At 34.2% G+C, this 144,179-nt stretch overlaps 14 protein-coding genes, 2 long non-coding RNA genes, 1 other non-coding gene and 1 pseudogene across 26 annotated transcripts in view; 7 read left to right on the top strand and 11 right to left on the bottom strand.

Moving 5' to 3' along the window:
* Positions 1–11,972, bottom strand: part of LOC123711689 (chromodomain-helicase-DNA-binding protein 7-like) — a 16,888-nt gene extending 4,916 nt beyond the window's left edge. The window contains exons 1-13 of the mRNA XM_045664391.1: positions 11,702–11,972; positions 10,320–10,525; positions 9,939–10,231; positions 9,730–9,851; positions 9,503–9,595; positions 3,511–9,361; positions 3,255–3,429; positions 2,908–2,995; positions 2,303–2,598; positions 2,138–2,227; positions 1,361–1,558; positions 706–934; positions 177–508 (exon numbers count right to left, since the gene is read on the bottom strand). Of these exons, the coding sequence (XP_045520347.1) occupies positions 177–508; positions 706–934; positions 1,361–1,558; positions 2,138–2,227; positions 2,303–2,598; positions 2,908–2,995; positions 3,255–3,429; positions 3,511–9,361; positions 9,503–9,595; positions 9,730–9,851; positions 9,939–10,231; positions 10,320–10,453 (7,901 nt within the window). The 5' untranslated portion in view covers positions 10,454–10,525; positions 11,702–11,972. The remainder of the gene's footprint in view (positions 1–176; positions 509–705; positions 935–1,360; positions 1,559–2,137; positions 2,228–2,302; positions 2,599–2,907; positions 2,996–3,254; positions 3,430–3,510; positions 9,362–9,502; positions 9,596–9,729; positions 9,852–9,938; positions 10,232–10,319; positions 10,526–11,701) is intronic.
* Positions 11,973–14,318: 2,346 nt separating this feature from the next.
* Positions 14,319–15,839, top strand: LOC123712508 (WD repeat-containing protein 82). The gene has a single exon (XM_045665624.1). The coding sequence runs from the start codon at positions 14,502–14,504 to the stop codon at positions 15,447–15,449; it is 948 nt and encodes a 315-aa protein (XP_045521580.1). The 5' UTR covers positions 14,319–14,501; the 3' UTR covers positions 15,450–15,839.
* Positions 15,840–16,244: 405 nt separating this feature from the next.
* Positions 16,245–17,291, bottom strand: LOC123711846. Its single transcript, XR_006754009.1, has 2 exons — positions 17,131–17,291; positions 16,245–16,762 (listed from the first exon to the last, which is right to left on the bottom strand). It is a non-coding gene; the product is annotated as an uncharacterized LOC123711846 (long non-coding RNA).
* A 2,735-nt stretch (positions 17,292–20,026) lies between these two features.
* LOC123711637 (golgin subfamily A member 2) lies at positions 20,027–23,437 on the top strand. 4 transcript variants are annotated; one of them, XM_045664283.1, is made up of 5 exons: positions 20,027–20,248; positions 20,326–21,294; positions 21,492–21,728; positions 21,885–22,763; positions 23,422–23,437. In XM_045664283.1, the coding sequence occupies exons 1-4, from the start codon at positions 20,207–20,209 to the stop codon at positions 22,728–22,730; spliced, it is 2,094 nt and encodes a 697-aa protein (XP_045520239.1). In that variant the 5' UTR covers positions 20,027–20,206; the 3' UTR covers positions 22,731–22,763; positions 23,422–23,437. The 4 variants fall into 4 exon arrangements, with proteins under 4 accessions (XP_045520239.1, XP_045520240.1, XP_045520238.1 ...); XM_045664284.1 differs by lacking the exon at positions 23,422–23,437 and adding an exon at positions 23,357–23,388; XM_045664282.1 differs by lacking the exon at positions 23,422–23,437 and adding an exon at positions 23,150–23,388.
* A 1,026-nt stretch (positions 23,438–24,463) lies between these two features.
* Positions 24,464–28,093, bottom strand: LOC123711636 (phosphatidylserine synthase). Of its 2 annotated transcripts, XM_045664279.1 has the most exons (7): positions 27,770–28,093; positions 27,354–27,612; positions 26,825–27,129; positions 26,167–26,421; positions 25,742–25,964; positions 25,433–25,484; positions 24,464–25,293 (listed from the first exon to the last, which is right to left on the bottom strand). In XM_045664279.1, exons 1-6 carry the CDS (start codon positions 27,931–27,933, stop codon positions 25,443–25,445), a joined length of 1,248 nt encoding a protein of 415 aa, XP_045520235.1. In that variant the 5' UTR covers positions 27,934–28,093; the 3' UTR covers positions 24,464–25,293; positions 25,433–25,442. The 2 variants fall into 2 exon arrangements, with proteins under 2 accessions (XP_045520235.1, XP_045520236.1); XM_045664280.1 differs by lacking the exon at positions 25,433–25,484.
* Positions 28,094–30,063: 1,970 nt separating this feature from the next.
* Positions 30,064–38,264, bottom strand: LOC123711983 (plasmanylethanolamine desaturase). 3 transcript variants are annotated; one of them, XM_045664880.1, is made up of 5 exons: positions 38,124–38,264; positions 37,664–37,967; positions 36,952–37,157; positions 36,107–36,325; positions 30,064–33,775 (listed from the first exon to the last, which is right to left on the bottom strand). In XM_045664880.1, the coding sequence occupies exons 2-5, from the start codon at positions 37,914–37,916 to the stop codon at positions 33,515–33,517; spliced, it is 939 nt and encodes a 312-aa protein (XP_045520836.1). In that variant the 5' UTR covers positions 37,917–37,967; positions 38,124–38,264; the 3' UTR covers positions 30,064–33,514. The 3 variants fall into 3 exon arrangements, with proteins under 3 accessions (XP_045520836.1, XP_045520837.1, XP_045520835.1); XM_045664881.1 differs by lacking the exon at positions 38,124–38,264 and having other exon boundaries at positions 30,064–31,080; positions 33,637–33,775; positions 37,664–38,117; XM_045664879.1 differs by lacking the exon at positions 38,124–38,264 and having other exon boundaries at positions 37,664–38,117.
* On the bottom strand, positions 38,150–38,213 carry LOC123712655 (annotated as a pseudogene).
* Positions 38,265–39,564: 1,300 nt separating the features above from the next.
* LOC123711925 lies at positions 39,565–42,020 on the top strand. 3 transcript variants are annotated; one of them, XM_045664791.1, is made up of 3 exons: positions 39,565–39,905; positions 40,156–40,342; positions 40,424–42,020. In XM_045664791.1, the coding sequence occupies exon 3, from the start codon at positions 40,431–40,433 to the stop codon at positions 42,018–42,020; it is 1,590 nt and encodes a 529-aa protein (XP_045520747.1). In that variant the 5' UTR covers positions 39,565–39,905; positions 40,156–40,342; positions 40,424–40,430. The 3 variants fall into 3 exon arrangements, with proteins under 3 accessions (XP_045520747.1, XP_045520749.1, XP_045520748.1); XM_045664793.1 differs by lacking the exon at positions 40,156–40,342; XM_045664792.1 differs by having other exon boundaries at positions 40,156–42,020.
* Positions 41,240–43,284, bottom strand: LOC123711926 (alpha N-terminal protein methyltransferase 1-like). The gene is made up of 2 exons (XM_045664794.1): positions 42,506–43,284; positions 41,240–42,435 (listed from the first exon to the last, which is right to left on the bottom strand). The coding sequence occupies exons 1-2, from the start codon at positions 42,940–42,942 to the stop codon at positions 42,195–42,197; spliced, it is 678 nt and encodes a 225-aa protein (XP_045520750.1). The 5' UTR covers positions 42,943–43,284; the 3' UTR covers positions 41,240–42,194.
* A 7,979-nt stretch (positions 43,285–51,263) lies between these two features.
* Positions 51,264–52,335, bottom strand: LOC123712005 (probable DNA-directed RNA polymerase subunit delta). The gene is made up of 2 exons (XM_045664906.1): positions 52,257–52,335; positions 51,264–52,092 (listed from the first exon to the last, which is right to left on the bottom strand). The coding sequence occupies exons 1-2, from the start codon at positions 52,269–52,271 to the stop codon at positions 51,871–51,873; spliced, it is 237 nt and encodes a 78-aa protein (XP_045520862.1). The 5' UTR covers positions 52,272–52,335; the 3' UTR covers positions 51,264–51,870.
* A 5,824-nt stretch (positions 52,336–58,159) lies between these two features.
* LOC123712249 (60S ribosomal protein L35) lies at positions 58,160–59,187 on the top strand. The gene is made up of 3 exons (XM_045665257.1): positions 58,160–58,246; positions 58,480–58,616; positions 58,937–59,187. The coding sequence occupies exons 1-3, from the start codon at positions 58,244–58,246 to the stop codon at positions 59,166–59,168; spliced, it is 372 nt and encodes a 123-aa protein (XP_045521213.1). The 5' UTR covers positions 58,160–58,243; the 3' UTR covers positions 59,169–59,187.
* A 12-nt stretch (positions 59,188–59,199) lies between these two features.
* On the bottom strand, positions 59,200–61,454 carry LOC123712248 (GDP-fucose protein O-fucosyltransferase 1). Its single transcript, XM_045665255.1, has 4 exons — positions 60,642–61,454; positions 60,053–60,505; positions 59,699–59,984; positions 59,200–59,603 (listed from the first exon to the last, which is right to left on the bottom strand). Exons 1-4 carry the CDS (start codon positions 60,751–60,753, stop codon positions 59,303–59,305), a joined length of 1,152 nt encoding a protein of 383 aa, XP_045521211.1. The 5' UTR covers positions 60,754–61,454; the 3' UTR covers positions 59,200–59,302.
* A 6,706-nt stretch (positions 61,455–68,160) lies between these two features.
* Positions 68,161–70,249, top strand: LOC123711881 (WD repeat-containing protein 55 homolog). The gene is made up of 5 exons (XM_045664729.1): positions 68,161–68,364; positions 68,433–68,743; positions 69,118–69,235; positions 69,337–69,505; positions 69,677–70,249. The coding sequence occupies exons 1-5, from the start codon at positions 68,244–68,246 to the stop codon at positions 70,173–70,175; spliced, it is 1,218 nt and encodes a 405-aa protein (XP_045520685.1). The 5' UTR covers positions 68,161–68,243; the 3' UTR covers positions 70,176–70,249.
* A 3,067-nt stretch (positions 70,250–73,316) lies between these two features.
* On the bottom strand, positions 73,317–73,836 carry LOC123711882. Its single transcript, XR_006754013.1, has 2 exons — positions 73,487–73,836; positions 73,317–73,386 (listed from the first exon to the last, which is right to left on the bottom strand). It is a non-coding gene; the product is annotated as an uncharacterized LOC123711882 (long non-coding RNA).
* Positions 73,837–74,029: 193 nt separating this feature from the next.
* LOC123712641 (protein timeless) lies at positions 74,030–91,765 on the top strand. Of its 2 annotated transcripts, none has more exons than XM_045665865.1 (17): positions 74,030–74,177; positions 76,713–76,816; positions 77,123–77,664; positions 78,017–78,170; positions 78,347–78,570; positions 79,143–79,426; positions 79,643–80,003; positions 80,619–80,810; positions 81,411–81,511; positions 81,650–81,848; positions 82,438–82,610; positions 83,136–83,599; positions 84,554–84,754; positions 86,871–87,045; positions 87,574–87,648; positions 88,355–88,516; positions 89,309–91,765. In XM_045665865.1, exons 2-17 carry the CDS (start codon positions 76,720–76,722, stop codon positions 89,490–89,492), a joined length of 3,588 nt encoding a protein of 1,195 aa, XP_045521821.1. In that variant the 5' UTR covers positions 74,030–74,177; positions 76,713–76,719; the 3' UTR covers positions 89,493–91,765. The 2 variants fall into 2 exon arrangements, with proteins under 2 accessions (XP_045521821.1, XP_045521822.1); XM_045665866.1 differs by lacking the exon at positions 74,030–74,177 and adding an exon at positions 74,793–76,358.
* Positions 91,766–94,086: 2,321 nt separating this feature from the next.
* LOC123712291 (actin-related protein 2/3 complex subunit 5-B) lies at positions 94,087–95,231 on the bottom strand. The gene is made up of 3 exons (XM_045665303.1): positions 94,969–95,231; positions 94,622–94,694; positions 94,087–94,380 (listed from the first exon to the last, which is right to left on the bottom strand). The coding sequence occupies exons 1-3, from the start codon at positions 95,106–95,108 to the stop codon at positions 94,141–94,143; spliced, it is 453 nt and encodes a 150-aa protein (XP_045521259.1). The 5' UTR covers positions 95,109–95,231; the 3' UTR covers positions 94,087–94,140.
* A 119-nt stretch (positions 95,232–95,350) lies between these two features.
* On the top strand, positions 95,351–98,964 carry LOC123712290 (programmed cell death protein 10). Its single transcript, XM_045665302.1, has 5 exons — positions 95,351–95,636; positions 96,053–96,230; positions 97,173–97,305; positions 97,591–97,752; positions 98,221–98,964. Exons 1-5 carry the CDS (start codon positions 95,565–95,567, stop codon positions 98,303–98,305), a joined length of 630 nt encoding a protein of 209 aa, XP_045521258.1. The 5' UTR covers positions 95,351–95,564; the 3' UTR covers positions 98,306–98,964.
* A 28,922-nt stretch (positions 98,965–127,886) lies between these two features.
* Trnai-uau lies at positions 127,887–127,978 on the bottom strand. The gene is given in 2 exon segments: positions 127,887–127,922; positions 127,941–127,978. It is a non-coding gene; the product is annotated as a tRNA-Ile (tRNA).
* Positions 127,979–144,179: the final 16,201 nt, after the last annotated feature.

Raw genomic sequence — 144,179 nt, 5'->3', positions numbered from 1 at the left:
TAAATTTTATTTTTTCATATGATGATTTTGATGATATACATTGTTTACAAATTTACAAAAAGCGATCATTAATTATGCCAACAACTTCAAATCCCACGACGGTCCTCTTTCCTCACATACTATTTAGTTGCATTGTAATTCGTACAAAAAGCACATAAGGAGATATTATTTTTTACCTTTCCAATGTAGCGATTGCTCTTTCTTCTCCGATGGGTTCTGCTTTCAAATCTGCTCTGGTCGGTAATTCAGCTTCTCCGACAGAAAGACCGCATTGCCTCTTGCACATAGCCATAAAGGCTTTCAAATAATCCGTAAGTGCATCATCACTTTTTGAATCCAACCTGGCCAAAGACCTAAAGCGATTCCAACGTAGGCTTTTTGTCGCAGGATCGAATTCAACGCCGTAAGAGGCAACAGTGCGTCTGAATGCCTCCTCGTCAGCTCTACTCCATCGCCATTGTGACACTTCGTCCCTAACTAATTGATCCATGCGTTCGCGTCGCTCCATCTAGCAATGTATGTCCATTAGTAAGAAGTAATGTGAAATAGAGAAGTAAAAACATAGTTTATTTTGTTATGTCAATTATCAAAGTAGATGAAAATATAATATAAATTTTTCATACAATACCTAGAATTTTAACGTTATATAAAAATAAAAAATATAAATTACACACAAATTGTAACTTTCTAGTATGTTAATCTTACCTTAGCTCTCTGCTGCAACTTGAGTTCCTCCCGTTTATAATTCCTCTGGTATGCCGTAATAAGTCTTCGTAGACGGGTATTGAGGTCCTGCATGGAAGGCCAGGGGTGAGACGAATCATCTTCGGGGCGTGGGGAAGCGGCAGGGGATGCTGCGCCGGCGCCACTTGACACTTCGTCCGTGCAATCCTCATCTCCTACGACGCTGCCCCGGACTTTCCGTTCTTCACTCCTAGAAATTACATAATTAATATACAGCCCATGTCAAAAAAATATGTAATTTAAAATAAATAAAATTCAAGAAAAATAGAAAGTTATTTTGTCGGATGTATGAACTAACATGGTTTACTTTCAAATATACGTGTAGTTAAAATCAAATGCGAAAATTATCGAACCCAACCAACAAAATTTTGTAGATACGTGTACCTATTTATATAATTTACTAGACTCGATTAAAAAAAAACTTGTGTTAAACCGTTTTAACTACAGTATTGTTACTTTTAATAACAGCATATTAGGATATGAGTGAAAGATAGGAAACCGTACTTTAGTTAAAAAGTGCAAGTATATTTAGATTTTGTAAATATATTTTTTTAAATTCTTAGACTTTGATACGAAACTGCCAAAGTGTGTCAAGAATGTTAATCTTAGAACTTACTTAATATCCGTACACTCAGCATCATCAGGCGGTCCCAATTTTTCAACAAAACAAAGTTGAGGGTCTGATCTCATAGCGAGATAGTTTTCGTATCCATGCTTGTAAGTGCCCGCTAGCAAGGAAACGTCGCATTCAGTGTCCCACCAGAGCCGAGGAGGTGCGCTATCGACTCCCCGCGGGACTCTCATACCCATAGCACTAAATATTAAAAATAACCTTATTTTAACAGTAAAAACTTTAAATGATATTTAGATGTGCGTGAGATTATGATGTGATGTAGTTATTAATTATTTATTGTTCCTAATTATTGCTAGCAGCTAAACAGCGATAAGTGGTCATTAACCTTGTCATAGAATCTTCGTCGTAATTCACAATCTTGTAGTTCAGTATTATACAGACATTTCAGAAGCGAATAATGTATTTCTTTCACACTTCGTTACCTTATATAAAAAAATACATACAAAAAACAGGTAACATAAGTAGTTAGGCAACGGGCGGCATTATCGGTAACAAGCGATTTCTTCCAGGCAACCCTAAATGGAACAATAAAAAAAGAAACACGCAAAGAGGGTAAAGTAAAGGGTAAAGCCGCCAGTTGCAAAAGGATTTGATTTAATTATGTGAATTTTTTTATATTGTAATGTAACGAAGTGTTAATAAATAAATAGATAACTATAACAAAAAAGAACACAAAATAATTATAATGTATTGTGTTTTTGCACCTTGGCCTATCAGGCAATAAAGATAAAAACATGATCAATAGGAATTTAATCAAACCTCGCATGAGTTCCGTTTTCTATTTGTGTAGCGTAGTCTCCGATCACCTCGTGCTTGATATAGTACATCATGCGTACTCTCAAAAGTACCCTATAAACAAAGGTATTATTTCTCGAATGTATCGTAGATTTCTTAATAATGTTCGTATCAATAAGAAAAACTTACTTGTTAGCATGCCTGAACAAGTGTTTTTTATAACTACTTTCCAAGTATCCTTCACAGTCATATTTTTCGTGGGAACTCCAATGATTGAGATCTTCCCACTTTTGAAGGTCATTCTGTTTAGGAATGTCTTTAAGTCTATTTTTCTTTTTAGCATTCCTGCCTCGGGGAACCGGATTGTGCAAGCCGCTGTGGTTCCTCGATATGGTTACTTCGCCATTCTCACACGGCTCTATCAAGTCCCATATAAAATTACGGATTTTTTCATCCCCTTTGTAATGTCGTAGACAGAAGAGCACCTATAATGATTAATATCGTTAAAACCTTAACTTGCTTAATACACCTTAATATTGGTGTGACGATATATTTAGTCAGAATAGTAGAATAATGTAACTCAGCGAAAGTCAAAACTTCCTCGGTATTAGCATGGCTAATCATCATGTGAAAAAAGGTATTCAATCACGTTGGCAAAAACTGGTTAAATTTATTATCTTGATAAAATAATCCAGTTACAACTAAGTGGTTTAAAGTAATTAAAAACTTTTGTTTGAGGGTATTATGTGATTTAACATAATAACAGATATCTGTTGTGATGAGTATATACTCACTATAATCCTTGCACAGTCTTCAATGACAGGTAGCGTCCAACCTTTTCTTAATTGATTCCTGTCAATAATTTCCTCCCATCTTGCCCACCTAAAATTATTGATTTACTTACTACATGTCACTGGCAGTTTGAATAAGTTGGTAAATTAAATAGAATCGAATTGAACAGTACTAAAATATTTAAAAAAAACATTGTATTATTATGTACAAATACAATGAAATGTTAACCAAGTATTAACGCAAATTAATATAGAATTCAGAAACTACTTTTTTACACTATATAGTATAAACTGAATTGTCTACCCTTATTAACAAAATACAGTTACGTTATCAGACAACATTGTTTTACCCAAATGTGAGGAGTCCTCTTTCTATTTTAAAGCATTCTGATCTTGTCCATGATCCGTAGACAACCTCTTCATCTATAGGAATGCCTTCATGTCTCGGGACATAGTCGTCACTTGCATACCGTCTGCCCTTTCGGCCAAATTTCTCCTTTTTTCGTTTACTTCTTAGACTTATACCTAAATTCAAGAAAACAGGTTTAGGTTATTAATTCGAAAACATTAATTAATCAATCGACAACAAATCAGAACAAAATTTACCATCTTCGTCATCTTCGGAATCAGGGGTCACTTCCATGTCTGACATTTCCATAGGCCCATCGTCGTGGCCATACCTCTTGATTATGGTCCTCTTTCGAGGTTCAGTGACTATTAAGTCTTCATCTTCTTTCTTTTCAGTAGTATCTATTTCAGCTTTTTTAGCCCATTTATTCCAAAAGTCAGGATCCCTTATATCAATGTCTGATCGCTGATCATTGGCAGCAAAACTGGCCTTTGAGAATGTAGAACCCTTTTCCGATTCCATTTGAATTACTTGTGTTCGTCTCGCTAAAATCATTTCGATGTCTTCTTCACAAAATTTGTCCCCGGCATTGTCTTCATCCATAACTGCGCCGTAAGCACCTTTCTTAAGTAAATCTTCAATTTCTTTTTTAGACAATTGTCTTAAACCAGTTTCTTTTCCTTGCGACGTATTCATACTTTGCAAAATGGCTTTATCTAGCCCCAACTTTAGAGATGCTTTATCGAACATTTCTCTTTCGTATGTGTTCCGGCAAAGAAGTCGATAGATTTTCACCATTTTCTGCTGACCAATTCGATGGCAACGCGCTTGAGCTTGTAAATCATTTTGTGGATTCCAATCACTATCATAAATAATGACAGTATCAGCAGCAGTTAAGTTTATTCCTAATCCGCCAGCCTTCGTGCACAATAAGAATACAAAACGGTCAGAATCCGGTTTAGAAAATCTGTCAATAGCCTCTTGCCTTAAATTGCCTCTTATACGACCATCAATGCGTTCAAAAGGATATTTTCTGTACAATAAATAGTCTTCTAAGATATCTAAACACCGTACCATCTGACTGAATATTAATACTCTGTGACCACCTGCTTTTAATTTGGGCAACAGCTTATCAACCAAAACCATTTTACCAGATGACTGAATAAGGGCTTTGTAATAGGCCTCTTTATCTTCACCATTTGCTTGTTTATAATCAAATTGAATTTGATCTTCAGCGCCATTAAGCAAGTACGGGTGAATGCAACATTTTCTAAGTTCCATCATCGTATTCATTAAGTTAGGAATGTTAGCTGCAGAGGCAATACCTTTTTGTAGAAAACTGAAGTTACGTTCCAAAATAGCCCGATAGTATTTTTTCTGGATGTTAGTTAATTCAACTTCAATTATAGTTTCTTCCTTAGGCGCTAAAGTTTTCTCGACATCTTCTTTTAATCTTCGCAACATCATAGGTTTTAACAAAGCTTGCAATTTTACGACTTCCGATTCCGATTTCAGTTGTCCGAATTCACTCAAAAATGCTTCGCTACTAGCAAATTGTGATGGCTCTAGGAAATTTAGGAGTGAAAATAACTCATTGACATTATTTTGTAATGGTGTTCCCGATAGTAGTACTCTATGTTCTAAATGCAACTGCCTTAAGCCTTCCAATAATTTACAATTTCGGTTTTTAAGTCTATGGGCTTCATCTATTACACATATTCTCCAATTAAATGATCTCAATTCTTGGAAATCAGTAACGATTATTTCAAACGTCGTAATAAGGACATTAAACTTTGTTAATTCTTTGACAGGTTCGCCATTTTCATTTTTATAAAAGAATTCATATTCTTGAATCATACTTTTGCTCTGCTGAGAACCGTGGTAAACAATAACATTCATATCTGTCCATGCTTCAAATTCTCTTTGCCAATTTGGTATAGTAGATAATGGTGCAATAATAAGGAATGGTCCACGAATACCATATTCCCACACAGAGTTAACAAATGTCAAACTTTGTATTGTTTTACCCAAACCCATTTCATCAGCTAAAATACAATTACGGTTATTGTGCCAAGAAAAGAGAAGCCAATTTAAGCCTTCAAGCTGGTAGGGTCTCAAGGTATTACCACCTTTATATAAAGGAGATTCTTTTAACTGAGTCCAATGATCAGGTGAAGGTCTTTTCTTGAATTTCCATTTTTCCTTTGGTGGTAGTTCACTAAATACTTTATATTGCAATATTTTATCGACATCTATATCTTCCTCTAGCTCCCACGTGCTATCTTCGTATTGTAAGCTTTTCCATTTGACAAGATAATGTTTCACGACTGTGCTACTGCCAGGGTCTTGATTTTCTGACATATCTAAAATTCTTTCCGCTTCAACATAGTCTGGGTTAAATGGTTCGTCATCAAATAGTTCAAAAATATTCATTTGCTGCGCTTGTTTTTGTTTAAACCGTTTGATTTTAGAAAATATTCGTTTGTCCCCCTTATAAAGCTCTTCCTCTGTTTTCCATTCACAGTGAAGGTAAGAGAAATTTCGGTACTTAACAAAATATTCCTCAACATCAACTATAATAGATTTAATGTTTTTCTCCTCCTCATTTTCAGGACTATCTTTGTCTTTTATCTCTGGATCTTGTTGCATGTTTTCAACGGTTTCCTCTTCAGATTTTGGAGTTTCCGTTTTAACTTCAACATTCACTTCACATTTATCATCTATTTTAACGTCAGGTTCATCTTTTATTAATTCACCATCAACAGGTTTATCGCTCTCTACTGGTACAACTGTTTCTAAGGTATCATCATCATTCACTTTGGGCACATGCTCAGTAACTTGAGGCTGAGGTTTTATTTCTCTTTTACCCATTCTGCTTGCTAAAACATGTTGTACTATCATAGAATCTTCATCAGTAGTGTTAACGTAAATATAATTGGGTTTTGGAGTGCCCTCTAGGCGATTAAAATCTTTTATATCAAGGTTGGAGTCATCAAAATCCCTGTCTGGCCGAGGCGCCATTACAGAGAATTCGTCATCAGATAACCTTAACATCACATCATCAGTGTATTTTTTTCGTTGCGTATTCCTTGCTGATCGTCTTTTTAAGCTATCATCACCTTCTGCCGGCGGGGAAGGTGGAGGTGTCGACGCTAAGTCATCTGGTTCGCCATCGGAATCTGGAACAATACCCCCCCTTCTTTTTCTTTTACCAGAAGGTGTCCTTCTTGCAGCCATTTTCCTGCTAGCGCCAACAGATCCCCGTTTCTTGGACATTCTTTTTTTACCTATCATAAAATCTAAATCATCATCTTTTTCAGCATCTTTTTTAGATTCAGCTTCTTCCAGCAAATCTTTTATGGCTATTTTAGAAACTGGAATATCATCAAAATCTGTAACGTTTGAATCATCTAAAGTTAAATTACTTGTGTTTTCATTTAATGTGTTTTTAATTAATGTTGTATCAGACATGCTGCTTTCAAAGTTATCTTTATCCAAAATGTCATTTCCAGTGGTTGTATCAGCTTGTATTTCTGATACACCCTTTCTCACATTACGCTTTCTTTTCGGAGCATTAGGATCTTTAGGTACTCGCTTTTTTCGTTCTTTAACAGGCTTATCACACATTTCTTTATCACCTTTTGGCTCTTTAGGTGTCCGTGGTTTTCTTTCCTTACTTTTTCTAGGACCTCTTACTTTTTTAACCTTTCCAGACTCATCAATGGAAATAATGCTACTATCCAAGTTAGATACATCTTCTACCATTTCGGGATCTATATCGATATTTCCTTGCAGACCTGTCCCAGCTGTAACGCAATCTTCTGAAACGGGTAATTGGTCCAAGGATTGTGTTAAACCGCCTGTTTTATCTTTCTTCGCTCGAGGTTTTCTAGGTTTTGTTGGGCCTTTTCCTCGACCTCGACCAGTAGTGCTAGTAACCTGAGGACTTTCAACCATTTTCGACCCATAAATAGGATTTTGCAAAATACAATTAGGACCCCCACTGCAACGATCATTAGTCTCATGCTGCTGTAGCATTGACAACCTTTCCTGTAGACACCGGACCTTTTCCTGATTTTCATTTGAAGGAAGTAGACAATATATTTCTTGTATTTGTTGCTGCAATGCTGCTCTTTCTTGGTGATGGGAAGTGGCATACATCGATTGCATAGATGGGTGTGGTGCGTTATTGGAACCCATCATAATAACATTTGGGCTGATGTTTTGGGGACCTGGAGGAATCATACTGCTTTGATTTCCAGGCATATGGGGAGGCAAATTTGCGAGAATATTTGATGCGGAAATTGGAATTCCCACTTGCACATTTGGTGGTCCGGTTGATTGGTTAGTAGTATTAATATTTCCTGATACATTATGCATGTTTGCCATAATATTAGGGCCTGCAGGTGGTGGTAGTAACGACATATTACCTGCTGCACTGTGAATGGGTATAGATGAAGTAAGTGTATTAGAAAGATTACCGAGTTGAACAGTATGATTAGATTGCACATTGGTGCCAGATTGGGTTACAGGACCACTTTGGTAACTTGCAGAAACATTGATTGGTGTATTAATTGGGGAATTATTTGAAACACTCATACCCATACTGCTTGGTAAACCTGGAGGCATCATTGTCTGAACACTAGGATAGTTACTACTTTGATATGGCTTATTTCTATCAATAGATAATGGGGAAGAATTTTCAAATTGACTGGGCATTTTATCAGTTTTGATCAATAAATGAGTAGTTGGAGTTGAATGTTGTTGTACAGTATTAGGTTTATCACTAGTAGATTCCATATTCAATAGAGCTTGTGTATTATCATTGGGATTTAATTGTTCAGTGGAAGAATCATTATGTTTTAACTGCTTAGTGTCTGCTTTTTGAGAAACATCACCTGTATTTGAGAGAGGAGAAGGTTTTACATCACTTTTATGATCATCTCCTGTTTGTATAACATTAAGTCCTACTGGTTTCAAAGTATCATTTAATTGCTTATTTTGTGTTATAATGTCTTTCCTGTCATCACTTTCATTTGCTGCCGGTGACGACATATGCGGCATCGTAACATTGGCAGTTGTCGTTTTTGCAATATTTGATGGCAATGTCACATTTAGTGGCATATTCTGTATAATATTTGACGATAAAAACATTTGAGAACTATTCATATCTTCAGGTTTTTTATCTTTTTCACCAATATTTATTTCTTCTTTAGGATCAGCATTTGGTTTTATAAACGGAATTGTTTTCGGGATTTCAGATATCGTCGACGTTTCTACGTTCTTTATATTCGTATCCGGAGAGTCTAACGGTGGTATATTACCCATTGGTAAACTAATTTTATTTTGACTCCACTGAGATGTTGAAGCAACATTATGCCCTATTGCTGGAGTAATCTGGCTACGTTGGAAAGGGTAATCGCCACTTGGAGGCAAAACCATTTGTTCAAGAGCCTGAAGTGTGTTTTGGGAAGTGTAGGACCCAGATACAGGTGGAGGGCCGGATGTAGCAGGCGTCTGTACCAAAGCGCGAGCACTATGTGGCGAAGCGCTGGGACCTTTTACAGGTGACATTACTGGACGTGGAGACACTTGAGGTTGAGATTGCGGTTGTTGCCTGGGAGATATTTGTGCACGAGGCGACATTTGTGGAGACAGTTGCGGAAAAGGTGGTCTATACTGTGGACTACCAGTCTCAAGCCCAGGTTTGACAGAACTGTATTGATTGGATACATTCACATCAAGCGGGTGCTGCACTTGATGGGATTGATAATTCATAGGGACTGAGTGATGGGAAGTACCATATGGCATTTGGGATGGGTGTCCTGGCCCAACAGAAGATGGTACTAAAGGTTGGCGAGGATGGTGGAGAGATGTGGAGGCATGATGCAAATGTGAACTGGGGTGATTTTGTAGTGCTGCACCAATTGGACCTGAGTGTGATGGCATATTCTGATGACTCTGATGTTGAGACATTGGGCCATGTCCTTGTTGAGCATGTGGTATACCATATTGGTGTGAGTTCACATCAATTTGCTGGTGATACGTAGGATGCTGGCTAATTCTTGTAGCTGATGGTGGGTGCATTTGTGTATAATTGGGATAGTTCTGGAAAAAAATTATAGCAATTAATCTGAGACAATTTTAGTCATGATAGAATATCATAACATAATCCAATAAAACTTGAATTTATAAAAAACTACATCTTAATAATAGAAACTTGGCTAATTTATAAATATATTTTTTTACCTGTTGTTGCCCATAAAGCTGCTGAGTAGTCTGTGAAAAATGTGGCTGTCTTGGAAGATATGCACTATTTTGAGGTTGCAGACCTCCTATTCCCTTCAAAAAAAAATATATATTTCAATTTACTCACATTTTAGTTGACATAATAAGAGCTCTAATACATATGTGGCTGGTAGTAGATTGATGAAAAGCAAGCCTGTGTAACAAGCATTATATAGAAATATGTTTACCTGTTGAGGAGCATATTGGTGCATTTTTTGTTGATGTTCATAACTATGTCTGTATCCAGGTGTGATTGGTGAATATCTGTTTGCTCCTGGTGCAGAAGACCAAACTCCCATGTCTCCAATGCCTGAAAATTATGTAATTTATACATATACATAAAATACTTAAGGGGTTTATTTACCAATTGTTGTTGAGCTGATGACATTACAATTACCTTGTTCAGACATGGAATACATTGGATCAGGTCCAGGGTGGTATCCTGGATAGGCATGTGATGGGTGAACATGGTGGGAAGGATGTATAGGGCCATGGGGTGGTTGAGGTAATCGTGGGCGTGGAGGGTATCCACTGTATTCATGATAGTCTGGGGTTGGGGGAACAGCACCAGGATTAGGCACAGGTTGTGAGCTATTTGGTATCCCACCCGACCCTCCACCTCCAAACGAAGCCAGCTTTTGCACTGGTCCTTCTTGAGCCACGGTGTTAGAACTGTATGGTTGTCTGTAACTGTAAAGAGCAATTGGTTGAAAATAATAAATAGGAAATTAGGTAAGCATTCCTATGTATATAGTATGGTATATCAATTTTTAGTTACCTATTCTCTGAAGTTTCTTTGTTTTCACTAGTTACACCACTTGAAGGGTTTGAAAAGTTATCAGAACCACCAAGGTCAGTAAGTTCTTCCAACATACCGCTGCCATCATCACCAAATAAGTTGTATGAGTCCATCACTCCTTAAGAGTGAATTAATATAATGTTATGTTCATGTACCCAAAGGGATTTAACAGCGCCCATTTTAATCTGAAAATTAAATATTATACAAATGTATAATGTAATATATAAATGTGAAATAGAAACTACCATTTTTTTAAATACTTAAACCAACCAAAATACTTATGGTGGTGTCCAAATGCATTGGGTTCTCACTCTATGGGGAGGTAGCAGATGATGAGGCCATGCATGGCATTTATGAAGAAGTGCTAACTGTGCTGACATGAATTCAACCACTTTTCACCTTGGTTGTTTTTATGTTTGTTTACTAGTTATTCTTACATTAATGCAAGTAAGCGCAGTTTACTTATTTTACTATATACTACTTATAAAACAAAAAATTTGCTGGTTGAAAAGAATAATGAAGAATATTTGGCTAAGTTGTAGTCTTAGTTACAATTGGTTATTGATGTTTGTAACTGTACATTATTTCACCTATATGAAAAAACTGCTTGAATTGACCCACCCTCTAATAGATTGGTGCTATTGAAGAGATGATCCCTATAATACAAAATACTCCTATTTTATTGTGTTAAGGATATAAATATGACTAAAACTGAAATAAGGCATGGCACAGTGATAAGTCTTCAGTCTAAATCTTATTTTTAAAAAAATCACATAAATAATGAAATCTACCTACCTACAGAAAATAGGTTGACCCCTTTTTAAGAAACCTTACCATTACAAGATGACACCTTCAATCACCATCAGATGCTATTGTTTATAAAACTAAGGGGAAAAGCTATACGCTTATGGTGATCAAATAACATACAGCGCTACAACTTTTCCCTTTTAGCTTTAAAACACATTTCAGTTGCAATAGAAAATAATTCCAGTAATACCACACATTTATACTGGTAAAGCTCTTATAATAATAGGATTAAACTGGACAATTTTTGTTTTTGTTATTTATAATTTAAGAATATAATACAGATTAATATCTGTACTATATTTTTAAATATAATTATAGGTTTAAAGTCTAGACAACAAGGTTAAACTATAGAAATGTACAAAATGAGAACAATAGTAAACACTTAACTTGATAAAATTTACAAGAACTAAAATGGCACAGCCATATTTAAAAGTACCTACCTAAGTCAAGAAACAATAAAACAGGTAATTACGTACAGTAATATTTCTTAATAATTCTTAAATCATAAGAAAAAGACTTAACTAGGAATAGCAAATAAAGAAATTTGTACTCACAATAAGCGCCATACAACACGAATGATCACAAAATGGATACCATACCCCAAAGCGACAGATTTAAACAATTACATAAAATGAAAGTCTAGATTAAACTTAATCAAGCACATCAATAGTACTAGATAATGAACGTAACTAATGTTAAGACTCAATTACAAGATCATGTATAATATCGCTTAGTTAGTCAAATAGCTAACACACTCAACACTACGCTCCGTCCATTTTGTTTCTTTAAAATCTTTTTAGCGTTTCAGCGTTATATCCTATAGTGAAGTCAGTCGTGTTCTCACAGAGCAAATAAAGGATGGGTATCATAAATATGGAATAGATAATTCTATGAATAAAATTAGATGTCGCGCAATCTTAATTTCAGCCCCTAAACTACGACTATTATTCAACATAATGTTTAAAAGAACGTCTAAATCAAATAAACTGCGTTAATAATTTTTAAATTTTACCATTGACTCACATCGCATATGATCTAAAATAACATAGGCTTGTTTTCAGCCCCTTCTCGATTATGATAACTATTGCTCGTCATGAACGAGGATCTACCAAATAAGCACGAGCAGTTACTAAATTTCTGTGTACGATTTGTATTCGAGTTACGAAAATATCATCATAGTTCTATTTACCAAAAGCAGTTCAGGTTTGGCCTACTCAAACGTTAAAACTACGCACACGTTACACCTGATCCAGAGAATTCGTGTTCGTGTTCGTGAAATCCTTATTCGTGTCCACAACAGGCTTAAAAAGAAGGTGTGGATTGCTAGAGTATGTTAGTACATTGTAAACTATGAGTAATCTGTTACTTTGCACTAACAGAATTCGCTCCAACCTAATTTATTTTAATATTGAGCAAAACGACATTAATATAATTGGCCAATATGTTTTTCGTACTCTCTGGACACAGATCCTCCATCAAGTTTTTGCACTCAGGTCACATACATGATTTTTTATTTAAATTGAAGTACGAACACATTGTAAAAATATGATCCGTGTGGTTAACCTTACTAATTATTGTATATTCGTTTAACAAAAAACGAAATAAAACTTGAACATGTCTATCAATTTTCTATTACAGATTCTTGGCAGAGGAATCGCACCATGGCCCATGCCACCATCCACTCGGTGAGGGCATCCTAGGGGATTTCTGGAGGGAAATCTAATTAGTCGAGGGGTATGTCGCCGAGACCATCGGGCAACACTACACTGCCATTTGTGACCCTCCATTAAACTTAAGACGTCAATATCTGTTAGATAGGTTAATTTTTAGAATTGTACAGTTCCAGAAGCATCCCCTCATTTCCAAACTAGAGTCTCTTTTTTAACCATTACCTTATCTATTAAAAAGCTTCCTGAAATTCAAACAATTACAAGCCCCAACTCATTCTTTATATGCACTACCTCATTTAGCTCTTCTTATGATTCTCTTGTTCTTTGAGATTTGCTTTTCTCTATGCATTGAAAAATCTGATTTTAATGCCAATGCAAATTTTAATAGCAATATCCATAGTAAATGGCCTAACTGGCATCAAATGTATACAGATGCATCTAAACAGTCTAATGGGTGTGTTGGTATTGGAGTGTATCACAAACAGTACAACATAGTTCAGAAAATTAAATTACCTCCAGAATCATCGGTCTTTACCGGTGAATGTTTTGGAGTATTCAAAGCTCTTGAATATGTGTTTCAAACTTAAAAAAACCGTTATATTTACTGATTCTTTTAGTGCGTTACAGAGCTTAGCAAAATTTTCACTAAAATTTAATGCATTTTTTCATGTAATATTTCAATGTAAGAGAAAGCTGTTGCACTACCAATTACAAAAGTATTTAGTTTCAGTTTGTTAGATACCTAGTCATTGTGGCATATATGGAAATGTGAAAGCTGACAGTTTGGCCAACAGTGCTACTGTGACGGGTGGGTATACGTTACACATACAAGAATTTTGGACATGATGTTGCTGCTTTGCCCGGCATATATCTCCACAAACCGTGGAATATGTGTTGGGAAGAGAGCGGCCGGATTAAGGGTCGTTTCTTGTATGCTATACAGTCTTCCGTTCCCAGGAAGCCATGGTTTGCCAAATTGTCGTTTGGAAAAATGTCACATCTGGTATAATCCGTATGCGTCTGGGACATTAACAACCTTCCAGTTCATTTGCACAAACTTTGTATCGTAACTAGTACCGCCTGTGAGTGTGGCGAGAGCTATTCTGACCTGAATCATGTTTTCTTTTCTTGTCCTAAATATGACCATTCTTCCTTATACTCTTGTTTAGTATCTCTCTCTCTGTTCCCCTTCCTACCAATATTGCTTTACTTCTTCGAGATTGTAATACCCTTGTATATAGTATTATAAGTATGTTTATTGAAAATAATAACATTAAACTATAATTTTGATTTCTTTTTTCCCCTCATTTAATTATTCAGTTTTTTTTGTAAATTTAATGCATTTTTAATCATTTATGTTACGATTAGTTTCCTTCGTTTTTTATTATTCTTACACCGTAAATAATTAAAACAGCGATTTATAAAAATCTTATACTTGACGCTGGCTAATGCACAAACCGTGCCAGAGCCAAAAGAAGAAAAAAAAAAAAAGGTGTTTCATGCCGCTAATAAAATACACATGTATGAAGTATTAATATACTGGTATAGTGTTTGTACACTTTACCATTCGGCTAACAGTGTTTTTTAAAACGTTATTATTTTAATTTTATGTATTACAACTAAATATTAAAAAAATCAAGTTAAATAATTTTATCACCCAATATTTGAAACATAAGATCCGAGAATGATAAAGTTAGTGGATCCAGTGGTTCGAAGTTTTAAAGTGGCGAAGGTGTTTCGTGAAAATACTGACAAAATAAACAGCATTGACTTTTCTCCGAGTGGTGAAACTCTTATATCGTGTAGTGAAGATGACCAGATAGTTATATATGATTGTGAAAAGGGAACCCAGATGATAACTGTAAACAGCAAAAAATATGGTGTTGATTTGATACATTTTACGCACGCAAAAAACACAGCTATACACAGTTCTACCAAAGTAGATGACACCATCAGGTATTTGTCTCTTCATGATAACAAATATATTCGATATTTTCCAGGACATACTAAAAAAGTTGTTACACTTTGCTTATCTCCAGTAGAGGATACTTTCCTTTCTGGTTCGTTAGACAAAACATTACGTCTTTGGGATTTGCGGTCTCCAAATTGCCAAGGCCTCATGCATCTTTCGGGAAGACCCGTAGCTGCTTATGATCCAGAGGGATTAATATTTGCTGCTGGTGTAAACTCAGAAAGTATAAAATTGTATGACTTGAGATCTTTTGACAAAGGTCCTTTTGTTACATTTAAATTAAATCATGAGAAAGAATGTGATTGGACAGGATTGAAATTTTCAAGAGATGGAAAAACTATGCTTATAAGTACAAATGGTTCAATAATTAGATTAGTTGATGCATATCATGGGACTCCATTGCAGACATTTACAGGGCACCTTAATAATAAAGGTATACCAATAGAAGCATCATTTAGTCCTGATTCACAATACATTTTCAGTGGTTCAACTGATGGAAGAGTTCATGTTTGGAATGCTGATACTGGATACAAAGTATGTGTTCTTAATGGAGATCATCCAGCACCCATACAATGTGTTCAATTTAACCCTAAATACATGCTTCTAGCTTCTGCATGCACCAATATGGCATTTTGGCTACCAACAATAGATGATGTTTAGTCTTAATCTTAAAATAGTCTTACAATACTAGTATTGTGATTTATAATATACCAATAATGGAGTTTTTTCAAAAGACACTATAATGTTGAACATATTGAATGCCAATCATCTTATGTCTCATTAATATTGCATATGTCAGAATAAGCTGTTGTGTTACCACAACAGGCAGTAAGAGGTTCTCAGAGGCCTCTAGAGGCAAAGAATAAGTATCTTATTTATATAAATAATCTATTTTGTGGCATACTATGTTGTGTAATTAATGTGTGAAACAGTAATTTGAAGAATCAAAATTAATTCCTCCGGCATCTGATCATTTTGGTCAGACAATAACTTTAAAGAAGTTAAATATCATATTTTAGTTTAAATTTTTATGAAAAATAAAGATTAACTGATAAATTCTTACTTTTATTTCTCCTTTATCTTAATATTTTCTAACTAAACATTTATTACATTAATTTGTATTGAAAACATTTTATTCACTATACCTACTACAGGGATGACAAGAATAATGTCACTTAAAAGCTATATTTTGTACTAAATTTAATTAACTTTTAAACAAATAAAAAATATTAATATAAAATGATTTTTAATTGCTCTTAAATTTATCAATCTTGGGCCTCATGTAAATTTAGAGAAGATTGCAGTTAGTCTGTTTTGGTGTAACTTTATCATCCAATTCTTTTGTATCAACAGGATAGAATTTAGACAAATGGGATCTTCATGCAACATAACATAAAAATAATTTAATACCTTAATTTCTCTATGTATTCAATTACAAACCAAGTAAAATAATTATAATAATTAAGACTTATTTATTCCTTAAAACATTCATCCATCTTTACAAAAGATACACAATTTAGAATATAATTATATTTTTTTGTTGTTTTTCCAAGGATCTCTGATGGGCTTCATTTTTACTTGGGAGAAATGCATTGCGCATACCCTTCAGCGGTGATATTGCTTGGTGCGGGAGGGTTATGTAGGAATCTGGTTTTGCCAATCTGCCATTGTTCATATGTGGGTTTAGCTTGCCGATTTCCACTGTCGATTTTTACAGTAGGATAGTTCACCAATAACTTTAGTTTTAAATTTAATACAATTTGGTCAGTGTAATAATTTATCTGTAATCCATTTGGTAGTTTTCTTAATACATTTCTGACTGATAAAGTTGGTTCACACGACTACAAGCAATAGAGCTTTGGATACAATGCTGTTTTAGACTTTTTCATTTCCAGCATGGAAATTAAGAAGCTCCAATGGTCCCTTTTGGATATATCTATACAAAGCCCTTCAATAAGAAAAAACAGCCAGCACTGTAAAAGTTTGTATAACAAATGAATGTAGCAATGAATGTATAAATATTTATGTTCATCAGGTAAACTTAATTTTTTTCTTCTCTGTTGTGTAATATAATAGGTTTTTCCAACAAAGGCTGTCAGTTAGATCTGCTACAGGTTCTTGAAGTCAGGAGTACTTATATATTTATTAAACCTAAAAACTAATTTCATACATATTTTAAAAATTAAATCATGTAACAAAATAAGGTCTCGAGCCAAATTGTTTCAAGTCTCACTATAAAATACAGTGTTTGTTTTAGTTATGTTAATGTAATCTAGAAATAAGAAACAAATTTTACAGCACGGTTCACTCATTCGACTTCCTAGAATTACTATCTAATCACCTGTGCGTTTAAAATTGTCCAGGTCCATTATAACAATTGAGCTTAAAATTGTCATACATCGCCTTAAGACTGAATATTATTCCACAAGCATCGAATCATTATATTCGGCGGAGTTTGTTGATTAATCATGAAACATCAACTAAATGAAATTTTGTTTGTTGCTGTCAACTGGCCAGTGTTGCCAGATGGTCTCGACGACGTACCCCTAGACTAATTTGATTTAACCCAGAAATTCTCTAGGATGCCCTTACCAAACGGATTGTGACATGGGCCATAGCGCGATTCTTTAAAGCGGCGATCATATTGGGATTGTTGGGAAATGAAAGGCATTACGCAAAGTATCTGTAACAGAAAATGTATTGACAGGTTTAAGTTTTATTCGGTTTTTAGTTAAGCGAATATACAATTAGTAAGGTTAACCAGACGGATCCTATTCTTACGATAATTTCGTACTTCAATCTAGTTTCATAATCAGGAACGTGATATACAATAGCAAGAAAACTGTATTTTGCGAGTTTTTGAAATTTCCCCTTAAAAACCCCCAAATATCATTTCCCTTATTCTGCCCCTAACTCGGTTGAGAAACCCCTAAAACTAGGGGGCAATCCTCTGAACTGGCAACACTGGCAGTGAGTTCCCCGAGAAATTATGCAACTGGTTTTCCAACTTTTTCGTTGATGGGAGCATTAAGGTCGTCACAAACGGAGCATGCTCCGACCTTAAACCCGTCAATGCTGGTGTCCCACAAGGTTGTGTCCTATTCCCGACCCTGTTTATTCTGCATATCAATGATATGTTGCAACTTAGCTACATTCATTGCTATGCGGACGACAGCCCTGGAGATACTTTTTATACGGGCAGGTAGTTCTCGGGCTGTTGTCGATGAGTGCCGGAAAAAACTTGTGCCCGAAGTCGAAACTCTTTTACGTGGAATCTCGGACTGGGGTAGACTAAATCTAGTCCAATTTAACCGCAAGAAGACACAAGTCTGCGCGTTTTCCGCAAAAAAAACTCCCTTTGTCGCTACTCCCCTCTTTGAAGGCACTCTCCTTAAAGCCTCAGCTAACATCGGAATATTGGGCGTTAACATATCGAATGATGATGAATCCCTGGCGTTGCGTAGAGATGTTGGGTCTCTCTGCATCTTCTACCGCATTTACCATGGGGAGTGTTCAGAGTTGTTCGGTCTAATACCCGCAGCTGAGTTTCATTATCGGACGTCAAGGCAAAATATAAAATACCATCCGTATGACCTCGACGTCCGTTGTTCCACAACTGAGCGTTTTCTAAGGCAGTTTTTGCCACGCACCATCACTATCTTGTCCACTGAAGTATTTCCGAACCAATTCGACTTAGGGTCCTTCAAGAAAAGAGCGTACCAATTCTTGAAAGGCCGGCAACGCACTTGCGAGCCTTCTGGCAATGTGAGTGTCCATGGGCGGCGGTATCGCTTAACATCAGGTGAGCCTCTTGCCCGTTTGCCTGCTAATACATTAAAAAAAAACACTGCAACTGGCTAATAATAAAAAAAAGATTTAAATAAAATTAGGGGCAGGTAACAGTGCTGAACGAACAAAAAATGATATCGTCGAAAGTAAGAATGCTTTAATCTATGGACGGAAGCGACGACATCTCGTGATGCCTAAACCAGTGAACATAAAAAACCATACATCTCTGCCACCAGCAGGTCTGTTAAACGGGAAATTGGCGCAAAAAAAGCGACAGGCGACCGAGAGAGGCGGGAGGAGAGCTCTATTATACACTCTCGCGATTGGCCTGTCTCAGGGTGTCTCAACGAGTGTGTACAGGCGGCATTAGAAATACGTCGCCCGAATTGGGGGTTGCGAGCGGTAGGGGGGGAGTAATAAGGGTAGGGTTATCACTCCCAACCACTTTCACGCGCCGGAAACAGTTATTTAAAAATAGTCTAACCTAACAATAGATAATAATAGGTTTTTTCGACAGAACCGCCGCAACGGGAAATGCAGCCCTCCACCCTTGTGTTTGGTACAGGCATTTTATTTTATCTCTCCGTGCCTACGGATTTAAAATAACACTCTAGGGGTAAACAGATTAGTAACACATCAGTTGAGGTTGACTAAATTGATGTTGTCATAAATGCGGACCTAACTAAACCAAGATCTAGTTTACATGTAGATAAATATTAGTGTAACAGTAAACATTTAGTAAACATTGCGATAAAACTCATAAAACAATTACCTCTATTGTAAAATATAGCCAAGTTCCAAAACACTTGAAAGTAACGGATTAAATCTGTCAGTGTAATTTCTGTGAAAATCTACACTCATAGTAGCGGTTTGCGTTTACGCTGCTAGAAATATTTTAAAATATTGTAAAAAGAATAAAATACACGTTTCGTTTAACGAATTTGCACACTATACACAAAATTATATTTCATTTTAGAAGTGTAACTTCTTTATCGGCGTTGAATTTTTTTTTTCCATTACGCGCCATCTTTTTCTTATCTTTACCACGGTTGATTCGAAGAGTACTTTCTCCAGCGGAGTAGGGATAGCATATCGTTAGCGCTAGCATGTACTAAAAGCCTGTTAAAGTTTAACTTTATTCAACCAATTACTGTAAAATTGCCTATAGTAGATCATTCTTCGAAAAATAAGGTTATAAAGAAGTTTCACTTATGTGTACACACTAGTACATGCACACATTTTTTTTAAATTTAGACGCAACTCGAGCAGCCAAAATTGAATTGCTAGATTAATATCAATTACAATAACAAGTCCTTTAGCAAGACGAATTCAGAAAATTCCAATATAATTAATTTCTACTTTTTCATGTCACATTGTATATTGTTATCACATTGAATGTTTTAAAAATTAAAAATTATTCATATGTCAGTCTGTGGTATCCTGGAAGTTTCAAATGACAAACACGTCACTATTGAAATCGTGTATAGAATCCGATTTAAACATTAGATTACAATAACTTTATTTATAATTAATAGTGAATACTAAGAAAATATTTAATATAGAATGGTAATTTATATGATAAATGTTAGTTAATACGTAAGACTTTTCATAGTGGGTAAATTATAAAAATGGATAGCCGAGCTCAGAAATTAGCCAAGGCTCGTAGGAAGGTAAGGGTAGCTAAGTGTAGTATAAAATATTTGTATTGACAAAACATAATGTATTTTTATTACTAATTCATTTACAGTTAAAGGATCACCAAGACAAGAAGACGCATAAAGAGCATAATGATACAGTCAGTGAAAAAAGTGAACCAACTCATATAGTCCAAACCATTCCTAGCACTGCAATATACCCATTAGAATTTACAATAGAACCAACATCTGCTAGCGATGAAAACAATAGTATTGTTTCTGAACCATTTCAAACAAATACCATTGCAATAGACAGTAATTTACATAAGGAAAAAGTAAATGAATATTTTATTTACAATCAGAACTCTTTAGAAAATGAAGTAAGAGCATTACTACAGAAATTATCTGCATATGAAACTATGTATGCTGATGAAAAGGCTAATCATCACACATCTAAACAAAATAATTCTACACTTGAGTGGGAAATTAAAAATCTAAAGGATAAAATATTAATATTAAATCAAGATTTAAATAAAAAAGATGAAGATATTTTGGAGTTAACAAACTATAATCAGACCTTAAGAAATGAAAATAATAATTTATTGGAACAGTTGGAATTAACTAAGTCAATAATATCTTCTAAAGAGTCGGACAATGCTCATCTTCTGAACCAAGTCAATTTATATTTAAATCAATTGGAAGTTACTCAACTGCAGTTGCAACAATTATCTAGTGATACTACAGTTAATGTTAACAGCAACTCTAATAAAGATGAGCTGGAGCAATTATATCAGAAAATTGACACATTAAACAAAAAAATCACAAGTCTTCAGCAGGAAAAAGATAACATAGTATCACATTATCAACATTACCTAACAGATTTAAAAGAACAACTTAATTCTAGTAAACTAAAAAATGAACAGTTGTCTAAGGAAGTTGAAATGCTTTCTGACCGTGAGAACGGCCTCATTGAGCAAATAGGGGATATGGAGATACGAATGCAGAAGTTTAATAAAAAAGACTTTGAGATGGAAACACAAGTTGATACATCTGAATTGCAAAAGCAAACACTATTGCTACAGGTTTGTAAACTTTAACTAAGAATAATAAAGGTCTGTTGTCACTCCTCTAGCATTTTAACAGTTTCTAACAAATTATATGTTATAGCCAATTTTATATAATATAAATGTAAATTAGAACATTAACCAATAATATATTACATTGAAATTGGTACACCAATTTCATGAGTTTTACTGTGTATACTACTTGGTGATTACAGAAAGAGTTAGAAGAAAATAGAAAACAATATAAGGAACTTCTATATCAGTATCAAGCTAGTGTTATAAAAATAGAAGAGCTTCAGGAAAATAAGTTGTGTGACAATCAAGAGACAATAAGTATAGCAAAACTTACTGCAGACATGACCAGTGATAAAGTAGCAGCCCAAAGAGCTACTGAGCAGAATCTTAAATTAAAAACTGATGTAAAAGATCTTGAAGAAGTTGTTATTAAAATGGTGAGTTAATTTAAAATAAAGCTTCTGAAACATGTAATTTTTTAGGTAATTCAGGTTTATATCTAAGAAGTTTATATTATAAAGGGATCTAGCTATTTATTCAAAGGCTGGTACCAATAAATATGGTAAAATTATATAATAATATTTTGTTTACAGACAAAAGACAAGCTAGAGTTAACTGAAATTTTAACTCATGAGAAAAATTTAAGTAAAGAGCTTATGTTAAAACTGGCTGATATTGAAGAAAAGAGCAAGAGTATGCAAAATACTCTAAAGGCAAAAGATGAGGAAATGATAAGACTTCAAAATGAATGGAGAGAACATGCAAAGAAATACAATGACTCGTTACTAAAACCATCAGTTGCATCTGTAACTGCAGAATCACCCGTAGAGAGTTTTAATCATACTCAACATGAAAATGAATCAAGTCACAAGTCAAGTCAAGATAATAATAATGGTTTCATTTCACTAACGGAGTCGTTGAAATCAGTTAATGTGAATTCAAATATTGACACACTTTGTGAAGTAAGTAATCGTATTCCTAAAGAAGATGCTATGTGTAAACTTCAAGAACGATTTATGTGCATAATGGATGAAGTTGCTAATCTATCTGATGAAAAACATAGATTAGAACATATTATACTTCAACTACAGAATGAAACTGATACTATATGTGAATATGTCGCACTCTACCAACAACAGAGAAGTTTGTTGAAGAAGAGAGATGAAGATAGAATTCATCAACTCGAAACTTTTGAGAAGGAATGTAATGAGTTAAGGGATCTTTTAGGTGAACTCCGAGAACTTTTATTCAGATTGGCTGAAGATAAAGAAATATTGGGTTATTTGAAAAAGGAGACAAGGTTAAATGACATGGCGAGAATTCGAGAACTGCTGGAAGATTTGCAAAATAGTTCATTACTAAATAAGAAGTTTAAGACAATGGATTTAAGCAACTTTTATCCCTGTAGCTGTTGTTCAGGAAAACTTATGGAAATTTGAAGTACTTTTTAACCATAAATAATATTGAAATATGTAAGTTAATCAATATATTATGTACATTTAGATATTAACATAGTTGATTCAAAATTTTATTCCATTAATAATATTGGTTGGCTCGTGAGCATTATTTATAGAATGTTTTTAATAATAATTATCAAATATTACATAACTTTTGATGGCATTGATATCTGTTTATCGAAATTGTTAATATTTATAAAATTTGCATCAACATATTATATATATACTTTAAAATTGTAGTAGTATATATAAACCATTAATCAGGTATTTTTAGGAAAGAAGTATAAAAAATACCTGTAAATGTAATGTTTTAATTAGTGTACAACCCCATAACAATGTTTCTTCTATTCCTAAGTTCATTCTTAGTAGTTTTAAATAGCGATAGCTTGTTTTTTTTATAGAACATAGGGCAAACGGGCAGGAGGCTCACCTAATGTAAAGTGATACTGCCGCCCATAGACACTCAATGCCAGAGAGCTCGCGAGTGCGTTGCCGGAATTTTACAAATTGGTACTCTTCTTGAAAGACCCTAAGTCCTTGGTGGTGGTGGTCGTGGTGATACGGTTGGAATTTCGCAATCTAACTCGCCGTCCGATGATGAAACTCAGCTGCAGGTATTAATCCGAACATCTCCTCTGAACACTCTCCATGGTTAATGCGGTTGAATATGCAGAGTGACCCCACATCTCGAGGTATCGAGCCGCTCGGAGAGGGATTGGTCGTCGACGAACCACTCTTCGTTGAATCCGGTCAAATGGAAGGAGCTGGTACTGGGGAGCTCCCGCCCAGAGGTGAAAACAATACTCAATGTGGGGCCGAATTTGCACATTATACAATTGCAAGTTGCAGCCCGAGAAATACCTACCCGGCCAGTGTAATGAGTATCCTCAGTGCTGTCGTCCGTATAGCAATGAATATGGCATTCAGCTGGCGACCTTCTTATGAATGATACGTTGCTAAGTTGTAGAATATGCTCCGATCGGTCAGAAAGCTGGAGATCCAGTCGCATAATTTCTCGGGAAGCTCGCGTTGGAAGCTTCGAGAGAAGCGCTTTATGCCACACCCGATCGAAGGTTTTTGCTTCGCTAGCACCTCCCGCTGAGTCCAAGGGACTCAATTGCCGCCACTTCCGCCCTTTCCTTAAAACATTGCCCTCTTGCAAGAACGGTTAAACCAGAGCTGTGAGTTGCCAACGATAGGCACCGCAGAAATTGGAATAAAGAGTTCCATGACTTGCAAAACCACTTCGACAACAGAGGCAGCGACGGAATATGGAGCTTCCGACGAAAAGCACATAGGCCCCCAAGGGTAGGACGCAAAGAAAGACCGCATCTCATCCCAATCTGCTGACCTATAGTGCCAAATACGGCGAAAACCTGAAAAGCAGGGCCGTGGAGGGTGCCTATTAGGCACAGCTCTCCGGACCACTCAATGAGACTTGGTAGATCTCTGGATGAGAGGTCAACAAGGAATAAGGCCGGCATCGCAGTTTCTAGGTGAAAGTGAACCGCGTTGAGGTTAGAATTGAGCACCCTAACATTGGTAAAGTCGACTGAGAGTGTGGAAGGGGTTTGGTATGAGATATTTAAAAATGTAGATGGTATTTCATATTAAAGCATTACAATTCAACACTCAGTGAGGCACTACAACTTACTGCAATACTGTAATCTTAGCTTTTATATTAAAACACATTACAAAATTATAAAACAGATTACTATTGTTTTACAATTTATTTATTTTTAAGCAGTACTAAGTACAAATAAGACCCAAGAACTAAAAGTATAGATAACACATCAATGTTCCGTTGAAACTGCAATTGTTTTTACAATTAAATTAGGTTTGTCACGAGACATGTATATGTAATTTTTAATTATTATACTTTTTGAAGATAACTAGAAATTATTACCAATTTTTGTATATGTCATTCTGTTTAGTAGATTTACAATAAATTTACATATCATTACATTTACATTTGGGCAGTCCTCTATTATGATATAACAAATATAGTGTATTGGACATATTAGCAAAACATAAAAGGGATGTGGAAGACACCAAGTAATAAAAAATTCTACGTTTAAAAAGTTACATAAAACCTTATGAGCTCCTTCGAAGTATTTGGTCTTAAATAATATCTTGATATTACATAACATTATGACTTCAGTTCATTCACACAAGAACTATTTGAGGTATTTAATAAATAAATAATGATACTTAGCAACTTATTTACTTACAACAGAGGAATTACCCACAAGGGCCTTTAAAAAAAAAACAAGTTATGCAGCATATTTAAAGAGATCACTTATTCTTATGATTGTTGCAAATTTTCCCAAATTATTGATCTCAACAACCATATTTATTGTATTGGTTTTTTGTGGTGTAAGAGTTAGGAAACTGGGTGAAAATATAAAAGGGCTAATGTTTAATTCCTCTAGGCACCTAACCTAACATATGCCATCTTATGTAATATTTGGTTTGAATGTATGTATCTCTGGCTATTAATTATCTAGCGCCATACAAATTAATCACACTACTGCCATCAGTACATCTGCAATACAAAAAAATATACTTTTTATATATAACACTCATATAAGTTATGGAAAAAAGGTCACTACATTGTTTTTACTATTTTAAAACGAATGCTGATTTGAAATAAAAAATTAGTTGACAAAAAATCTAAACTATACCTTACACTCTTCAGTTATCTTTTTTTGCACTGCCCGTACTTAAACTTTTAGGCTAAAAAAAACATTGTCATTATGTATTAACAAAGTCTTAACAATGAAACATCAAAAAAAAATATTTATAAAGTGCAATTTATTAATTTTATGTTTACCTCAATTATAAGTTGACTATCACTTTTGTAGAGATTTATAGTAAAATATAAAAGTGTAATGACACAATAAGTCAGTGTTATGAACAACTTTTAAACAAATGCATGTGGATCTAAAACTGTTATGTAACTGTATTACCTTTGAAACCTTATTAACTATTACCTTAAAATATCCATCATACAACACAACACCATAGACACATGCTACAGAGACTAGAATTTGTATGACTAGCCACACTACGACATTAGAAACATGTGTTTGACCAAAAAGCTCCTTCCCATTCTTTATGCACAGCATTGACTCCGTCACCATAATTGCACCATAAACCCAGCATTGGGTTCCAACTCTTTTGCAGTTTGGATCAGTTATATATGTATAATATTGTCTGAAAGTACACATTTTATTTATGTTAAATGAAATCTTTTAGGATTTTGCTAAGAATAAAAAAAATCTGTATAATCATATGAATATATAAATAATAAATAAATTATTTATATTACCATCTTTATATTTATCATCAATTATAACAATGCTCATGCATATTTTTTCTAATTCCATTATAAAATGTACAAGAAATCTTACTTTACCTAATAGAAGGAGCCACAATTACTCCAATCAGAACTAGTCGAGCAATAACTAGAGGATGGGAAGGCGGCATTTCAAATATATGTTTTAAGAAAAATGTGTTTAGTTCTGATATCTGCCAGAATACAACAAGTTGGCTGAGAGCAAAGAATCTCATGTAAGTACAGTTTGGGTCCAGCCATCGCACAGGAGTCCACTGAACTGGTGTAAATTGAAGAATCGCCCTTTTGATTTTACCTGTTGTAGATGAGATGTCCCTAAAACAATTTTCAGTATAGTCCTCCTATCGTTCTTTAATTGTTTTATACATAAACTAAGTCCCATATTTGGTAATCTGGTGTTACTATAAAAATAAGAAATTTAATAATACAATAATAGATTTATTGCTATGTCTGCATGTGAGCCAGAGCTGCACATATTTTACTTTCTCAGGTATTTTAAGTGTGGAGAATACCAAAATGGCTGTAGTTTAATCTTAGTCGATCACAATCATCGTCTCTACCATAACATTTATTTACCACATCATTAATTATTTTAAATATCCCTCTGACTTTAATATTGAGTCAAAAATTTACTATCTTTTTTATTCAGAGTTGGCATAAGAGATTGAGAAATTTAAAGATATTAAACCTATAATATTAATATTGAAATTAAATTTACCTTATACTGACCCATTTATATTCCCTCATTTCTAAAGCTTTACATATCTTTAGACCACACCATATCCCAAATCCATTACATAATAAAACATCTAAAATAATTGAATCCCACCAACACTCCAAAAAATTTGGCAACAAATGAGCAAAGGCTATTTCAGTGATTTCCCACATTATTGATATAGCCCACAAAAGACCAGCATGCCTAAAAAGAATAGCTTTAAACATCCATCCTAAGAAATGGCCCCAGGCATAAACATCCAATCTAGACCATATTATACTTAGGTCGTTGCAATTAACTGCATACTCCTGAAAGAAAATAATTATTAATCTAACTTTATAAGATAAGGGTTAATTTTATAATAAAATTAATCTTTAAATGCTAAGCCACAATATTATTTTTTTAACCAATATTGATACTTTCCAATGTAAGAAATTTTAAAAAGATGGTTGTTTTTGATCAACTATTGATCTGAGAGTAGATCTGATTGAGAATCTATGATCTAATCTGATCTAAAATATTTTTTTATTACCTTCTCCATATCTATATGAAAGTTGCGCAACTCTGGGTCAATCCAATACATTATATCATATACAGTAGAGTAACTTTGAAATAAAAGAAAGAGCAATGCCAATAAATACAAGACTGACATGCCAAACACAATCCTCCATACAGCAGGGTGAGGTCTAGTAAAGGGGCCATTAGGGAAAGTAAGTACTGATATGATTAAAAAAAAGAAAACAACGCAACAGATACCAGACCATATATTGTCTTGGATGTTGAGCTCATCTCTGAAAATAAATTTAAAGCAATTATTATGAGCAGATTCCACTCAAGACATGCTTACTGACACAACTTATAGAATACTTAAAAATTCATACATGTAGTTAATTTTTAACAGAGAAGTACAAATTAATAGAAGAAAGGAAGCCATACGGGTTTACTTGCCTGACAAAAGCTGTATGAATAACAGCAGCTATGGAAACCGCTAATAACGTAATAGTGTGTGGTTTGTAGAAAAATTCCAGTGATATATCATCGACTGGTCTTTCGTTGATGGAGCTAAAAGAATCTCTATAATCATCTGAACCAGGTGTGCTGACTGTGTCCATGTTGCTTTCATTTATAATGAAGTGGGATTTACAAATGCAATTACAGGTAAGTTCACCTTATTAAATTAAGGTGTTATACAATTTTTTGATTATCTAATATCTTTCGCCATTGAGCATTTAAAAGAGTTAGATTCAAATTTTAAACCTCAAAGATTATTGATATTTGATGAAATGATAACGTTTTGATAGATTAAATTTTGACGTTAGTTACCACAGAGTACGTTATAATTTATATCGCTCTATTCTTTCCGTTTATATCGAAAAACAAAATACATTCCATTGTAGTAGTCCATTCCAGTAAATTAAATTATTGCACTTATGATATGAGCCGTGATAATTTTCCTTACAAACGTATTACCACTGTACCACTGCATAGGGAGGATGACTCACTGGCCCATACTGCAAAAGAGAAGGCCGATCTTCTAGGCTGTCTCTTTGCGTCGAACTCAACTTTGGATGATCAGGGGAAGGAACCACCGACATTATTGCGGTGTGATACTACGATGCCTGAAGTTACATTCCGGTAACGTGCTATCCGTAAACATTTATTTTCCCTGGACATCCATAAGTCGAGCGGGCCTGATGCCACCCCCCCTAATTGTGCTGCGTAATTGTGCTCCTGAGTTGGCTCCGGTCCTAACGCGCCTTTTCCGGTATCTGTACTCCCTCAACACTGTTCCGAAGTGCTGGAAGACAGCTTTGATACACCCGATCCCTAAAAAAGGCGATCGCTCTGATCCGTCCAACTATCGCCCAATCGCAATAACCTCCTTGTTCTCCAAAATAATGGAAACCATTATTAACGGCCAGCTCTTGAGGTATCTAGAGGGCAGCCAGCTGATTAGCGATTCTCAGTACGGCTTTCGTCGTGGTCGCTCAGGTGGTGAACTCCTTGTATACCTTACACATAGGTGGGCAGAGGCAATTGAGCGCTGGCGGTAAGTTTGGACATCGCGAAACCCTTCGATCGGGTGTGGCACAGAGCACTGCTCTCGAAGCTTCCAGCCTATGGGCTCCCTGAGAAATTATGCAACTGGATTTCCAGCTTTCTCGCTGATCGGAGCATTAAGGTCGTCATCGACGGAGCATGCTCCGACCTTAAACCCGTCAATGCTGGTGTCCCGCAAGGCTGTGTCCGATCCCCGACCCTGTCTATTCTGCATATCAATGATATGTTGCAACTTAGCTACATTCATTGCTATGCGGACGACAGCACTGGGGATACTTTTTACACGGGCCGGGCAGGTATTTCTCGGGCTGTTGTTGATGAGTGCCGGAACAAACTTGTGTCTGAAGTCGAAACTCTTTTACGTGGATTTTCGGACTGGGGTAGACTAAATCTAGTCCAATTTAACCCCAAGCTGACACAAGTATGCGCGTTTTCCGCTAAAAAAACTCCCTTTGTCTCCACGCCCCTCTTTGAAGGCACTCTCCTTAAAGCCTCAGCTAACATCGGAATATTGGGCGTTGACATATCGAATAACGTCCAGTTTCGCGGTCATTTGGAAGGGAAGGCTAAATTAGCCTCCATAAAGCTTGGTGTGCTCAGCAAGGCCAGACGGTACTTCACTCCGGGCCACCGCTTGCAACTCTATAAAGCGCAAATTCGGCCCCACATGGAATACTGTTCTCACCTCTGGGCGGGAGCTCCCCAGTACCAGCTCCTTCCACTAGACCGTATTCAACGAAGAGCGGTTCGAATCGTCGACGACCAATCACTTTCCGTGCGGCTTGATCCCTTGACGTTGCGTAGAGATGTTGGGTCCCTCTGCATCTTCTACCGCATTTACCATGGGATGTGTTCAGAAGAGTTGTTCGGTCTAATACCCGCAGCTGAGTTTCATTATCGGACGTCAAGGCAAAATACAAAATACCATCCGTATCACCTCGACGTCCGTCGTTCCACAACTGAGCGTTTTCTAAGGCATTTTTTGCCGCGCATTACCACTATGTGGAACCAGCTGCCCACTGAAGTATTTCCGAACCAATTCGACTTAGGGTCCTTCAAGAAAAGAGCATACCAATTCTTGAAAGGCCGGCAACGCACTTGCGAGCCTTCTGGCAATGTGAGTGTCCATGGGCGGCGGTATCGCTTCACATCAGGTGAGCCTCTTGCCCGTTTGCCTGCTATTACATAAAAAAAAAATGTTGCTGATCCTTTTTTTCTCTGCAGAGTAGGTATAGTTAAAACAAAAAGGCTATATTTTAAATTATATTTATTGTTATACTTCAATGCTGTGATTTATTTTAATGCGCTACGTTAATGGGACTTTATGTAAGGCACTTAAAGGTTTCTTAACGAAAAAAAAATTGTCTGTAACTTCTAAAATAGATATTCGTGCTAGTTCATAATATACATTTTAAACTAGATTTAAGTAAGTACTTTAAAGAATTCCATAAAATATAAGTTTACAATTTTATATACTTTTACTGTTAGCCGCATTAAACAAAGAAATATTTGACAGAAACATTATTAAATCACCAGGTTATAAATAAAGCTCATTGAACCAACATCAAATTAAATATGTATTTTACCAATATAATGCATTAAGCATATAGATTTTAAGTTGTATCAGAAATAGCACCAATGTCCAGTAAATATATTGAAATCTTTAGAAATTTTTAGCCAAATTAATTGTACTTAAATTTAGGGTAAAGATCTTTATATTATAATAGTTGCAAAATATGTGTTCTAAGCGTTTAAAATTGTTTTTTTTAATGACTATGTTTCATAATTAACCCAAAATGTCTTCTTACTTAGGAATATCACAGGTATATCTTTTAATATTTAAAGACGCCAAAAAAATACACACGAATTTATATAAAAAAAGTCAAGTCTAAATGAGTTAAAGCCATAATAACCATGTTACCAAATATTTAGCAGCTTAAAGAAAATATTGCACAGCCTTTAAAAAATACATGCATATTGCATACATTGTAAATATAATATTTACAATCTCACAAATTTATTGAATGTATAAGTTGTAAACACTGTAACCTCTGTAGCATTAAAACATTTGTATGAAAAATCTTAGTTCTACGCCTAGTTCACCAGACAACTAGGGTGCTGGAGAGCATTTAAGTACATGAATTGCTCGAATTTTTTTTTGTTGCATTTTTGCAGCTGTAACTGTAAGTGGTTTAAATCTGTAAAAAAATCGATACTAAATCATTTGGTCGTGTCTGCGCCTAGCCTTAATGGTCAATACCATTTAGATAACAAAGAAAATCTATAAGGCAGACAACCAGGTCTATGCATTATTACAGGAGGTAGATGTTAAAATGTAAACAAAAAAGCTCTACTAAATCATTTGCTCGTAGCTGTAATTGGGTTAATTCGATTTATTAAAACCACCTAAATACAAAAAAAAAAACACATTTAACTTACTGACTTTAACCATTATAGTTAATTGAAGTCCGCGAGTCTGAAGAAAAGTATTAAAATTAAAAAGTATTATGGCTAAGTAATGCAATTGTTCCTAGTATTTTTGATGTTTTTAAATTTTATTGACCTGCAAATATAATATGAATTCCGAACCGAAAATAAACATGAAGTAAAAAATAATAATAAATATATAACATTCAAAAAATTAAAATAATCTGCTTTCTGACCATTTATATTTTTTCGCCATGCCTTTATTTATGTTTTTTTTATAGAAATTGTATAGAACAGTTTTTTATCGATAGTTTTAAAGCGCTCTTAATAAAAAAAGCAGCGCTACGATGGTGGCAGGTTTTTTTCTGCGGTTGTTTGCAGGGTTTTAAACGAATACTGCAGCACTGTCAAGTGTGCATTACATATATTTTTTTAAAAAGTAAAAGAAACTTTAAAAATTCATTAATTTAATTTTGACAAGGTTTCTAAACATCAGCCTTAAAGGCAGATACGAGCAATTGCTTTAGTATACATCAGACGATGTCCTTAATATTCCTTATCGTATAATTATCACTATTAAAAAAGTCTCGTTCCATGAGCAAATCATATAGATATTTGCTTGCAAGCGCCTTAAGAGGCACTGTAATTAATACATTTAATTTTTAACATACTGTTTCCAATGAAATGCATTATTTTTCAATTATCCTTCAATCAATTCATAAACAATAAATACGTCTAATTGCACAGATGTATTTCAAGTACTCATTTGTCTCTTATTATAACAGCGTGAAAACATATTGAGAGAAACAGATTAAAGATAGCTTTAGTTAAAAAATCTACAAGTCGGATCCGTAAAATTTTGGAAAGTAATGGTTTGGTTTTTGTTAGGTAGTGGATTTTTAAATGTTCAGGATAGAAATGTTATACGATACGATACGATATGTGTTACAAATATCGCCCGTAAATACATATTTTGCGAAGTAGTCACTCGATTATTAAATAGATATAAAAAAATAATTGAACAAGGACGTAAATTGCCACGCACCACTTGGTATCTTAAAACAGCCTTTTTAATTATAATTGTCCATCCAGGTGGTGAACCAAAGTATAATTGATCTTTTGTTAATAAACTTAGATAATATACAAGCAATAGTGTCTCAACGCTATTACATTGTTGTGTGTAACCTAATAATATAAGTGATTTAATAAATACGCGAAATTAACTTAATACAAAACTTGTCCATCACGTATGGATTAATAGCCATTAGACGGTGAACCTTTGTATCTATAAATAGGATTTCCAAAACTAATTACTTAATAAGACTATCCAAAATTATAAAAAAATCTCTGTTGAATTTCCATAACACATTAATAGTTGAATGAATTTGTTATGCATCAAAATTTTGAAAAAAAAAAATTATGCAAGTCATATTTAAACATTCAGTTCTATTACGTTTTGAGTTGTCAGATGCAGTGTGAATGTTGCTGACTAATTTTTAAAGCCTTGTTACTTTCTTTTAAATTTTTTACTTGAAGCAATTATTTTTACAACTGTTTTTGAAACAAGTGTGAGAGTATAACAAATATATAAATAGATTTCCCAGCAATAATAGTTATTAATGTTGAACCTGATAATAAAATATAATTCTTAACTTATCATTTCTATAATAAACTGACACTTTAAATGAATGCCTTAGAAAATTTTCTTTGGTTCTGGGAGTAGTGCTTTCCCAAGATAAAGTATCCCTAGGAAAAATATCACCGAATATTGTCCAACAGTATTTACATCACCTATTGAAACATTAGGCGTTGACCGTTTGTCCACCTTTAAATGGGGTTTCCCAAACGAATTGGCAAACAGCGTCCTAATATAAACGTAATTTCAATTGAATTTTGAAAATTGTCTTATAAAACAAACATCAAAAAAATCAATTCATCGAAAATTTGAGATATTCGATAGATTTTTCTAAATTTACAATCAAGAAAATTTCAATAAACATTAAGGGCCCAGATAGTCTAACCGAACAAGTCTTTCTTCTCTTACTAAAACCTTAAATAGTCACGATTTAAGAGAAAATACAATTTCGCGTGTAAAATTAGGCATACATTTTAGGATTGCTGCTGTAAATAAACGTGTTATTACGTGTAACTTACATTATAAAATTGTTAGAAAACCATTTTAGCCTAGCTAAAGACAGACTATTTCTAGGAACGTTTTTGGGCCCACTTCATATCATCAGCTCTGGGCTTACAGCCTGTTAAAGCTTCGATAATATTTTCAAGAATGGACCAGAAATGTAATTTCTCAAGAGGCCAATTCAACCAACCAGTTGTAATGCAAAAGTAAGTCTCGTGCGGCGCGACGTGGTGGATTCTGTGATGACGACGTGGCAACACTATATGCCACTCTTGCAAACACACCACCCACGCTGGTAATCCAAAATAAGTGTGTGACCATTTGTGGATCTGAAATGTTAATATTGCTACAATTCTGTGATTTTATCAAAGAAATTTAAAATACTTGATTGGTAACAGGTGACACAGAGGCTTGAGACGAAGTTACTTTTCGACAGGCATGACCCACTTCGCCAAACTAAGTTGCATAAAGTGTTACGTAATAAGGCGTGAACTAATATCATTACATATTCGTTTGGCGTTACTTAGTTAATTAGTTCGCAGGACGCTTAGCACCCGGTGGTGGACCCACAGGCTGCCCTTAGTATTTGGGGTAGAGGGGGCAATTCTGCGCTCCATGAATATCAACATCAGTCAGTTATTTAACGATCTCGGGGCAAACTAACAGACGCACTCTCTTCCACACTCGCCGTGGGCTTCACAAATTTAAAGGGGCTTAATTCCAAAATCAACGCTGTCCACTACCATTTACAGACTGCGAAGTCGGCCTTACTATTTCTGACCAAGACTCAGATATCCTCCCCGGCTGATACTTCCTACCTCTCCTACCCGGGGTACAAATCGGAACCTTATTTTTGCCGCGGGTTTGCGTGTAAGTCAGGGAAGGGAAGGGATATCTGTTCTCGTCGCCTTGGGATGCTTGAAAGAACAGACCTCTCTAATCTCTGGCTCCGCGTATACTCTGATGACCATCCACGATTCTAGGCGTACCTGTAAAGGTCACGTGAACGAACGAGGGCGCGTGAACTGCACCGTGCTTCGTTGTCTTAGCACAATGTTGCCGTGTGTGGCACTACAAGTCAGCAGATTGGAATGGGATGTTGTCTTTTTTTGGGTCCTAAGGCCTTTGCGTCAAGGTTTATGGCAAGGTATGGAACTTTTTTTCCACTCTCTGCGGGACCAATCGGTGGCAAGTCCCAACCTTGATTTAAGCGATCTTGAAAGGCGGCCTCGCATTGAAACCGAGGATGCTTAAAAGCCTGGGCAAAAGCAATGACATCTTGCGGTGCAACTATCGGCGAACTTAAAAAAGCATATAACTTGAGCAATTTATTGAGCTTCATGACTTGTATAGTACCAGTTGTGGATAATGATGCAGTCTACTTTGATATGCAAAATGCATTTGACATGGTTGATAATAATGTGCTCTTGCAGAAATTGGCAAAATTTGGCTTCACCGCGTCATTGATTCGGTTTATGGAAAGTCACATGAGTTGGGAGCAGTATGTTGTATTATCGTTGTATACCGGCTGGCATTATATCTAAAAAAAATATACTCGGTCTGGCGTAATAAATTATCACTGCTGATTAATAGCGCGGGAGGGGGATCGACTGCAGCTTAATTCTGCGAAATGGGCTATTTCTTTCTCCAGAGCACGGACACCGATTTTCTATAATTATTACATCGATTAATAGCCAATTCCATGAGTAGCAGAAGTCAAAGAGTGTCTTGGGTATGGTAGGATACAAAAAGTTAGAGGTAAGCAGGCCCTTACATTATATTTTTTAAGGTGTAGAATTTTGTGGTAGAATGTATAATGCGGAAATGTTGAAGCGTGTGCCAAATAATTACACTCAGCGGTGGTAAGCGATCGCAATTGCTTGCAGTGCCTCGACCGCATGTCTTGCGCACCCTGAGCATGTGAGAGTGAGACGGATATATTTAGTTGCATACTGGCTGAATTAACAAGAATTGCATTATTTATAATTAGTTATAAGAAGGTAAATTATTATTATTCGACATTATTGCGGTGCGACACTAAGATGCCTGAAATTATATTCCCACAACGTGGAGACGAAGCAAAGTTTCGGACTGGGTCCGGGGTCGAATAAAACTAGTAGAATTCAACTTAACCGAAGACACTCTCCTTAAAGCCACAGCCAACATCAGAATACTCGGCGTTGACATATTGAACTACATTTAGTTACGCGGTCATTTGGAAGGGAAGGCTTAAATTAGTTTAAAGCGCAAATAAAAAAAAATAACAGTTCTTTCCACTTGACCGTATTTAATGAAGAGCGATTCGAATCGTCGAAGACTAGTCACTTTCCGAATGACTGGATCCCCTGGCATTGTGTAGAGATGTGGAGTCTTAATGCACCTTTTCTCATCGGACGGCGATACGGATACTAATCCGTAATTCCACCCGTATCACCTCCATATTTAAGGCAGCTTTTGCCGCGCAACACTACTATGTCTGCTGCACTATTGAAGTGTTTGTAAACTAATTCGACTTAGGGTCCCTCAAGAAAAGAGCGCAGCAATTCTTAAAAGGCCAACAACGCACTTGCGAGCCTACTGGCAATGTGTCCATTGGCGGCGGTATCAGTCTTGCCAGTTTGCCCCCTGAATGTTAATAACTAATACTAAAAATGTTTTACCTGATTTGTCATTGCCACAAATATACAGCACAAATACCAGTATGATATCCAATGGAATTTCTCGTTAATTTCGTTAACATCATATGTCACTAGTTGCCATACTATTCTGGCTAAAACTGGTATTGTAATTGCAAAATTGTCACCATTTGTTTCAATAAAATCATGTCTTGTTATTGAAGTTGGATCAATGTGGTGTTCACGAAAAGGGCGTAAAAAATTCTGTAAATTATTAAATATATATAATATTAGTATTACAGCAGCTAAAAAGAATAAATAATATTATTTAATTTAATTTTAATAGGCAAATGGACAGGAGGCTCACCGGATGTTAAGTGATAACGCCCGTGGATACTCTCAATGCTAGTGTGTGCTTGTGAGTGTGTTGTTGGCTGACCTAAACTATGTCTTGAATCTAACAACCACATATTTTGATTCAAAATAATGAATTGTAAGATATTTTTGAGATTACACATATGTTTCTTCCTAAAGTTAATTATTCTTAACTATTTTTCTTCCAGGCTGAAAAAAATATTAGTGAACAAAATGCAGATTCATCACACTATAGTTAAGCCACAACTAACAAGTTGAAAAACACCTTAATCAAGTATTTACAATAAATGTTGAATAACATCTAAAAAACAGGGTGCAAGAATTGCAGTTACAAAATAACTACACTACTACTACCATATATACAATAAGCCATTTAAAACAAGGTAAAAATTAAACATATTATTATATACATGTTGTTTTTACTATATTTTTTTTAATATTATTGCCAAAACCAATGTGCATGGTATTAGTATTATAAGAAATCCACAATAAACAAGCTTGGTGAGTATTATTACCTTGCCTATTAAAGGTAGGTCTACCGCACCCCATGTATCAGCAGCCCAATGTACAAATCCTGATGCAAAATCTGCTGTTAGAACACCAGCAATTGCCGCAAGCAATAAAAACACATCAGGACGAATATATTTAGCCATTAAGAGCCCTGCTGCCACACATAATGTGCAACAGAGTACCACACATACAAATTCTTGTAATCTCTTTCCTTAAACCAAAATAATAAATAAACAGGCTGTGTTTTAGTATTTTGTTGAGGCATGTAATACAATAACTTAAGTTAATTTTACATTTAAAAAAAAATATTCTAAACTTACTACCAGTCTTAAGAGTACAAGTATTTATTAAAGGTCGAAACAGCTATTTTTGATAATTTTGAATTCTTTTATTATTAAGTGTCATTTGTATGGCGTTGTTCTTAAATTATATGTACTGATTTTTTTAAAATACTACTATTCTTGAGTGTGAGTGTTATTTATTGATTATAGAAACATATTTATGGTTGATATTAGAAACATATAAGCTACTCTGAATTATTTTTATTTAATACAAGTTGTTAATAAAACTAAACTATAACTAAAATAACTACAGGATTTCAAAATTACACTACATTTCCTATTCCTGACGTCTCATGCAGTCCTTTACCCAGTCATGCAAGTGTAATGAAGTAAAAAATTATTAGTAAAACTTGCAACAACTTTATGACCAAGATACCTGGACTGTACAGTTCAGCAAGTTCTTGTGCCCCTCGATGTCTTGGTCCCCATCGAGGCTCAGATCCCACTTCATTCGGTAATTGAGTATTGGCGTTTGGGTCGTCTTCGTACATTGAATGCTCAAGAATATCTTTTTCAGTTTTAACCGGGGCTAGCAATGTGGACGCCATTGTACTAGCGTAATCAAAATGGTCACAACTATTTACACCATCTCTATTGGAACACGGAGGCAAAGGTAATGGTAAAGTCATGCTTATGGACAGTAATTACTTTATTGTGACCCGACCCGACACGACCCGATACTGTAACCGTTAAAAGCGATTAAATAAACAAGTAAAACCAGTAAATAACTTTCGATCCCCTTTTAATCACAAATTTTATAAACCATTCATTTCATTAAAATATTTTTTTTATCATGTTGTATGTTGATAAAAATTAAGGATTATCAATTTACTGACAAAATACAGATGCAGAATTGATGATAAGAGGCCATGCTAATATTCTCTGTATCGTTCCAATTTTAGTTTATATACTGCAGAAGCAAGTACATTGATGATCTGGGTTGATTGCCTATGGTTATGGTTGTTAATCACAGAACACGCTGCTATACACACTACTAATATTAATACACATCATAATATGCAAATTTGCTTAGTTAGATTTTTTTGCTTTGTGACGTAAGGGAGTAACGAAAAATCTAGAGGTACTTAACCGGGTACATTGTACAAGTCAAAGTCAAAAATTATTTATTCATATAGGTATACAATATACACTTATGAACGTTAATAAAAAGAAATATTCATTAAATGCTTCTAAGTTTACATTTACTGTTGTTAAATAAAGGGCGTAGAACGGAAGAGAAGAACTGGCAATAAACTCTCCGCCACTCTTTTTAATCGCCAAGTTTTTTTTTGTATTACACAACGTTTGTAAGGAGCTGCAACCATAACACCATGTTCCACATCAGCAGGAGGCATGGTGAAATAGAATCACGCACTTACATTCTCGTGGGAACAACACGCAAATATATGACAAAAATAACTAACAACCCTGTATATTAATCTGCCACGCTGTACTAAATCCCGGAATCCCCGCTTGGGCTCTCCTACTATAATTCGCTGCGATGAATCATCAAATCATTTGCCACATCAATAATCCAAATCGGTCCACAGACAGAGGAGCAATGCAGAAACATCATTAAATACATGGAATTGTTTTTATTAATTTTAGTATTGTCAATTGTCAACGTAAAAACAACAATATTTACTATATGATAGGACAGAGAAACCATGAAAAGCTTGGTCTATGATCACTTATTCATCATCAACTTTTAAGGGAGCTGGGATCCTCTTTGTAAATATGAATTCAAAAAGTTATTAGGTTACACTTAAATTACAGACCGCGCAAGCCGGTTACTGGCTTAATGCTTATCCTTTAGCAAACACTTTCACCCTTTTGGAACCTGAATCACTTCGCATTGTCATCAGCCTCCGCTTAGGAGTGCCCATATGTATTTCCCATAAAAGTTCCTGTGGCTTTGAAGTAAGTAGCTCGCTCGGCTCAAATATAAGAAAACTACTCCAACTTCGCTCGATTTGTTCGCTTTGAAGTAGAGACTTTTGTGCTGTGGGGTTCAAATGCACAGGCGCTAATTAATGATTTAAGTTGGCGCCTGGTCAATAAAACCAGTGACTGATGACTGACAGAGCTGGTGCTTTCCTAGCTCATCGAATAAGAATCACTATACAGCGAGGAAATGCTGCCAGTGATAAAGTACAAAGCCAAATGGACTAAACTTTTTAAATTTGTCTTAACTTTATTTGATTAATTTTTAATTATATATTTACATTCAAAAAATATAAATATTAAACTAGAATTATACTATAGTCAAGTTCAAGTCTAATATAATATTATAAATTCTACACCAAAAAGTATGTCCAAATATTAATCTATTCAAACACTTCAGATTAATAGAACTTGTGCACATTTATGTCATAAAATTGTTTCACGCGTAACTATTAATCTGTACAATTACAACATTGTTAAAATATATTACGCGATCAGACAGACGTCTACGTTTTATTTTGGTTAAGCTCTTTGTATTTCGTGTAGCCAAGTTTAAAAGCGTCTTCTATAAATACATTCATTACGCCTAGTGCGTAGAAGATTTGTCGTGTCTTATTGAGATTTAATTACATTGATTTTTAATGCTTATAGTTTACTGAGTTTAAATAACAAAGGTAGGTATTTCAAGTATCTATTCCTTATATTTGTGGGTCAGGGAAAAGCAATGACTTTAAAGTGTATATAAGAAATTGTAACACGTTTGCCCGAAAAATGCTCCATTAAAACCGGTTTTATTAGGAAACTGATATTCTACTTGTTAAGGCGGAGAAGGAGTTTTGGGCAAAATTCGTGTTGAAAGTCCCGTAATCCCAAGAGCCAAAATTTTCTTCTTGTTTAAAACATATCTTTTCTGTTGTTTTGTAGGTAGTATTATGGGGTTAGCAATATGAACTTCGTGTGCGACATTACTCCTAAACAACTGGACAGATCAAGATGAAATTTAGGGTTGAGTTATCAGAAGTTTTATAATCATTAATTATAACTCGTCGCTACAAGACGTATATTGTACGTTTTTGTGTTTGTAACGCAATAAATAACTAATTGGGAAAAGGTGATTTTTAAACATAAGTCTTAAATTTCGCTAGGCTAAACGTACCTATATTCGTAAGTTATATTTTTTTGTACCTTGTAGGTGAACTATGTTTTCAATTCGATACAAACAACCAGATACGCTACAGCGAATGTCTCTCATTCGTCTCGGGAATTGGATCGCTCAGCATGCAGAACTACATATGGCTTTAGTAACTAATCAAGGTCAACATAATCCTCAAGAAGCTCAAGCCTCTTTAGCACATAAGGTCGATCACATTCGAAAATACTTAGATTTTCATGTACCCTGGATGTTACACGATCAACTTGTTAATGAAACAATAAAATCTCTTGATGAACTCTTAGAAAAAACTAAAAATTCTATGGGATTTCGAACATCAATGTCAAAATATGTTGCTAAAATGAATGTTATTGTTAAAATGACGGAGACCTTATTCACAAAAAACTTTACGTACGTCTCGATCGACGTCATACCGAAAATGATACGATCTATATTTTATACAAAACTATACATGCTAACAGGTTTAGTATACCTAAATTTAGGTTCATTATCAGGAGGATGGAAAACAGCAGACATGGAAGCATCTATAATAAAATCATTAAAGGAATTACACGCGCTAAAGTATCTTTATATTAATTATGACTGCACTGACAAAATATTAAAATGTATTGTAGAGAGCTGCACAAAACTAGTGAAATTAGATGTTTCTTGTTCAAAATGTATAACAAATGAAAGTATAGATATAATATGTAAATTGAAGAGGTTAAAAAGTATACAGTTGTATCAGACATTTGTTACCTGGGAAGGTTTTGTAAACCTACTTATTAATTGCAAATCTTTGGAAGATATTGGAAGATGTGACGAAATTGGAAGAGTTTTGGAATTTATACATAAAAATTGCCCAGAATCATTGCCATTTAATTTAAAAATATTTGTAAGTCGATATGCTAACAGTAAACATCTACAACTAGCTGTTGATACATGCCCTAACATTTGTAATATGACAGTATTTCATAACACATTGCAAAGTGATTTATTAGTGATTATTGGATTGAAAAACCTCTCCAAACTCAAGTTATTATCTTGCGATTTTTATGCAGATCAAATAAAACAAGTATTACAAGTAAAGGGTTGCAATTTGTCTTATTTACATTTGGAACATGTGGATCAAATAGACTTGAATGCCTTGATGTACATAAGTCAAATGTGCCCACTATTACATACTTTAACATTTTATAACTGTTCACTTATTCAACATACATCTTTGTATACCAAAAAGTTAGAGATTTTACCATTTAGGAATTTAAGAAAACTTACTTGTGTATCTGGATTTTCCGATGAGCAGTTATTATTTTTACTATGTAATTGTATTAATATTGAGTTTATTCAAATAGGCACAGCTGTTCAGTTGACTGATAATTTTATAATGATGTTGTTTGAAAAAAATCCTTTAATTTATCTCAAAGAACTAAGAATAATGCAATCAGATTTTCTTACCATTGCATCAATAGAACAAATTATAAAAAATTGCATAAGTTTGGAAATTTTGGTAGAATTAGAAAGCTGGTCAATGTTGTCAGAAAGTGACAGAGATTATATAAAAAATTATATAAAAGTCAATAACTACAACATTGATACTTCACCCACAAGTTCACCCATAAGAAGATATGATATCTAATTCAAGCTATAAAACCATGTGTACATTTCAATTTAGAGTTTCTTTTCATTCTTGGAATATAGTTTAGAATTGATGTATAATAAAATAGTAATTGTCTTCAAATGAACATTATTTCATTCTACCTTTAAAAAAACTTTGACATGTTTCCAAATTCATCAAATGCTTATATTTTCCTTATTGATCAGAATTATGATCTTTGTTTGGAATTAAGGCAAACATGTAAACAGGATATATTCCATTTGGAAAATTAGTTTGTTTACATTGTTTAATTCTTTTTAAATTTGCTTTTTTAAATATTGTTATATATTGCTTAAAGCATCTTGTTATTGATGAGTCTGCTTCATCTGGTTCTGTAAATCCCGATGATGTTACATTTTCTTTAACAATGATTACTCCATTTTTTGTCAAAGATTTTCTGAAAATTAAGCAATTTAAAGATACATATTGTTTGAAACAATAGCAAACACTACTACATTTATTCTTACCTGCAAGTAATGAGATAAGACACTAAATCTTCGTCTTTTAAATAACCTAAAACCCATTGATTCCAAATAACATCATATTTTCTTTCTGGCTGAAAATTTTGCAAGCTACTGTTATATAAAGTTCCTACTTTCTTACTATCTTGTCCCACATAATTCAATAGTTCAGTTAGAAACTTTTTATCTGGTTCAATCACATCAACTTCATTAAAATGAGGTGCTAACAAATGTTTTGTAATTCTTCCAATTCCAGCACCACAATCGAGTGCGATTTGTCTTCCAGGACCATTTCCTTGTGAGAATAGATTATTAAGGAATTGCGTAGAGCCAATTATATCCACATTTGATATATATCCAAAACCACCAAGTACTCCATCAACTGTAGGTGGGATTTCAGCCCAGTATTCTAAAGCTTTATCATAATCTATACTTTTGGACATTTTATTTCGTTGGTTAAATAATGTTATACATTTCAATAGGTTAAATAAAATATTCTTCAGACTAAATTCATACAAATAAATATGTTTATTTGATTTTACTAAAAAAAAATCTTGTTTCTAGTCTCCACAGTACAGAATTAATTAAGCAGTCTACTTCAGCAGTCTGTCATTCTGTCTCTCAATTTTTTTTAAAAATCTTGAATGTACAAAAATTCTATATATATATATATTATATTTATACCCGTAGTTTCTTGCTTACTGGTTACTGGGTTAATTAGCAAAAAATGCGCGAGATGACTGTATACGTAGTAAGTTACGATTGTAAAGCACGGACGCGGAGCATGAAGAATTTCGTAGAATGACCCCTCATCTTATGTCTTTGTCGCTCGCGCATAAACATATTGCCGTTGCGCTCACACAGATGCAGTAACCGCCATATTCAGAGATTGTGAACCTTTTAGTCATAATCATAAAGACATGTGGTGGTGCACATGTACTTTGGTTTGTTTTGTTACAAGTAGTAATTCTTTTTTTAACGCTGAAATAAAAGAACATTCCGTGCTGGGATACGCTCGTGTGTAGTTTCGTTTTCGAGGTTAAGTTTGTTGTAAGTGGTGTTTGTGTGTTTGGTCGTTGAATTTATTTGATGTTATTATTAATTATAACAGTATGAAGTAAAATGGAACCAACCCCGTCTACGTCCCGTCCTTTCAAGGAGTTTGTGTCTCCGCGTAAGAAACGCAAAATGTCTCATTTTAGTGAGAATGAAAAAGTTATGGTAATTAACGTATTTAAGTACATAAAGGAAATGTGGCCTTCTGATACATATGCTTCAAAAGAAGAAATGAAGGATAAAACTTCCGATATTTTAGGTATATCGAAATCGGCGGTATACAGAGTATTAAAAGAATATACAAAACCGACACGGTCAAGCTGGGGTTGAAATGACATAGCGATATGGCGTATAAAATACTTAAAAACTATGAAAACTTACGGAGAGCAAAAACGACCAATATACTATTTGGATGAAACTTGGATCAATGCAGGTACAGTCATAGCACATACTTGATTAATATGCAAAAAGACACGCTTCCCTTACAGTTTTTTAATGATTTATATTTCTTATCAGGACACACTGTAGGCAAAGTGTGGGACGACACGACCGTAAAGTCACGAAAACGTGCATTTTTAGAGGGCTTATCAACAGGTGCCAAAAACCCAACTTCCAAAGGGAACCGGCTAATTGTACAGCACATTGGAAGTGACAGGGGATTCGTGTCGGATTCTGCACTAGTCTTCGAATGTAAAGGTACTGGAGATTATCACGAGTCAATGAATACGAATACTTTTGAAAAGTGGTTTCAAGAATCGCTACCTAAACTTGAGCCAAATTCTATAGTAGTTATGGATAATGCCAGCTACCACTCAAGACGTCAGGAGAAAACCCCAGTTACAAGCTGGAAAAATATGACATTCAACAGTGGCTATTTTCAAAGGACATTTCTTTTGAGGACAATGACACAAAAAATTAAAAATATTAAAACTCAATATCAGTCCTACGTGATTGACGAAATGGCGAAGGCAGCTGGTGTGGAGGTATTAAAATTACCTCCTTACCACTGCGAGTTAAATCCTATAGAGTTGGATTGGGCAGATGTCAAAGGGTATGTAGCAAGAAACAATACTACATTTTATATGGTCGACGTGAAAAAATTACTTCAAGAAGGATTAAATAGTATCACTATTGAAAAATTACAAAACTGCATAAGCCACGTCATAAGAGAAGAATTAAAGTTTGGAGGACTGGATAGTCAAATACATAAAACGGTTGACTCTTTCATAATCAACGTATCTGGCGTAACATCTGATAGTTCATCAGAAACTCTGACTAAAATTAAATGTTTATTTTTAAGAGTATTTCTGGTTTTTTTTACCAAATCTTAGTCGCAAACATAACTTTTCCTTTTTATAAATCCATCAAGCCGTTTAGCCTAAATAGCGAGCTAAACATCTAAATTTGGCGCCAAAAATCCGCTTTTTTGTTTTTAAAATTATGATATACCCAGTGTCACTATGTATATACGAAACGACACCTCTCAAGCGAAAATCCATCAAGCCATTCAGGCTGCAGAGCGTGCCAAAGAATTATACATACATACACTCGAAAAACATAACCCTTCTTCTGGCACAGTCGGGTAAAAAGCTATCCTTGGGTACTTACCTATATTAAGTCGATGATCTTATTTACAAAGCTAACTCAAATTCTAAGCTACCGTTTTTAATACTACGAGTATTAAATATATAAAAAATGTTTTTAACCACTGGCAGTAGGCCCAAAGGCCCAAATTGTACGAAATTCTCCGTGCTCCGCGTCCGTACTAAAGTTTAATATTTTTCGTATTTTTTTTTGTGTAAATTGAGATTGTCTTTCCCGTTTATTAGTTTAACTAATACTGTTTCGTAACAATTCGTAATTTAGTGCGATTAGCGAAATAAATACCTACTTATTTTTGTGTACTGTTTGTTACGGAATAATTAAGGAGGTGTAGGTGATTAATACGTGTCGTCATGAAACAATAATTCGTTCTGAAAAGAACAGTTAATTGCGTTACCGTTAGGACAACTTTTTGCCGCGCCTCGATTTTATTGTCTACGCACCCTTCGCATCTTGGTACCACATGTTTACCACTAGTGGCCGGGTAGGATAATTTTTGTATATAAATCTACAGTTTTTAAAAATTAAACACATTCCACATTCCATCTTCACCTCTTCTCAACGAATTATTAGGAAGTTTTATTTTAACCAAATAAGGACCAATCAACATAAACCAAAATACCCTAAAGTGGTGACCCCGAGAAGAACACCAAAAAAATTGAAGATGACGAACACAGAAAATTCCGGTGCAGAGCGTCAAGTTTCATCACAACCGTCGAGCCAAGAAGTCTCCGGTATTTCACTGTCACTCCGTGTGCCACCTCCAGAACAACAACCAACCATCGACACCCTCATCGGTGAAATAAGAAGGTTGTCTTTGGAAGTTGCCGAGCTACGAGCACAACCTCGCGACAACTACCGCAACAGTCGTTCTCGCCACCATTCACATTCACAATCACGCTCGCGGAACACATCAACAAAGCGCAACGAAAACCGACGAGAGTCGCAGATGGAAGATCGAAGCCGGAAAAAATCTCCAATGCCGTACTGCTATTACCATCATCGCTACGGTATGGACGCGAAGAAATGCACACCACCATGCCCATGTTTCAAGCCCATAAACCAGTCGGAAAACTAAAAGTAACGCTGGCCGCGGCGGGAACCGGCGTTACCGAATCATCACACCGCCTTTTCGTTACCGACAGGGTAACGAAACTTACCTTTTTGGTCGACACAGGAGCCAATATCTCCGTGCTACCAAAGGCAAAAGGCTCACGCGAAAAACCACTGCCATTTCAACTCTACGCCGCCAACAACACGGTCATTCCAACATACGGAGAGAAGTCACTCCAACTTGATCTTAACCTCCGAAGACCATATACATGGAAATTCGTCGTAGCAGATGTGTCTAAGGCAATCCTGGGAGCAGATTTCTTGCAGCACCACCACCTCATTGTCGATGTCAAAAACCGAAGATTGATCGACGGGAAAACAAAGCTGGTAACAAACGCTCAACTCAGTACTGCAGACATACCTACAGTTCGTAGTATTGACATTGAGCAAAATTACCACAGCATTCTAGCAGATTTCCCAGGCACAACCAGAATCACTTCAATGAAGCTTAGTCCCAAACATTCCGTTGAACACTTCATTGAAACAAATGGACCGCCCCTTCACTGCAAGCCACGCCCCATTGCACCGCATCGTTACGAAATGGTCAGGAAGGAATTCCAAAACATGATCGATCAAGGGTTATGCAGACCAAGCAAAAGCCCTTGGGCATCACCTCTTCACGTCGTGCCAAAGAAGAATGGAGACCTACGCGTGTGTGGCGATTACCGAAGGCTCAACGCCATAACCAAGCCCGATCGGTATCCCATACCACGCATACGTGACTTCACATACCAACTCGCAGGGAAGAAAATTTTCTCCACACTTGACCTCAATCGCGCGTACCAACAACTGCCAGTCAGCGAGCAAGATGTGGAGAAAACCGCCATCATCACACCTTTTGGTCTTTTCGAGTTTCCGCGCATGTGTCCTGGTCTAAAGAACGCCGGACAGACTTTCCAACGCTTTATTCACGAAGTACTGCGCGAACTCAACTTCGTATTCCCTTTCGTTGATGATCTACTCATAGCATCAATCGACGAGGAAGAGCACCGAAAACATCTACGCATCGTATTACAGCGACTAGAAGAATACGGCATCACCATCAACCCATCAAAATGTGTTTTCGGCCAGCCAACTGTGAAATTCCTCGGTCACCAAGTCACGGCGGAAGGAATACAGCCACCCCAAGAGAAGGTACAAGCTATTACAGACTTTCCAAAACCACAAACCGTAGAAGAACTACGACGTTTTCTCGGTATGATAAACTTTTACCGTGAAAATATCAAAGATGCCGCCACCATACAAGCGCCGTTAAATACCTACCTGCACAACGTCAAGAAGCGTGACAAAACTAAGATCGACTGGACCACTGAATCAACGCAAGCTTATGAAGCATGTAAAGAGAGCATAAAAAACGCCGCTTTACTTGCTCATCCGTCTCACCAGGCGACACTTGCTATATTCAGCGACGCTAGCGACAAAACAGCTGGTGCCGCGCTCAATCAATTTATCAACAACTCATGGCAACCACTCGGCTATTTCTCGAAGAAATTCACCGATGCACAGACTCGCTACAGTACCTACGATCGAGAGCTACTCGCTATCTACATGGCTGTTAAACATTTCCGCAAAATGTTCGAGGGACGAGAAATAATTATATTTACCGACCACAAGCCGCTAACTTTCGCTTACACAAAAACAAATACAAACAGCGAATCACCGAGACGCACCCGACAGCTACTTTATATCAGCGAATTTACCACTGATATACGACACATCAGTGGATCTCAAAATGCAGCCGCAGATGCATTATCACGTGTCGAAGCTATCACCTGTCCATCGCCGATCGACTACAATCTACTTGCAGAAGCTCAAGAGCGCGATAGCGATACCATTAAAGCACTCAGTCTACAGAGCAACTTATGTTTCAAGAAAGTCAACCTGCCCGTCTCAAATATCAAATTACACTGCGAAACTTCAACCTCACAGTTACGTCCGTACCTACCAGAAGAATACCGACGTACCGCATTCAACGCAGTACATAACGTTAGCCACCCTGGAATCAAGACTACGAGAAAATTAATTACGCAACGTTACTTTTGGCCCTCAATGAACGCAGACGTCGGCAAGTGGGCAAAAGTATGCCTACAGTGTCAGCGCGCCAAAATACAACGCCACACATCAAGTCAATTATCAATTTTTTCACCAACCGAACGATTCGAACACGTTCACATCGATATCGTTGGTCCGCTACCTACCGCGGCCAGCGGTCATCGATACCTCGTGACAATGATCGACAGAGCAACAAGATGGCCCGAAGCATACCCATTATGCGAAATATCAGCTGAAGATGTCGCCAAAGCGGTATACGAAGGTTGGATTTCCCGTTTCGGTTGTCCTGTAACAATAACAACGGACCAAGGACGCCAATTTGAAAGCAGAGTATTTGCATCTCTTTATCGCTTACTAGGAATCGAAAAAACGCGTACAACTTCATACCACGCACAGTGTAACGGTATCATCGAACGATGGCACCGTGTCCTTAAAGCCGCATTAAAAGCAAGACTACAGACCGCAAGAAGCTGGATCAACGAGCTACCAACCGTCCTACTCGGATTACGCGCCGCTATGCGAAGTGACACCGGCGTAAGCGCCGCTCAGCTTACCTACGGTTGCAACATACGCTTACCCGGTGATTTGTTATCAACGACCTGCAATGACGTCATCATGGACTCTGGCTACATCGATCAGCTGCGCGACGCAATACGTAACCTACAACCAATGCCGAGTCAACCACACAGCAACACAAAACCCATATTCGTTCACCGCGACCTGCAATCATGTGAATACGTATTTGTACGCATAGACGCCGTAAAGAAGCCATTACAAGCACCTTACGACGGACCCTATCGCGTGCTGAAACGAGACAGCAAGATATTCACGCTGCAGTTACCTAACCGTGAAATGAATATCTCTATCGACAGACTCAAACCTGCCTACACTATCACCGAGCAAGATGTGCCTACTGATACAACAACGAGTACCTGCAACAAGCAAAACACATCAAGTGCGAGCGAACTACATGAACCATCAAATAGCCTGAAACATCAAAATGACAACAACCTGAAACAACAAGACACTGGGAACACCTCAATACCTACAAGAACAACTCGCCGAGGCCGCGTTATACGCCTGCCGGTACGCTTCGCTAGAGGGGGAATCCTGTAGGTGATTAATACGTGTCGTCATGAAACAATAATTCGTTCTGAAAAGAACAGTTAATTGCGTTACCGTTAGGACAACTTTTTGCCGCGCCTCGATTTTATTGTCTACGCACCCTTCGCATCTTGGTACCACATGTTTACCACTAGTGGCCAGGTAGGATAATTTTTGTATATAAATCTACAGTTTTTAAAAATTAAACACATTCCACATTCCATCTTCACCTCTTCTCAACGAATTATTAGGAAGTTTTATTTTAACCAAATAAGGACCAATCAACATAAACCAAAATACCCTAAAGAGGTAAGTCAAGTAAGTTCTTAGTTTTAACTTTTATGTTACTATTTAGAGTTTGATAGGTTAGTTGCTATTGTTACATCTAACAGTATTTTTAAGTAATTTACAGCAGTTGTACTGTACTTGTAAGAAACAATCAATTCCATTTATCGTGACCTGCACTCCATAGCTACCTATATAATATATGAGTAACGTGGGATCATCTGTTCCTTGTGGGGCCTCAATCGCCGGATACATTGCAATTGATGAACAGCAACGCTTGGAGCCAAAAATATTGGATAAACTGTTATTTTTAAAAAGTTTAAATTTGAGGCATTGGGAAAATCGGCAAGCCTAGGCTTCGTCAATAGTAGCTTAATCAATAGTGTATGTAGGAAGTCGAAAACTAAATTTGAATGAAAATGACAATGCGTGACGACAGCCCTAGGCCTAAAAGGCGTGAGTCGGGTGTCTAGCCATATCACTACCGAAAAGTATTCTAGATACACTATCGCTGTATTGTCGAAAACACGTCGTTTGCAGCCAAGAGACATGTTACTACACTACCGCAAAGTCGACAGCGTAGCTCCATGCTGCTGTTTCTCTGGATCAAATGTATTCCTAATGTCACATTTAAAACCTAATAAAAGTTAAAACTTCACAAAAAAAAATTAAATTTCCTATAGCAAGCTGCAGAATGGACAACATGGACATGGTCGGACAATGGACAAGGTCGGTTTTTTTTGGATTTAAGTGAAAATTCTCGAAAGGTGCAAAGTGGGATAATGTATGAATTTAAATAAAGTTAAAAATAACTATGGTTTGTTTTAGATTCTCTTATAAATTAAAGGTTATATAAACAGATACAATATTTCGAACCTGCATAATCGCGATATACAACAATGAGAAGTACTCATACTTTTATATTTTTAGGATTTGATCTCACAACAACCAATCTGCGAAATGAAGAATGAACATATTTAGTCACCGCTTTAAAGAAACAAAATTAATAGTATTGCGGATTGAGTGGAAATAAAGAGTGAGAAGAAGATTGATTAGCAGTTGATAAAGTCCAAGGTATTAAAAAAAATCTGGAAAAAAACAGACTAATGACACTGAAATTTGTGTTTGATTAAAGCTTTACGGTTTGGTGTTTGTGCTTGCATGTTTTCAATGTCAATATGAGTGCAGATTTTGTGTTGATATCATCAAATAACTTTAGTTTTTTTTAGTAATTTGCTACTAGTGTGAACTGTCTCTGTTGATGTATTAAATATTTAATAATTATATTGATCCAATAAATTCAATTTCAGTTTAACCCTTCTTTGCATGATTTTTTGAAAATAAATCAGGGTGATGTAATTAATGCTCTTGATTAAAGGAAAAATATTTAAAAAAATCCTAATGTAAATAAAAATATGTATTATGTAAAAAACAATATGATGGAAATTTACATCATCATGCATTGTCACATATTTGGCTCAGTACTAAATAAATAAAAAAATATTGTTTACTCAATCTTCTTGATTCTTTATGATAATTTAAAAAACAATTATTATTTTTATTTAAGCACAAATTGACGCCACATTTACTACACGAAATTGTGGAATAGCCTTTACATTTGGGAAATTTGCACCGGAGTGACCCACCTACTGTTGGCCAATGTTCAGCACCATCTTTTCTTATGTCTTTTGGAGGTGGTGGTGCTGGAGAACCTTTTCTTTTTTTTTTGATAGTAATTCCTCTTCTAGTGAACTGGTACTAGGACAACCTCTTTTAGCGTCTTTGGTGGGTCCTCTGTTGCATAGCACAAAGGCCAATTCATTTCTGAATTGGCCCATTGTAAGTAGACTCTTTTTGGGTTCACCTCTTTCTTGAGCATTTTTTTTATATATAATCCAAGAGTTTATAATAGCTAGATCAAATAAATGATAAAATATACACAAGTACCACTTTTTAAACCTTATTGTTATATGATTTCTGCCCAAAAAGCTAGGTGTGATAGACCACCTGAAGCAGTAGAACTCCCCAAGAAAGTAATTTTATCTGTGTCATACACCAGATTCCTTTTTTTCCAAATCAAGCTTCTTTTGTCAAATGAAAAACTGGATGAAGACTGCATGCAAATTAGATGAAGTTGATGGGTGAGACGGTTCTTGATCTTATGCTTCTACAAGAGGAGGATCAATGTCAGCAGTTTCATCCACATCATCCACATCATCCCCATCATCATCATCGTCGTTCTCCTCCTGCAACACTCTTATAACTTCAACAGAATCGCGGTTTTCATCATCGGAATCTTGGTCATCGAGGTCATCTTCTGAGAGCCAACCGCCTTGTAACTTACTAAGATAATCTTCAATATCTCTTTCATTCAAGTTTCCCTAAAAAACAACATAAAATAAACATTTACAAAAAAATGATTGCCATACATTACAAGTGAAATTACTGCATAGAGATGTAAATTTCCATCACATAGTTTTGAGAAATTTATTCACAGTGTTTTGATATAAATTGTACATAAAACAACAAAAACATGAAAACAAACCTTATTTCCACTCATTTTCACTTTTACTGTATGTTATATATCCGTTTATTTCCATAAAACAAACTAAAATCTCGCTCCTTTTTTCCTGTCACAACAAACAGCGGAATGACAAGTTCTAGGCCTGGTAATTGACAGTGATGTTTGCTATTTTTTGACAACTGCGTTTTGTTGTACGCAATAGTCGCTTAAAATGTTTCCAGCAACAACAAATTTACAGTACAAGGGTTTTGAGTACCTTTTTTTGTTGACTAAATATTATGATTGAAATTTCCCTCACCATGCAAAGAAGGGTTAAGTTAAGTAGTCATTTACAAAAGTTGATTGTTTAAAACAACCTAAAACCTACTTAAAACTCAATGCCAGAGGGCTCGCAAGTGCGTCTATAATACAATTTGTTCATTGGTGATCTCTACGGCAACGCAATACCTGAGCTGAATCTCACTATCGGACGTCAAGGCAGAATACAAAATTATCTTCCGTATCACCTTAACGTCCAACGTTCCACAACTGAGCGTTTTCTAAGGCTGCTTTTACCACGCACCACCGCTATGCGGAACCAGCTACCTACTAAGGTATCTCCGAATCAATTTGACTCAGGGTCCTTCAAGAAAAGAGGGTACCAATACTTCAAAGGCCGGCAACGCACTTAAGAGCTCTCTGGTCGGCTCCATGGCTGTATCACTTAACATCAGATGAGCCTCCTGCCCATTTGCCTGCTATTACATTAAAAAAACTGAAATTAGATTTAAAGTTATACATAAACAGAGGCAATTCAATTGTGGGGACAACTGTCGACGTGTGAAAATTATGAGTCGCGAGTCAGTTGTCTCCGGGCCCCGTTGCGCTTAGGCGAGTGTTAAGCAATAAATATAGTCACGTAATTACTCGTTTAATTTAATTCCGGCCCATAAGGAGATGACTCAACATTGGTGACCCCGACGAACCCAGACCCCTGATGTATTAAAAATCAAGTGACATTAGTGAACTTCAGTGGACAAATTAAGTGCCAATTTTGATGATGAATCCGGTACCAGAACTTTCATCTCAGACTGCCGCCCAGCAGGGGCCATCGCAATTCAAGCCGGAGTTTAGTGATGTGTCGACAATTTCTGTGACTAGCCATAACGGAAACTAAAGATATGGATAATCTGGCCACTGTGGCTGACAAAATCATGGAGACTTCGCAGCAGCCACAGATTTTTAAGTTATCCTTGCCTCAACCTATTAGAGGGGACGATAAGATTTTCGCTGAAATTGCGAAACTGAGCGTTAGGTTAGCTAACTTAGAGAGATCTCGCTGCACTTCGCGGAGGAGAGACTCCAGTAGTTTTCGTCAACGTTCCCGATCTCGCAATCATAGCCAGACCCGTCGCAGCCCTCAGAGCGAGGATTGGCTCTGTTTCTACCACTTTCGTTTCAAGGAGCGCGCCAACAAGTGTGTGCAGCCCTGTTCCGGGAAGAAGGGAAACTAGAATGTGCGCAGGTATATGAGGCGGATATCTGTGCTGTTTCCCCAACGCATCGCCTACGTGTTATGGACTACAATAGTGGTTACAATTTTTTAGTAGACACAGGTGCGAATGTTTCTGTTCTTCCGGTAAGAAAACGTTCTTGTAATAATTATTCTAAGTTATGCGATTACAAACTATACGCAGCTAACGGTACCGAAATTCGAACCTTCGGTGTTAAGTCACTAGAGCTCAATTTGCGTTTACATCGTCCGTACCGCTGGGATTTTATCGTAGCCGAGGTAAAACAGCCAATTCTCGGTGCCGATTTTTTAAGCGCATATAGTTTGTTAGTGGATGTAAGGTCACGCAAGTTGATAGATAAGGTGACTAATTTAAATATTTCAGCATCTATTGTGAATTGTAACTTAGCTTCTGTGACCACTATTGACAAAAGTCATCCATACTGGGATGTAATTTGTAAATACCCAGATATTACTAGACCTGTTAATTATAAGAATAGTCCTAAGCATAATGTGTATCACTACATCGAAACTACAGGTTCTCCAGTTCACGTTCGTGCTCGACAACTTCCGCCAGATAAGTACAAACGTGTAAGGGAAGAATTCAAGGTAATGCAGGAGATGGGGATATGCCGCCCATCGAAAAGCCCATGGTCTAGTCCACTGCACGTAGTTCCTAAGAAAAATGGCGAGATTAGGCCATGCGGAGACTATAAGCGATTAAAAGCAATAACGAAGCCGGATCGTTATCCCGTGCCGCGTTTACACGATTTTGCTTATCTGTTGGATGGTAAGACGATTTTTACTCGACTTGACGTTATTAGAGCTTACCATTGCATACCTATTTTCCCGGATGACATTGAAAAGACAGCGATCACGACACCCTTTGGACTTTTTGAATTTCCAATGATGACTTTCGGTTTACGTAACGCAAGTCAAACTTATCAACGGTTTATGGACCATTCGGTACTTCAAGGTTTTGATTTTTTATTTACTTTTGTCGACGACGTAATCATAGCTTCGGAGTCAGTAGAACAACATAAAGAACATTTAGACAAAGTTTTTGAACGTTTTAGTCAATTCGGTTTATCTATTAATCTCAGTTAATGTTGTTTGGAAAATCAGAAATTGAATTTTTAGGGCATACAGTATGTAAGAATGGCATTCGACCTTTGGACAGCAAAATCGAAATTATTAAAAATTATCCTAAGCCTAAAACGATTGATGAGTTACGTCGTTTCTTAGGAATGGTTAATTTTTATCGTTCTCACATTCCCAACGCAGTTAGGTATCAAATAGTTTTAAATAAATATTTACGTGGTGCGAAGAAAAAAGACAAAACACCCATTGTGTGGACATTCGGTGCCGACGAAGCTTTTGATCGGTGCAAGGCGTGTTTACAAGAAGCGGTCACTTTGTCCGCCCCACGTTGCGAGGTTCCAATTTCATTAATGACTGATGCTTAAAATTCTTGCGTTAGAGCAGTTTTACAACAATATGTAGATAATAAGTGGAAACCGTTAGGTTATTTTTCGCAAAAAATTTCAGATGCTCAAACCAAGTATTCCACTTATGATCGCGAATTACTAGCAATTTACTTAGCGATTCGTCATTTTAAAGATTTAATAGAAGGCCGTAAGTTACATATTTACACAGATCATAAGCCCTTAATTTACGCTTTTAAAAAAACGAGGTGCGAAAAAGAAACACCTAGACGCATAAGACAGCTAGCATTCATTAGCGAGTATACTACCGACATTAGACATATTACAGGTTCCGAAAATGTAGTAGCAGATTCCTTATCACGCATAGAGACAATACACTGTCCTACCTCTATTAATTATGAGGAGTTGGCAGACGCTCAAGGTGGGGATGAGGAGCTCTCACACATCATCAACGATGTTAATAGACGAACTCAATTCAAGAAAATAGTTATGCCCATGTGTAGCAAACCTATTTTCTGTGAAATATCGACAAACATCATTAGGCCGTACTTACCTAAGCATTTTCGTAGATTAGCTTTTGACACAATACATAATTTAGGACATCCAGGCATACGCTCATCTAGAAAAATGGTGTCTAGTAAAAAATTTTGGCCATGTATGAATCGTGACATTGGGATTTGGTCTAAGAACTGTTTAGCATGTCAACGCACTAAAGTAGTTAGACACACTAATTCAGCCGTGCAAGCCTTTCCAACTTGTGGAAGATTTGAACACGTGCACATAGATCTCGTTGGACCTCTTCCAATAACGTCAGAAGGATTCAGGTATTGCCTGACTATGATCGACAGACGCACTCATTGGCCGGAAGCATTTCCTCTTAAGGATATTACCGCGGAAACTGTAGCCAAGTATGTGTATGATGGTTGGATATCGCGTTTCGGTTGTCCTTTAAGGATAAGCGATCAGGGACGCCAGTTTGAGAGCGACTTATTTGCTAAGCTTATGGTGTTGCTAGGTATCAATAATATCCGAACAACTCCATATCACCCACAAAGCAATGGCGCCATAGAAAGGTGGCATAGATGTTTAAAAGTTTCATTAACAGCGCGTTTAATTCAAAAATCATCATCCTGGGTTGACGAATTATCAACCGTATTGTTAGGTCTTAGAGCAGCTATTCGAACGGACAGTAAACTTAGTGCAGCCGAGATGACGTACGGTCAAACACTTCGCCTGCCGTCCGATATTTTTAATAAGGAGGAAATCACAACAGGTGATGATTTCACCTACGTTCAAAAGTTGCGTGACATTTTGAACAGTTTTAGACCTGATCACAAGTCTCATAGTAATTCGTCATTTTTTGTTCATTCTGATCTGAAAGACTGTGAATATGTTTTCGTTCGTAACGAGGTACATAAACCATTAAAGCCAACGTATGATGGTCCGTACCGTGTGTTGAGTCGTAAATCTAAGGTGTATAAAGTTGAGTTTCCTAACAGAAATGTTCAAATATCTATTGACCGATTGAAACCAGCATATTTCTTATCGAATTCAAGTGCGACAGTTAAACATGACGACGAACATGACACCGACTTACGGACTACGACTACTACTACTACTTACCGACACGCTCAGGTCGTGTTACGCGGAGACCTGTACGTTTTGCTGATGTTAAGTTTTAAGTGCCGTTGTATCAAAATATGTTTAAGCAATCGAATAACATTTTTATTATTATTTTTTGTGAAACTACTAGATATTTACGTTATGTTTTATACACATTTTTTGTACCCATATTATAGTTATTTCTACATGCATTTTTACACTTATTCATTTTTGTGTAAACAGAAAAGATTAAAACATGTTTATTATGTAATTTTTTTTAAGAAGGGGGATGTTGTGGGGACAACTGTCGACGTGTGAAAATTATGAGTCGCGAGTCAGTTGTCTCCGGGCCCCGTTGCGCTTAGACGAGTGTTAAGCAATAAATATAGTCACGTAATTACTCGTTTAATTTAATTCCGGCCCATAAGGATCAATGACTCAACACAATCATGTAGCAAATCACTTATGAAAAGTAGACATATTCAATAATATTAACTCAAAATCTACATTAAAATTGATATTAAAAATGTTCAAGCAGAAACACCAAACTCAAAACATTCACAAACACTAATTATAGTGTTCACACTAGTCTGTGTTTTATTTCTAAATATTGTACTTATTATTGTGTAAATTTCTGAGAGAATGTGAAACAAACCATAGTTAATTTTAACATAGGTAACTTTAATTTCATATATTGTTTTTTGCACCTTTCCATAAATTCTACTCAAATTGAAAATTGTTCCAACCTTGCTGCATTCTTAGGTCTATTTTGCAGCTTCCTGATGCAAATTTACAATAATGTTGTAAAGCTTTTACTTTTATTTGGTTTATAAAAGTGAGATTATTAGATTATATAAAGTGAGATAATATGACCGAATAAATTGCTGCAAACAGCAGCTCGCTGCCACGCTGTCGACTTTACGCTAGTATAGTAGCATGTCTCTTGGCTGCGAACGAAGCGTTTTCGACAATACAATTACGGCGGTCACTACCGTATACTACATTCACTTATGTAGTATACTTCTCGGTATCAATATGGGTAGACCCCTTGATCACTGGACTTTATCTCAAGCTTATTTATTATTACTTTATTCCATTGTTCCATTAGCCTTAGTAACAGGTTTTTTTAAATTTTTTGATGTTGTTACTCTTGTTTAAAAACTATCTGCTACGCTACTAATAAAATCTTATAAATGTGCTTATGATCTTATTATTTCTCTTCTAAACTCTTATCATATTATATAAAGTTCTCCTACTGCCCCTTATAACACTGCTTCGAGTGTAAATAACCAACTACTCAGATTCGTAAAAACCTACAATATTATTCTGTGAAAAAAATAAGTTGTTGACAATTAACTTCTATTGTGTTTATTGTCAAAACTAACGATTTGAAGTTTCTTATACGGCTCGTGGCTTGTTAAGTCTTGACATTTCTTTTGTGTCAAAACATTGTGGCTTAAAGTCTCAAAATGGTTAGCTTTTAGAAATTTTTAATCTAAAATTTATAATATAATCATAAAATGTTTATAGCGTGTCCAAAAAATAATTAAGTTATCTTTATATATTCGTTTTAATTTTGTAAATATTTTTAGAGAATATTATTCACTATGACATTTGGTAGCAGCGAATTGTTGCAGCTTACCATATTCTCGTGAATGATCCATTTGAATATATGAATTGTATTATAAGTAATGTCTTATTTTAGGGTAAAGTTAAGTGTTCTGAACTTCGTACGAAGGACAAGAAGGAGCTTTTTAAACAACTTGAAGAGTTAAAGACAGAATTAACAAATCTACGAGTTGCTAAAGTCACTGGTGGTGTAGCCTCAAAACTGTCCAAAATGTAAGTTTCCAGACAATATAGTAGACTATGTGTGTTTCGCGTAAATTCGGCCAGAGTGATGTCCCTTAAGCACTGTTAGGATTTGAAATAAGTACATTCAATGAAACCAACTCATTTGCTTTATTACATCAGTGTTACCTTTTGTTAGAATAATTTTCAATTTAATATGATTTGTTTGGTACTTATAAGGTTCACTTTATTATTCTTTAAAGTAACATGGGTTTTTGTATTCGGATCTCATAATTTAATCCAACTTTTTATATTTTAAGACCGTCACTACTTATATTTAGAGAATTTATTCCCTATTTTTAATGTTTCAGACGTGTTGTACGTAAGGCAATTGCACGAGTTTACATTGTTTACCACCAAAAAATGAAGGTTAATCTTCGCAACCACTATAAGAACAAGAAGTACAAGCCTCTAGACCTCAGGCCCAAGAAGACCCGTGCTATGCGTAAGGCTCTCACAAAACATGAAGCCAAGTTAAAAACAAGGAAAGAAATTAGAAAGAAGTCTCTTTTCCCTCCTAGAGTTTACGCCGTTAAGGCTTAAATAAATAACTTCTATTATATTATGAGTTTTATTGATCATTTGACATTTAATTCTAGACTCAAATATTATTTAACTAAAATTTACTAACTAATGTGTTTTAGTTCTCAATAAAGTAAGTTTAAGTCTTAATTCAGTTATAGTTCGTCATGTTTATACTTCTTTCTACTAGGAAAAGACCAAAATTCAGATGGAAGGCCACTGACATCTCTATCTCTCTTTACAAATGCAGAAAATGAAGATACACAATTACCAATAAAATAATTAGCCTTGCCTAAGATAACTAGATCTAAGTGTGGATCACTGTTGTTAAATTTAGTAACAGTAACATGAAAGTCCTTTAATGATTTCTTCAACTCTTCTATCATATGGTTGGAATCTGATGCAACAAAAACATACTTTATGTCTGGAAACTTTTTTAGTGCCCTCTTGACTTGTCTGAAAGTGAAAGTGAGAAGTTAATAAAAAAATGATAAGATTTCACTAAGCATTATTCATTAACATTATTATAAAAATGTGTTGTCATAACTTACTTCAGCATTTCAACCTTAGTGGGAAGGCACATTGATGATGTCAAGGTTCCTTTCTCATTTTTATAACCAACACATTGAGGTGCTGCAAACAATGTTTGGCTATCTTTGACATGCTCACAGGCTCTTACCCAATCTTGACCATTTCTTAAATGAAGGCCTAAGAAACCACCACCATTCATATTTTCTTTGATGAATAACTTAGCTTTGTCCAACATTTGGACATTCCATTTAAGGTATTTTTGTAAATGTACATTTTCTGCCTGAACAGGAAAACTAGCTGGTGCACCTAAAAATATCTAAACTTAATAAATGTTTTTTTCAAGAGTTAACAAAAAAAAAAACTTTTTGGTATACCTGTAAAAGCTAACACAGGCCATTCTTGTGGTCTGTACTTAATAATCCACCGTTGTACAATAATTTCATTATATGCATCATAATGTAATGGTCCATAAAATTCAGAACCACTAAACTCTATATTAAAAGTGTCCCAAAAGGGCCCAAATGGATTGCCTGACTTTGCATTGCAACTTTTTTTATAATCCCCAATTCTAGGAGTGTAGCAAAAGGATATTCTTTTGTCTTGGGGCCAAATGTTTGGGGCTAATTCTTGCATAAATGTTTCCATTGTCACAATTTTGTTGTAAACAGTTAATGGCTTTATATCAAAGTAGGTGTCAAAAGGGACTTGAATTGATTTCACTTCTCCATATCTGTATTCCACCCATGGAGGAAGAATTAATGTTCTATTAAGGGCTTTACTAAATGCTAGTGCTCCTAAAAAATGATCAGCTTGGTTTCCAAATCTACCTAAAAATATTTATTTAAAATAAAGTTAACATCAGTTAAAATTTAATTATGACCTATTAAATTTTGTTTTTTATATTCTCCCTAATAAGGAGTAAGAAATGTATTATCATTAAGACATAATCCTTTAACAACTTACCCATGCAGGGACAATAGGCAATGTATCCACTTACATCGTAACAATAACTTATATTAAATATTTTTACTAGAATTACTAAGCAATTAAGGATATTATATTGAATGAAACCCATTATGGATGTTAAAAGTTTTATATTTACATTATTTTGAAACTATGATTTCTGCCCTAACTAATTCTTGTTTGAATGTTTATTACAATTTTAAAAGTTTTTGTCCGAAACCGTTGAAATATAACGTTGGCGAATTATCTGTGGAATAATATAACGTTGGCGAATGATTTATACGTTGGAAAACCTGAGGGTCTAGCCATATTGATACCGAAAAGTTTTCTACACTACAGCGTTTGTGTCATTGTACTGTCGAAAACGCTTCATTCACAGCCAAGAGACCTGATTGATACTACACTTACGCTAAGTCGACAACGTAGCGGCGAGCTGCGGTTTGCACTTTATTCCGTCATATTATTATCCATTTATTCCGTTATATATACTGATTAAATATTTCTTATGTCACATTTATAAACCTATTGTAAATTTACAGCAAGGTTGAAACAATTTTCAATTCAAGTGGAATTTATGGAAAGGTGCAAAGTGGCATAATATATGAATTTTATTGCATGTGAAAAATGGTTTGTTTCATCTTCTCTCAGAAATTTAAGGTTATTAATAGCTTAAATGTTTTGAACCTGTATAATCGCGATATTTAATCATATTTTATATTTTTAGGCTTTTTTCTCACAACAACTAATCTGCATAATGAAAAAGCAACATATATACCGCTACCGCTTTGAAAAAACAATAGAAATACTACTGCGGATTGATAAATAAAGATGGATTAGCTGAAGTTGCTGAAGTCCAAGGAATAAAAAAAAACAGACTAGTGTCAACACTGACTAGTGTTTGATTAAAGCTATAATTTTGTTCGGTTTTAATTGGGTATGGCGTTTATGCATGAATATTTACTATGTCAATTTGAATGCAGATTTTGAGTTAATATCATAGAATAAGTCTAGTTTTTATAAGTGATTTGCTACTACTATGAATTGTCACTCATTACGTATACAAATAAATTCAATTTCAGTTTAACTTAGTAGTCATTTATAAAAGTTGATTGTTTAAAACTTATTTCTACTTTTAAAAGTGAGAATTGTAAAGCAAGTTCTGAAATGAAATGAAATGAAAAAGTGATTAATTAAGATTATAAAATAAAAACTTAGTCTGGTATGAAATAATGACCCTTAATAAATATTTGATGCGATATTGGTGCTAAAACATCTAATAGGTATAAATATAAGTTTGATGCTGATTTTAAGTTAATGTTTATTTAAGTTAACTTTTGTTTATATCAGTGATTTTCTACTAGTTAATATGTTTACCTGTTTAAGGGAAGAATTAATAAAAATTGTATGTTATGTTTTTGACAGTTTTATTTTCGATAATTGCATTAATTGACCTATGTCTTTAGTATGAAAAGCTATTGAAGTGGTACCTGTAATAAGTTCTAAGTTTAAGAATATTCTATAATGATTGGATTATATAAGGATTGGATTTATATTAAGCATACAGATGGTGAAACAAAAATGTTATCTCTTGAGGTTATGTTACTTAACCGACCATTATTTCTTACTCCACTCCTTTTATTTTTACATTAATAATAAAATACAGATGTCCCTCATATTATAAAGAACTGATATAGAATCATATACTTCATCCCTCATCATTACTTTCATTTTCAGGTACCTAATATAACTCTTAATTTGTCCATTGGTGCTTTCTGTTCATACTTTTAGCTATTATCTTCATTTTTTCTAAAAAAGAAAATATTTATTTACTTTGGATTTTGATTGAATAAAAAACTGACAAACTTGTGTAAGGCCGTTTGTCCACCACCACCGTCAGTAGGAAGTTCAGTAGGTAACTTTAATATTAAAAGTCTTTACTTTATTCTTATCTTAAAATATACATAATTTGTCACTTTGTAGCTTATTGTCAATTAAAGTTTTTAATAACCAAACAATGTCAATAATTCCTAAGGCTCTGAAATTCATACTTCTTATTCATTAACAATATTATTATAAATTTCTCTAAATAATAAAGAAAATGTCTGCTTATCATTACTTAGCATTTTTCACTAGATTTTATATTTAAGTTCATGAAGCATACATCCACTTGATTTAATAATTTTATATCATTAGCTTCTAAAATAACGACAATAATATGTTTAGAACTTCTAATTAAGTCCATTAGTGAATGTTCCATCATTTTACTTAATGATTATAATCAATACACTTAAATTATATAAAGTATACAAAAAACAAGTATCTTAAACTTACACGCTTATAATGTATTTGTTTAAAATAAAAGAACTAAATACATACAATATGAAATATGTATATCAATATTAGATATCCAATACAACTATTATGTGCGAAATTCAGAAAACTATAATAGAATAGAATAGAAAGAAATAAATATTTACCTGTACTAATTTGCTGATGTTTATGATATTATCAAATTTATTTTCATATAAATATAAACAAAAACTAAACAATACTAACTCTAGTTTAGATCATTATAATTTTAAGATAACGTTTAACATATCAAGATTAACGGAAAATTAATTACAATAATTTAATAACTTTAAAAAAACGGTAACTGTGTTTTTAAAACGGTAGCTGTTAAATATGGCGATTCTTGTGCTGAATTATTGCAAACATCAGCTTTTGAGATCACGCAAAAGCATGGCGGATAAACGCCGTTTTTTCTAACTGCCGAATCATTCATTGGCCGTTGACTACCGAAAAGCGTGAGCGTTAATGTGTCTTTTCGTAGCACTGTCATGGCGTCGCTTATTGTATCCTGACTCACACCTTTTGGGCCTAGGCTACCGACGGTCGACACGACCTGTCATTTTCATACATAGTTTTCGACTTACACTACATACACTACTGTTACGACATCTGTCTAAGTTGTAAAGTGCAGACGTATATTAAAAAATATAGAAATGTATATAGAGCATTTCTATATTTTTATGCCACTCTTTTATAAAATGTTCAATAATATTTTGATATACTCGGAAATTCTTTATAGCTTATTATTAATTATTTTTTACAGTAGAATCGTTGTAATTTGTTGTATTTATGTATATAATTTTTGGGATAGTAACAAAATGAAGAGGTAAGAAAAATATGAAGTTGTTGTGTATATAATGCGCATTTAGGCAACAGTTGTTACAAAATCATTCATTTAATAAAATTCAGGTTGAGTAAGCGTAAAGTAATTTCCATGCTAAAATAAAAGTTCTTAATGAAAACACAAAATAACGTGTTACATAAGCTGAAAATTTATTATAATTACACTAATTAAGGTTTTCATTATGTAACAAATATATTCTTAAGTTTTCAGACTTTTAATAAATCGGTTTCAAATTTCTTCTTTTCTTTCTTTTACTTTTTCTTCAGTCTATAAACTTTTCTTAAAAACTTTAAGATCAGCTGTTTATAGGTGTCTGATATGACTTTGTGCTTTATCAATATAATTTTTAAATGTTTCTGAAAATATACTTCTTCTTCTCGTCTTTTTTACGAATTTAATAATTGCGTAGTAGATATTTCAGTCGACATTCCTGTTCGTATACCTTCCGAAGTCGATAATGACTCAGATGAGATGGTGACTGCATCAGCTGCTGAATTTGTGCTCCCGCTACTTGCTGTTTCTTCAAATTTTTTTTAGTGCTTTTTTTCTCTCTACTTTTGTCTTTGTAATTGTTTTCTGTCTGTTTCAGTCAATTTTGACATCTTTTATATTATATTCATATTTGGGTTTTATTCTTTCTTAATTCTTTTTATTTCCGTGGGTTTTAGTTTAATCTTTCTCTATAAAGTTTTTTCTGCCGGGGAGAATGGCATATTCTTGTAGACATATGTTGTTGACTTGACTTGTTTGGCATATGAATTTTAAGTATGCTTAAGCACACTTAAAATTCATAACAAAAAGGAAGATTGTTTGGGGAACTTTTTCTGAGACAAGATGTATAGATCATTTTTATAAATATTTTATATTTAATGCATGCTGCTTAATCTCCGATGATGAAAAATTAACCAAGTGAGTCATATAGATGCAAAGGCAGCATCATCCAATTTTATCATGATTTTTTTAAATTAAACAGGATTAGGTATTTTTTTCCCAATAAAAGGTGAAAAACAACACGATGGAGTGTTTTACTACCCCGTGTGACAAAAATTCTAGTAGAAAAAAGCAAGCTGACCCCGATAAATGGAAGAGAAATGAGGCTAAAAAAATGCGGTAAGTTATAGTGTGATTCAACGTTTTTGATCCTAATAATGTTTTTTAAATGACAAAGAAGAGCTTCTTAATTCGATTTGTGTTTTAGTGTAATATTGTTGTGATGTCTTTCTGATGATTTAAAAAAAAAAAAAAAACTATTCAGAAAATCTATTTTTGAAATCAGTCTAAAAATTCCCCTGGGTGGGCTTCTTTTAAATATATCTAAATCGGTTCAGTGTTTTTTAGAAAAATCAACAAATACCAAAAATAAGGAAATTTGGCTCTATTATTGTCTTTTGTTAACATGGCTATTACACATTAAGAAAACACTTTTTAATGTAGTTTAGTCGATACCAACTCCAGGGAAATAAATACACATAACATAAATTTCTCTACAGCTGTGATACTTTTGACATTCAACACTTTTTGTCTTCAGTCACCGTGACCACGCACGCTGTAAGCACGCGAAACGTCGAAAAAAATTAAATTTAAAATTATGATAAGTTTATAATAATAATACATAGCTTCAATCCGTTTAAAAAGTGTTTTCTTAAATTTGGCTCTTGCAATTATTGAAGTCGTTTGTTACTAATTTCGTTGTAGTTTTGTTATTATTGTTGACACCTGATATTTTTTTGTAATTAAGCTGGGCTGTGTGAATCTAATTTGATTAGAGGAATTTAATGTAGGTACTACAAATGGAATTGCAGTGGATATTGTAGAATTTTATTTATATTATTTAATTTAATTGTTTTAGGTATTCTGCGAAGACTCTACCAAAAAGGTTGCTATGTCAGCACAAGAAAGGTTTTGGCTGTATGGCACTAACTTTTTCTGATTTGAAGCGATTTTTTGATAATTTTTATGCAGACCCAGACAAGCATAAACAGGATGCATATATTTTAAAACATTGCACACCTTGCAAGGTATCGCGTCGCCGTCCTACTGCATCAAAATATGCAAATAAAAATTTTCAAACAAAATTTTACATTTATAGCGAAATGCTAAAAAAAAAGTGAGAGTGTGTCAACGATATTTTTTAACAGTATTACAAATTACAAAGTACAGAGTTCAATCTGTAATGAAAAAAGAGGAGGTGATCGTACTGCAATGAAATATGCGGCAAAAAGAGAAGCTATTATCAATTTTATCAACACGATACCATGCCAAGAACCACATTACTGTAGAGGAAACACTAAAAGGTTGTATTTGCCGTCAGAATTATCAATATATAAGTTACACAAAGAATATAATTTGAAAGTTGATGATGACCTGAAAGTGAAGAAGTCTTATTTCAGGCATGTATTCAATACAAAATATAACCTTTCATTTGGAACTCCGCGTACCGATGTTTGTGCAACTTGTATAAAATTCAACGAACAAATGAAAAGTGAGCAAGACACTAGTAAATAAAAATATTTAATGGTAGCCCAAAGGCTACACAAATTAAGAGCGAAAGCTTTTTTCGAAAAAGTTAGTTCGATAGTAGAGGAATCTTCAAAAAGCAAATTGCCGAAAATTTGTACCCCAAAGTTGCAAATGAAATTGCATCAGCCCTTTATCACAGGCTTAAAAATTCAGACCTGTCATCTATAGAAACAGTAAGACTTGTCGCAGATGGATGCGCAGGTCAAAATAAAAATACTATCATGTTGGGAATGTTGTCGAAATGGCTGACTGAAGCTCCGCAAAACGTCAAGAAAGTTGAGCTTGTTTTTCCTGTTGTCGGACATTCATATATACCACCTGACAGGGTCTTTGCCCAAATAGAAAAACAAGTGAGAAAACAGGAAGTGATTAGCGGTCCTAAAAATTAAACCGAAATAATTTCGAAATTTAGTACCGTTACCGCCTTAGGAACTGACTTTGAAGTTATCGATTGGAAGACAGCTTCACAGGAAGTCTTCAAGCCTGTCGGTAGTTGGCATTTTCGATTCAAGCTCTGCAAACGTTTACGTTTTAAAACGTTCTAAAAGGCCTGGAAACGTTATGATTGAAGGTCATCTATACTACAAAACAGATGATGGAGTTTTGAAAAACGTTTGTCAAAGGAATAAAACTACATCCATGATAAATCCAAGAAAGATTAATGGTTCAAATAAAATAACGGATAGTAAGAAAAAAGATTTATTAACATTGCTTAGAAGCCATTGGGGAAATGATTGGTAGCAAAATGGACACTTGTCATTCTTTGTAGCGTTACTAGAAAGTAACAACCAACATGAAGATGAAGAAAATGAAGACAAAGAGTGTGATTTAGAGTGTGAAGAATATCAGGAAGTGGATGATTTGCATGTTTAATAACACAATTTTAATCAATTTAATTATAGGTAGTAAGCTACATAGATCCGCCAAATAAATAAAAACAATTTATAATTATAGTAGTTTTATTTCATTCCTTCCTATACCTCTTCTCAATATATTATGTGGGTTTCAAGACATAAATCCGTCCATTATTCTGAGTACTAACCCAGAAAGTAGTCATTATAATAAATCTACTTTACTGTGCCAATATGTATTTTCTTGCGTGCCCAATCAAAAATCCACTGATTTTTAATTTAGAATAATGATTTAAGTTTATAATGTGATTTATCGGTATGATATCCCTTAAATACACTAAACTCCTGACGTATGCACCTGTGGTATGTACTCTACACCAAAAGTATCAAGATTATTCAGTCTAATTATGATGTAAAATCTATGGTTGCAAATGCAGCAACATCCTAGAGATTTGGCTGCAAAGGTAACAATATCTACGAGTTAGGGGCAGAAACAGAAACATCCAAAACAAACTTCCAGTTTTTAGACAGAATATGATATTACTGTAAAATCGTAAATTTTGCTTTTAATAATCACATGATTCTCTAAATTTGTAAGTTAAAAATAGCATCATATATAGTTATATTACTGCTTTAAAACTAAAAATTTGTTTACTGCCATTTTGTTAAAACTGGATGTTGCTACCTTTGCTTCTATATGACTCAAGTGTAAAATCTCGGTAAAGTTAACAGATAAATATTTAAGTATGGGACATATACGTTTATATACATGGAAAATGAATTAATAAAATATATATAATTTGTCTGCAACAAAGAAATTTATATATTTGTTTTTAAGGAAAACTATTTCCATTTAATGACAAAATATACAAAAAAAAGTTTTTAGCTGTCTAATACTCTGTGGGACATGACAGTTATATAGACATTGGCAAGAAAGGTTATTCTGTGGTTTCAAATACTTTTGAACGATATGTGATATAAATAAAGAATTATTCTATTTGTTTTTTGGGTAAAATATATTTCTTAAAGGACAAAAATATGACAATGGGATTTAAAGAATTTGATAAAGATTCTGATGATTCAGACAGCGATAGTATGAATTATAACAGTGATGAATTATCTACAGAAGAGGAGATCGAAGATGATGTATTCGCAAATGGTTAGGAAAATTCAGTGTGCTCTTCATATTCTAATAGTTTTATTAAAAACCAATATATGCTATTTTAGATGAAGCAAAGAATGACGGAGAGGATTCAAATAGTACCGATGATGAAGATGAGGTAGTAAGAGCTATTAAAGCTGAAAAAAGTAAACCAAGGGATCATCCACCAACTATAAACACATCTGACTTCATTGTAGATATTTGTTTCCATCCTTGTAGAAATTTAATTGCATTGGCTAATATAGTTGGAGATATTTTGTTATATGAATACAACAATGATGAAACAAAACTAGTTAACAGTTTAGAATTACATATGGAAGCCTGTAGAGATGTAGAGTTTGATAATGAAGGCAGTGTTATGTATTCTACAGCTAAGGTAATTATGCTTTGTTTAATTTTATCTCATACATCATGTTATTCACGTTAACAGTTACTTAATAAACAGATTTCATCAAGATTTAAATTAGGTAACCAATCCAAAAATAAAATTGCTTCATGCCTTCTGAAAACAATTAGTTAATGTACTGGGATTTAAATTGTATATTTCAGTTGCACTGTTCTTTAGATATATAAATATTATTCTGTAGAGAATTTAATAGATGGCTGTTGTTTCCTGAATGGGAGTAGAAGATATGTCAGGTATGGTATTTTTAGATTGTGTGTTCTCTACTTAATTTGTGTAGTTTGTACACTAGTGTAATTAATCCCAGTTAATATCATAGTACTTTTTTTTATATTTACCAATTTTAGGACAAAGTAATTATGGCGACTGATGTTGAAACTGGAAAATTAAAACAATGTTATGAGAAAGCTCATGATGATTCAGTGTATAAGCTGTTTAGTCTAGATATCAATAGATTTGTTACAGGTAATTTTAAGTTATGGTGACAAATTATTAGAAAATATATCAGAACTCAATATTTAATAAATAGTTAAATAACATATATTTTTTAAAATCTTTCATTATAGGCGATGATGCTGGCATAGTGAAACTTTGGGATTTGCGTAAAAAAGATCCCATTTTCACCTTGAAAATTGGAGAGGATTATATATCTGATATAATAACTAATGAAGCACAAAAGTATTTAGTTTGTGCTGGTGGAGATGGAACATTAACATCTATAGATCTTAAAGCAAGGTAATGGGCATTGCTTTTTTATGTAGTAAATAACTATCAGCCATAAGATATTTAATTAAATTTTTTTAAATAATTAGATATTTTTTTCTATAAGTTTTTTCATATTCTGTTGTATATTTAGGCAAATTTTATTATATACTCTAATAGAATGTTACTTGGAACTTTTTTTAGCAAAATTTACACTGCTTCTGAGCAGTATGAGGCGGAATTAACTTGTCTTGGTTTATTCCGCTCTGAGACAAAATTACTTGTAGGAACATCAGTTGGAAAATTCTATTTATTTAACTGGAAACAATTTGGTTATCATAGTGACGAATATGTTGGACAGAAACATTCAATTCAATGCATGATTCCAATAACACAAAACATTGTTGTATCATCAGGAGAAGATGGTATAATAAGAGCTGCGCATATGTTTCCTCAAAGGCAACTAGGAATTGTTGGTCAACACACACTTCCAGTAGAGTGCTTGGATATAAGCCATGATGGCCAATATATTGCATCAAGTTCACATAATGATGATATAAAATTTTGGAATATATCTTACTTTGAATCAATTGATTCTCTAATAAATGTTAATGAAAAGCAAAATAAAAGGAAAGATATGAGTAATAATTTGCCCTCAAGTACTGTTAAGAATGCTTCTGATTTTTTTTCAGGATTGTTATAAAATTGTAAGGTGCAGAACCTATTTAATATAGGGCAATTTGGTTTGAAATAAATACAACCTTTTTTGTATAACTTCATAATTATTTTATTTGTTCTATTCAACTACAATTAAGTACTTATAAGATTTGACTATAGCATCTTTATACTAGAGAACATATTTCTTATACGGTATAGAGGGTGCTACTAAAAATACAGCTATTAAATGTCATCAGTCAATGAACTTACCTTATCTAAATTTTATACTTATTCATTTTTAAATTTCATCATGTGAATTTTCAACTTTCTGGAAGGGTAGACTTATCATCCCCATTTTGGAAAGGCTAATTTACTACCTTTTCTATCCAAGGTACATGAATGCCTCACACATGAGCAACTAATATAAATGATTTCCTAATCTGAAATTACATACTTAATCCACTTTAGTCTGGGTTTTGTCTAAAGTGGATTTTGCCATAGCACCACTACGCCGCTGGTCAGAATCGCCATCGCTAATGATATTCGCGAAGGCATGGAAAACAAACAACTCACAATTCTCACACTGTTACTACTGGGGTTGTTAAGGTCTCTAAATATTTCATCACACGCAGGGCATCGTACTTTCTCCTATTATCTTTGCTATCTATATTAATTCCTTAACTTTCCGTTTTTATATGATTTTCAATTATATGCCGATGATCTTCAAATCGACGTCCAATCAATCATCAATTAGCTTCAGCAAGCCATACAATTATTGTAGATAATATGAGCAGGCAAAGATAGTTGACAGGAGTAAATATTTTAGTCTTAGCAAAGTTGTTATTACTGGCAGCCCTTATTTCACGCCGATAATCGATTGGGCCAGGTTATCTCATATATGTATCGACAATGTGACAATAAATTTCAGCCGTACAGTAAGCAATTTGGGGTTCTTATTTAATTTATTCTGGGAGTAGCATGTTAAAGAAGTTAGCTGCACATTGTATGGTGCCTCCAGTATCCTTCGACGTCTTAGTTATTTTCTTCCCTTTAGCAATTTAGGCCTAAACGCGGAATTGCTTATTAAATTGAATCGTCTCCAAAAATTTTCAATCCATTTTATATTCGGCACAAGAAAGTACGACTACATCTCTGAGTTTCGAAAACGGCTAGGCTGGTTACCCATACGTTAGCGACGTGATGCTCACGTTCTTTATCTCTTATATTCTATCCTGTCCAATCCTAAAACACCTTCCTAACTCAAAAACTATTTCAAAATTTTGAGCTTGCGCTCTTTCCGAAAGCTATATCTTTGAAATCCCACCTTATAACTCTTCTTCTCTCAGTGAATCTCTGGAATTCACGTTCCCATCTGCTTAGCTCCTTCTCTTTCTTTCTTTAAATCTTTAGTGTGAAAGCATCATCTGTCCACATTGTACTAACTTTTGTGCTAACTGATCTGAAATTATCGTGATTCATGTGCACTTTTTCTTTTTCATATGTCCCTCACCTTTTACTATTATTACATGTTTTAATTGCTTTGCTTTGTACTATTAGTTTCCATTCATAATTTAATTTTGTCTAAATAACTATATGTCTTAAGTAGTTTTGCACTTCTTGCGCTCTCCTCATCTATTTTTTTTTCACAGTGGTTGCCTAGAAGAGATCGCTCGAACTCGTTGCCCTTGAATAATTTTATTTGTTCTATATTTCTGTATACTTGCAATGAAGTGTTTTTATATAAATAATATTTTTAATTTTTAAACATTGTTTGAAAATGTGCCATATATGTTGGTCCCGTAGTTTGGCTAATAAAAGAAGATAACGAAAAAGCGCGGCATATTAAAAAAAAATATGTATGGTATCCCTTAAATTAAAAATCCCTTATGGTAAAAGTTTGATATATGTTGTGGATTAAACTTACTTGATATTATTTTTTACATTGATTGTAACTGTATTTCTATGAAATAAAATACTATATGTATTTAGTCTTTTACTATTGATACTTAAAATGAGTAGCATTGCAAGGAAAACTAAAACTATATTTATTATAAAACACACATTTATTCAGAATAATCAAAATCAGAATCCAAAAAATCAATATGCATGCATAGATTCATCAGTCATTGCTGTTATCACTGTCTTTCACATTGATTATGAAACTTTCTAAATGTTCCTCTGTAGGTAATTTATAATTATTTTCCAAATGTACAACTGATCAGTTATTTTCTTCCACTCTTCTGCTGTTACATTATCAAATGACTCTTTAATCACTTGTTCTAACTGCTCTGTAGTCAATTTAATATTTTTATTTGCTAATCTATATTTTGCCAGACTCCATACCAGCTCAATGGCAATTAGATCACAATGGTATGGAGGTAGTCTCAATACCTCATGCCCATTGTGCTTTAAAATTTGATCAGCTTCATATATTGGCTCTGGTTTATACCGTTTTACTAGATATAGTAGTTCTGCTTTCGTATGGTATACTCTTTAAATTGAATATTATTTAATGTAAGCCATTCTGTGTCCAAGTTTGCGATTCTGTGTTGTAGGTTGTATTTACTATAACCTCATGGTAACTGGTGTTGTCCATAACAATTACACTTGGCTCATTTAAATTGGGTAGCTTTTCTTCTAACCATTTATTGAAGTTGGCAGCATTCATATCATGGTGATAATCAGCCATTTTTGATTTGCTAAATACTAATAATGAGTTTGGCACAGGACCTTTCTCCGATCCTGCTTGTACAATTATGTACCTTTTTCCAGATGAAATATTTTTAATAGCACCACTTGAAGAAGGACCTTGCCACGATTTTTTGTGCTTGTAGTTTTTATGGACATAAGTTTCAACTAAATAAATTATTGGCTTTCTTTCTGCATGTTTCAATGATATAGATCATAAATAGTAATGTCTCCAGGCAGATATGTCATTGCACTTAATTAACAAAGAATGTTTTTTTTTTCTTGAATTCACAGCCAGCAATATTCTGCAAAGAGTCTCCCGACATCCAGTAAATCCTATGATTTCTCTAATTCCAGAAAAAGTGTTCTCAATGTTGGAACTTGTTTTCTAACAATATAAAATTCATTAATTTTGTTCAGAATAGCATCCATGTCAGAATTGAGAATGTGAGAAATTGACACTTGAGACACTGTTGGTTTATGAGGTAGTTTTTTTCCAGGTGTACTCCAGACACCTTGATTTGTTGCCCCTTCTTTTTTTATTCTGTGTATTGATATTACACTTACACCTGGAAAAAACAATGAAAACGTTATTACCACACACATTTTTTTTCTATTTTTCACATACTGGTTCTGGGATTTTATTCTATCTTTCTGCTATGAGCTTACCAATAGTTCTCTACTATTGCATCCACTCCTTCTACATCCTCCAGATTTCCTGCGAAAGAAACGAAATATTCCATCATATAAAACAAAGTTTAGGCTATTATACCTGTTAATTATTCCGAAAAAATATATAATAGAAATAAAAATGAGTCATTGCATGAAGTATTAAGACAATAAATCATACTAAACCAAGAAATTCAACACCATACGTAAACAATGTTCTTTTTGGTAGAATTCAGCTTCTTTTTCTTGGAATTTGGATATCATGCAGAACAATATCTCTCGAACTCCATAGTTTTACTCATATTTAAACACGTAAATTAATACATAAGAACAAAGTAAACCAACACGAATGTTTGACAAGAACCATATTGAGAAATTGACAATGACATTCTGTGCTGCCATCCGAAAGTTTTCAAAATCTCTTTCATTAGCCAGACTATACGATCGTATTGTCTGTATTGCTGCTATTGCTATTGAGATGTTCCTACGTCAGTTGTCAATATTTTTTGTTTGTCAAATAATAACAAGTAACATAGTAAGTTCACGGTTTCACCATTTACATTTTACAAACACTTTAAGGACTACAGGTTGTCGGAATATTAGGTCTTTAAAAATATTGTGATTTTACTTGAAAGTTTACGTAGTTTTTCAGCTGCTAATGGTTTCATTTTTCTTATCATTTTCAAAAAAGGTACGTACCTAGTTTCCTAAAAAGAACTTAATGTAATTTTAATGCTGTTAAAAATATTATATCTATATATCTGAAATTATTAAGTTTAAATATAATTAATTTAAAATATTATTACGTGGAATAATGTAAAGTGGAGTAGATTTCCATAGTATTTTAATGAATTAATTATCATCTTAATAGTTTTCAATAGCCATAGCTTATAAATTATTAATTGTACATGAATTTTCTAAAATGTAAGCCCAGCAATGGGCAATAGCCCTTCTAGGTTTATAAAATGACTTTATAATATTAGGTGAAATCTAATATTTTAATTGAATGGTTTTTTTATTTCTATTATATTCACATTAAATAAGGTATATTTTTATGTGTCAATGTAGGGTCCATAAATATGTATAGCACTGATTGATAATTCATGTATATATATTTTTATAATAAATACTCTTAAAATATTGATTATGAACGCCTGTTGTAGTTCCCCCCTCTGTTTGTCTATCTCTTTCTAACAACTACGTACGGCTGGTGCACGTGTATTGGACACGCGACTCACGTGCGATCGTTGCGTGAGTGAATACCACAGTATAAAATTGTTAGTTGGTATTTCTTTGCCGTGCAACAGATCGCAAGGGCGACCTTAGCAAGCTTAAGAGTTTTAGAGTGGTGTTTTGTTATTTTTTGAAATTTAAGTACTTCGTTAACGCTTATAATATTGTATGGTCGAATCTTATTAGGTCACTGCAAAATATTCTGTTTCAGACCTAATTTTGTCAAGTTAATCCACTTATTAAACTTCAAATTGTATGATGAATATATTTAATACTATAAACATATTTAAGTTTACTACTTTGGATTTTTTTTCATTGTGTGAGCCTTTGGCGGCTGACTTTTTTAAAAGTAGAAGTTTAAGTCTCTTAGCTACTAGTTCACTACGCGTAAATATTAGGTTTACCTTTACATATGAAACTGAAGATTTTTATGAAAATTTAATATATAGTTAATCAAATTATGTCCAAATTATCTATACAATTTTGCCATTTTGACAGCAGTTTGTTTATCCTTACTCTAGAAGTTTGCCGGACGGGAGGGAGGTGATGATATCGACAAAACTGTACTGCCTCTAGGGACTTGAATTTTTTTCATTAAAATTTTTTACATTCTTATGTAAAAGTAGAAATCTGTTCGGGCAAGGTCTGGTGAGTATGATGAGTTTAGCGATGGTCTATCGTGAAGTGTGAGGTCACGCGTTTTCGTGGAGAAGCAATGGAAAAAAGCGATAGACCCGTCTTGGTTGTTGATGTGCGAGCTTCTCCATTATTGATTGCAATTCTTGGCAATATACGTCTGCCTTTACTGTTGTGCCATTCAGTAAGAAGCTTTATTGTACAAGTCCGGCACTGGTCCAACAGGCCATTATCTACCTATGAATCTTTTTTTAGCGCACTGAGTAGGTGCCTTACACGGGTCCGGATTTTAATCGAAGGTAACAATCCGATTTAGAATTCCCTCGTTTCTATGCCGTTTCAGTATTGCTCTGCATGGTTTGACGCGTAGGTCTCGCTGTTTGTCGCTTAGTTCGTGTGGCACCCACTTATCTAGCTTTTTTTATCTTTTCGATTTGACGCAAGTGCTTCAATGTTATTTCGTCATTAACTCCAAGGCCCGCAACAAGCTCAGCCGTAGATTGAGTCGGATCCACTTCCACTAACGACTTCAATTCGTCGTCGAGAATGGTTATAGGCCGACCGCGAAGCTGGTTCTTCAATACAAAATTTTCAGATGTAATATGATTGAACCAATAATGGATCGTGTTTATGCAAGCAGTGTTAGGCCACGTCGCTAATGGTTCGTGCTAGTTGCGCAGCGTATGAACTCATATTAGAAAATTGTACGAATTTCCAGTGTATCCATGGCACCATAAACTACCACAATTTCACGAAATCAAAAAAAATAAAAATTAATACAAATGCCAGTATTTGAAATTAAATTAACACGGCGCTCTCTATTTGAATTTTGAATTGCCAATTACATAGTTAAAGAGCTATTATTATTACTATTTCAAAAATGTAAACATCTCTCTTTCAGTACTGTAGGTACTCGGTAGTTCAGTCAAAATATGTTATAGGAAGAAAGACTTTACATTTGCAATCGTTCGCGGCACGCATGTATATTAAATATTACCTAAATGTTAGTAGAAATAATAATAAAGCTTAATTTTAATAAAAATGTAATATTTATAAATATAGATGCATAAAACACAAATCAACTTGATTAATTTATATTTTGTCGGCACGTGGGGCACGTGTTTCATTTTCACGTTTTAACCGGAGTTAGTTTGACTTGAATCCTTATTGTGGATTAAAAATAAAGTTACCGAACTTCGTTATTGAGTTACATTTAATTAGCTAAAAGTACGACAAAGAACAGCAAAGTGAAACATTTGAAAGTATATTTTGTTGATTTAACTTTTTTATTTAACGTGATGTTTTTATTTCATCATTATATATATTATAATTTTCACTTATGTATTTCTATTAAAAGGTAAAATATGGAGTGGGTTCTGCGGGGTCCTCAAATTCACAGCACATTCAGTAGTCTTGGATTCGCTCATGCAGAGGGATATCACATACATGAAAACTGCAATGGTAAGGACTTATAAAGATTTTGTAAAATGCGATGTTTGCGCTTTGAAACCTATGCACACATGCTTTGGGTGTATTCTAGCTTTTAAAACAGCCAGGTCGAAAGTTGATAATTAATAAAACAAATAATTCTTTTGCGTATTATTTTCTAGTTTCATGATTTACATAAACATGAATAATGTAGAAATACCTTGGGGTGTTACATAACAGGCAACATAAATAATACCTTAAAATTCATTCATATGAACTTAAAATTTAATAATATTACCTTAACTTAATATTTAATAATAAGAGCTTTTGTTCCTATAGCTGCTTTGGAATCTATTCTTAATAATATCCTGACCGAAGATAAAAATCTGCGGACATATAGAAGAAGCATAAGTTTCGGGCAGAATATTAAGAAAGATTTAATACCGCTTTTATTACATGTAAAGGATGACAAAACAATTGAACTTCTGATGAAGATACTCGTAAATTTGACGATACCGGTGGAGTGTTTGTTGTCAGTGGATAGCATATCGAATTCCGAAGTTGGCAAACACACTATATTTGAAATTAATAGCTTATTGTCGTCTACAAAAGCTGCCTTTGTGGACAATAGAGCAACTAAAGTAATAGTGGAGTTTCTTAAAAAGAATTCGGATTTCAAACAAAAGACAAAATTAACATTGGAACAATGTGCGAATATAAGCAACACGTTATTGTTTTTGCGGAATATTCTTCATATTCCAGAAGACGTTATTATATCATCTAGTTATAGTGGACACATATTACAAAATCAGATAATATGGAATCTTTTCAGTCAAAGCATTGACAAAACTTTAATAAAGCTGATGACTATTCAGGATTCGGTAAGACATTTTTAATTATTGAAGATATACAACGCTTCATGAACTAGCTGGTCATGTTTTTTTTTAAATTAACACGTTACAATAGCAAATTTTAGGCATACAGCCTATTTTAGTGGCTGGCTGAATATTCGTTCGGTGAGTTGTTTCTTTCAAAAGCGTATGTTTCAATCTGTAATATTTAGTAAGAAGTCATAATTTGTGCTTATGTTAATCTCTAGATTGTAATATATTCTTTCTGTAAGTTTTATTTATTACAAATAGAAAATTATACTTTAATCGAAGTTGCAACGTTACTTATACTGTATGAGATATGAACTTGAGATTCGTGTTTTTTATTTTGGTTAAATTACAGATAAATTGGGGTGTAACAATGGTTCAATTGGTAGCTTTGCTTTATAAAGATCAACACGTGACAATGTTACATAAGCTCCTAAATATATGGTTGGGAACATCTTTGTCGGAGAGCTCTGAGGATAATGAGAGTAATACGTCGCCAACTGACAGGGGTGTGTACTTAAAGTTATTTTTATACATATGTAAATGCATTCAGCAAACTCAATAAAATGTTTTTTTTAATTATAGAAAGCATGTTTTGGTATGTAAACAACTTCTTCGTTAACAATCCGAAACTACAATGGCCAACATTTCTAAAGCTCGCTTTAAAAATAATAAGTTTTTACAGGGAGGGACGATTCATCACCAATGCTAACATCTGATCCGACTTCTGATTCCTCTGACACGGGTGCAAGTGGAAAGACAAATGGAGGTTCTGTTTCTCCTGACAATAGTTGGGTATCAACCAGAAATATGGGCGAGCAGACGTTCCAATTAGAGCCAATGCAAGAGAAATCCTGTTTTATTAAAAATAATGAACAAGGAGAGAATTCGTATGAGAAAGATATCAACGTAAGTCTTTTTGTGGGATTTTTTTTGGATATGAAAAAAAACCTCTGATCATTTATAAGATATGGCATATTTTTATTTTATATGTAATCTATTACATTTAAAATAGTTCCAATTGTATGTAACTCGTTTTTCAAGCCTGTTACACATAAAGTACAACTAAGGAAAAATAAAATATTTAAAAAAAAATCAGTGATTGATAGGAAGGCTGTATGGATGATGGTGATGTGTATGTCGTTCGTGTATATTAAGTTTCTCATGTAAAAAAATAACATTTTTGTAATGAGACATAAAGATCTTTAAATATTTCGTATCAATTGAATTTCGATACGAAATTTAATTGAGTATTTGGGCTAGATTTAAATAAAAACATATGTATTGCAGCAGTATGGGGATCCCATTTAATTATAAAAAGTTCTTTAAGTCAAATAATACTACACCGTTGGTTACAACTTTAGGTGATGTCGTCAACCTTTACATTATATTTTTATACAAATGTTATATTTTTCCATTAACACAACGTGCCCGAGTCATGGGAGATTCTATGGATATAAATCTTAACAATTCTATTACAGAACGAAATCTTAAAACCCAAAGAGAAAACTGAAACCAAAAACCGCGATGAACTAATAAATGATACAAAGATGACACTAGAAAAGTCAGATTGCGGTTATGGCACACAAAATGAGAATCAGGAAGTGATTTCGATTTCTAGTAATGAAGATGATTGGCCATTTAAGAAACCAGTGCATCAGAAGCCACATAATCCTAAACAGAAGCCTAATAATAAAATGCGAGCGAGTGTCACACTTCAAGAGAGGAAAAGAAAGAAAATTGTGAAGCGAGGGAAGGCTAAAATGTGCGTATAACTTTCTAGCCGTCCATGCTAAAAATGTATTAATGTAGCGAGATTGAAACATTGGTGTAATACTCAATTTCTATTGGAATGTGTAAAAACGGTTCAGTGTTTGTCATATGAAATATTAAATATCGGTTATTTTATTTAAGAATATACTTAAATCCATTAAAGTAAAATGCCATAAAATTCACTTTTGACAGTTTATATTAATTTCAGAATAAACGTCCAAGGACTCTCACATAATATGCCAACGGACGAGGATATATCAAACGTTCTAAAGGAGTTCACTGTAGACTTCCTTTTGAGGGGTTACAACTCCTTAGTCCGAACCTTGCACACACAAATTTTGACGAATATGCAATTAGAAATAGACACGTCACATTTCTTCTGGCTCGTTACCTACTTTTTAAAATTCGCGACTCAGATTGAACTGGATTTGGATCATGTTAATTCTGTGCTATCCTACGATATTGTACTGTATTTGACAGCTGAAGGTGTGAATTTGTGCGAGCAATTTGAACTCGCGATTAAGTTGGATGGATATGATTTGAAACCAAGTATTCGGAGGCTGCATTTGGTATGTGTCATGGTTTTAATTTAGATAAAACTTGTACGAAAATTTAAATAACTCATGATTACATCAGTTTTAATCAGAGAGAAACATGACTATGTAAAATCCCTAATATTTATAAATTAATTTTACCTACGACCGTCGAAATCCTATAAGTATATAGTCACTTGTTACACATTATTTGGCATCCTAAAATCATTGTCGCTTACTTGCATACTAACATTATTAATGTGTGCCTGGGCCGAACACTGGTTTAAGTAGGACCGCCGTGCTAGTATCAGTATATTACATAAACAATTTGCACCACCAACTAAGTTATGCAATCATTTATATGCCCTAGCTAATGCTAATCATTAATTTTAACTAGTAAAATTATCGTACATACAAAGTTATTATGGGGTGTAATAAAAACAATAGAATGATTCTAAAATTTCTTGTTTATTTTCACAAGTCAAGGACTTAAAATGGACGAGAAAAACAAGCAATAAACTACCTGTATTTTTTAATCGCCAGGTTTTTCGTTTTACAAGTTACTTGTTACAGATTCGTTTTACAGAAGCTGGCTTAGTTCTTGGCTAGGTTAGTTATATACGCCATATTATAAAACCAATTTCCTTGTAGGTCGTGACAGCAATCCGCGAGTTTGTTCAAGCTATTGAAGTTTATCAAAAGTCAAATCATATTAGTCAAAAGGATAAAGAGGTTCTTGTTCAATTGCAAATGAAAATGTCTGAGACTAACGAACTTCGATCCTTATTTGTGTTGCTATTACGTCACTATAATCCCAAGTATCACTCTAAACAATACCTACAGGTATGTACTAGTGAATATGGGGCAAGATAAGTAAGACCCGCCCTAAATATGCCTACTGTATATCAAAAAGGTATTTGATTTGAAATACGGGAGTCATACTTAGCGCTAAGATTGTATGTATGTCTACGTAGAGTAGAAAAATATACAAAATTAACATTTGAAATCAAAGTCGTTTACCAAACAAAATCGGTTTTAATAAAATAATAAATAATTCTTCTTTAATAACCTATCACAAAACTGTGTTCTGAGATTTTAGAAAATTTAATCTGCAGCTCTGGTCACCAAGGTTTATGATTTGACATCACATTTTGCTTTAAAGCATTTAAAGTCTGAAGTCCGTTCTTAAATATACCGAATAATATAAAACAAAAGACGAAACGATTGCTCGCTCCATGCGATTGTGGATTTGCGTCTTAAGTTTAACCTGGCGCGTGGGATTGTCAATGGTCAATAGTAAATCTCAAATAAACTCTACGTTTCGTTTTTCATTTTACACCCTCTCTAAGCCCTTACGACGATCGATTAATATTTATTTGAATTGCGTGCTGTAAAACTAACCCGGTTTAGTATTTACTAAACTGACTTTATTATTTTTCATAGGATCTTATAGTGACAAATCACATTTTATTAATGTTCCTGGATAACATCATGCACTTGCCAGACTACAAGGGTTCAGGAAAAATGATTGACCATTTGAGACAGTAAGTTTTTAAATAGCTACAAATTATACATACACATTTGATCAAATGAGTGATTCTACTTTTGCGATGTGTTATTTTTCTTTTTATCATGTACTATTTATTGCGTTCATTAAATAAATATATAAACAATAATCACAGATTTGCAACCCCCGAAGTAATGCACCAATACGGGCTTCTACTAGAGGATTATGAGGGTAATGGTGAATATGTAAACGATTGCGTATTTACATTAATGCACTATGTTGGAGGGGAGCTGGGTTGTCTAATTTCCCTCTACCAGCCCAAAATACTTAAGACCTTCACGTCTATATGGAAATCCGAGTTTGAGATTTGTGATGTAAGTAAATTTAAAAAATGTTATTGATGTTCACGATTACTGCGCCGGTACCTTGTAACTTTCAATAGCGAAACCGATTCTGACGTTTTTGTATGATAAGAATTGCATACGATGTCGCAGTCTCAAAATCGCATCACATTAGCGTAGCGTAGCGTAGCGTAGCGTAGCGTAGCGTAGCGTAGAAAATAACTAACATTATGACATTAGTGTCTTTGCACGACACTTTTTTGTTCGGTATTGGACCACGTACAAAAGTATGCGTTAAATTTTTACAAATGAAATGTCCAAGTTATGCAAAAATTAGGCAGAGGAGTTACAACTAGCAATATAGGTCTAATATAATATAAATAAATCATAGACTAGGGTAAAACCTTTCAGCTACCTTGTGAAATTCAGAAAGGAGACTAAACGCGAGCGACGATTCCCAAAATTCTATACATCTTTGACGTACGGGAGTCAGGCTAAGCGGTTTTGAATTTTACCCTTTTTATTTCTTCTATTAAACAGCCATAGAGTTTCGTTAGTTTTCTATAGTAACGTGACCATAGAAACTGTACTACATTTATGATATTTTATACATTCATTTCAGGATTGGTCAGATCTAATTGAATACGTAATAAATACATTTATAAAGAAGCCGCATAGTCTCCAACGAACTGCGTCATTCCGATTAGATACAGAGAGTTTCGACGATGATAAAGTCCGTAAAGACCTTATTGATGATTCGAAGGAGTTCATGTTGGATGTGAAAGATACTGATATGTAATATTTACTTATGCATATTCTTTTAGATTAGATTGAACATTTTTCAAGTAGGTTACCCTTACGACAAACAAATAAATAGACTCCAAATTTACACTGACTAAGGTTTTGATATGGCACTTTACAATTGACAAGTATTTTGTAAACTAATCTGTGGCTTACGTTTAGAAAGTGTCTTACACAAACTTAATTTATCTATTCCTCGAGCTAGAATAGAAAAGTGATTATTACTCCAAGATTAGAAGAAAATTATAATATTTTACAGATTTATTTATTTTTATAACTACTAAATTTAAAACAGACAAATTAGTACTATAATGTGTGTTCATATAGATAGTAATATTAGTTATAAACACAGTAACGATAAGTTCAGAAACGAGAAAGACCTCTCGAGAGTCTCACAACAAAAAACTAATTTTTTGACAATGTCATAATTCGTCATGTCTCGTTTCTGAATCTCACCCTTACATCACAAACAGATAAAATATAAAATTAAATTGTACAAGCAATAAATACTCCTTATAGATGGACAGAAGACGAGCTTTCGGCTTTCAATTGGATATACATGCAAAGTAATACATCGTCCGATGTTGTTGGGGAAATAATAAAACTTTTCAAAGATGACGGAGTTGTTAAAACTCGCGAAAGTGTGATTAAACAATTGTACAAACAGTCGATAATACAGCGCAATGAATTCGACAAATTGCTAAACGAAGACTCAGAAAGAAATACCAAAACTAAGACGCGGGAAGGAAGGAACGACGACATTGGAAAAATTTGCGAATACATAACCAAAGATGGCAAAAGTAATTGTCTCGATTGGGTCCAGAATGTTTTGATTGAAACCTGCCACGCTAAAGTATGTTTGGAGAAAATGAGGGTACAGCAGGATAAGGAGGAGGTGTCTGAGGACAAAATTGGCTTCCATACTACGCCGAAAAGGCCAAAAGACATGCCTGTTATTTCACCGGTTTCATATTATTCACTCTGTAAGTATTTTGTAAATATAATCAGATATAGATAATAGAATCATTATAAAATTCATTAAATATTTTTTTATATTAGAATGTCTACTTGTCTACTTTCGTTGAATTTATGGCTTAGTAGTCACTGCTTAGGTTGTTTTGAGTTATCACTGAAGGCTGATAAAGAAAATGTTTCGTAATATGTCCGCCCGGCTGTTAGGTCGGATTTCAAACGCACATACTAAACACAAATTACGTTTACGAATATTTAAGAATTATATCAGTTTAAAATTATATATTTTAATGGCAATTTATTACTATTTACCATACACGATTCATAATAATTATATTATTAACTGCGAGAATATAGAATATCTGTAAATGCCCACCATTTTAAGAGTCACACTTTTTATAATTAGTACGATTTAATGAGTTGACTATTGAAATTTATATGTTCGCCACGAGTGTCGTGCACAGCAAGGAGAGCTGTGACACAAAATTATTTCGATCATGATGGATGATCCATTGTCAACTAATTCAATTTCTTTTTTTTCTTTTTTGTTCTACAACCAAAATAATTGGTATGTTTTCCAGCTTATTTGAAAAAAAAACTATATGTGCAGATTTTTAATTGGCCCACATTGTTATATATATACATCTATTTCTGTATTGTGCTGTTAATCTTATTAAATAAATAAAAACAAATAAATATTTTTTTTACAATACAAATACAACACACCAATGAATATTAATAGAATCAAATTATGAGAAAAGGAGAGCAATGTACACACTTTTTTGGTTGGAAAAGCATTTGCGCATCCCCTGCCCCGGACACTAGGTATCCACTAAAATCACCTCGGGTAGTTCCTTCAAAGCCACCAAGATAGGCTCCGAGGTCGCGGGGTCGCTCTTGCATTTTACCGGGGCCTCAGCAGCATAAATGAAAAATTCAATAGAATTTATTTGTGTATTTTATAGTGTTCAATCGGTCTGTCCCGTTGGTGCCGTGGAATTGTGAACAGACCGCGATATGTAAGGACTTGCAGTTTTTACAACTTTTACACAAATTGGGATTTTATATGCCGGTTGATACAGGCAAAATGTTTATAAGGATACCATATTTCTGGACACCCGACTGTTTGTATGAAGTTGCGAGTAAAATTTCATATATAGACAAATGTAAGTAATTTATTAATGGTAGAGATGTCGTGAAAAAGATAGTTACAATGCTCTGAGGTGAAGATCTCAATATATATTTTTTAATAACCCATAAAGAAATAAAATAAAGAAATGAAACACTTCAAACGCAAAAAGAAAAATATTGAATTCACGAGCAACAGTTATGAGATTGTAATTATGACCACGTGAGGTTATTTTTAACACAATTTATAAGGAATTCGCTATTTATTTAACGATTTTAACTAACAAATTTAGAGAGATTAGTTTCGTTTCATTACATAGGCGGTTAGAATTTGTTTTATGAATTGATCGTATTTCTTGATGCATGCATGCGTCCCTAGGCTAATACGCTATACGGCGTTTCGTAGCAACTCCGCACGAGTTCGGAAGAGGTAAAGCAAAAGCTCGAGTATGTAATAGCCCACATCCCGAACGCTATACGTCACTTTTTGAGCAACTGTATTAAAAATAGTTGTTCAGTACACGTGAGGAACCGTCATTGCAACTTGTTCCGACTGTCAACCCTCACTTTCGGCTGCGCCTCAGCTCGAGTAGACATTTGTCGGAACTCTTTGAATGACAGGCTTTCCGCACTCGTAATGAAATATACTATATCAACAAAAGTATCGTAAAGCGGTTGAGACTGTAAAACAAAAGACGGAACCATAGCGCGTTCCATTTGATTGTGATGGCTCGAGTCTTTTAATACGCCATGATGTTACGTCCTATTGTCCAATAATCTTCTTGTATTTTACACCCTACCACTTTTTTTAACTATAAAGTCTACGAGAGAGAGCTTCTTATGAAATGAAATTGCAATCTAGCCAATACAATAATTATGGCTATTAAGTAGACTTAGATCCATATTCTAATTCGTATCTCAAGTTATAAGCATGGGCGCTGTCAATGAGCTTAACTTGGTACGAAAGTTCTTTGACATTTTAGAATTATTACCTATTCTAGCCATAAATACTGAGACGTAGTAAAAAAAAAATCTGTCGCAAGTAAAATTTATTACTTTACAGTGTATTAGTTTAATATATAAATATAAAACAATTTAAAATATAAAAACGCTTATTGGATGTGGTCTCCATTGGCTGCAAAACAGTCCTTTGAACGTTAAGGCCAGGTTCAATCTTAAAACGCACTTTTCCATGGGAAAATTCTTCACTGCCAATCGTACGTATTGTATTAGGGACTCCAAATTATCACGTCGTTTACTTGCTCAGTAGTATCTAAAACTGACCATAAATCGTAATCCGGCGGATTAAGATCGGGACCAGACGACGGCCCGTCTTCAGCTCTGATGAAGTCCGAAACGTTCGTTTCCAACCAAGGCTGCATAGACCGAGCTTTATGACTCGGCGCCGAGTCTTGCTCGAAGAACTATTCTTGGTTATTGAACATGGTATTGTTAAGGGGCTTCACTATCTTCTCAATAATGGTATCTTGATACACTTGATACCTTTTTCATACAAGTATGGCTCAGTCACTCCTTCATAGCTAATACCCTACCAAACCATCACTGAAGTCGAATAGTGCCCACGTTGCACTCTGTCGGCTAATTGGAAAGCCTCTCTAGAGCTTTGAGCATAAATACGGTCATATTGTTTGTTAAAATTGTAAAAAATTGCTCATCCGTAATCAATTTTATTGTGACCTGCCTTTGCGTGCTGCTTCAGTAGTTGTTTCGATTTTACCACCCTATTCTTTTTTAAATTATCAGTCAGGAAATGACTAGTACGTCTCTTATGGGCTTATATGCGTCATCTTTTAAAATACGCGACATGGTTCTATGTGCTATCTCCCGAGATATTTTTTTTGCTTTCGGACAGGATTTCTTCGAATTCTTTCTCTTACTGCTTTGACCACCTTTTTCGTACGAACACTACGTGGACGGCCAAACCGAGGAGGTCTCATTGTACCTATTAATAGCCCGGTACACAAACATTTTACTAATACCAAGCGTATGGAAAGTTTACTTTGTGTAATGCAATCACAGCGATTCGGTTCTCTTTATCACCACACTCCATTTTAATATCGCAACTTATAAATCGATTGACTTTGTTATGTAAACGCGACTTCTTAATTAACCCACTATAAATTACGATTTTAGTTGAACTCAAGTTCTCCTTCAGCGATATATCAAAGATAAGTGATTTGAACTCGTCAAAAACGACTGTAAGATTACAGGACCAACCTCAGAATATGGTCCTCACGGTGATCCCTGAGAACATTTTTCAGATTGATAAATCAAAACACATCGCTGGAATTGTTAATTATACTCCCATGTAAGTATTTTATTTTTCAATTCTATATATTAAATGCTTTAAAGGATATCTGTTATTCGCAAAGATTTCAACAGTCACTTTGGTATTAGAAAACTTATAAACATAAAGCAGACCAATAAACATCACATCGCTTCTATTATACGTATATATTTTTCAATTTTAAATACATAATCTTTGTTTTTTTTAAACATCAAATAGGAAATAAACATTTTATACATTATTGCCATTTGACATCCGCGTCATCAACAATGATTAAAAAAATAGATGTACTGAAATGACTTTTGGACATTATCTCAAAGAATCACAAAATTTAATTTTACGTATATTATAATTATTTAATAATGTACTATTGTTTAGTCCTGTCACCTTTTGTCGGGTCTGAATCTTTCTGTCGGATCTGGTATTTCTCAGGTGTTCAGGAAAGTACTAAGAATTTTTATTAGGTAATCCGACATCCTTGGATAAGCACTAGGTACATACGCCTACATAATGTGTTATATTCAGGCCTTATTTTAATTTAATATGTAGAGAGACGACGGGGGCAGGTTGGTTACAAGTTGTTCAAAAATCACATGAGATCAAATTTACCATGGATCGTGAAAGGTAAGTTTTGTTTGCTTTTTATTAATTCTAACGGTCTGTGGCATGGAAAGATGGCCTTTAAAATTACTTGAATTATGCGACGGTAGTATCACTGTTTCCTCTTTATTAACTTCGAAGGAACTTTAAAATTTACATAATATGTAGTAGGTAAATTAGCTTAATACGATTTCTAGTTATTTTATATAATTCAGTCCTTGATAATCAAAATGCACCCACTTTTAAGACGTCTTAATCGTTTTGAGGTGTTATTAAACGATTACATGATGGAACTATCTAATTTCTTAAAATGAAAATAGTCTTCGGAGATAAAAAAAATATAATAAGTAATCACGTTTTTTACTCAAATATTATAAAGTGAAAGTATATGTGGAACCAGCTGCCCACTGAAGTATTTCCGAAACAATTTGACAATTTGACCCTTCCTTCAAGAAAAGAGCCCTACAAATTCTTGAAAGGCCGGCAACGCACTTGCGAGCCTTCTGGCAATGTGAGTGTCCATGGGCGGCGGTATCACTTTGCATCAGGTGAGCCTCCTTTCCGTTTGCCTCCTATTATATAAAAAAAAGAATTTTTGAATGTTTGTTACGAATACACTCAAACCCTTTAAAACTTTTGTATTATGCCCGAGTAACCTAGGCAATATTTATTTTTATATATTAAAAAAATGGAATTATCGTAGACAAATGATATTATTATTTCTTTGAAGGACAATAATACACACCGAGAGTGAAACAGTGCTGGAGGAAATTAAGCACCCCTTTGGTATTCCGATGGAACAGGATGGGGAGCTGAGCGTAGAAGTGGCGGATTCAGGCAAAGACGATCCCATTAGTTACAGCCAAGCTGAATCCGAATATTATTGTAACAGGTAATATTTACCATCAAGAAAAATAGTTTCAAAATAATGTAATTTACTTAAAATAACTCCGCATAGCATTATATTTAAACTTATCGAAATTTGATTGGATTATATCTTTTATTTATAAGTCGAAATCCGCCATTAATAAATGAATGTGACAATTTTCAAATATCATTAAGGTAGTTTTTCTGGTATTTCTCTTACCGTAGGTATTAATTGTTTCAAGTTATTACGCACAATAGGAGTAACTCGCCTTAAAATCAATATAAGAAACGCACATACCCCAGAAATGAAAGCATATAAACATGCTGATAATTGTCTCACAGGAACTCCCTCCGTTGTCACTAAGTTAATCACCATCTAATCAATTTCCCCTTGAAAGCTTTACACGGTAGTGATCTGTAACCTGTGGGACAGTGCTTTATGATTGATTGTGTATGTGAAAACAGTCTTTTGGCACCCAAAGCCGTGTTGTATGTAGATACAGACTATCTCAACAATTAGACATCAAACGTCCATTTTGCGTGATGTCTTGGTATAAGGATTAGCGTCATATCTAAAATTAACGTCATTCTATGGAATGTTAATTACTTTATGTTCGACGATTTATATACGGTAAATCCTCGTATTATAGTCAAAATGTTATAACGACATCGAAGGGACTACCCATATTTGATCGTTAAAATCGACATCAAAAGATATGTTGTTCTAAAGGATGTCGTCGTAAACGGTTTCGACTGTAGTTATATTTTAATATTTGTTTTAAGTTTCTGTCTTTAAAATGTATTTATTTTTTTTAAGTATCGAGACGGCATCAGTTGCTTCAGATCTCACAAGGATGTACGTATCAGATGAATATGAAAAGTCCGAAATTGTTCATCGTTCATCCGCAGACAAACACTTTCACGATGACCAGAACTCAATAGATATAGATAGCGGCGCGGGAAAGAGAGCCAGAGTACATTTCACATCACCTTTTTCTTAAACATTGTCACACACTGTACACAAATAGTTATACAGTGTAAACTTTATATAACGACACTGAAGGTACCTACTGTGCATTTTATGGCGTTATAGAAAGTTGTCTTTAGGCGAAGACAAGAAAAACGTATAGATAATCCATGACTCCTACTTTTTAGTCAGTGCAAGCAGTCTCAATTTGTAAACAACAGAACGAATTTTTTAGAAAGTTCGTATGCATGATGCCGACAGTCGAGTAAGCGACAAAAGAACGTACAGAGCTGCGCAGTTTTTACTAATTTTAGCAACTTAAAAAGTACCTTATTATTAATTGTTGTCGTTATTGAGAATGGGTGTAATGCTTTGTAGAGTGTTTCATTGTATGGAAGAAAAGCTAAACCAACCAAAGCTAATTGATTTCGACGCTTTAGGGAGTTCGTAGACGGACATTACATGGAATATACACTGTTTTTAGATGTAATGGCTAAAAATATCCATATTTTAATACTTTTCAAATATATTTTTTTTGTAATTTTTGCATTATAAAAAATGTGGAATAAACATAGGAATCGTATTTGTCAAATTTTTAACCTAAAAAACATTGGTTATCCTGTGATAAGAAGAAACAATTGTTTTAGAATTTTGCGAATAAGGCAATTAGAAATTCCCATAATAAGCTATATTTTTATTTAACTACGCGTCATTACTGTAAAATTAAAAAGCTTGTTTCTAGATTAATCATATTTTTAAAGTAGTTTTTTGTCGTATTATATCTTAAGCCTATGTTACACCGGGGCAACACTGTGCGGCATGCCAAAAGGTCGCATGCTACAAGGTTAAAAATGACGCACAATTTAGCAAGAACCGTGCGGCATAATACCTTGCGTCATGTGGCAGACTGTCGCAGCTTGTATCCGGGCACAATGAATTCTATGCGACATTTTTCGTGCACCCAAACAGTTTGTAGGTTATGTTTTTGTTTCGGAAAGTGAGAATTATCGGTCATGAAGTAGTGCAACGAAAAATATTAGGTCCTTACATATGAAATTGGCGTATTTCGTACTGGCCGATTACTCCGAATATAAACAAATTATGTTTTGCGTCTTTTACTTATTTTGGAACTGTCACAAAGTAAAATATTAGGTACTACGAGCCCCGATGCAAAATAGTTCGTCTAGTGTGAAATTTTCTCTGTGAGATTTTTCTAACTTCATTATTTTTGTATATCTATATAAAATATTAAGCTGTTCTACTATCACATGTCGCGTTACTTATGCCATTTTTTAATTATAAACCAATAAACTATTTTAGCTTTTTAAATTTTTATATATATCCTGTTTTAAATTCGAAGACGTTATAAGCAAAATAGTTCGTCTCATTGTTAATCGATGCAAAAGAGTTCGCCTATCGGTGAGTTAAATAAGATTATTCCTTCTTTGTACAATTATGTTGTATAATTTAAATTTGTATAAGTAATTCCGTGTCATGTGTCAAGTGAGACAGTATAAATTCAGCTTTTTTCATTAGTTTTCAAATAACAATGGGTCGTTTGTGAAGAGCTTCGAAAGCGAATAGTTTGTGGGGTCGATGCTGTTAAATCAAGTTACCAAATATCTAAAGACTTGATACTTCCCAGGTCTACAGTCCAATCTATCATTCGGCACTATAAAAACAAAAGAACGACTTCTCCTTTGAAGAAAACTGGTCGACCACGCTTCACAAGTGCAGTAGAAAACAGAATCCTGAAGAAATTTATAAAAAATAATCGTCGTGCTCGAGCTGGAGAACTCACGGTGCAATGGAAGGACATGATTGCTATGATTCATCATAGCACATGATGCTAAACTCTTGGCTGTCAGGGAGTTAATTACGCTTGAGGAGTGTGCAATGTTGGTTGCAACCATGCCTCTTCGCATTAAAGAAAAGGCGACACAACTAAGTGGTAGACGTACTATTTTGCGTGAGTGACAAGGGTAGACGAATACTTTTGCGATGCTTTTTAGAATATTTTGTCATGTCATGAAAGAATTTCAGTTATGTTAAAATAAAATTTATTGTGGTTTACTTTTTATTAAACGTTCTTAAGTATTTTACCAATACTTACTTAGACGAACTATTTTGCATCGGGGCTCGTATTATCTGTAATAGAGATAAGGTTTTAGTTGTTAGTTTATATTAGTATTTATATAAGTTTGATGTTAGCTTGTTAAGTACATACCAATAAATAGATTAACTTTAATTTAATAGATTAAATTATGGTATAATAAATGTCAAAATCTAGATAAATAAATCATAAATACAAAAGCCTATTTATTTCTCGCAAAAAAAAAGCAAAGTTAACAATCCTATTACAATATTTAAAAAAAATTACACGAAATATTTTCAAACAATGTTTTATACGTTATATCTATTTCCCAATTACTTTGTAAGAAACCTTCTGTAGGTGAAGGCCTGAATCTCCAGGTATCTCGTCTGCCCTAGGTTGGCCTATTTGAGCATTTAGATCGTCCGTAATTAATATGTATTATGAGTAAGATCCAAGGCCCGGTACAAGTTTGCATAAAATATTTCGAGCTCGTCTTTTGCTGTTTCTGTGGCGGCGTAGCCTTGTATAAAAGAGATTTTGGTGTCCTGCACATTCACGTTTAGAAGTGCGACTGTATCGGAATTTCCAGAAAAGCTTTCAATGTTTTTTATCTGGTGTATATTTATTAAAAAGCCGACTCCATATTGATACTTGAGTCCAGCATAACAGAATATACAATATACAATTGCTATATTCTTAAATTTTCGTTCTATTTCTTTACGTTTATTCTCGTTTTTGACCACTTTGCTTGCTTTGTACGTGCAGATAAATAGAGAGTGGAATGGAGGGTTGTGGTCTAACTCTCCCGCGGGGACTGGCCGTGCTGGGAGAGGTGGAGGGGGCAGGTAATTGTTATTGTATTGTTTGTGAAAAATTGGATTGAGTTTTGATGGCATTTGGAGGGTAATGTGGAGTTGTTTCATTTGTTTAATAATTTTCTGGACATATTTTTTTTTGCTGTAACATCCTCTCGTGGTGGTTAGCAGTCTTATTTATTTAAACAATAGATTTAAAATAATACTTTGTTTTGCTTATCATAATAATTTATTGATAAAATTAATACACATTTAGCAACAAAGACTTCTTACAACAACTAGCAAACAATCAGACTGTAAGAACTATTTATCGTAAGGTAAGTAGAAAGACACACAAAATCCGTCCTACATTTCCTATTTATATTTGATATTTATATACACATTAATTAAATAAGCATTACACTAGCCCTGTCGAGTGCAGGTGTTTAATAATAATTATTCACGTCTTCATTCTGCGAATTATAACTATAAGGATTTTGTTGAATAGCAGTATTTGGTTCTAGCCCATTAGATCCGTAATAGTTATTGTGTTTTGTATAACTGGGAGATTCCGCCGCGTAGTCTTCAGAAATTGGAGCGTGTCCCCTATAATCTGGGCTATTAAAGCTTGGCGAATTGTGTTCATTGTTTTCTTTAACCTGGTAGGAGTTGTCTGCGTTGCCTTGGAAACTGTGGACATCGCCCAACGCCAGGTGTTCGTGACGCTTTGGAGTGTATGGTGCATGAACTAGCTGAGGAACTGGGACTGGATAAGGCTTATTAATATGAACCGGATATGGTACCTTCTCCACCACTTTCACTGGATATGGAACAGGTATTTTGACTGCCACAGTTTTAGTAATTTTGATAATTTTTACTGGGGTTTCTGGTATTTCCACATGCTCACCAAGGTTGTGCAGTTCAGTTTCATATCCCTCGACCGGTATTGTGTGCGGATGATGTAAGGCAATACATATGCCGATGTGAAGAAAGATTATCGTTAATATCTATAACAAAAAGTACAGTTTAAAAAAATTACTTGTCTTGCACCAAAAACACTTTCAGAATCAGGATCAGGATCAAATTATCATCAAATTCAGGATCGAATTATTTTAAACTACTGCCACTAAATTAAAATATAAATTCTGACTTCGAACATAATGATAAAATAAGATCGTTAGTTGATGTAATCTACTTTTTAATAATAACAGTGATTGTGTTTGAGGTAGGAAGTTTTGCGTAACTATTACATAAAGCTATTCAAATAAAAACAAAAAATACTAACCCGTAGTTCCATTGCAATGTAAGTGTAGGTCGAAGGCGCGGTAAGAACTATTTCCTAGTAAACGAGAGAATGGCTTTTATACAGACACCTTCATCTCAGTGGAGCTATTACTTTCTTTACTTAACCATATAATAGTGTCTACGGACTCGCGCACAGCAAAAGAACATTCACTATCTGGTAAAATATTTTTAATTGTAGAAATATGCATAATTTCAGATTTATTAAAAAAAATAACAAAAGTTGTAGCCATTCATAAGGTTTTTTTAATATTTAAATTCTAATAAGAGAATTGGCAATATTTTTTTTTTACTTTGCATTTCTTTCTTAGTTCATAATTTTCATTTTTTTTTCAAAATCAAATGCTTATAAGTTTTCTTTTTTAAGGGAAGTATCCAAGTTGAATTATTAACATGAAACAATATTTTTAGTGAGAAGTGGGAAATAAAACACCTTATTATTAATAAGTTATTTAATTTTACATATACTATACACTTGAAGGTTTACATAATTAAACTTTCATTCTGTCTGATAGGACTCTTACTATTGATCCTGAGCCTCCAATGTTATACGCTTTTTCATGCCATAACAGAAGATGTCCGCTAGATCCTTCAGAAGGATATTCAAATCCTCTATATATATACTTCATCAAGATGTCAATATCATCTACAGAAAGGTTAGCTACAGCCTCCTCAATTTGCACGGACTTAATGGCTAGAAGTACCTTTAATGTCAGCGCCAAGGCATTGTCCTATGAAATAAAATTAGCTATCAAATTTCAGTAGTCAAATTAGGAAGCTGATGATTCCCCTATACCTATATACTATACTATACTATACTATATTTATAAAACGACCATCAATAAAGTTCTTTTATTACAGATTTGATGATGAGTGATGCATCAAAATCAAACAAATGATAAGCCAGTAGTTAGTATCAAATAGCTTAAATAAGAAGAAACTAAAGAGAAGACATTTGAAAATTAAACTTACTTTTACTTGTTGATTAGTGGTGCCAATTGGAGCATTGGTTAATACATGCTTAAGTGCATCAACATATTTACCTGTATTTTAATATGTAAGGAAGATAAATTTTAACAATTATTCATTGTACCAATTGTGGATTAAATTTTTAACCATATTTCAAAGATAGCTTTATAAATTAAGCTTATTTAAAATCAATTTGGAAATCAATCAGTATTTAGAATATATGAATGCACTATGACTCACTGTAATCACAATATGGTCGCATCAGTATATTATTAAACTTATAAAATATACATTTGATAGATTTTTCAACATGGCATTGAAATAAATATTAACTATATTACAAAGGATATTGGTTAAGCAGTGTGCAAACTTCTCCTTCATCAGGTCCGGCGGGTATTGATTGTTCTGCTTCATCTTCCCTGAAGTTGTCTTCGTTATATTGATCAATATCGATTTTACGAAAGGCTGAACTGGATGTGTTTTTAGCCATTATTATAAAGGCACTGCTGTATTTTCAAACTACTCTAAAATATTCAAATTATTAATGTAGTAAAATTTATTAAATTCTCTTTAAAATATTTACATTTACAAGAATTTGACACAGACTAGGATTATTTAAATTTAAAATGATGCACAGACTAAACTTGGAACCACAGAAATTATCTTAGTAAACGTCAATCCAAAAAATGGCTATCGTACGAATACGTCTTATTATGGCAGTTGGCAACTGTTATTTGTCAGCAGATTATCTAATTTGGTTATTTGTAACTTTATTTTTGGCTTGTAAATTATTCTTATTTATCGACTCTGTTTATTTCGTGAATAGAATTAAAAGTCCACAATAGTTAGAATTAAAAGAGCTTATTTTACTTAAGTGCTCTTGCTCTTAACGTGTTTTTTTCCCTACTAGTTTTTCTAGCACAGCTGTTTGCATTATTTCGTCAGAATGACAATGGGCGATGAATTACCCGTTACTTCCTTGGTTTTGCCTGTACTGATACGCCCAGTATTATCACAGGTGAGGAATTATTAATTACGTGTAGATTTGTCATGATCATAATAAGAAGGCATATTTTATCCAAATAGAATACAGAAGAAAATTTCCTTGTTTTATTCCTTTAACAAAGAATAAAAAATATTTCGCTTTTCGTTCTCTGTAAAGACTAATTGAAAGAAAGTAGCGTCCCAAATGCCATACTTTCAGCTTTATAATTCATCCAAAATCCGCGAGGGTGTATTTTATTTCTTCCTGATATTCCTATAACTACATCATTCCTACTTTAACTGTACTTAATGACTATACTTATGTTTTAATCCATTTAAAAATAATACCTTTGTTAACAAAATAATTTATTGTATATTGTGATACTATTATTTTTTTATTAATATAAGTGTATGCCATATGTATACAGATATTATTTTAATGTTTAATAGCTTGAAAAGTACCATGTTGGTGGTTCTCAAACATTACGTGCAGCTCTCACTAAAGCTGAAGCCGCAGTTCCTGGGCTTAACTATGATTTGGTGGCTGGAATCATGAGACGGGCAGAGATACCTGTAAATATGAATGAAAGCTTGCTACGTTTACAAGGGACACTTACTGAGGCAGAATGTAAGTTTAATTCAAGAACATTTATTGAACTAATTTTAAAAATACTTTCAATCTAGTTAGTACTATACTCAAAAGCAGTGATGGACAAAATACGGCCCGAGGGCCGGCTATGGCAAGTATTTAATCTGGCCCGAAGAGGGTACATCAGCAAGGATAGATGTGGCCCGTTATAATTACGTTTTGACAGTTGAGAAGAAAAAGTTGATTCTATTTGTATTGTTTTTATAATATTATATAATTAAAAGCTTTAGTTTTTACAACAACAATTTTTTTCTATAATTCTGGCCCTTCTCTAGAATTTCTTAAACTTTGTGGCCCGCCATTAAAAAGTTTGCCCACAACGGCTCTAAAGTAAAGCACCTTTAACAATTATAAACTTGCGATTCTTTATCTTTTTATTTAATATGTTATTATATAATTCTATTGTATGTGTGGATTCACAAATCTGCCCGGCAGATGGCAGTGCTGTATCTAGGTTATTTATCTATAAAGCAATTAATCAGCTGATATGTAGGTCCGTATGTATGGTCTGATATGTAAATCTTCTGTGCTCATGTTCGTAATTAAACTCCTAAATTACTGGACAGATTTTGGTGAAATTTTTTGTGTTTCTATCAAAGAGTTTTATGTTGATGTTCATTTTTAAATCCTTTTATAACAAAAATATATTTTAAATCAGTAATATTATTTCAGTTTTACGGTGATCAAAATATGTTAATTTTTTGTTTTCTTTATTTGATTCTATTTTTTAAGTTATAAAAATTATAAGCTCACATCACAATGTACACTGCCAGTTACTTTTCTGTATATATATATATATAATAAATTACAAATGAATCACTAGGATGAATTATAATTTTATTCAAAAATCATCAATGTCTGAATGTAATGGGATGGATTAGATAACTGATTCAAAATGCTTTAATTCTCTAATTATTGCAGGTGCAGATTTGAGACTGAACCGATCTGAGGAGGCATTCCAAGAATTGAACAAAAAATCTTCAGCACTGAAGAAAATTCTGAGTAGAATTCCTGATGAGATCACTGATCGCAAAACTTTCCTGGAGACTATTAAGTATGTTTACTTAAAAAATAAATTATATGCAACAATGTGTACATGTATAAACTAAATAGTATTGCATGTCTATCTCTGTGTTATCATTTATTGGATAAAGTATAAATATTAAAAAAAAATGCACAGTCCTTAAATGTCATTCCACTATTGGTTACTTCTATTTTATTTACATTAGTCCTTTCTAACATTATGTTTTCAATGGAGTTTTAAATTCAACATAATTGGTATGTGTTTAAAAATTTAAGGCCATCTCTTCTGATTATTAAGAATTATTATTTTTTTCAGAGAAATTGCTTCAGCTATAAAGAAGCTACTGGATGCTGTTAATGAGGTTTCTACCTACACCCCGGGAGCCGGGAAACAGGCATTGGAGCAAAGAAAAAGAGAATTTGTCAAGTACTCAAAGAGGTTCTCCAACACACTGAAGGAGTATTTCAAAGAGGGACAGTAAGTTATTAGATTTTTATTCATAGAAAACCTTTTCAAATCCTATGACAGTTAATTTTAATATATAGCATGGATAATTTTTTTTAAACATGTAACGTTTTTAATAATCTGGGGCAGTTGGCATCTGAGCGTCGGTTGACATAGGCCTGGCTAATTCATGTCAATATACATCTTGAGCAAGTAGAAAATATGAACTAATGTACTTCGTAGAAAAAATCAACTGCTGGACAATACAAGGTAATTGAGGCACCAAGCTGGAGTTGTTGGAGAAAGTAATTAGTGAATAGAAATAAAAATGGAATGGTAATTATGGACCGCACGCGTGAAGCAAGTATAAAGCTTGCTGGGTGATTTAGCAATATGTCATACATTTCCATGTATATACATAATACATATATGTATCTATTTTGTACTAATCACTTAAAGAAAATTCCTGAGACATGTTAATTTACTAAAAACCTTTTTCAGAGCAAACGCTGTTTTCGTGAGTGCCTTGTATTTGATTCATCAAACAAATCAAATTCTCTACACAGTGAAGAGCAAGTCAGAATGAGAAAAAAATATATTTTAATTTGGATTAGAAGATCGTTATTTTAGTTAAGAACTTTTTTGTTCACAATATTAAACAGGAAAAAAATCAAAATTTAAAATAAGTATCATTAAAATATTACTTTGTATTATTATAGATTGTTATTTTAGTAGGGAAACATTGGTACTTCGGTACATTGGTATGGATTCTTTTTAACCTAAGTGTTAAACTTGATTGAGAAGAAAAAAATAAAAGATTGTTTACTTCGGCCGATTAAAAAAAATATAGCTGTTTTGGCGAATTAGCGCCGTAGAGTATTATATAAATTCAAACTTCTTCTTAATTTGCTTGTCTATAGTCGTCGTGTATACACGTGTTGGTAACAGCTAGTGTACTATAGTCTTTTTTAAAGGTTACATAAATTGATAATAATTTTATACCTAGAGTCATTTATTTGTCCACCCATAGTCGGAAATCTGAAACTCCGTGTCAATGTTGTAGCCTTTTTAACACTTATATCCATCTATACTTTTTGATGTTAAGTTGGGTTGGATTAAGGATTTGGGTTAGAAATTTGAATAATTAAGTAAAAAAATATTTTTAGATTCCAAGTATTATTTTAAGTCACCAAATTGTATATGTTGAAATTATAAAGTCATGTTAACATGTAAACGTTTTATTAACTTGTGTTCTTATTTATAAACATACATATACACCTCAAATGAAAATAATTTCACGTTTATTTGCAAAGTGTACGTCAGTGATAAAGACTATTACTAATTGCGGATATTATTATATTACCGAGGTGGATGTGGCGAATGTAATAAAATAGTTAACAAATATTAAAAACTTATACAAATAAGACGCCACACACTGTTCCCGTATATTATTGAACAGTCTCAGGTATTTTTTTTTTACAATTGTTTTTAATTTATGCAAGCATGCATCATAGTGGACTGACAAGTTTCAGGATTACCTTCTGAACAAAGCACACGATCGCTTAGAACAAAAAATAACGAATGAATAATGTTTAACATTTTACAGACTACGTAAGTACTGAAACGGTAAATTTTAATTAAAATCTATTACCGTGTGATCTTTGTTATTTGGACGATTTTTTCTCTTGTGGTCTTCTATTAATCAATTTAATGGTACATTCGTAATGTGGCCCTTTGATATTTGTCCGTGAAAAGTGGATAATAGTTTCGTGACTGACGTGGGTCAGCGGCTCCGATTCGTCTCATCGTGCGACCCACACAATAGGCTGTCGTGCCTCTTGAACTCTACGCATCACTATTTTCAACCATGACACTTGACACACCTTGTTTCACGAACTAAAATGTTTTATTTCTTTTCAAAGGTGACCTGCAACTATTTTTTTTGTGCATATTCAAAATTAACTTAATTATTATTTTTACCGATCCATCTCCTTCATGTCTTCTTCATCTACACGACACTGGCGAAGTACCTTGTGCCGAGTTGGCATAAATAAAAGCCATAAACAAGAAAAAAAGGTGAACTGTGAAATGGAGATGGTTTTCTGAAATTTGTAGGCTATTTATCGAAAAGCATCATCTGAGAACATCCTATATGTTTTTTTTATATATCTGGATCTCTCTGTACAAAACATTTAAAATAAACAATTATTAAAAGTAAATAATTCATCACTTTATGCTAAATATATGAACAAAAATTACACTACCAAGTTTAATTTGCAATACACACCTTAATACAAAGAAATAATAATGGTGATGGCGTTACAAGTTTCTTGCATTCAGTAGAGAGAAACTATGTACGGTGCGATCAGCAAAATGTCCACCAAGACCTACAGCGAAATTTTCAATTAGTGAAATATACCTGGTTTATGTATGGAAAGTGATTGTTAGTACATGTTTCACAATAGATTACTTTCTTTCCGGATCAAGAATGGTTCATCTCTGTACTTTAACAATGAGTCAATCATGCGGATCACTTAAAATATTCATAGCTTAGCGGAGGCGTAATCGATTTAAAACGTTTCGTTCTGCTCTTGCTCTGCATAATATGAGATGAAAGCGCGTGATATGTTAACCTTTCATCCCAATAAGGTCAAATTATCTGTCTAGTATTGTTAAATAAAACAAACTAGGATATGTAGGCACTATTGTCCCGTTAAGAAAGCTTAACATAGAACTCTATACCCTTTGTTAATAAAGAAAAGTCTAATTGTACCGTTTTAAGTAAAGTACTCTGACACTTTTCACATTCTTTCTTGATTGAAAGAAACGACAGAGTTTTCCAATTTGGACTTTATTGGATATGGCTATAATAAGTAAGAGGATAATACTTAATGGCAGACTGTTCACACTTTCTTACTAATATAAAGTATATTATGAATGCCAAAATAAGTACTTGGTTTACCATTTTCGCCACAACACTAATACTGAATAAATTTTTAATAACTATTAGCACCAGCTAAAAAGCAAAGTACCAACTTTGGTATCGCAACAGTAAGCAAATAACACGTAGGGTCCATTTGCAAAACACTTGAATGAATTTTTTTTAGCTATACAGTTTTATCGTAAGAAGCATTTCTACTAATTTTATTTTATAAAAGACACATGCAAAAGCTCTGACCAGCATGTCTTTACCCTCAAATCGATAGGTGAGGTGGGTGTGGTAGGCACAGAAGATTACTCACCTACCATGCTTGGTAGCAAAATGATCAATGGGGATGCAAAAATCTGATGCCAGGACCAATACAGAGCTATAGCGCCCCTAATGATAATACTGTTTGTATCGAAAAAGTTGTTAATTTCTTGGCGTGTGTACCATCTACGCGACGTTGATATCTAGTATATAAGTATATTTATTCTACTTGACTTACTTTTTAAGTTGGCTACACCCAAATAAAATGATTATATTGAAATTTTATTGATGTCTCCCCATTTGAATTAGCATAGCAGACTACTGAAAAAGCTAGTTGTTAATGCAACACATTGTGAATTGATCGCTGTGGAGCATCCTGTAATTGTTGCACATCAATCTCTGTTTCTGGTTGCAAAACACGCATTTGTTATTGAAGATATTATCATTCGATAACCGAAAATGTTTACTTGATTTATACCAATGATTCAAATCGTAACATTATACAGTACAAAGTGCTTGAAAGTTCAACGATGGATTGTTTTATTCAGGATTTGTGAGCCTTATAAAATAACTATTTGTTAAGAATTACTGTGGGTTAATTTAATTTGATCCAACTTAACAATTTGGAAATAATGTATGAAGTACGTAGAATATATTTATTTATTTATACTTCGTTACTATAATATACAAAATCATACATATAAAAAACAAAAAATATACCGTATTTCAACAGCATAAATCGGCCATTCAAACACTCATTACATTTTTCTTCAGTAACACTTAAGAATCTATATAAAAAAGTCGTAGATATTTAAGTGTATAGTTTCCGAGCATGAGGAAAAGATCGGTCAGGCGTTAAGAACTTCATCAAACGACTTTTTTAATTTACATATTAGGTAACGCTTATGGTTTGTATTCCCAATTTGATTATCGAAAGGCGTTACAACACGAAAAACGATGTTCTTTAACTTAAGAATAATGCTTTGACACTAGTCTTCCCAATATCTTTCTGGGATTACCTAGGTATAATTGATTCAGTTATAATATAATATCATTGTAGTCGAACGTCTATATTTAAATGTAATATATATCGAACGTTTTCTACTGCCTTAGATTTCCTAAGCTGACAAATATATGTATGTAGTCAAACCGACAGCTACATATATTTCCGTAAATGTTTTCAGAGTTGATAAATTTTACATGTTTCAGCAGACAGATGTGTCGATGAAAAGTTTGACGATATAGCAACCTATCTAATGTGATTCGTCATACAATATTAATGGAGCATCTGCTAAGGCAGGACATTGGTGGCGACTCGCGGAGCTCCGGCGCATATGCAATCACGTCTCCTGGGGACGATTGACAGGCAAATGTATGCTAATGCAGCACTCACTGAATAATATGCTGTTTTGACGGGTCAAGTGTCTGTTTCTTGTATCTCACATATCATACATTTTCTATCGAACGAAGATCATTTTCAGTAATATGAATGTATTTCAATTATAACGAGACGCATTTGTTATTTAAAAGTTAGTCGTAACAAAACGTTTGCTTGTGCAATGATGTTCCATTATGAGCGAACACTATTGATAATGTTCGAGATTTGCGGAACAGTTCCCACAGGATTTGAGAGGGTCACTCGTGGGACAACACTGCAATTGTCAGCGGTTGCTCAAGCGCCGGCTTTGCCGCACCCGGCATCTGTTCCCTGTCGTGGGAGTGTGCAGGGTAACTGATCGCCAACAATAACACAAATCAATGAAGCGACCGGCCGTGGCTGGTCGCGCACCCCTCTGGATGCTGTGGGAACCAAACACGCAATTAATAATAATGTACTTCATCCCTTATAATGAGAATGAGCTTATGGTACAAACAATTCATCATATGAAGGGTGAAAATATCTAAAACATGTTTCTTTTTTAATTTTATTGGTAACTGGGCAGCTACTTAAGGATAAATTGATGCCCTTTTTATCTTAAAAATACAGATAAATTGGTAATATGATGGGATGCACATTTCGAAAGGTTTATGAATCAAAGCATCACTCGTGACTGGTATGTTGTTGCTTTTTGGGTTTGAAGCGACCTTTACAGTCCATTTATATTTTGGGATGTGACAAATTTATATGAAAATTTCGACGAAATTAATAATCTTGGTCCATATACGGAGCGATTTCGTGCATTTTGTTTATATACGGAATAAGAATATAACATATTAGGTAAAAATAAAATCTTAAAGTTCCTCGAATGAGTCCTCCAGTAGTCTTCATAGGTCCGATGTTTTTCAATTTCGAAATGCTATAGTTTTTTTGGAATATTATTTCATTAGTATAATTATTGGTATGAATATTCATTATAAATTAAACGGGGGGGGGGGCCATTGACTGCACCATCATAGGCCACCTGACGCACGCGGTCAGCATTGCGTGACCATATAGAATGTAATTGTGGCTGTCGACTCATCAACAAATTGTTGATAAATGTGTTTACCTCATGTTATTATACATTTTACAAATAGTTCTCGTAAACGATACATAATATTTTCAATCAAATTTAATTAAAATGATGACAAATAATTTTTGGTTTTACTTTATGTAAAATATGAGGTTAGATGTTGCATATATTTATATTATAAACTCCTCACGGTCATCAGAACGAATTGAATAAGGTTTTTAAGAAAAGTCGAGAAGTCGGCTATAATTATTATTTTATTATTTATATATGTATCGATATACGATTATAGTATGTATAATTACAAAAATCATGTGTCAGCTAAATTATTGTTATTTTTTATTATCAGTAGTATGCTATTATTAAAGAGCTTTCTCATCGCAATTTTTGTTCATATGTTTTAAACATGTAAATTTGGAACGTTTGCCATTAGTACAATAACGTTCCGGGCCATAAGTTTTTGATGATATCGTATGCGCGTGCGACCAACTGTCAGGAGTCGCGTGCCAGCTTAATAAGCTCTTAATGAAATTAAGGACTGTTGCGTACCATATTGTTAGGGATGATTGTAACAAATACGAAATAAAACATCAAATAAAGTACCATTACGTTATTGGTACCGGGCAGAGCTGTAATTATTATTTGTAATTCATTTCTCCTAACATGCTACTATTACGAAATATTTATATTTTGGATATTTATACTTGTGTTATAATTATAATACATTATAGTTATTGTTTGTATGAGAAACATAAATTTTAAACTAAGATGTATATGATCATTAATATACCTAGTACCTAGAAGGCTGATCGCCTTCCTTCCGATTCAAAAAAAACAATGTTAACAATACAGATACAGAAATAAAACCTGAAGCCCAGTCCCAAAAGGTGATAGCGCTGATAGGCTTTTAAATAAATCTTGAATAAATTCAGTCAATTATTGTAAAGTTTTAATACGTCGATAAGAGAAATAGATCAGGTTTTATTTATATCAAATTTAAAATACATTATTACTATGTTATAAAATATAATACTTTTTTATAAGGCGTTATTATCAATTATATATTTTATAACAAGTATGTTACCAAGGCAACTTCTTGTATGCCAGTATATAAATACTACACAATATAAATATAATATTTCTTTAAAATACAATTAGGCTTAATTAAGACGTAGTAAATATTAGAATATTTATTGTATCGCGCAAAATTACGTAGACACAATTTGATAGTTCTCATGAGAACAACAAATAATTAACCAAAGACCCTGCTCCAAAATACTTATTTACACACGTAAATTTCGACGATACGGGCTTTGCCAATATGACTGTAGAAAAATTGTATTGAAGTAAAATTATATTGATGATGTATGAAAATATATTCTTCTAAAATCAGAACTCATTCTTGTCTGCCGACTACAAGGCGTTTACGTAAAGATGACAAATAATTATGTAATGATTTTTAAATTTTAAATAAATGCCTGTTTTATAAGCTCGGGTCGTTAGTATATGTGAGAACTTATTAATTTTGCAGGTGCATGTACTGAGAAAATCTAAAGCAAATGTTGATATTAAACTTCTATCATTTTACTATCTGACACAGAAATGTAACAAAGATTTTCTTTATACATTATCAGGATTCAGGGGACGATGTTTATTTACGGGTTGCTTAATGTCACCTATTCCTGTGGATCCCTTCAGTACGTTATGAATGAACACGTGCGCATGCGCAAACACATGTGTGCTAGTATTCACACCGGTCCCTAACAGAGCTGATAAGTGCGAATAGTAAATGCTTAAAAAGTGATTCAAGTATGTTTCGATTTCCTAAAATGATTACTTATAGATTTTCTATTTGTGTATTTTTTAGGCATAATATAATAGAAAAAAACATATGCCATACGTAAATTAAAACAATGTATTTTGTACTCATTATAGAAAACAAATAGAAAATCCATTAAATACGAGTACTACAGAATGAGGCCACAAACACTTACGTTAGGGGGTATTAGGTACAGTTTATATAATGAAACAGTTAATAAAATGTAGACAATTAAGAAGTTAAAGAAATCACTTCCTAGACATTACTCAACATTTTCTAACCAGAAGTCCCTTGTTCAAGATTCGAACCGTTCTAAAATAATAATTAAAACACATGTTTATTTAATAGAGTAACGACTTTTTCAATAAGGTTACTCCTGGGAAAGGAGAGCGGTTTCAACACACCTGCTTATAACTTCCGATTGCCTGTGTTGACTTTGTATAGACCCATAGATCACAAAACTAGTCTAATATTAATTCGTCATAAATATGCACTACTTTTTTAATCCGGTCCCTATTGTTGTAGATTCATTTGAATTTTTTAGTTCCAAAGTGACAATAGGAATAGATAGAATAAATTTACATTATGATAATCTGTCGTTTATAAACTATTGATTAATCTGTGTGAAGCATTTTACGATTTATTGACCGATATTTTAAAAACAGTATTCCCATGATTGTATATTCCGATTCAAAACCTGTAACTGTTATTTTTTATTAATAATTTGAAAAAAAAAACATCTTACTGTAAAATTAGATATTATATATTATTATCTATTTTAACTTTTCACTCCTCGCCAAATTTTGTATATTCTGTTGTCTGTGTATATATATATATTTTTTTTTTATAAAATAGGGGGCAAACGGGCAGGAGGCTCACCTGATGTTAAGTGATACCGCCGCCCATGGACACTCTCAATGCCAGAGGGCTCGCGATTGCGTTGCCGGCCTTTTAAGAATTTGTACGCTCTTTTCTTGAAGGACCCTATAAAATACATAGGAAGTTTAAGAAATAATAAATAATTTTAAGGAAGTTTATAAATTTGTCAGTACATTCCTACAATAATAAAAAATAATATAGGAAACATGACTATATTATTAAGATAACTCAATCTGTCCACTCATTATTCTTATCATATTTATTAAAAATAAAATTGTTAAGAAAAATCACTTGAAGGGGTCGGGTCGTACGGTATCCGGATGTACAGACTCAAAATAGGTACATTTTGTATTTATATAATGGGTACATACACACGTGCTGCGTACATAGTGTTCAGGTGAGGGGGACCACCAGCTGTCTCAAAGCTAATATTAAACGTATCGTAAGATTAGGTACTTGTCGGTAAGTCGGTAAATCTGTATAAAAAGATATTGAGTCAATATTATATTATTTAGCGAGTATTATAACGACGTTACACTATTCTAATGCATATATACGGCCCGTCTAATGATTATTTAAAAAAAAAGCTTATACAATTCTCGATGTTTTGTTACGCATGGGATTAATGCTAGCTGAAGGCATACTAAACTATATTTTTACTTGATACATTTTATTCTACAAAAAAATTCATATTAAATTTTATGAAAGCGGAAATGGCTCACCCAGAATCAGGTCGAGGAGCATACGTAAATTAATGTTAAAAAGGGACGTAACTCTGACCACTCCGTTGCAATTACTGAAACAATTATTGTTATCTTTTTATGTACTTTCGTAAATTGAAGAAAAAAATACAATAAAAATAGTATATTTTCAGTTCCATCAAGTATATATAAGTTCAAATTAAAAATTTACTTCATTGTATAAGATACTTTTGCTAGAATATTCATCATTGATGCGCGAAAAGAAATAGCAAGTTACTACTGTCAAAATCAACTGATCGTTAATCTTAAGTTCACAAAGCATTTTTGTGGAACACGGTGTTTAGACAAGGGTCTTTTTCGCAGGTGGTAACGCTAATAAATTACATGTGGTGTGTCACGTGACCATGTTTCAAATGTGTCTTTATGAACATTCTAGAATTTTTACTTACGTCAAATATTTTATTTTATAAAGGGAGCATATTTATATTCAGTTAAATATTAACAACAGGCGATTTTTCAGCAATTGTAATATAATTTTGACCACGATTAATTTACACTAACAAATTTGTTTAAATTACAATTAAACATTGTAGTAAGACTGGCTTAATTTCTGTATATTTTGTATTGGTGAATAAAGTATTGGTTCATATTTCTATCTAAGATTACATATGCATAAAAAAGACATTAACATACAAAAATAATCACACTGTCTATTTTAAATCAAACCACTTCTAAAATTTTAAATAAAACAAACGACACTCGTAAACTGTATAAGTGTGTAGTCTTGTCTCGGGGTCTAATTTTGGCCTCAAAGCGTCGCGGAGTTTTGCGTCAATCCGGGTGTTCTTAAATAAAAGGCTCTTACTGCAACCTGTGCAGAATCTATTGTTGGTGAGGAATGCGTTGAAATTTATTGCAGCTGCCCGTCGCACATGCTCATATCCTATACGATTTTTTTGAACTTTATTTGTGCAACTGAAATCCGACGTTTATTTATTTTGTCCTGCGTTAAGGTAAAAGGGTTGAGGTTTTTTAAAGTCACTGAAAATACCTGGTTAATTTATATAGAAGGTACATCAAAGCAGGCCTTGACAATAAACAAAATATACGTATAAAATTTGAGTTATATATTATAAAATGTTCAACTGTAATTTTCTTGTCTAGTTCGCCATAAAAGAAGCTTTAAGGCTTTAAAATTTATTCAATAGTATGACGTATAATTTAATTATAAGTACTATACTAGCATATTACAAAAAGATTGTCTAAATTGATCATTTCGATCGATCGCTTTTATAGTACAAATTAAGGTGAGTAAAGACGTTGCGTGTTACGGTAGCCGACCGCAATAACGTGAATGGTTTGTTAAGACGAGATAACTTGTTATTTCGTACGATTGGCTCGAGATTGCCTTTTAATTTCATGATTTCGCTCAACAGTTTTATTAACTGTTACTTTTTGTCGTAAATTTAAACGGGCGGCGTATATTACGCACGACTTTTTATGTTTGGATTTTGATAATATTTTTATAATGATTCGGTTATTTCTTGCGTATAACTTTTCTTACGTAGTACGTTTAAGTAACAGGAACTTTTTGTGTATGTAATAATATTAGTTCCTGGTATTTACTTTTTCGATGTTGCTGTCCGCCTCAATCACTAATAATTTGGACAAATGTATTTGTATTATAAGATTGGTAAAAGTAATGTGGTTTTTGATGTAACCGGCGTGCTGTAAGAGTTTTTATAATGGCATATATATGTCACTTTTAATTATACATTGACATTTTCAAGATAAAATTCTAGTAACGTTATACCGACGAGTTACCTGGCTGTTCTTCTCAGACCACTGCGTATTTATGAATGGCTTGCAAACTCAAGCTTAAATTCATATGATGCGTATGATTATAAATTAATAAATTCCACTCTTTAAAATCACTCGTCTCCTTCTGTCAAACTGCATTTACGCTGAGATAAAAAGAGATCTATCTACTATCGTTAAAACGGTTTCTTCGGACTTCAAAAAAGGGGAAGTTCGACGTGTAATTTGTATGAAGGATTTGGCCTAATACATATTTTATGTATTAACTCTGAATTCTCCGTTCCTTTATTTTAATTTGACCTACTTATCTAAGAAATACAATTCTTATAATTAGATTAGAATGTTCGCAAAATTACTTACAGCATTTCCGCAATTTAGATTGCAAACAATAGGCCAGTGAACAAGTGGCAGGGCGTTGTCGTTGTCGAGTTGCGATTAATAATTTACATGGAGTCATTAATGGCTCGCATTTGCCTTCTGGCATAACCAGTTCTAGGTTAACACGACTAAATTCACATTATATATAATAATAAGGTTGTAAAGGTTATTTATCTTTCATATCCGGTTACCAAAAAGCGAAATGTTTATAAAAAGAGTACATATTTAGTCTAGGACTAGAATAGCAGGTTCAATATATGATTTTGTAATTATGTTTGGGGTTTTCGTTAAAAGCACGGCATAACAACCATTACGTTTTTCTAACAATAATAAAATAAGTATGTTTTTTTGTTTTGTTCCTGACATATGCGACATTCAAAGACAATTTATAAATAAGCCATTTAGATCATGAACGAGGAAAAACTGTAGTTTTTAACAGTACTAATATAATAATGAATTAAATAACCTCATGTCATTGCACTTAAACAAAATATCGACTGTCACATATCACTCATGCTGGCCTTTTATACACACCTGGTACTTTATCATGAAGACGTCATGTCAGTGCAAGCTTATCATTTTATGTCTCATTATTAGGATTTGCACATAATTGCAATAAATGTCCACGGGTTTGTCGCGACGTGGATAGCAGAACAATCGGCAAGTGGCGCCCAGCCGGTTGATCTCGATTATCACTTGGTCTAAGTTACAAGAGGTAATCATAATTTGTTGGATGTTTCATCTTTTGTAAGAGAATTTTAGTTAAACAATAATTTTAGTACGTGTTTTCGTATGTCAACCTTTAGCCAGGGACTTAAATGATATTAAAAGTATACATTGTCGAAGTATAATATATTGAGGAAACGTATAGAACCATAGTCAAAACGTATCATAGAAAAAACCCTATTTGTTATATCCACAAATAATGTGGTAACCAATCTTCTATCATCTACGTGAAGAAAAAAGAATATAAAATGACATAACTAAAATCTCTAATTTATATTTATTTAATTAAATGAGTTTTTAATTTAAGTTGTATCTATATTCTACAGTTTGAAACCTAAAAGATGATTTATTCATAGATTATAGTTAGTTTGTACCAGATGATCAGTGAACTGAAGTGGTCATAGTCGTTTTGTACATGCAATGGTTCCCGCTCTTCCTACATCGTTATTTCTGTTTGTTGACAGCAGAAATAACTAAGTGAAGATATCTTGTTATTGTAGATTATTTAGACGGTCCATTACAGTTTGTGTCTTTGTTAATTATTGTTATGACTCACTGTTTTAAAGTTAAGTTAGAAAACTAATATATGTATTATTGTAATTCACCTGCATCAACCAATACAAACAATATAATGTTATGCAAGTTTGTCATGTTACTTGCCAGATTTCCTTGGAAACCAGCGCACGGTCTACAGTATTAATTAAATGACGTGGGCTGTTACTAGATAGGCTATCGACAGATAGGGCCTGTAAACACGTCTAGGTCGTAGCCATCAATTCATAATGACTAAGACCAATGCGTAAATTGTCGTATTGCGGGGACACCACAACAAAATTGCATTGCTATTTGCCGACCACGAGTCAATTGAACGGAATTTACTATTAATTGCAATTTAATTTTAGAATCCTGTTATGATTCAGAATACTACTATATTATCTCAGTTGTAACTATAAATTTATATCAAGAAATAAAAGACGAATTTGTAGCTTATCTTATAGGTCCCGTCCTCATTCAATTTAACTCTTGACTATCAATTGTAATATTCATTTAAATTTATGAACCTAGAGAAAATTATCAATAAAAAATTTCGCTTGATTGATAGCTTGTCACTCAATAGATTTTATTTACTCAGTAAACACCCATGTGGTGAATTAGTGTTTAAAAAATATATTTTGCATCAAATTTATAGGTATATTAAACGGCATGCACTAATCTTTCAACGATTAGCGCCTGCGTCGCGGCCGAGACCGCGCACGTGCGGCTGCGCCGTCAATAAGCTCGCTATACCGGTTCTACTTATCACTGTTTATCTACGACTTTTGAAATTTCTTATCCTATATAAGTGTGCACCCTTTATTATTAATAGTTGTTATGTGTCTAAATATAAGTTTATATTAAAGATGAAAGTTGTCTTTCTACAAAATTTATGCATATATTTAAATTATTTACGACGAATTCTTGTATATAGGCTGGAATTTTTATCTATCTATCTTGTATAGTTAAAGCTGTGCGCATTTAACATTACTCGAAAGGTGAAGGAAAGCATCGTGAGGAAACCGGTATGCCTTAGACCCAAAAAGTCGACGGCGTGCGTCAGGCACAGAAGGCTGATCACCTACTTACCTATTCGATTAACAAATGATCATGAAACAGATGCAGAAAGTTACACCCTTTTATCTTAATTTATAATTTATAAATAGAAATATATGTTTTTAAAACAATATTTTAAGTTCCCGTAATACAAACGTTCGTACTATTTCGTCACCACTTCTATTCGTGAAATAAACGGCAGCAACTTTTAAATAGAACAACAACAAAAAAAATTACCAAGGCAAATAATTGAAACCGATAAAGCGTTGAGACAAATCAAAAGTAAAGTTTTTTATTCATCAGCACAATACACACATGTTTTCGGTATACAAATTGCATCAGCGATACCTGCACGATTAGCTGCGCTCATCACATCACTGTTCCGACCACCCCTTTGCTCCCTCGTGCGTAGCGGAATTAATTAATTTTCATTAAATAAAACCATTCGTTATCTAATGAGTTTAGGATGATTAAGGAATATTTTGTTTTAAAATATTGGGTAATACGTTGTGATCTTAACTAAATTGTTTATTAAGTATCCTTCAAAACGTAGACGAATATTTAAGTTTTATGTAATATAATAAAAGGTTTTTTTAAAGAATTATCCTATTACCATATGTGGTCATTACTTTACTCAACCTCGGGTAATTACTATGTTAAAAAATAAATTTTATAATGGTGACTCTTCATAAAGTATTTACAATCTTAACCTACTAATCTAATCTAGTAATAATAGAAATAATTAACAGAAAGAAAATTAAAACAAATTTAAAAACATTAGTCCCGGTAGCAGTGTACCTTTAATGCTGTAGAACTTATTCGCTGAGGGAGGAAAGCTCCAGCTCTGGGGTCACCAGTACTATCTACCAGGCTCCAACTTAAATCTTTAATTAGCGCCTGTGCACTTGAACCCCACGGCTCAAGAGTCTTTACTCCAAAGGGAACTAAATCGAAGTTGGTGAAAAGACTCCTATATTTGAGTGATTTATTATTTTCGGACGCCCTAGCTTCATAAAGTGACATCGGTGTCACGACCGACGACAGTTAACGACCTATGTTAGGTAGTCATCGCTACGTTGCAATGCGATTTACTTAGAGGTTAATTAAATAACAGACCCAAAAGTCTCTCACTGTCCGCCTTTGTGTTAACAAATCTTTTTACTTAAGCCTCTTTCTCTGAATTGTGTTTACGCTGTGATGAAAAGAGGTAGATCAGCTGTTTGTAGGCAGCTTAAAATCTTAAGTTAAATAATGTTATAAGACGTTATAATATTATAAATAACATATTGTCCTTTCGCTCCAAAACAGTTTGAAAAGGTTCAGTTATTATTGTGGGTTCACATGGCTAAGCGTTTAGTTGTAAATTGTAACCCACTATTATAGTTGCTATGAATCGGAACAATGCATAACGATTGAAATTTGAATAATAAAATATAAATAAATAGTTCTCACAACCGACTTCAGATTATGCTAAATTGGATCATTATAAGTTGGGGCGAGTATAACGATCATTATAATTATTATTGGGGACCTTTTTAATATATACTGATCATTATGAAAGGAAAAGTACTATAATCGAAACAATTTTTCTATAAAGTTGAAGTAATGGCTTTATTTTTTTAAATTACCACTATATACTCTTTATAATAATGTTTTATTTATAAAAATGTTCTTAAATTGTTAAATTCTACACAGGATTATTTTTCCTCATTCCTAACACTGATTGGAAAAATAAAAAATTCAAGAATTAGGTTGAGTAATTATTATATAATTCCTTGATTTGGAAATCCAAAATATAACCTCTCTTTTTTATCATTAATAATTTTATAAAACTATTACCTTAACCTTTTTATAATCCCATTCAATTCAATTATATTAGTCCGAATTAATTTATGATCAATTATAATTATTAATTTATGTAGTTTATTAAAACAATTTCCTAACCATACCATTTTTATAGATAGTATGAGATGGTAAAACCAATGTAGAATTGTGAATGTGAATAGGACAAATACAGAATTGAAATAATTACAGGTTTGCTATCTAGTTAAGTGAATCTTGGAAGACGAAGGCGGCGCGCGTAGAACGTGATAAAGATTCGCGTCACCGCTAAGTGCGCGGCGATACTCGGTGACGAGTCAATTGCGCCTACGCACAGCCACTGTCGCATTGCCTTTGATGTCTAACTTATTCAAATTACTACAAACTTGCCTCGTCGCTCGTCTATCGCGTCGCGTCGTCTTAAGGTAAATAATTTATTATGAAGAATATAATTAGTGCAAAAGTATTTATAACAACGACGAACTCAGGAGTTGTTTAATTTTGAACAGTGCCAAATTACATAGAGGGCCGATCACAAAAAGTTATAAATAATCTATTTATATCTTATCGAAATTGGTACATTTTTGCAATTGGGGAATAACAAGAATTCAAACTGAACATTACGATTATATTACTTGTGAGGTATATAGAGCAGTGTTGACCTAGTGGCTTCAGCATGCGACTCTCAACCCTGATGTCGTTCGTAGGTTCGATCCCCGGCTGTGCACCAATGGATTTTCTTTCTATGTGCGCATTTACCATTAGCTCGAAAGGTGAAGGAAAACATCGTGAGGAAACCGGCATGAAACAGATACAGAACCTGAGGCCCAGACGTAAAAAGGTTGTAGCGCCATTGATTTATTTATTTTTTTAATAATATATATTGAAATTGAGTAAATGCTTTATTCTAGCACTAGTAAAATTTCTGAACAACCTAAATAAACCCCAAAACAAGCGCGCAAATATTTATAAATAAACATCGATACGTATACGTATCTAAAAAGGTATGAATATCGGTATTTATATAAGCGTTCGTATTTGCAATAAACGCGTAATTTAACTCGTATTAACATTTGAAAATGCGAACGATGAAATTACCGATTAATTAGCGCTTGCCGCAATCGCTACTTGCCTTATAGATACGATATTAAATCGAGGAATCTGTGATTTACTGGATATCTCGAAATGGTAGTTCATTATTCCTGCTAAGTATCCGTAAGGTGTCCTGAATAATGTTAAGATAACAGAGAGTAAATGCCAGCGGCGTCTGATGGTCACTCAGTTTTAAGTACGAGAGGTAACTTGTATTTAGAAACAATCCTTATAATGTAGACTACGAATAAATATGAAGGGTTTTAGTTACGTATTTGTGGTATTGTGGCATAGGAATCAATCAATTGTCATGTTAAAATTTCCATCTTTCTTTACATATATTTTTAAAGTTTTTTCGTCAAGCAATGATATTTTTCGAAGCTTAATTTATATATAAGTATTAAATGAAGCGCAAATGAGTTCTGATTTTTTCCAAAATATTATATTTGTTTATATATATTTATTTTACTTTCTAATATCTACCTAGTGAAATTCCTCAAAATCCGGGCAGCGCTATTAGTGTATTCTTTATTTTGTGCACGTAGTCTTTATAATAAATCTACAACGTTCTTAATGAAGAAGGGCCAGAAGCGCGATTACATATTAAAAGGCCTTATAACAGGTAAAGGCGCCGCCGCAGAAGCGTAGGAGCCTAATGTAGTGTCTATGTACTGTGCTGTGGGCTATCGCGAACCTGCGCCCGCGTCGCCACCCAGTGATGCAGTTAGTCTTCTTAAGGACCTAAGTCAACTAGGGCTCTGTATCGTCAGCTCTGAAGATTATTTTTATACTAACAATCTTTCTTCTGACATTGAGATACCTTTAACCCGAAGTGAATTCATTATGTCCAAAAATCGCGCCATTCTTTATTCGCCAGAGGGCCCTGGTGCCTCATAGTCAGGACCCCCGAGATCGCCTGCCTTGCTAATCTATTGTTACGCCACTGTTTCTACCTTGCATTGAATTTTAATCGATAAACATTATTAATGGGAGTACAAATAAGGATAAAACAAATAACACTCAAGTAGCGAGCAAAAAAGCTAGGGGCTAAGTTATTTATTGTTCATTATCTTTGTAAAGTTTTTTCAATCATTTTGCGCTACAGTTATCGATAATGTATTGGTTGGGAATATAAAACCGATAATATACCGGTTATATGTGCGGAAAGCTACCAGAATATTTTTATAATTTAATTCTCTAACGACAAAGATGTATACAGTGTCAACTCCATCTAACGTCCCTCGATTTAACGACGACCCTAAAGCGGCTGGTTGGTTTAGCTTGTCTTCCATACAATGATACACTCTAGATGGCATTACACCCACTATCAATTGAGAAATATAGTACTTTTTAATTTGCTAAAATTAGTAAAAACTGCGCAGCTGTGGACGTTCTTTCGTCGCTTTATTATCCTAGCCCGCAATTAACTCGACTGTCGCCATCATGCATACGAACTCCCTAAGAAATTCGTTTTTTTGTTTACAAATTGGGATTGCTTGCACGTGTAAATTGCGGTTGAACATGCCTTACAAGTAAAATCATGGATTATCTTTACGTTTTTCTTCTCTCCATTTAACAAAAACTCTCTTAGACAGAATTTACGCAAGAAAACGTGGTTTTTGTTACCATATGAATCAAGTTTACAACTTATGTTGTAATATAATCAAAGAAGTTAAATAATAAAGGTATTATTTAGTATGTAATTGAAATTGTATGGCAACACAGAGTAAGCTAAGCAATGTACAATTATCCCGTCATAGATCCAAGATCAATCAAACCATAATGTTATGTAGGCCATTAATTACTGTAAACAGTAATTACTTTAATTATTCTTGACAGTCTTTGTGTGAAGTCGTGAAGTTACTGTACGAAGGCCGTCATGAAGTCTATTGTAAAAGAGGACCCGACTATTACCGCAACACCAACAATAATTGGAATGTTGTTAATTATATTCTGACCTACATTTGTAAAGAAATTTGTACAAGCCTCGAACTATTGTGTTACTAGTATTGTTCAAGTGTTAATAGACTGATTTAAGATTTATTATTATCTAAAGGTTGCGCGCAGATTCCGTTGAAATCGAGCCAACATTTCTATCCTATACTTAAAGTTAATGCCTGGTTTGAGTACGTTTTTCGTCGGTTTTTTATTTCAAATTGCCACCATCCTGGGGGTTAAAATAAAAAGGTGTGAATACCAGTGTCCCAAACCGTTTAACAAGGGTATAACATAATTTATAGGGGTTTTATAAGAGTAATTACGTTTTATATAAGTACCTCAATTTTGTAAAAGTTTCGTATTATATTGCTGAAGTCTATTTAATGGATTTTAGTCTTTAAATGAAGATTATGTGTACGTATCGAAAATATTGTCAGGCACACATTCAATCAAGAACTGGGATTTTGAATTTCTTATTTTCAATCGTTTGTATAGTGATTTACAAAGAACGCGTAACTTTTAAGCAACCTAAAGTATAGTCACATTATGTAAGTACCTGCGTAATGCCAGCAGCAACGTCTCATAATACGAAGGTAATGCCTTCCTCGTCTCTATACTACACTTAAACGAATTATATTTAATATATTCTAAACTTTATTAGCTAAAGCAAAAAAAAAATGATCATATAAATGTCGCGGAAAAAGCGAAAATATAATAAATCAAATTAAGGCCCTACATACGTTATAAACACGTAGACAATAGGTACATTTGATCAAAGGAGCCACGTCAGGTGATCTTTGGTTCCGTGACTCAACAGTTATACTAACGAACCGGTGCGGCGCGTTCTTCTTTCGTATCTATCATATCGCTAGCCTAGATACTATGGGGCAATACATTTAAAACAATAAGCTTTAATAAGTGGAGAGAAATTAAACATTATGCAATGTATTGTTGCAAGTCGTGTATAACTAAAAAAGGCTTTTGACATAGTACTTGACCTTACTCAACGCCATTGCCGAGAGATACCGTATTTAATTATACGCCATCTGATAAAGGTACATTCTTACGATAAAGCTTTTTCAGATAACAAACTTCTATAGTAAAAAATATGTGTTTTCTTACATATCGACACTAAAATGGCTGTGCAGATCCAGATATCCCAGGGCTCCTCCTGTCTCAAAATTTTCAAACTTTAAATAACTTTTCCATGAGATCGTAGATTCTCACATCGGCTGAGTACATAAGACTTTCTGACTATATTTTCACTCTTGCTCGTACGGTGAAGGAAAACATCGTGAGCCAACCATGAACCCAAAAAAATCGACGGAGTGTGTCAGGCACAGAAGGCATTAATCAACTACTTGCCTATTAGAAAAAAACATGATCACGAAACAGATACACAAACCTTCAAGCATTGTAGCGCCACTGATTGTATATAATTAAATTAAATAACTATCAATGTATAGTTAGTTGGCGTTAGTTTCATTGTTTTTGTACCAATTGATCTACACTATCGCTTGCAGGGAAAATTATTTTTAAACCCGTGGTAAGATACGCTCTTGGTTACCGCATACATTATAAATAGTTTTAAATCGATCGACACCAGTTAAAAGATGCTATCAATAGTTATTATATTTCATTAGCCTTGTAAACGATTTAAGCCGTCAAAACGATCCATCAAGGTGCTAAGTACCGAGTCATCATTGAAGATTATATAGATAGGTGTTATATGTTCTACGGTCCAGCACCTGCCGATAAATGAAGTTTGATATTAATATACGAGCTTTCGCCGCATCACCTTATAGCGCTATTGTTCATTGATCACCTGTTGATAGACATGTATTATGGATTCAAATGATTTGTTATTGCATTAGATTTGTACATATCTTAACTACGAAAAGACATTTTAAATTGGTTTTACGTAATAATTGGGAAATTGGAACACTGAACATTGGTCTGTCCCACTCATAAGGAAATGTAGCTTAACTGAGTTTTGTTGGAAATCAAATGTAGATCTGAGGGCAAACGGGCAGGAGGCTCACGTGATGAGGCTTCGCCGCCCACGGATATTCTCAATGCTAGAGGGCTCGCTCTTTTTTGGGGTTAATTTTCGCTTGGGGCAGGATTTGGCTGGCTGGCCAGGATCCAACCATTGCCCTGAGTGCTTCCGATTATCGTAAAGAATCCATTTTTCATCACAGGTAATGATTCGGTTTAAAATACCTTCATTATTGTGCCGGTTCAGTAATGTAACGCAGCAGTCGACGCGCGTTTGCCGGTTTGCTTCAGTCAATTCGTGAGGTACCCACCTTTCAAGCTTTTTAATCTTCCCAATTTGCTTCAAGTGAATTAAAACAGTTTTATCACTAATACCGCAGTCTGCAGCTAACTCGGACGTGGTTTGTGATGGATCCGCTTCCACAATAGCCTTCAATACTTCATTATCAACTGGGGTCTCAGGCTGTCCACGGGGCTTGTTCTGCAGGTCGATATTTCCAGAACGAAAACGTTGGAACCAAAAACGAACTGTGTTCTCTTTAGCAACATGACCGCCATACACATCATTCGCCCTTCGAGTCGTTTCCGCAGCACTAGTGCCACGGCAGAACTCGTACTCGTAATGAATGATGACGGTCATCGAAGCACAAATACATGATTAAATAGCTGTACAAATTTGAATTTGAAATTCTTAACCAAAGAGGAGGTATTTGAGGTCAAAATGGCCAGTACGACAAAACGCCAATTTCATATGTAAGCACCTAATATATTACTATAACAAATTAAAAACTAATCTGTGTTATCACAAATAATTTGTATGAACTTAGATACTTCAAATAAACAAAATAAAAATCAAACAAATTACGACATTGGATAATCACTAGTATTTTAAGTTTCTAAATGACGATTGCTCAAAGTAAATCAATCATATTTACGATTGTCAACGTGCAATATCGGCTGATTGGTGCGTGACCCGTTCAGTGGTCTATACTCAACTTTCTGCTTCATTTGAAAGTACATCCAGTAATCTGGACTTCTGACCTACATATGAAGAAACGATGATCCAAATCGTTAGTCACGATCGAGAGATTAATATTTTGTTTTATGTATTGTCGCCGCGATTATCGCGGACACCACGTCTTACGGTTATGTGTCTAAGTTCTATATCACGACGTTGCGGTTCTACTTTCGACTACTTCGATAAAGAATCACTTGCGACAACATTGGATTGATCGATATGGCCCTTGGCATTTGTATTTAATAACTGTAAACAAGAGATGGCACATATAGTTAATGTATTGTTGAATTGACAATATAGCGATTGATCCGATTTTAATAATCCCTCGTAATCACTGTTTACGTGGTTCTTTAATTCAGGTTACCAAATGCCATGGATATTTCAGATAATTTTGTTATTTTTAGCTGATTTCTAATTAATTTTCATTGTATTTGTATCTGGGTGAGTACAGACTGACTACGCTTCTGCCCGCATCTGTGTACCTCTGTATGCGTGAATCCTATTCGATTAAACGCAAGGAAAATGTTTCAATTGTTTGATCCAATTCTGTCAAGTTCTTATCATAAGTACTACCTACCGTTAGAAAATTATTTCTCTTTTACGAAGAAGAAAGCGCTTCAGTTGAGCAATTAGGTGTTGAGTTGAATATACGCTAGACATTTATGGTGAAGTATTCTATAATAAGGTGTAGGAACGGGTTACGAGCACACGTGGACAATCGCGGCGGCATGTCAAAGCAAACACTCGTTTAGGCCAATTGTACCGGCGCGCGCGCAACAACGTATAATTATACGGTTAACTCACCCCCGCTCAGCGCCCGTCACGGGTCGATTGATAAAAAATAACCATCTGTTGAACCGTAATCGGGATAACGCCTGCTGGGTCAATAATTGACCGCCAACACACTGCTTCCTAAATTAACGTTTTTTGTTCACCAAATTAAAAATGGGTCAATAACGAATTTATCTACGTTTAGATGTTTATGGCTGTGTGATTATGGTAACGTTATGTTGTGAGTTGTAAATGTATGGTTGCGAATATTAATATACGAGAGTTATCTACTTATGAATAATAATCTACAATAGTATATTTATAAACGTAAGAATTAATTTAAAAAAACGTTTTTGGTGCTAAAGGCTTATTTAACTGTGTACAATTAATAGAAGAGATTTTAAGAAATATAAATCTGATTTCGAGAAATAGATGGAAGTTGTTAAAAGTAATATAAAATTATTGGTTCCTTAATAATTACGACCATTCTTTTAACCTTACAATATTTATAGATATCGTATAAATCTTCCTGTTTGTTTCTATAATTAAAAATAAATACGAGCTATACAAAACTAAATTAATGTAACCGATCTATGTAATTAACTTTTTATCGAAACGTAAGATGGCGCTAACGTCTAATAATTCCATTAGGACCGGGTATTGTAAAAAACACGGTCGTGGATATAAAAATTATTAATAACACAATTTAAATCAATTTCCGTTGTGTTTAACCCTTTTGGTCGGGGTGTTACACGCATAACTATTATAAAAGACTGTGTAATTTGTTTCGAAGCAGCTTGACTCTGAAACTGATTTAAGAATAAGGCTTTCGAGACAACCGCACGTGACACGTAGATTAAAAATTACCTACAACTGGATCGTTATTGGTAACTGGACTTTTTGTTTACGAATAATTCATATAGTATTATTGTAGAAAACTAGATTAGTGATATGATAGCGACGTAGTAAGGGCTGTTGCAACATAAAATTGGTGGCCACATAAGGTGCATGGACAATAACCGCAGGCTCCCCGAATGGAGACCTCGGAAAAACAAAAGAACGGCGCCCCCGACTAGGTGGACTGATGACATCGTTAAGAACGTTGACTCCCAGTATATGCAGATAGGCCAGTGTTGGGAGTGGAGGAAAATGTAGGAAATGGACCAAAAGAGAGGCTAATAGTGATGAGTGATATGAATTCTTATTGTACGCCAAAAACAGATGTAACAATTCAATGAAATATCGTTTACAATATCTATGGCCTCTGATAAAAACACAGGATTCTGATAAACAAAAGTTTTCTGTGAAATTTGTCGTTGTCGCTGTAGCGATGGTTTCTTCAACTGAAGGCTTATTTGATATCAATTGTTTGACATTCATTCTTATTTAGTAAACACACTAGCTGCAAAAAAGTATTTAGCGTGTATTTTACATTACTGGACAGGACAGGATAACATTCTCAAGGGGTTCTTGTCATAGACGCACCTTCTGTGTTGTATGACTAGGGACAGAAGTTAGCTTACCTATTCCTAATATTGTAGTATTATAGATTTGTTGTAGATTCAACGCGTGAGAAGCGTTAAAAGAATACTTGCCATTCAAAAAAAAAGGTTCACAGTTGCATTCACTCTTAGATTAATAACAGATGTTTCTAATATTTTTACAAGGATCACTCGCATTTACAATATTAAGAGAATAAAGTAATTTAAATCAGGTGCAGGCATTACAACAATGGTAATTGGTACAGCCGCTACGCATTGTTCAAAGGCAATATTGAGTGTTGGGTCTGTCTGGGGCGCGCGCAGGTGGCGTACAGCTCCTTGTTCCTAAATGAAAGTCGATTGTTTATGCAGTTCTACGGCTATTAGCCAAGTTTATTGCTATTTTAGGAACTTGTTTGAGGGAAATACATATAACCAAGCAACCATTTATAGAGTAATGTTTTACTTGAAGAATTAAGAATTACTGGTCGGAGGCCACCCCGGAGACTACATTTAATGTTGATCTTTATGATTGAAGGTATTGTGGTTGACAAAGTTTCATGCCTACTATCATTTGGCGGTGACTTCAGTAGGATATTGATAAATTAAATTTACTAATTAAAAATAGCGATTTATATTAAACATCAATTAGTAATTGCCAACATTATAGAAAGCTTTATTAAATACTGTAAATGCATCCATGTTCCCGACAAACAACTAATGATACTATAAAATCAAAAACATTCGTTTTTCTAAAAATCGTGCACGGTCTTTGCATCATTAATTACGGTACTTAGACAAATTAAAACATGTCTAGGTAGGTGGGCTGACGGATTATTCGCGGCTCCATTTATTACGTGGGCCTTGGACACTTGGAATCTGCTCCTTTGTCATTGGGGCAACCTGTTCCGTCGGGTTCGACTCACGGAGAGCACAATGTAAAGTAACGGGCCACCTGATTAACCGCCATTCCGAGCTATGCAGATATCTCCGATCCGTCGCGCCGCGCCGCGCCGATCACTGATCGTATTAATTTTAAATGATAGATTGCTTTTATATTGTTAATACCTTATTATGATATAGATAACAAAAACAAAGTCACTGAACTTTCTGTGGGCTTAAGTGATTCGAATTATATTAATAGCGAAACGATGTCGAGCTACGATTACCGTGAGTGCACTGTTCAGATTTTCGATTTAGATATAAGTTTAATACTTAATACGAGTGTGGACTACATATGAATGAATGAATTAGGAATTATTTATTTAACATTACGTACATCTATTTTAATAAAAGAATGTTGTTTCTGGAACTTTTTTGTAAAAAAACAGTTATATTGTAGGTAAATTATAGATATAATTGAGGATTTGTGAGGATATGTGAGGAAATTCGTTTGACACTACTATATTCGGTAAAATTCTCACGCATTCATAACTCACAAAACACGCTTCGAATTAACAGTAAAAAAGAGTTTGTAACCAAAACATGTGTGCGTTTTTTCAGTGTGAACAGGAGACGGAATCATCCTTAAATTCTATAACTTTTGTAAATCTCTAGCCGCGTAAAAAACTATCCACCTTTCGCAACATCCGCTGTCAATTCCCACAAGACAGGTAGCAGTTTCCGGCGAGCCCTTTATTGGGAACAATAATTATTTTAATTGTAACCGTATGAGTTCCCATCAGGTAAGTAGGCCTCAAATTCAAAGGAAGCATCAAGCATGGGATTCTGAAGTGGGAATAAATACATTAACATATTGCGCCCTTCAAGAAGTAAAGCAAAGATTATGTAAATGTTCGTGACAGTAAATAAATGCAGACAAATGTGGTAGTGCAATATATTTGCATAATTATTAAAGGAGGAAGTAACTCGACAGGTTGTAAGTGGAACTAGTTCGAGCAACAAGTTGTATTCACACGGGGTGCACTCGGGATCGACTATACAACCGGGAACGTATGCTGGCCTTAATATAATCACATTTTTATATACATTTGTGTAACTAAGAATGATTATAGATTGATTACATGGTATCTATTAGATACGTTCACGTTATTTATTTATTTACAATTTATTGTACAAAATAAAAACAGTACGATCTTTAGTTTAGTGTAGGTTCGGGCAATCAATATAAAATATCACATTTTTTAAAAATTAATACATATTTAGTACACAATAGTGATATACACATATAATGACAACATGAGTATACGATTAACAATTGCATTGGGTGAAAATACGTCTTCTATTTTAATATAAATAAATGCTTAAAAAGGCCATCGGCAATGGAGCACGTTAAGAGGAGCAAAGCAGTGAGCAGGGCCGGCGACGCACTTTCAACCCTCCATCCGCGTTTACTGTATTGTTTGCCAGAGAAATGAAACGAGAAAAAACCTCGTTCCCAAACGTATCGTGAGAAATAATGAAATGTGCTCCGCATTCATTAGGCGACACCAGAAATCAATATATCGTATTACGCTTAGCTAGCCATGTACAATACCGGTTTACTTTATATGATGATCGAACACTGTAATATTTCATTGTGTCTCAAAATATATTAAGAAATATTTGATTGCATCGAAAGTCCCTTAATTAAGTTTTATAACCTCTTAATATGCTGCTATATATAAATCAAGTTTTGTCGCAAGTACGCAAAGAATATTGGTGTTATTAGGTCGTCTTTCGCGACGATGCGATTTGTCAAAAGGATGATACAAATTCCAACTTCTAGTTTTGGTATGGCTGATCTGCTTTCAGTCTTGTCATATACAGCTTTTGTTTTCTCAATTAAATGGTCAGTGCGAATTGGACTTCAATCATAGACTAAAGTGTTGCGCCACCGGCGACCGGCGCCCGCGCCACTGACTCATGTCTGTGGATTCCTGTTTCTGCCTACTACCACTGTAGTATCGACATTATACCCAAATGATCTGCCAACGCATTGTCTTTGAACTTACTGTTACGATAAACGTCAACACTGATTTAAATACGCAAATTTTCCACGTAAACAACTTTGTTGCGAAAGCCAATTATGTTAAGTTACGGTGGGCTTAGCGCAAAATATTATTTATTTGTCTGGAACGTTTATTTGATAAAGTAGCAATTTGCTATTCAGAATATAATATGGATAATGAATGCAGGTTTGTCAATGGAGAAGTTTACAGTAAACAGTTTAATTTTTCTTTTAATACTTATAGTAAAATTTATAAATAATAATAACATAGTTTTAATTTTCATTGAATGTGTTCTAGTTTTATTTAATGTTATTTATTTTTTATCGATCTTTATATTCTGCGAACTTAAAAAGAATTATTTGCGTTCTATAACGTGGGTTTTCATTGGTTACTTTCAAGATAAATTATCGTAACCTAATCGTGAAAGTATATCTCAAAAAATATTAATAATAATTCCACTAAAAACTGGCTTCGAGTTCCGAGTTCAAACTAAATAAAGCACCCGCATCATATTTAATTTCACCGGTCATAAGAGGTCAGCGATTTAGAAAAAAATTATGTAACTAACATTATTATGTAAATAAAAAAGTATCGAATATCACATTATCTTATTCAATAGTTTTCAATCAGGGATTATGACCTAAAATTTGTTTTATGTTAAAAGTATTTCCGCTTTAATGTAAAAAATAATGCAAATGTTTTTAACCAAAAATAGTATATTTACTTAACTTACTTAATCATAATAAATTAATATAACAAGTTATGCAATACATTGGCAATAAAATTTATACAATATTTGTCTTAAAACTATAAACTATAAAAACACAACTAAGGTTAATACTTAGGCTTCTTGAAATTGTCCACAATGGCTGAAAAGCACATGATGTTTAGTTTAACTTTTTAAGCGATATCGTTTATATCAATAAACAAGTTATTTTAAAGAGATTGTTTCTTAATTTAAGTAAAATCGCTGCTGCCCGTGCCATGGACAGGCGGTTCAGTGAGTCAGTAGGACAAAGTGGTAACATAAACCTGATGGAGGATAAGGCTACGAGCCCTAATTAGTCAGGTGCACCTAACTAGTAACCTAGAATACGGTACGTTTCAATTCGACTGCATGAATCATTTCTAGATCTATTGCAAAACTGTTTCTGTTAGTTTCGACGTAAGAACTATATATCAACATTCAGTTCAATAGAAATATATTAAAAGGTGTTCACTTTAAAGCCCTCTGCTGCTGCAATAATTAGCACTTATTTATGTAGATAAGAAATCTTAATAACTTACAAATATCGTACAAAGCAAATTAGCACGAAAATTATTGTAGCTAAAAACATTCTATTATTTTATATGTAGATTTGTTCTTTAACTGAAACTTTAATTTTAGTTGCATCAATTCGTGTAAAAAAGCATCGTCAAATACGTACTTGTATAAAATGTTAATTAAACAGCTCTCGAGTACGTTCTCTGCTGTTAATTGGTGGACCTTTTTCCTGAAGTTGCATATCTTATACCTTCATATTTACCGTACGATATTGAAATAAATAATATAACCTTTACATGATTTATGATGGTCGTAGTTTTAACTTTTAACATAAGTTATTCGGCATTTAGGAAGGGAAAGCGGAGCACCTCGTGATATTTAACTAAATAAATCGTACTTTTAAAGTCATCTATTGTTCTATATTCTTCATGTTAACATTCTGGGGTTACGCATTTCTATCAGTAGTAGTAGTCTACTACATTTTTTTAAAATAAGTTTGCGAGATTTAGGCATTAAGGGCAATAAGACTATTTTACGATCTTGTATACACGAGGAACTAGCAAATAATAAGATATTTTTAACATTATATTTTAAATAGATTACATAGTCAAAGATCAAAGACAATAAAAAGGTTACTTAATATATATATACATTGATCTAATACAACGATACAAGCTATCATATGACAGTTACGATCTTATAAACAATAAGCTAGTAGAAATTAGTAATCTGCAAAAACTGCGAGACAGAATATTTGAGGGAGACGCCATTGATATCTCTTTTTCCACGAAATGAGCCATCTTATCAAGACAACGTCTAATTCGTTCCCTATATTTTTGATTTATACCAATGTGCGATACATTATTGTCAAAGTATTCAGTGCCATAGACATTATTGCTGATCATGTGATATCTAGTCGAGCGGGGTCTTTATCTTTATTGCCTTTCTTGCTTTGTTCTGTTTGCTTTCTATTCTATATCAATTTAAATCTAAAATTTATATCAATGGCAACAGACAGATATAACAATTTCCCTATTTCACGATCGTTTCAAGCGGTAAAAATGTTAGCGTTGAATTGATCAACGTTATCCATGATTCTATTTAATGAGAATTCGAAAAAAGCGTAAAAAACCCGGTCAAATAGAATTTCGGAGTTGAGCTTCATTATTGGAAGTCGTAATTATTAAGTGGAAAGATACACGCTGACATTCTTAACGGTTACGCACGTTTCCATCTACTGACCCCAAATAACTTCTCGTACGTAGGTGATGAAGAAAAAACAACAAAGGATAATATGGTCAAAGGCTGTTCGCGCACGGTCAGCGATTTACATTCCTCACGACTTTAAGGGTCGGTGCGTTGGGTCGGGTCGATTTAAATCTCAAAAAGAAATCGAGGAAAAGAATGCGTGCAAATGCTTCATCATTGAGAGAATGACACGTTTTCCTGAATCTGTGATTTTTTTAACTGATAACCCTAACATATAGAAAGGATAACTAAATTATAGAAACAAACATTGGAATAATATGAGCACAAATGTGCAGATTCTTTAATTTTTAACAACACTTTCGCAGGGTATATATACATATATAAAGGAAATATGTTGGATTGCAGAACGGGAGGTAGCTGGGAGGTAGGGGGAGGGCAGGAAGAGGTCGCGTAGGTCGAGATCATAAGGTCATACCGGCTGCGGGCAGATTAGTTACCGATGTCGTGCTCAGAGCACCCTCCCGACTACCGAATGAAGCAGACACGACTAGCTGTAATTAAGACTCATATTGCTACCATATGCAGCGAGGTGTGCCTTTCCTTTTGTTGAGCTTTTAATATATGGAATATACAAGTAACACATGAATGCAATTAAAATAGGCTTTTTATGTAGATAACCTACATTGAGTGCATCTAGCCTTTAATAAGCGAAGTCTTTTAGGTAAGAATATATCATGTTCATATCAAATATGGAAAACGATCTTAATTTGATCATAACATGAATTCAGGATTTAAACATAAGGATAAGGATTAGGGAGTACTTGTGTAGGATATTTTTAGAGTAGCGGAAAACAAGATATTCTGTGTATTTTGAGATAAATTTGGTTCAATACATAATTCTAAATTATGTATTTTAGAAATCATTTTTGTTCAATATTAGTAGGAGGAAAAAAAAAATTTTCTATATTGTTTTAACTGTCCAATATACTCATACATTTCTCGTATTTGTGTCTATGTTTTAACAGAAATTCTAAAAAATGATAATACTAACTTATATACGGAAACAAAAGATATGCTCCAGGTGAGGCTCGAACTCACAACCCCGGCATTGCTCACGAACACTGTCTTATAAGTACCGTGCGCTAACCAATTGCGCCACTGGAGCGACGACCGTGACATCGAAATTATGATATCGTTAGATTGAAACTCCCTGCCCCCTCTGCCCTATCCCCGCGCCCTTCCACCTAACACAATACTATGTATGATGCAATCTTGACGTCACACGAATTAACATGGCGATAACCATGCTAGAAGATAAATGTTAGTAGTTTGCTTCGATATAATTACAGCTTTATTGTTTAGAATGATTAGGTATGTATTAATTATAGGATTTACATCTTATAAAACTCTTCTTTGTGTAAAAAATATATGAAGAAAAGTTGATTTAAGTAAACATATTGCAATAAAAAAAACCAAAAAAAAAGTACATATATTTAATTAATTTTGGGACTATTTATAATTTGTTAAACATGGTGAATCTACGCATACAAATAATTTTATACACTCGAAGTTTTATATTATGGCGTTCACTAGTGTCGGAGACCAAGACTAACTTTGGGTCGCTGGGATAAGTAAGTATATGTGGAAGATATTGGTGGTAAGTCGACCAACCTAAACCTCGTATTAAAAAAATAAATTGTAGATTTGCGTGTTAAAACATTAAACTACATACTGTTTTTACCATTCGAAATCTAAACAAACTATAAAACACAAAGGCTTACAAAGTGCCCATTTGAGAATGAAACCCGGTCGGACGGACGCTACTTCTTTTAAATGCCATTTTAATGACATCTATACTTTTTATGTAGTTGCAAGTCATTGACCTTAAATAATTCAAAAATAAGTAGAACTATTGCGACAATTACTACATATTAGCAATAGCTTAACGTTCATCAATCTCAGATCTAAAAAATCAAGATTAAAGCGTAAAATTTTCATCCGTAAGGATAAAATTAAATCAAATATTATGGATATCTTTGAAAAAAGAATCCAAAAATCCACAGGTTGAATTGATTATTTGATTATTCTAGGTTGTCGTAGTATCTATGTAATAGTAAAATATTAAAACAATTCTGTTGTATTCGTTTTTGTTTTAACAAAGTTTATTTCCGCCAAGATTGGTTTCAAATCTAGGCAGCTAATTATTTGTAATTGGAATACATCAAAAGAAGGGCTTCTCTATAGTTCATTGCTGCCTATTATTGTCTACTATTGTCCATAGAAGATGACAGTCTTTATTGGAACACCAGAGGTTCTAAACCTAGATACATTAATACAGTGTTTACGAAGCTTGTCAGTGTTCGCCCTAGCGCATGCGTGCTGATGCGTTAACTTATGACATTCACAGAGCACTTGCTGCTTGTAGGCTGGATGACGTACATAAATTTACTGAAATTTAATGAAATTCGATGCAGTACTAGCAATATATACATATATTATTAGAAGAAGAACGATATTGAAAAATGTTATATCATTAATTGAGACTGATTACGTAAATAAATAAATAAAATACAACGGATTGCGATTTGCATACACTTAGCTAAACATATTTTATTTAAAAGATATTCTATTAAACTATTATCAATATTGGTAATCGCTAATTTTCATATTTAGGTCATTGCCCCTTATAGTTTCCGTAATACGAAATGGCGGCAAAGTGATCAGCTTGATCAAGCGGGACAATCGGCCCTAATGAAAGTAATTAACACGACGCGATTGCCGATAGCGGCTCACGCAGCGTCCGCTGCACTCCAGACACCACAATAACACCTAAATCAACCCACACCATACATTAATTAGACCTGTATAATAAGAAAGAACAATCGACGTATTGATTCAAGCCAGTAGACTTGGAGGAACGCGACTACAGATCAACGTACTGAAGAGAGAAGGATTTTCAAAGATTTAAGCACTCTAAACTCGCTCGGCCGTATTAAGTAACGTGGATAAAAGTTAGTGTTGGAAGGTTGTGATGTTGTCCACGTATACTTTGTCTATGATGCACTGCATTTGAATTTGAATGATGTTCTTTTACTTTTGATGTGCGGTGTCATTATGAATATATTTTCTCATATACAAGTTAACACCATGTTTTCAAGTATTATTTACGTTTTAATTAATTGCTATATCCGCTAGTCTAAGTTAGGCTAATCAGTTAGTACACTATTTTTTACCATGTCTTATATATTTATTTACTACTAAAATACAAAAGTTATTTAGTACACGAAGAATGGTGGGTTACCATGGTGACAAATGCCTTAATAAACTGAATTCTCTGCTGGAATAGTTAAAAAATAATAGTTTGAAAATGTGGCGCTCACCAGAGGCCCTACAATCTTCTCGGTCTGGGCCTCAGATTTCTGTATTCGTTTCGTGATCATTTAATTTCATGAATATACAAGTAGACGATCGGCCTCTGCCTATCACATGCCGTAGGCTTTTTTTGGGTCTAAAGCATGCCGATTTTCTACGAGTGAGCACATAAACCCCACTGGTGAGCGAAACACCACTAGCCGGTGTTTAGCCGGAGATTGAACCTGCGACTTAAACCCACAGGGACGAGAATCACACGAATCCACTAGGCCACGACACGAAGCATATTGAACTATTTATTCAGGAATTATAAAATGATGAAAACATTCATCCATTAATTTGCAAACAGAACATCTACTAATACTACGTCGTGATAATTCGACTGTATAAGAAGAAGTCATGAGAACTGACTTTTATAAATATGACAAGCTATCCGATTTTTTGTGCAAATGACGTGACATACACCTTGTCTCCACTCGTCGATTTCAACTTTCTTTAAATTTTAAAGAAAGAAAGCATTGTAATACGAGACTTTTCGAAACTGGGTGAGAATCAAAACCACCCGATGCAGGTAAAAATTCATTGATTCATGGGAGATCAAAACGTAATTCGTGTGGGAAAGTACCTTTAATATGGATTATGTAATAACCTTGCGAAACCCCAACACACCTTTAATCAATATAAATAGTCCGTATACGTGAATTAAAGTTATCTTTTATATTTGTCAAACATGGACAGTTAAATTTTTGAATTTTCTCAGAGAAATTTCTGTTGAAGAATAGTTTATAAGTTAGCTTAAGTTTATAAGTAAGCATAATTGATTAGCAATAACGTTTTTTAAAGGTTTATAGTTAGTAAGCCACGTACTAAACTTAATATGATAGCTTTTGCCAGACAGTTTCACTGCAGAGGACGACAACAGATTCACTAACACTGTAACGCGCATTTACGAAACAAACCTATCGGAAGTTTATTGACTTAAATGTATTTTCAATTCAACAGTCAATTGAATAAACCTTATTCTTTAAATTTTTATACCCAATTGGACGATAACCTAGGATAGGTTATCGTTTGATGTTAAGTGATACCTTCTCACATGGTCAGTTGCAGTGTCGAAAGTTGCCAGTATCAGTTTGCTTTCTTGTAGGACTCTTAGTCGAATTGCTTCGGGAATATATACGATGGGAGTTAGGTCCACAGCGATTGACCGCGACTATATGTGCCTTATTAAACACTTAGTCGTGTAAGCCGGAAACGCAGGTGAAAATATCATATTACCCATTTCAATCATACCCCTTCGAAAAAAAATATATTTTTGGTTGACCAAGGCTCGGTAAGCATTGACTTAATCAGAGGTGATTAACAATAACTTGAGTTAGGTTTTGTAATACGGTCATATATCAGTGTAGATCAAGGTTATCTTTATCTTTATGGGACTAAATCGAGAACAAATTTATCGATAAAATGGTATAAAGCTAATAGTGCGACTTGTCGGTGTGTTTATTTATGATATTCCTTATTCACAAGCAAATATACATAAAATAAATATCAGGAAAATCTATCTTGTCCGAAATATCTCAAGGTTACTTACACTTCAGTTTGTTTGGTTTTTAAAGAAACGATTCGATTTTATCACACCTATATTAACTAAACTTGATACAAAAGATAAACATTGGCGCCGATTGAAATCTGACTTTCAGATTTCTGTCACTGTTTCTTGATCATGTTTTTTCTAATAGGCAATCAAAGCAAAGGTCTTTGTATATGATAGGCACCTATATCATATACAAAGACCATTGGTGCAAAGACAGGGATCGAACATAACCTCAGGGATGAGTCTAGGTCGACATTGCTAATTATAAAGTAAGAAGAAGATGGGTAGTAGTAAGATGTACCTAAGTGTCATTAATTGACGGAATATGTAATCTTGAAAGGGAGATTTAACAATTTAATTAAATTTTTGCTAGTAAGTGTATATATATAGTAGTGTAACCTATGTTGGTTGTTTCTATAACGCAGTTGGGGAATAAGGTATTTTAGATGATGTGGACGTCTCTTTTTCCTTACAGGTCTTCAGATTTGAAGCCCAAGCGTGAATTGCAATTTTTATAAAGATATAAAACTCTTATAAACAGTCAACTGAGGACATTTACATTCTAAGGTCGATTTCCGTTTATTAAATGAAATGGAGTTGTCAGATGTAGTGGTATTTTTAATTAAATAAAGTTACATGTAAAAACCTAATAACAAGAATGAACCTCAACCATGACGATGGTTCCCAACGATGGCACGAACTTGATATGTAGCGACTCAGTAGATAGGCTAAGTAAAACAAGGATATTAAAGCGAAACGTTGTCCGCAGGCGCTAGCAGCCTTATACAATATAATAACTTATATATGTATGTCAATCATTCGTGCATCAATAAAATTTAATCTTTCTATGGATGACGAGCGCCATTTTAACAATTTGACTACGTTACGTTACGTTACGTGCGCTACCATTCTTTACTGCTGTAAGTATATGGACATCTTCACATCTCGTTGATTGTCGTCATTTCCCGTCCTCTTCTATTACGTTTCGCTAAGTATTTGGTTTTATGTTAAAAACGTGAAATTATATTTATTGATCCAATCGTTTAAGTCACGTGTGCTGACGCAGAACACATTATTAGGTCACTTATGACATAATTGAATCCATACGGTTGTCTCAAATTTCACATTGGTGTGAATTCATTGACATTAGAAAACTGGCAAATATGGTGAAATAGTTTTATGAATATCGAACATCTTAATTAAGTACTTTTATTTATTACACAACATTAATATATTATTATGATTAATTTTGCTCTAGCGAGGTTCCGGAGTGGAGTGGCACCGTTTTCTTGGAGCATACCAAGCTTCTTAGAGGCAAATCTATTTAGCCTTTCCTTCGAAGAAACTTCGAAAAACGGAGTTCGATATTCAACCGTCATATTGGTGGTGATAACTGCTAGGATACTTGTCGATTAAATATTGATATTGTCATTCATCTTCGAATAACATTTAATGCGATACAATGAAGAGGTCGAATAGACGTTCTTATTAAGATTATTTCAGAAATTCGTATTGATCCTTTATTGAATCAATAACAAAACCACTTACACTTACTTATATAAAAAGAATAACATCATTTGTATTTATAAATTTCCACCGCCTCCAGGCTAGTAGAAAAGCTAATGCAGAGCTGACCACTCGTCAGTTTCGAAAATCTGACACAATACACTAAAAAGTGTCAATCTAGGTATGATTAATAAGGAACAAAGACTTGCTGCTAGCATTCGTAAACATTTATTTATTTTATAAATAAAGTAAGCTTATTTGATGTACGAGTACTCAATATAATGTTCATAAGTTATACTCAGTTGTTCTGAGTAGGCCTTCTGGTAGACTAATGAACGGATGGCGCAAATTTGATTTGCATTTGTGTACAAATTGTACCTAAATTAATAAATAAATTAAAAACTAAAATCCGTGTTGGTTCGAATAAACAAATCGTTTCAATTATTATTAGACAGTTAGCTTAATCTTACAATTACAGGTAATGTCTAGCAGAGCTCACAATCCTCAAGAAACAAATATATGTTACGTTTTATTTTATGTTTAAATATTTAGACGGTCGGCCTTGGAAAGGAATAGTAATGTAAGCCAATTTTTATATATATCTAAAACGATATATTTTATGTATTACAGTACGTTACAACAATGTCCTAAAATAAAACAAAGTCCTCTGCCGCATTTGTATTCACAATCGTTTTTGTTTATCACCAATAGATGGAGTGATTCATTTACAGTATATTATCATTCATTTCATTTAAGTGCATTTTAAGTGTATTATTCATCAAGGTTTCATGTAAATTGGTTAAAATAACTAATAATAATAAGAAAACACAAGTTTGAGTGTTTTCTGATAAAAAATCTCTTGTCGCTATTCTTTTCTTCGAAGACACAGCCATGATCGGAATACTGGCCGTTAACATATCGAACAAAGGTCATTTGAAGGGGAAGGCTGAAATTAGCCTCCAAGAAACTTGGTGTGCTCAGCAAGGCAATACGGTACTTCACTCCGGGCTATGCTTGCTTGCTACGCTTGCAACTGTATTAAGCGCAAATTCACATGGAGTACTAGCCTATGAGCGGGACCTCCTCAGTACCAGCCCTTTGGCATTGAGTGTCCATTGGCGGCGGTATCACTTGACATGAGATTAGCGTCCAGGTGGTTTGGCCCTGGTTCTTTATAATTCTAGAGTAAAATTTCAGAATTACCCGTGCATAGCTGGGGTTGGTCGCTAGTAAATATATAACTTACACATGATACCTACATCTTGTAATGAGATGTAGTAAAAAACGAGACGGAACGTGATCAATAAACATAAAGGAATTCCACGTTCAATGAATGGCGGCCATTCTTGAGCATGTCGATCGTTTTGTTTGCCTAAAGAAAAAATGCTCTAACTCAGGTGCACACCTGTTTAGCGCCGAGCGTGGGATTACAAAATCTGGTAGAAGTGCAAATGTAACTTATCTGCACTTTATACAATTAGGTACGTGTATATGTCAATCCTAGCATCCTTCAGTGAGGGATAATTAAGTCCCAAAACTGATTTAAATACATTTATGATGACTGTTAATTACGATATTCAAAAAAGAATTATAAGTAAGAAATATCTTAAGAAAGAAGCTAAAGTTATATCATAACTTTTACAATGTTTCATAGAAATAAGACATCAAAGTCACATTTTAATATTATATATTACCAGCAATTTGAAAGCCGTTATACCAATAATTAAAATAACATATAAAGGAATTCAGATCGCTCAAGAGATTTAGAACGTGAAAGGAAAACATAAAGAAAGCATGAAACGTTTTACGTGTAGGCAGGGGCCTACTCAGATATGTACTTTCCGTGTTTCAATTTTTGCCCATATCAGGAAGCATAGTGCGCCGCCGCGTGTATAGATTCAGATATGCAAAGAACGTGCACACTGTATTTACGGTCAATGTGTTACAATACCTATAAATGTTAAATATAAAAAAAATGCTCTTTCATATCCGTTTTAAGAGTGGAAAGCAAATTTCGTGTTGGCCTTGATGTAAAATTCTGACCAGTACTGTAAACTGCTTTTTGTGTATAGCCTTCAGAGACGCATGTCATCGAAATTGGGATGTAAGCAGTCTCATGTAGTAGTCATGCTATCAAGTCTTTATAACGGACGTAGAAAAACAATTGAAGCACAGCCGGGAACGCAAGACTTCATGGTGCGCTTACATTTCCTTGTATTAAACAGAAAGTAAGTAAATTAAATTATAACTCAATGCTATTAATTTCGTGTGTAACACTAAAATAAACATTTAAATCATTTTTGTAGAGATATTATCAGTGATACCTTTGTTAAAATAATATTATTTCTTAATTCAGTATTATCCTGCTATTGAATATTCGGGTATGTGATTTAGTGCGTTGTTGATTTTATCCACATTCCGTTGTACAAAACAGAATGGCGCAACGCAAAATTCCATTAAACATTTTGAATGCGAACGAAAAAAACATTTCGGAAAAAATGTCTTCGTTCTTGAACAGGTTTATTGTTCAAAGGAATAATCGAGTTGTGTTAAACCGTGACGAACTGGGATGTTATGTACCTGTCCTTACTTTGTTCATGGATAAGATCATGCGATAATCTACACCTACATACAATCGAAAGATCCATGCGGGTAAACTACATGGAGACTTATATGTATGTTTAAAATAATGATAATAATTATGGGGAAATTTGAAAGGAGGGATCGATAGACTGTATGAGATACATGTTCGGATGAGACATATAGTTTACATAGACGTAAGAGAAGTAGAAATGATATTATAACATAATGATTTATGTAAGGTGTTTTCCAACCGAAAATGAGAAGCATATAGAAGAAAAGTTTACGCTGCCATTATTTGATATTGAGATTTATTTTAAAAGCAGTACTCATTTCAACCTTCTTAGTTCTCTGTTGAGCTTACGAGATTGGTTAGTTTTAGCATTAGTTAAAGGCAGGTATGTAAAAATATTTTTTTTTATACAAAACATATTCAAGTGTAGTTTGTATTACTCATTTGTTATTACGGCAATAATATGTAATGTGAAAATATATAAACGTACACGAATACGAATTTAAAATCACGAAAACGTTAGAAAATAAAAACTATATATCTGTCGAAAATGGTAGGTCAAAGACCTCTTGAACCCAAAATAGTAAATATAGTCACGTGTCTTGTGCAAGCACATTTTTGCAATGCCGCCTTCCGCTGCTAATTCATTGAATTATTGGAAATGATCAGAAAAATCTATACGCTGCACGTTACTTAAAACGTGACATCGAAACCTTGATATAAAATAAACACGTTTCATTGTATTTAAGGTCCGTGTCCTCCAATTAGGCAGACAATCTTCATTACTTTTACTAAGCATTCTGCTTCAATACTAATTTTATTCTTTATAAATACGAAACTGAGAATGTTCGTTCATATGACACAAAAATTATAGTTACGAGGCTGGAATATTTTTATTGATGCTGTATCGGTTAGGTTAGGTTCACCATCATTCCGTTATCCACAAAGTTTATTATAAGAGTAACTTCGTAAAAAAATTACAGATATTATTATCATAAGAGTATTAATATCTATACATTAGATGTCAAAATAGTGACACACTATGTTTTGTTTGCTTGGAATTGTCTCACCATCATTCCATTATCTTCCACAAAGTTTATTATAAGAATAACCTCGTAAAAAAATACTAAAATACAAATGAAAATTCCTTTATCAAAGATTTATAATAGTGGCCGATATTTAATTTGCTTAGATGTTATGTTGGTTCGATAGCGCACGTCCGAGCCGGTGAGACGTGCGGATGTCCTCAACATGAGATAAGCTCAACCTGTCTCTTATCTGCGTTTTGTCAACAGTTCCTATGCAAATATGATAGCCATCGCACTCAAAAGTCGCTTATGGTACATTTATATCGATGTTGTTAAATTATGGTATCGGTAAAAAAGGCCAAACTATTAGGACCGTAGAGTTCGGGATAATAGAAATAAATATTTTGATGTAATTGAGACTTGAAATTATACAACAAACGAAAATATATTTGATTTAAGTTCTACAATCTTCGATAACAAACATATGAATTTAACAGTGAAGTAGAATTTGTGTCTTTATTATTAAATAAATATAAACAATAAATGCACTTATGTATGTGAAATAAACGCATTGATACACCCATTAAGTATATTCAAACTGAGAAGGGTCCTGTAATAATGAGTGTGGGATTGTGAGATAGCAATTCGCGAAGGTCGTGATAAGCGAGTGCGTTACAGTACTTCCGGTCTCGTGTTTGCCACGTGCGAGTACAGGATGCGCATTCCCCTATCCTCAATTTAACTAAAAGGTTATAAAAACTGATGTATCCATAGTATTTAGATCGATACAATAATATGAGTGCTAAAGATATCATTTCTATCCGCGATCGTTGCGTTGCAATAGTTCTTGGTTTCCCAATGTATGTTATTATTTTTCTTTAAGACTTCTAAGGATTGCACAAGTCGTCGATTATTGGGACTTAGAAAAATCGTTTTCCTCAGAACACTCTTTATCGTATAAGCAAGAGTTGATTTCGGAAATAGAAAAAATTTAATGGTGCACAGCCAGTGTAAGGCTATGCTAAAAACAATGTCTTTCAAACAATCGTATATAAAAGTAACAGAAGAATTTAAAGGAATAATGTTCAACATTGGGTTAAGAGGCATCTTTTAATTCTATCTCTTTTAGGTGTAAAGATCATACAAAAAGTTATTAAAATAAATAGTTTGTAGTGTTTAATCATACGGGTTATGGTAACCCGTATGTACGTACGTAAGTCATTTAATACCTTTGACGACTAACATAGTCGGGGAATAAAAAAATAATTTTAATCCATTAAAACACATGCGGTACTCTGTAATATCCAATTAAAATCCGTAGCACTAATGTTTGAATTAACATCTAGAATATTGGAAGTTATAGTGTACCAGCACCGTATATCTAAACATTGGTTTAGACACACACACGTTGAGAAGAGAAGGAATCTCGCTGTTGGCCTTAAGGGCCTTTACAGCTCAGCTCGGGCTGTTTTGGCGAGCGTAGCTCGGCCAGAATGGCGTTTTGTCCCGCGGCTAGCGCAAGGGCGTCTCCTGTGAGACTCGAACCTCGGCTTGGGCCGTCGCGGGGCGGTCAATCGCCTGAAGGGCAGGACGGAAGCTTACTGGAGTGAGCGAAGTGCGAAGTAAAAAACTCGCCTACCCCGGTGAAGGCGGTTTTTTACCCTAATCTGTGATTGGCTATTTTTATTATTTTTGGCCGCGCGGGCGGCTTTTAATTTATCGTTTGCTACGGTAATTGGATCATCCGGATCCGTTAGTATGTGTCGGGGCCTCCTGCGAGCCTTTTTTGTCGGGATGGGATGGTGTTTAGCCTTGTCAAAGTGGCGTGTGGACGCCAACTTCATCCATTGGGCTATGGTAGGGAGCTCCAGGTCGTGGTGGAGATCGACGTTTCTCACATAGAAGGGCGCACCGGTCGCGATTCTCATGAATCGCGACTGAAGCACCTGTAGCCGGTGAATATAGGAGGGGGCACAATGCGCAAAGACTACGCTAGCGTATGTCATGCACGGTCGGATGCATGCCTTGTACAAGGTCACCTTGTGTCTGAGAGACATTTGACTCCTTTTATTTAGGAGGAAATGAAGGCGAGAGAGGACAAAATGGGCCTTCTTGCGAACGGCGGCTATGTGCTTTCGGAAAGACATGCCGCTATCGAGCGTGACTCCTAGATATTTAACGGACTTTTGCCATGGAATGGCTTGCCCGTATAGGGTTACCTCTGTCTTGAGGTGAAATTTATCCCTAGCGTTCTCTTTGCCAGGGGCAACCCCGGTGCTATCACCGGGGTTGCCCCTGGCAAAGAGAACTGCTACGCTTTTTTCGGGATTTATTTGGAAGCCCCATTTCCGAAACCATTCGCCTAACGACGTGGTAGCGGTCTGGAGTCTGTCCACAATGACACCTCTATCTTTGTGGGTAGTATAGAGAGCGGTGTCATCGGCATAGAGGGCTAGCTCCACATTGGGAGCCCTAGGGATGTCGCCGGTATACAGCGTGAACAGAAGGGGCGAGAGGACCGAGCCCTGAGGGACTCCGGCCATGATGGGGCGAGGAGACGATAACGTTCCTTCTACGCGATAGCGCATTGAGCGGTCGGACAAGAAGTCGTGTACGATACGCACGAGTCTTAGTGGCACATTAAGGTGGTAGAGCTTGTAAACCAAGCCGTTGTGCCAGACCTTGTCGAAAGCTTTCGCTATGTCGAAGAAGAGCGCACCCGTGGCTCTCGGTTTCAGGGAGCTATTCATCCCGGAGAGGATGTGCTCCGTGATTCGATGGACTTGATGAACGCACGAGTGGGCCGGCCTGAAGCCAAACTGCTCATCGGGAATGAGCCCCTTATCTAGGGCAAAGTCTAGGAGGCGCTTTTTGAGTACCTTCTCGTAAAGCTTGCTAAGCGTATTGAGAAGGCTGATAGGGCGGTAACTGGTGGGGTTGTTACGGGGTTTGCCTGGTTTGTGAATACCAAAGACACACACACATTGGTGTTACTTGATGCAGTTTGGGGATAGATCTGATAATGTTGGCCGAGCTTTAATATACATACACATAAACACACCGATAAAATAATTATTATTTATATTTTTTTTGTTATTAAATAAGTGTCATGCCGTTGCATAAGTGTATAGCGGCGTAAATGTGTAACTGAACTGCAAAGTGTACAACAAAATCATTGTGAAGTACGAGGTATTACATGAATGTGTAATCAGAGAGTTATTGATCGTAAGATTAACACCACCGCGCATTGTCTGCCTTGGCACGTCTTAAATTTTCACTTTTTGTGCCAATAACTTAAGGAATTCGTGAATTAATTTTTATTTCTTTACCTTTATTAATGTCGCCGTTTATCACCGCGGAAGAATTATCGCCATTTGTGCTTCACTTTCACGAAGCGACAATACTATATTGTATGAGTGCTATATCGTAGGATTCGATAAATACAATTGTAAACTTATCTCATTAGTAATCACTGGACCAGTATTCTATACACGTTAATCAAAGATATGTAAATAAAATAAAATAAAAATGTGTGTGTACTTATGTACACGCGTTAGAAGTTATACTTCTTTTGCGTAACAAGATAAAAATCTTTTCAAAAATTTTATTCTGCGTTTGTAGAAAAAACGACACTTACAAAAGAAAAAAAGGTTTTAATACATTGAAAGTTATACTATAACGCATAATCTAGTTAAATATCACAAGAAATATTTTATTTTAAAATGTTGACTATGCTAACTTCAGGGTGTCGGCTTTTGTGACGGAGCGCGCATCGTTAATATTTACGCTCATCATTATTCCCTAACGTGCCAATAGAAGTATAACTTCAAAAGTATTATTCTTTTACCGTTTTAAGCTAAACGTCAAGTGCGATACAAAACATTTTAGTAAAAGTTGATCTTTAAATTAAGTTTAAGAAGTCTACATCGCTTCTAAACAAGAACGAGACACTACGCGACTGCACTTTTACTTGGGTTTATTTGTCTCATGATACAAATTTGGTAACGTTTCAGTGAAAGAAACATATGGGTCAGCAGACGCATAAAGGTGGGCATAAAAAAAGTCCCAGCTGACCGTTAAAGCTTTATAATTGGTAACGGGCTAGGTGACACGAAATTGGCACATCTGTCTGGATCGCCCGTCTAGCCGTTGGTTATAAACGCCATATGTGATACCTGCTTTGTTTTCGGAGAAATTAAACATCTCGGACGCAGCATTTTTGTAATATATTTTTAATTATTACAGTTTTAGAGTTAAAGTTTAATAAGCAACTCGTATGGGCAACGAGCTTTAGTGGTAAGGTCTCGAAAAGTTTGTGTAAACTGAAACTTGGCTTAACATATGAGATTACTTTCAATAAACGAAATAAAATCCAGCCGGTTTTTTAATTTATTTATGGAGAGTAAGTATTTGTATATTAAACATAAACGTGCTTTCTACTAAGTGCAATTTTTAAAAACATTCTTTTTATATTTATAATCAATGATAAATATGACATCATTATCAGATTTAAATTAAACGGAAGAGACACTTGCAAGTCATGCACCTACGCGTTCCATTTTTGAATAAGAAAGGCTTTGCTTATGCATGTGAATGATTTAATAAGTCTTAATTTTGATGCGTGCCCACGAATCAAAGAGAGGATCACACGCTGCCACAGACTGTCACCTTCTATAGTCAATGGTTCACGCTACATAGTTTATAGTCTCTACTTTAAGCTTATTTCCGACACCTTTTTATCGTTTATTTAAAATACTATAATCTGTGTTGGAATTTTATCGTTTTATTATTCACACCACTTCGCTAACTTTGTTTAGATGAGACAAAATAACACCTTTAGTGGAAAATATGGCAGTAATTTACACATCTTTCACGGTGATGATAGCTTTATAGACATTTTATTCTCATATATAATTGATACGACTGAATAATGCTCAAACAATAAATTACCAATTTAAATTAGTTTTGAGCACACATCTCATAAAGTTTCAACCAAAATGAAACATCTTTTGTACATGAAGGTATATTAGAGTACATTTTTATATGTTTTATTTGTGAACTAAACGTAAACTATTGTGATAATCTAAAGATATAATTACTTTATAATATAGTCTTACGCAATAAGCACGTAGTCGTACATTAAAACATGCTCATCTATAATTTTCTATTTCCAATATTTCCCAGACACACCTGTTCCATGTAAAAAATTATAGATCACAAAAGCTATTCATCGTCAACAAAAACATAGCGTTATTGAATTAACTTGAAGTGGGAACAATACGATATCTCTACTTTCTTTTGGAGAAAGAGTTCCTTCTTGCGCTGACAAGAAACGAGACAAAGAGGATCGACAGGGCCCGTACAAAGGTCAGCGCGGATCACTTTACAACTGAGATTCTCAAACTTACGAATACAACTTGATCGAGCCGTTATTATATTAACAACCAGTTCAAATACAACAACTTTTTTGACTTGTAAAATACTTGAAATGTTTTATAATTTAACGAAGAAATGTATGGAAATTAGTCTACGTTATAAGTCATGGGCTTGCTTTGATAATATAAAGAAGTAGACATATATAAAACACACTGTTATTATTTTCTTCCGTAAGGTTTCTAGTGAAAATATATGTACACGTGAATCTCTATTTTTTTAAATTTAATCACCGCATTATTACTCAACAACTCTTACAAAAACAATATATACTATATTGTTTTTGTAAGAGTTCTCTATCACCCACAAGAGCCAACTTTGGGAAGCACGAGTACACATTCATCGGCCGCACGCCCGTGTTCCGTGTGCCTTACTTTTGTGACTCGAGCACTATCCGTTCATCTGGGAGCGGAGATGCTCATAATGCGTTTAGATAAACTTGTATTGTGTCTTACAAGAAGAATATTCCATGAAAGGAGCGCACAACGCAACAGGTACATGCCCCCGCGATTATCTAGTTTAGGTGACGTATGGTCGCTTCTTTTGAATTCGTTAGGTCAAAATTATCATAATATATTTAAACCACGTCTTAAATATTCGGTTTATAGACTTATAAGGTACATACAAAAGTATTTTAAATATTTATACAAGATTCTGAGAATCTATGTGCGTAATTAGGATTTCAAATTTTTGGGTTCCTATAGCTATAGGATACTTCCCAAAACTATATCCTTGAAATTCCATCACATAACTCTTCCTTTCTTAGCGAATCCTTTAAGGTCTTGCAGTGAGGCTATGGAATTCACTTCACGTCCCTATGCGCTTAGCTCCTTCTCTATCATCCTTTTAATCTTTACTGAGTAAGCAATACCAGTCCACATTGTATCCCTAACTTTCACTTTAACTAATCTGAAATTATCGTAATTCATGTGCACTTTTTTATTTTTCATGTGTCCTTTGTTTATTTATATATTGTTTATTATTGTCCCTTTCACTGTTTACATATGTTTTAATTCACTTGTTTTTTTTACATTACTTTTGTCGTAATAACTATATGTATTATGTATTTTTGCAATTCATGCGCTTACCTTATCTAATTTAATTTTGTTTCTTTTTCACAGTGGTTGCCTGGTAGAAGTCGCTTGAAAGCTATAAGGCCGCCAGTTGTCATCCTTTTTATTTAATTATGTAAATTGTACTATATTTCTGTATACGTGCAAATCAAAACTGAATATTATTACGTGGGTTTTCACATATGCAGAGAGATATCTCCTGATAGTAATGATGATGACACTGTGTGACATGAATGTTGTTCATTAATGATTGAACTTTGTAAAGCCTATTTTAAGTTTAACTTATTGACAGGTTTATAAAAACCTTTTTGGCTAAAAATATAACCGCGGAAAATAATATAAATGGAAAACATCCACAATACGCCTCGAGGCGCCAAGTTGTTACAATTATGTACGTAATGGCTGAGAATAGATTCAATAGCAAAGTCATTACGCAATGTTTTCTCGATTATTGATAAGATTAATCGCTGTTGCTTCGTTTAAATTGAAGTCTCAATTGATGTAAATTAATAAATAGAAACTAGAAACATATTGGTTATAAATTGTTGAGATTGTAGGTACGCGTGTTCAAGACAAGTTTACCGGCAGTGAATTAAACAATCACAGCTGACTCATAATACCAGTTGGCTATAAAGACAACAGAAATTATCTTTGCCTAGTTTATTTCGCAGACAAAGCGCCATGTCTCTACGATAGAACAATTTGAAATTGTTTAAGTTTATTGTTGGTCTATAAATCATTGTTGATTCATTACATTGGGCCTGCGA

This window comes from Pieris brassicae, chromosome 7 (genome assembly GCF_905147105.1).
Source record: "Pieris brassicae chromosome 7, ilPieBrab1.1, whole genome shotgun sequence".
In the NCBI taxonomy this organism is placed as follows: Eukaryota; Metazoa; Arthropoda; class Insecta; order Lepidoptera; family Pieridae; genus Pieris; species Pieris brassicae.
This window is presented reverse-complemented; position numbering and strand designations above follow the sequence as displayed.

Bases quoted from the DNA above. Each gene is read 5' to 3' on its own strand.
- LOC123712248 (XM_045665255.1), bottom strand. From the start codon at position 60,753: ATGGGTTTCATTCAATATAATATCCTTAATTGCTTAGTAATTCTAGTA. The intron at 60,506-60,641 runs GTAAGTTGTTAA...AAATATTTTTAG, and splicing joins TGCCTATTGTCCCTGCATGG to GTAGATTTGGAAACCAAGCT. The intron at 59,985-60,052 runs GTATACCAAAAA...AGATATTTTTAG, and splicing joins GCCTGTGTTAGCTTTTACAG to GTGCACCAGCTAGTTTTCCT.
- LOC123711636 (XM_045664279.1), bottom strand. From the start codon at position 27,933: ATGGACACAGTCAGCACACCTGGTTCAGATGATTATAGAGATTCTTTT. The intron at 26,422-26,824 runs GTAAATTTAATT...AAATTGTTTTAG, and splicing joins TATAAATGGGTCAGTATAAG to GGACATCTCATCTACAACAG. The intron at 25,965-26,166 runs GTAAAGTAAGAT...GTGTACTTTCAG, and splicing joins ATTGTGGCTCCTTCTATTAG to ACAATATTATACATATATAA.
- LOC123711881 (XM_045664729.1), top strand. From the start codon at position 68,244: ATGACAATGGGATTTAAAGAATTTGATAAAGATTCTGATGATTCAGAC. The intron at 68,365-68,432 runs GTTAGGAAAATT...ATGCTATTTTAG, and splicing joins AGATGATGTATTCGCAAATG to ATGAAGCAAAGAATGACGGA. The intron at 69,236-69,336 runs GTAATTTTAAGT...CTTTCATTATAG, and splicing joins TATCAATAGATTTGTTACAG to GCGATGATGCTGGCATAGTG.
- LOC123712641 (XM_045665865.1), top strand. From the start codon at position 76,720: ATGGAGTGGGTTCTGCGGGGTCCTCAAATTCACAGCACATTCAGTAGT. The intron at 76,817-77,122 runs GTAAGGACTTAT...TTGTTCCTATAG, and splicing joins CATACATGAAAACTGCAATG to CTGCTTTGGAATCTATTCTT. The intron at 80,811-81,410 runs GTATGTACTAGT...TATTTTTCATAG, and splicing joins ACTCTAAACAATACCTACAG to GATCTTATAGTGACAAATCA.
- LOC123711637 (XM_045664283.1), top strand. From the start codon at position 20,207: ATGGATAGCCGAGCTCAGAAATTAGCCAAGGCTCGTAGGAAG. The intron at 21,295-21,491 runs GTTTGTAAACTT...TGGTGATTACAG, and splicing joins AGCAAACACTATTGCTACAG to AAAGAGTTAGAAGAAAATAG. The intron at 21,729-21,884 runs GTGAGTTAATTT...TTTTGTTTACAG, and splicing joins AAGAAGTTGTTATTAAAATG to ACAAAAGACAAGCTAGAGTT.
- LOC123711925 (XM_045664793.1), top strand. From the start codon at position 40,431: ATGTTTTCAATTCGATACAAACAACCAGATACGCTACAGCGAATGTCT.
- LOC123712508 (XM_045665624.1), top strand. From the start codon at position 14,502: ATGATAAAGTTAGTGGATCCAGTGGTTCGAAGTTTTAAAGTGGCGAAG.
- LOC123712249 (XM_045665257.1), top strand. The intron at 58,617-58,936 runs GTAAGTTTCCAG...TTAATGTTTCAG, and splicing joins GCCTCAAAACTGTCCAAAAT to ACGTGTTGTACGTAAGGCAA.
- LOC123712291 (XM_045665303.1), bottom strand. From the start codon at position 95,108: ATGGCTAAAAACACATCCAGTTCAGCCTTTCGTAAAATCGATATTGAT. The intron at 94,695-94,968 runs ATATCCTTTGTA...ATATTAAAATAC, and splicing joins GTTTGCACACTGCTTAACCA to AGGTAAATATGTTGATGCAC. The intron at 94,381-94,621 runs GTAAGTTTAATT...TTTATTTCATAG, and splicing joins CCACTAATCAACAAGTAAAA to GACAATGCCTTGGCGCTGAC.
- LOC123711926 (XM_045664794.1), bottom strand. From the start codon at position 42,942: ATGTCCAAAAGTATAGATTATGATAAAGCTTTAGAATACTGGGCTGAA. The intron at 42,436-42,505 runs GTAAGAATAAAT...CTTAATTTTCAG, and splicing joins TCTTATCTCATTACTTGCAG to AAAATCTTTGACAAAAAATG.
- LOC123711983 (XM_045664880.1), bottom strand. From the start codon at position 37,916: ATGACTTTACCATTACCTTTGCCTCCGTGTTCCAATAGAGATGGTGTA. The intron at 36,326-36,951 runs GTAATAATACTC...AATAATTTACAG, and splicing joins ACCTACCTTTAATAGGCAAG to AATTTTTTACGCCCTTTTCG. The intron at 33,776-36,106 runs GTAAAACATTTT...TTAACATTTCAG, and splicing joins TTGTGGCAATGACAAATCAG to ATCCACAAATGGTCACACAC.
- LOC123712290 (XM_045665302.1), top strand. From the start codon at position 95,565: ATGACAATGGGCGATGAATTACCCGTTACTTCCTTGGTTTTGCCTGTA. The intron at 95,637-96,052 runs GTGAGGAATTAT...AATGTTTAATAG, and splicing joins TACGCCCAGTATTATCACAG to CTTGAAAAGTACCATGTTGG. The intron at 97,753-98,220 runs GTAAGTTATTAG...AACCTTTTTCAG, and splicing joins GAGTATTTCAAAGAGGGACA to AGCAAACGCTGTTTTCGTGA.